This window comes from Protopterus annectens, chromosome 11.part0 (genome assembly GCF_019279795.1).
Source record: "Protopterus annectens isolate FY-2018-M chromosome 11.part0, PAN1.0, whole genome shotgun sequence".
NCBI lineage: Eukaryota > Metazoa > Chordata > Ceratodontiformes > Protopteridae > Protopterus > Protopterus annectens.
The window spans coordinates 672,137,720-672,281,898 of NC_056745.1; positions in this window are offsets into that span (position 1 = coordinate 672,137,720).

Consider the following 144,179-nt stretch of genomic DNA (forward strand, 5'->3'; position numbering starts at 1 on the left):
TACTTCTCCAAAGTACAGGCTAAAGCTAAAGAACTGTGCCTGACAAAGTTTGCTGATGTCAACATCCTCCAAGAAGGTCTTACACAGACTAATGACTGGTGCCAAAGTCATGTTCTTAAACGTAATACAAAAAAATGCATTATCATTCCCTTTAGCAAGGGTGATGTTTCTGCAAACTACCACATCAATAACAATACCCTAAGCATAGACCCCAGGAACTATATACTCATTAGCCTGACCAAACTTATCTGCAAGGCCATGGGATGAATCATCAAATGGGAGGGTGGCCTAATGGTTAAGGTGTTTTAACACAACAAAGACAAGTTTGAATCTCTGAATCTCAGAGGCTGGCTGCTATTAAAATGGTTTGCAGCAGTCAGCCTAGTACTAACCTATGAACCTATGGACCTTATTAACAAAAATATAGGAAATCTCCAAATGCTTGACCCCACTTAGTTTGGCTTTGTCAAGGGGAGATCATGCCTTTTAAACCTGGTGCACTTCTTCAAGACAGTCACCAAAGCCCTAGATGGGGGCAAATCTGTGCATGTGGCCTACCTAGACTTAGCCAAGGCCTTTGACACAACCCCCCACTCAGGCATCATTGATAAACTCATCCAGCTGGATAGCAACCCATGCCTCACTGATAGGACTCATACGGTCAAAATAGGAGGCTCCACTTCCTCCAGCAGACCCATAACCAGTAGTGATCCACAGGGATCAGTTCTGGGATCCTTGTTGGTTGGAATCTACTTCACAGAAGTACAGGCTAAAACTAAAGGACTGTGGCTGGCAAAGTTTGCTGATGACTGCAACTTGGGAGCAATCACTGAAACCCTAGAGATGTCAACATCTTGCAAGAAGGTTTTACACAGACTAATGATTGGTGCCAAGTCATGGTCTTAAACTTAATGCAAAAAAAAATGCATTATCATCCCCTTCAGCAAGGGTGATGTTCCTGCAAACTACCACATCAATAGCAATATACCCTAAGCACACAGTCAGTGGTGAGAAATCTGGGCCCATAGGTTGACAACAACCTTTACTTTGACTACCATGTCTCCACAGTGGTAAGAAGGGTACTTTATATTGCTCATCTCATAAGTAAGGGCATTGCCTCCAGAAAAAAGGAGGTTATAACCTCACTGTACTCTTCCCTCATCAGGCCAGTAATAGAGTACAATGCTCCCTTTGGTAAGTTCTATTCCAAACATCTGCAGCAATTGGAGAGACCACAAAGGTTCCTTATAAAGAAAATTCAGGGTCTTCAAGATCTGTCTTATGAGGACAGACTGAAATCATTGTCACTTTACTCTGTGTCACACAGACTGCTTAGAGGTGACCTGTGCCTTGCATATAGAGCAATCTCTGACCCAGCTTTAATGTTATTGTTACACATTCGCAAGTCAAATGGCATATGGGTCACTCGCTCAGAAAACCTTAACCTGGTATGTGACATCAACATAACTTGCTGGAGAGACAGATTTGTCTCACAGAGGTTGCCCCACCTTTGGAACAAGCTTTGCATTCATGTTAAACAAAGCCTGTCATTGTCCCTATTTAAGAGCAGTTTGGACAATTGGATGGGTAAACAGAAATTCACTCCAGAAGTTCCACCTGTGTCCCTCTTGGACAAGGGCAATTAGTTTCTGATTTTAGTGTCTGCTTGAACCAGACACCCTTGGGAACACTGGTTGAATTTGGCTAGGCTTGTAAGGGCCTAGGGCCATTAGCCTAGTAACCTCCTACGATCCTATGATCCTATAGGCAGTTACATGTTAAAGGTTAATCATCACTATGACTACCAAAGGTGGTGGACAACATGGTGAGAACTGTACTGCCAAATACTCAAATTCTGTCCAAAACTGCTTCTTCATAAAACAGTACCAAGTAATCCATTTCAGCTTTCAATAGGATTAGAGCAAGCCTTACAAATGGTTATTTTTTTTTAAATTATATTTTACATTTGTTGACCGGGATAGTCCGACTGGATACGTGTCCATTTTCAGTGGAGGCCCAGGGAGAAAAGCTCCAACATAGATACATTCAGAAAATATATTACATATAGTAATTATTTATGAGAAAAAATCTTTTTGCAGACTTGTTCAAGCAAGCCACTTTTTCAGATACAACAAATGCTAAATTAAATTCAGTTTATATGCATACCTCATGTTGAGGCTCCAGGATCCATACCTCAGATAAACATTTACAAATGGTATTCATCATAATAAAGGTATCTTTTGTAGACTGACTCAGTCAAACAAGTACAGAGTTAGATCATATCCAGAGTTGAGTAGGTTTACTTTCTCTGCTAGAGTGAGCAAGAGGATATTTAGTACACAATTTTAGAGGAAGGGGCTAATCAGGGCTAGAACATGGACATAGCCAGTGTGATTTGAAATGGAGTTTGAGACTCTTCTTGAATTGGGCTAAGGAGGTCACAAGAGTAAGGCTGGCAGGGAGGGAGTTCCATATTTTACCAAGAGCATTGGCAAATAGAGAATTACCTGCTGAATTACTGGATTTGATTGTTTGGACAAGCAGTCTATTAGACGAACATAGTGAGCCAAGATTGCTGTATGGGATGATTATATTTTCCAGTGCAGGGGTGTTGCCTAGTTGTTTGAGAATTGTATATGCTTCTATAAGCTGGTTAAGCTGGAGAAGGCTTGGCAGTTCTATCCAGCCAAGGTCTTTTAGATTAAGGCAGTGGTGTGTCCCATAGGGCGTGCCAGTTGCAAATCTGGCAATGTGATTATAGCAGCTGGAGAGTTTGCTAAGGTCAGATTTGCTAAGGTTAGTAAGCATAGGAGAAGCATAAAGAAGGGTAGAGAGAAGATGAGAGTGGGCAGTGGCTGCTCTAGCCACTGGAGTTATGAAGGATTTTATCCTGTATAGTGACCCAAGTTTCTTGTTTATGGATTTAATGGTTTGATTAACATACATGTCAAATCTAAGATTATCAACAATTACTCCTAGAAGTTTTGTATAGGGGTCTGAGGAGATGATGATGTCATTGTTAGATTTTATAGTAAAGGATACTGCTGAGGATTTACGAGTGGGTAAGAAAAGTAGTAATTTGGTTTTGTTTGGGTTTAAGATCAGGCGATGATCAGAGAGCCAGTTTTCAACTATGGTGAATGTATTCTGGGTTGTTGACAGCAGGTTTTTTGGAGAGGTGTCAGAACATACCAATGTACAGTCATCTGCGTATTCAATGCAGGTAGCATCTGGGTGGCACCATCTATGTTGGATGACATGGATGAAGTGCAGACAAAAAATCAAATTCAGTATCTAGGGCACAATGTTTAGATTAATGGTGTTATTCTAACATCAATCAGTTTGGATGGTACTTAATGAGATAGCTACTTCTGCATACTTCTCATTGAAAGTGACTTCACCACCTATGAAACAGATACTGCTATGTATTCCATATGTAGAATCATCTTCTCTCTAATTTAGTTGTATGCATGGCACACAAATTCCATGATCTCTGTAATAGTATTACCACTGTGAATCAATCTTGGTATGTATATCAAAACTTAAAAAAGAAATAACTTTAAATACCAGATGTTTTCCAATTTATACATGCCCGCAAGTAAAGTAGTACATCCAAAATGAAAAAAAGCTGAACGACAAATGTGATCATGAGCACTGAGAGTCACAATCAAAGAATTGTGCGAGTACGCATTCCCACACATGCACATCATAGTACTGCTTAGGTCACAAACCCTGCTGTGTACATTACAAACTGGTACCAGGAAATGTATCACATTACACATAACCCTTTGCCAAGACCTTACAAAACCTACATAACCTGTGGTCTGCTCACGCTCTGCATCAGACATTAGTACATAGTGGCACAAGTTATAAAATGTGTCAAGGAAACCAGCCGTCATCATCTGCACAGGTGACAGGGAACACAATACACAATGGCTCAGACACTGTTAAGAGGGCATAACTGATACACATGATTTTGAGCAAACAGTATGTTGCCTGTGGGATGGGACCATCCACTTGGTATTAGGTCTCTTGGTAAAAATGGTTTCTTACATATTGTGTAAAAGGTTGCTTTCCACGAGCTTTGTTCTAGTTTGTTAGATCTGCTCACTACTGTCTTCTGTTGTGACACATGCTAATGAACAGATACACACTATGTTTGTTGACACTCATTCATTTTGTTACTTGTGTCCATGTCATTGTGCACTTGTCATTGCCCTGCTGCAACTCCCGTACTGAATGTACTGAGTCTCAAGTGTTTGAAAGTTTACATTCTATGCAATTGCATATATGAAATTGTCTTTTACACATTAAAATGAATAACTCCAGTGGGCTTGAGCACCACTGTACCCATCCTATCGCTGGGTCTTCAACATCCATGCCAGTTTTGGTTACAAGATTGACTGTGTCATTAATTATATCATTGAATGTCTGGTATAAGATGGACTAATTCAGCTACAGCAATTGACCACTTATTACTGACTTCTGCCTCACAGTAATTACATTTTAAGACTTCTGCCTCACAGTAATTACATTTTAAGTATTACAATGAGTGCATGTACCCATCCTTGAGGTTCCCTCTATAACTACAGCAACCTACATAACTTCATACTGACACATCAACAGGGACTTCAAGTCACCACAGTGTGGCCCATACAATTGTTAGTGCTGCATACTACCAATACTACCATTAGAAAATGCACAACATACCTCAATATACCCAATCCATCTGTAGTAGTTCCTTTGCAAAGACCTCAGTCAAGAGCCACTGTTTTATCAGGTCTATGTTTAGCTACCGAATTTGAAAAACAGCAAACCATGAAACACTGAATGGAAAAGAGTGAATGGGATAATCAGCAAACAAAAGCAGCATTGAAAAAAACTACATTGAATGGCCATAGTTGGCCAACAATCAGTAAGGAACACGATACGTAAGGTAAGTGAAGGGAAACTTTTAAATTTTCCCTTATCCCCACTGTAGTGCAATCTCAGAGTTGGTATATATAGTTAGGGGGGTGGGATGCAGATCCCCCATATTGGGGGGGTGTAGGAGCACAGCCCCCCCCCCACCTTGGTTGGTTGTGTGTGTGATGTTGGCTAATTATGGCCATTCAATGTAATTTCTTTTGATGATTTTTTAGTTTGCTAATTGTCCTGTTTATTTACTTTTGGGTGTTTCACTGTTCACTTTTTTAAAAATTTGGTAGCTGAACATAGACTCGTTTTACCAAGCATATCTGGCATGTGTCACACTGTCAGTGTCCTACATCCTGGTTGCACCATGCTTCCACAAAGTGTCTGTTCAGCCACGTGCAGCACACTCACAACTTTCCTGCTGACATCAATGCATGAGTGGTATCAACACAAATTTTATTATCTGACCACTATAACCACTATATCCACATGCTTCTAATCTGGCACCCTAGGAAAAATGGCATTATTCTCAACCAAAGTACATAAAGGAAAAGTGTGTGATTAGAGCAGTACATTGAGGTAGTTCCTTTCAACAGACACCAAACTATGTCTATTGTGTCTTCTAAAAATCTAGCATGTGGTGTTCCTTTTGGTGCAAGGTCTATACTACTTGCACATATGAGCATAGACTACTCTTGCACACTTAATATTCTGTTATTGTTAACCTTGTAAATATTACATAGTCATGCATGCTTCTCTTGAAGGCCTACAACTTCTCTTCAGATGAGTGGTGTATACATGTAAACATCATATGAGATGCTGCACCTCTGTCATCATAACATAGCTACATGAAAAGCAACGCTGTCATGGAACCTCATAGTACTGTTCCCTATCCCACATCTACCATGCCTTCTCTAATTGCAGTACCATATCTGTTATCAGACTGGTCTGATAAAATATAATGTAGTCTTCCAGGGTCAGTACTGTATGCAGTCCAGACACATCTACTCAGTTCAGGGACGTGATAACAAGCATATATCATCCTTTCTTTATGGTCTCCAAGCGAGCCCAGCTAGTCTCCCAGTAAAATGAAAAACAGGTGTGTTATGGCATGCAGCAGGAATTCTCAGGGGAAAGATGCACATTTTTTTTTCTTGCAGCTGACAAATTCCAGTCTTCCTGTATCACATACATCACTCTACAACTTAAAATCCTGCACTCTGTATCATGCTACAAACTGATTCTCTTTTATTGCAATTATGACTTAAATCAGATCACATTTAACTAACCATAGGAAAAAAATCTGCAAAACGTGACTGTTTATACAGCACATCACATGTTTTGTTGTGCTTGCATAAGCCAATCCATTGTAGACACAATAATCTTATACATTACAGTTATGCAAGTGTCATCTACAGTAACTATTATATTCTCACACAATACAGGCTACATCTTTTTCCCATCAGTAGCTTTCTGTCTTGTCATTCACTTCATACTGCATGTGTGTTACTTGTTTATTTTATTTATTTACTTTATTTTACATTTGTTTACTGGGAAGGTCCAGCTGGGCTAGTGCCCATTTTCAGTGGAGGCCCTGGGAGAAAAGTTCCAAGTAAAACAATGATAATTACACAAATCAACAATTCAGACCAGTATTCTTTGGCATATACATTGACATACATAATATAGCAATTCAGACAAGTATTCAATGTGAATCGACAAGTCAATAAGCAATTGAATATGAGTTATAGCAACAGGAGTTTTCGTTGTGATTACAGTAGTAATGAAGCTCACAAGTAGCATTTACAATACATACGTACAGAGAAAGTGTATATTTTTTGCTATCGTGGAGGTACAATGTTAGATGTTACTTTAGAGAAAGGCCATATTAAGTTATACAAGGGTGTGGAAAGTGAGGTTCAAGTTTAGGTGAGGTTTATCCTGGGGGAATGCAGGGGCAGAGCCAGGATTTTGTTAGGTGAGTTTTCAGGAGTGATTTGAATTGTTTTAAGAAATTGAGGCAAGAGTAGTTGGTAGGGTGTTCCATAGTTTAGCAGTATAATTGGAGAAAAGGCCTTCTCCAGCTGAGTTCTTTGCTCTGGTAACTTGTAGTAAGTATTTATTATCAGTGCAGAGGGATCTAGGAGCAGAGTATGGCTGGATTAGATGACTGAGGGGTGGTGTAGAATTTGGTGGGCTAGGCTTAACTGGTTAAAATGTAGGAGATATGGGAGTTCAAGCCAACCGAGCTGTTTGAGGGATTGGCAGTGATGTGACCTGTATGGTGATTTTGTGGCAAATATGGATATTTTATTATATTATAGCAGGCTTCTAATTTGTTAAGGTCTGATTTACGTGGGTTGATAAGGATAGGGGATGCATACAGAAGTGTAGATAGCAGGTGGGTTCTTGCCATGGTGATTCTTGTAGAAGGTGTTAAAAAAATGGGCATTCCTGTACAGGAGGCCTAGTTTCTTGTGGACTTTTTTGATGGTTTGGTCTATATAGAGGACACATTTTAGATTGCTGTCAATTACTATCCCAAGTAGTTTGGTGTGGGTAGTTGGAGTAATAATGGTGTTATTTTTAGAGTAAATGTTGAAGGTTGGGGGGGGGGGTGCAGTCCTAGTAGGACAGAAGATTAGGAAGTTAGTTTGTTGGGATTAAGTATTAGGTGTGAGTTGGTTAGCCAGTTTTCCACTGACAGGAAGGTGTCTTGGATAAGGGTTTGGAGAGCTGTAAGGGATGGGGCTGCACAGATAGTACAGTTTTGTACCTACCATAAATGTAGATGTTCGAGTGTTCACCCTGCTGCAGTCATCACACTTGGGTTATCCTGTCATCAGGCGGTCCCACAGTCAGCCGGAATTCCAAAGTCTTGGTCCAGCGTCGGTTGCTGTCACCTCATCCCTGACATCAGTGCGTCAGGGGTATATATAATGCAACCGACGCCATTTTTTTCAGTTTTTCTTGCCCTAGATGTCAGGTGCCCCCAAAAAGGTGGTCAGAATTAGTACTGCACAAACACAAAATTCCTTCAGCTACAAGCAAATACATCAGTAAGGTATAGCAGAGATTTAGCCAGTAGATCAGAGGGGATGGAGGGAGGGTAACCTGGACTGCAGCAGGGTGAACACTCGAACATCTACATTTATGGTAGGTACAAAACTGTACTATATCGTGTTACCCTGCTGCAGTCATCACACTTGGGTTGAATCCCAAAGCTAAGGTAGGGGGGAGGTATCATAGAGGGTTAGTGGAGGCAATAAGGCCCTGCAGAACTGCAGTGGCGAAGCCCGCCCTGGACTTAGAGTAAAGAGGTAAGTGATAGTGTTTGGTAAAGGTGTGTACTGAACTCCAAGTTGCAGCTTCTAAAATTTCCTTGGTTGGAACCCCCCTGAGAAAGACGTAGAGGTAGCTGTTGCCCTGGTAGAGTGGGATCTAATGGTATCAGGAACTGGTTTCCCATGATGGGTATAGCAGAAACATATGAAGTGACCTATCCATTTAGAAATGGTTTGCTTAGATATAGCCTTCCCTTGAGAAGCTGTAGCATAGGATACAAAGAGCTGGTCAGTTTTTCTGAAAGCCTCAGTTTTGTCCAAGTAGTAACAAAGCTGCCTGTGAATGTCCAAGGAATGCAGGAGTCTCTCACCTTTGTTCTGTGGATTGGGGAAGAAGGTGGGTAAGTGGATGGTTTGATTTAAAGCTACACTGGAAACCACCTTAGGCATGAAGGAAGGATTAGTTCGTAGAGAAACTCTGTCTTGATGAAAAATGAGGAAAGGTTCCACTGCCATTAGTGCCTGTAGTTCTGAGACCCTCCTAGCTGAAGTTATTGCTAGGAGCAGGGCAGTCTTCCATGATAGGAACTGAAGATCTGCAGAGAAAGCTGGTTCAAAGGGAGGTAGCGTTAGTTTTTCCAGAACAAAGTTGAGGTGCCATGTTGGTGTAGGATCTCTCCTGGGTGGTCTAATGTTTTTTGCCCCTTTGAGGAACTGCCTTAGAAGAGGATGTGAAAATAAAGGTGGATCCATGTTGTAGTGAGCTGAAATAGCTGAAGCATGGATTTTAATTGAGGAAAAGGAAAGTCCTTTGTGCAACATCTCAGCTAAATACTGTAGAATGTGAGGCATGTGAGGCTGAATTGTGTCTTGGCCTTTAGCTTGGTTCCAGGCACAAAACCTTTTCCATTTGTCCAAATAAGCCTTCCTGGTGTTTGGCCTCCTGGCTTCCAGAATAACATCCAAAACTGCTTGTGAAAGAGGAGCTGGTTGGATGTTTAGTTGATTTGCCATGCAGCCAGATTTAAAGTTTTGAGCTGGCTGTGAAGAATCTGTTTGTTTCGTTGTGTGAGCAAATGGGGTATTTGAGGCAATATCCATGGTGGGCTGTGAGCCATATTTTTCAATAGCGGGTACCAGTGCTGGCGTGGCCAGTCTGGGGCTATGAGAATCAGTCGTGGTCGCTCCTTTTTGACCTTCAAAAGAACCTTTGTGAGGAGAGGTAATGGAGGGAAGGCATATGCTGTCAGGTTTTTCCAAGTGAAAGAGAGAGTGTCCACTTTCCAAGCTTGATGGTGAAATGTCCTTGTACAAAATTTTGTCAGTTGGTAGTTTTGAGGACTGGCAAACCGGTCTATGTTTGGAAGGCCCCATTTTTGAGTTATCATTGCAAATATTTGTGGATCTAGTTTCCACTCGTGGGGATCTTTGATGTTTCTGCTGAGGTCGTCTGCCAATGTGTTCTTCTGTCCTGGCAGGAATTGAGCTTGTAACTGGACTTGGTAGGCCAGAGCTGTGTTCCATAAGATCATTGTTTGCCTGCATAGAGGGTAGGAATGTGTACCCCCTTGTTTGTTTATGTACCACATTACTGTGGTGTTGTCCGTCTTTATTGCAAGTTGTCCTGGATGTAATAGATCCTTGAAGGCTGTCAGAGCTTTCTGTACAGCTAGCATCTCTTTTTGGTGTATGTGCAGTTTTCTTTGTTCTGCAGTCCATAGGCCTTGAATGCATTGTCCTGCCATGTGTGCCCCCCAGGCATAGTCTGAAGCATCTGTTGTGATAGTTTGCCTGGCTGGGGGCAAGGTGAAAGGCTGACCCTTGTTGAGGTGACATGCCTGTGACCACCATAGAAATTCCTGTTGTAGTCAGGGAATGAGAGATATCATTGTATCCAAGCTGTGGCTGTGTTGAGACCATAACCTTTTTAGGTACCACTGTAATTTCCTCATATGCAGCTTTGCAAATGGTATTATTAGTATGCAAGATGCCATGAAGCCCAAAGCCTGCAGAATTTTTCTTGCAGTTAATTGGGTCTTTGTTGCCATTGTCTTGAAATATTGAGTCAGTTGTTGTTGCTTGTCTGGCGTAAGATAAGCCTTTTGGGCCGTTGTATTCAAGCTGGCACCCAGGAATGTCATTTTTTGTGAGGGTACTAGTGTTGACTTCTTTTCATTTACTGTGTACCCCAGACAGTTTAGTAGATGCTTTACAAAGGCCAGATGATGTAAGAGAATGTCTTTGCTTTCTGCTTGGATGAGGCAGTCGTCCAGGTAAGGATATATTTGAATTCCTCTTTGTCTGCAGTATACAATTACTGGTGCCAGGCATTTTGTGAAAACTCTGGGCGCAGTAGATAAGCCAAAGGGCAGTGCAGAGAATTGGTAATGGGTTATTATCCATAGAAGCCTTAGCCCCCTTGGGACCCTGGGAGATAGTCTCTGGGTAAGCTACTGGACTTTTGTAAAGAAATTTGTGGGAATCAGGCACTCTGTAGTATCTGTCAGGCTTAGCTGGGTTGAAACTGAATTCTAAATAGACATCATCCACAATGTCCAAAACTGGTGGGATGGCAAGGGGTCTGTGTTGGGGGAGTAAAAGAAACTCTCTGAGCCTTTTCTTTGAATCAGAGTAGTCCCGACCTTCCCAGTGAAAATGTTCCCTCATAGTGTGTAAAGTTTCCCCAAAGGAGTAGTCTTCAGGAGGAGAAGCTGAGGGAATAGAGTCCTCAGCATCAGAATCTTCATAAGGAGAGAAGGAATAGTCTTGGTCCTCACAGGAGTCTGAAGAAATGGACATTTGCTCAGAGGAAGCAGAATCTTCCTCTTGTCTAGGCCTTTTGTCAGGAGGGGGCTGTAAACCCCTGATTAAAGAAATCAAATCTGCAGCCATTTTGAGCATCTGTTTCTTAGGCATAGGGCCTTGAACAGGAGACTGAAGTGCAGTCCTTTTAGATTTAGAAGGAGTCTTCGACTTAGAAAACGTTTTAATGGTGAGAGTCGTCGGTCTGAAAACGCCTTCAGAAACTGATGGCGTTTCTGTAGCACCAACGTCTTTAGAAGCAAAGTCGTCAGAAGGGCCTGAAGTAAAAGGCTGCGTCGGCCTGGTACATTCCGTCAAAATTTCCATAGCGGTCTTGGGTTCCAGATCTGCGGTAGTCAAGGGCTGCGTCGGAGCCTCACTGAGAACCGGAGACCAGATCAGCTGAGGCCTCGGAATCTGGCTTAGGCCTGGGCTGTCTGTCCTTATCCCTGCGTTTTTTGTGTATGCCGGTAGTCGGTTGCTCCGACAGCATGGTGTAGTTAAATTTTCTACCAAAATAGTGCCGTGCAAAATCAAATCATCTTTTAATAGTACGCTTATTAAACCTAGCACAAAACCGGCAAGAAGTGACGTCGTGGTCTGGGCCTAGGCAAGGTATGCAATAAGAATGAAAATCCTTATGAGGTATTTGCTTCCCACAAGAAATACAATTGTTAACTTTTTCTGACATCGGTCTGAGGCAAGAAAAGTTTCAACGGGTACTTAGCTTTATAGAAGACTTCGGTCTGAAATTCGAATTCGAAAATCTCAGGAGTCGGCCGACCGGCACTTGCGAACTGCTTCTGCTTCGGGCACTGAAGAAAATGGCGTTGGTTGCATTATATATACCCCTGGCGCACTGACGTCAGGGATGAGGCGACAGCAACCAACGTCGGGCCAAGACTTTGGAATTCCGGCCGACTGCAGGACCGCCTGATGACAAGATAACCCAAGTGTGATGACTGCAGCAGGGTAACACGATGAACATCAGGGTTGAGTCATCAGCATATTGAATTATGCTGGCCTTGGGTGTAGCAGTGTGTAGCTGGTTGGTAAAGAGTGAGAATAGGAGAGATCCAAGGATGGATCCTTGTGGGACCCCGATTTTGACTTGGAGGGTGTGAGAGAGGGTTTGTTGCCAATGAACGGCTTGTTGCCTATCTGCTAGTTAGCTTTAGAAGCAGTTAAGAGTGGTGATATTAATGTTTAGGGAGGAAAGGACATTAATGAGTTTGTGGTGGTTGACCATGTCAAAGGCTTTTGACAGGTCTAGGAATAAGGCTGATACAAATTGGGAGTTGGTCCTAAGTTGGTTAACTTTGTTGGTAAAGGTCAGTAGGGCAGTTGTGCTATGTGCAGGACAAAAGCTATGCTGCGTACTAGATAGTAGGTTTTGTGAGGTGAGGTATTTCATGAGCTGTGTGTGTACTATTCTTTCTAGCATCTTGGACAGGGGAGAAATAATGGCAATGGGGCGGTAGTTAGTAGGTAGGTAATTTTTTCATGGATGAACATGAATAACATCATGTGTACATCTCCTGCACACCAGATCTATATTACACTTGTAATTCTGTCCGTACTTGGTCCCTACTCCAGTAGTGTGACATCCCTCCCTTTATTAGTCTGTGTCTTATTGTCATTTACATTTGTTTCTATCTCCAGCTATCACACCTAGAATTATGCATTATTTACAGACACATCACATCACTCGAATCAGCATAACTTATGCATTTAAACATTCTACAAATGAAAAACAATTAGAATCTAAAGCAGAGGTGAACTTTGTGACCAGAACTCAAAATGTACATCACCCTTCTGTTTGCATTGTAGCTGTTAATTATTTTCCATTGAGTTACATTAACTTGTCATATGTTGTCCTTATCCAAGTTCACAAATTTATATCCTTGTCCTCTGCAATACTTACTATAAAACGTATGGTGTCATATAGCCAGGGCTTTCTTGGGCTGGTACATACTGGTATGGCATACCGGCAGCTCTGCTGCCCCGTTTCTTTAAAAAAAAAAACGTTCTTGGCATTCTTCTTTAACAACTCCTTTTGAGTCAGGTCACACAACATTCTGCGTCTGTACAATGTGTGACTGATTGGCTGGTTGGACCACGACTGGACAAGTCAGTGGTAGGTGTGCATGTGTGTTTAAGTTAATAAGAGGAGTGTGTGTGTGCGTCTGTGCGATGTGTGACCGATTGGCTGGTTGGACTGCGACTGGACAAGTCAGTGGTAGGTGTGCATGTGTGCTTAAGTTTATAACAGGTGTGTGTGTGTGTGTGTGTGTGTGTGTGTGTGTGTGTGTGTGTGTGTGTGTGTGTGTGTGTGTGTGTGTGTGTGTGTGTGTGTGTGTGTGTGTGTGTGTGTGTGTGTGTGTGTGTGTGTGTGTGAAATAGGTAGGCGGGTGTGTGTATGTATTTTTACTTGTTGTCCGTCAGTAAACCATTGAGTGACCCAGGCGGGGTTGTTCACCCTAACTTTCATACATTCTGCCCGCCATTATGTTTTGTACACTGATGCACAAGTTCGTAGCTTACTAAATATTTTATTATAGCACTTTTCCAACTTTCTGCAAAGATGTATGAAACGAGAAACCAAATGTTCTTTATATGTAGAGAAAAACGTGAACATGCTTACTTAATTTATCTTTTTCTTAGAAATTAACTTTTTGCAGAGAAACAGAAACTGGTATAGACTGCAAGTCACACAATTGCATGCATCATCCTCTTCAGATTCAGTCTTGAAGTCGTAATCCGTTTTTTCCCAAAATGCAGACATAACTGTTATTTCATTCTCTTTTGGTGTCCTCAATAAGAGAACACCACAGCGACATTCAGATATTACCTAGCATGTGCATGCTGTCAACAAGAGTACTAGAAAATGAAAGACAAATATACAGAACTAAAAGTTGTATGCAACACATAACTGTATGTCCTAATCGGAAAATCACATTGAAGAAAGTATCTAAATACTCCTCGAAAACAATATGCTTAACTCTGTTAATGATTTTTATTTATTTTCATTTATTTATTTATTTTCAACCCATCATGTAAACCTTCATGGCTTCACCCAACTAGTCCAGTCGCCAACCAGGATAAATAAAAACTCCAGCAAGCACACTACCCTGGATTGGATACTAGTCAGTAAGAGCCCCCAGTCATATATAACAGGCTGCTTATCAGATAGCCTCAGTGATCACTCCCCAACATTCCTACTCAAAAAATACCTATACCAAGCTAAACCTGTCATCTACCGTCAAATACATAAAAAACTAAACTTTAACCCAATCACATTCATCTCATCCCTGAAAGAATGTAACTGACATCCTCTAAAGTACCTCAGTCTTGATGACGCAGTTGAATTTTTTAATTCTACCTTCCTGAGCATCCTTAATTACCATGCCCCCATAAGACTTTCCAGAATCAAAACACAACCCTCCCCATGGCTACAGAAAACCACTAAGTCCGAAATGAAAAACAGGGATAAAGCCCGGGAGCACTGATGCAATACCAAAACCTCCTCAACTAGACAGAAATTCCTAGAACTACGCAATAGAGTCAAAAAGCTAATAAAACAGGACAAATTCCAATACTACCAGTCTTCCCTAGACTCCTCTCAACACAGCCCCAAACAATTCTGGTCCTCCTTAAACTCCATCCTCCACCCAGGTAAAGTCAGTACCCCTCCTCCTAACATCACTCACTCCTCAGAAAATATTGCTACCTCATTCAACACACACTTCACACAAACCATACTATCACTAGCTAAACAACACAACCCCCCTCCCCTCCAACACACACCTTCAACTAGTAATCTCCCCACTGCCTTCTCTTTTTCTCCTGTACCTACCTCCAACATAAAAAAACTCTTAACTAAACTTAAGCCCACCAAATTAGCAGCAGACAACCTCCCAAGTGAATACCTACAAATCGCAGCTAATGCTCTGGCCTACCCAGCATCCATCTTGATTAACCAATCTCTGTCAGAAAGTTACGTTCCCACACTGTGGAAAGTATCACATATAATTCCCCTCCACAAAGGTGGACCCTCCACAGAACTAACCAATTACCGTCCCATAGCTATTTTCTCTCCACTCTCCAAAATACTAGAGAGATGCATAAACTCTCAGGTCTCAGACTACCTCCTTACTAGCAACCTCCTTTCCAATACTCAGCTTGGTTTCTGACCAAACCATAGCACCACCACTGCCTTACTCTCCTTTACTAACACTATCCTTCAGCATAAAAAGAATGGCTATCTCTCCTCTGCTACTTTCCTAGACCTATCTAAAGCATTTGACATGGTCCCACACAAACAACTTATCTCTGTCCTCAATAACCTATCCTTCTCACAATCAGTCACCAACTGGTTTCAGAGTTACCTGTCTGACCGCCAACAATCTGTTGTATGTCAGAATGACATATCTCCCCAATTACCTGTCTCCATAGAAGTTCCCCAAGGATCCATCCTTGGCCCCTACTCTTCTCTGTTTTCACCAATAGTCTAGCCTAGCCTCTGCCACCAAATATGGCACACATACAATACGCAGATGACTCAACCATCATCTGCTCAGCCCAGTCCCTACCCAAACTGCAAAAAGTCACACAGGAAGCCTTTTCCTCTGTTGAAACTTGGTTATCCGATGCCCAATTAATATTCAACCTAAACAAAACTAAACTACTCATCTTCCAACCCACAAAACATACTCAAAACCACTCTCACTTTAACATTACAGCAAAAGACAACACCACTATGTACCCAACTGAACACACCAAATTGCTAGGAGTGGAAATAGACAATAAACTAAAATTTGACATTCACATATCCATGACCATAAGTCCACAAAAAACTAGGAGCGTTATACAGAAATAAGCAACTTCTCACCAAAGCAGCAAAGATTTCAATAGCAAATTCCCACCTTATCTCCACCCTACTTTATGCCTCTCCAATATATACCAACCTAAGGCAATGCGATCTAAACAAGCTAGAGACCTGCTACAACAAAATCGCCAAATTCGCAACAGGGGCATCCTACCATAGTCAACACTGTCTCTCGCTTGCTGAACTGGGCTGGCTTGAACTCCCTCACCTCCTTCAATGGTATCAACTCTCACTCGCCCACAAACTTGTAAACCATCCACTAAATGTCCCATCCCTCCAGAATCTACTCCAACCCTATCGCTCCACCAGGCCACTAAGATCCAGCAACAAAAATCACTTGCAGATCACTAAAGCCAATAACTCTGCTGGTGAAGCACTATTCTCTTGCGCCATAGCCAAATTATGGAACTCCCTCCCACCCACAATTATCTCCATACCATCATGCACCCACTTCAAAACTTTACTAAAAGCACACCTAAAAACATGCTGGCTATGCCCTTGCAACTCCCACTCTAATATCACCCACCCCATTCAACCACTACCTTTCTTTCCACTCCACTAACTACCTTGATTATAGCAAGCTCAGATGCTCATAAGCCTAGTACTTATTATACAGCAGGAACTTCTTATTGTAACATTTGTTAATGTGTGTTATGTACTTCACAAATAGATTCTAGTTGTCTACTGATGTACTATGTTCTTCATCTGTAAATATGTTGTACGTAATTGCTATGTAAATTGTTAATCGCCATGTAATCCAATGTAACTACTGTCTGTTTATTTTAACTGTGAAGCTTTTCTCCCCGGGCCTCCGCTGAAAATGGACCTAAGTCTAGTTAGACACTCCCGGTCAACAAATATAAATAAATAAATAAATCAAAATAAATAAGCACGGAGGCAAAGCTCACAAATGTTGCCTCATAACGGAGCACTACTACATCAAGAAATACAACCTAAAAACACTGTAAGCACTAATACATCAAGTTTTGTTTAGTTTCTTTTGGCTTTTCCCAGTTAGGGGTCGCCACAGTGGAACTCTGGTCCGCTAATGACTGGCTGTAGATTTTTGACGTGCTGGCTTTCCGGGCCTAACGCACAACCTTCAACAAAGGAACGCCCATTCACGCATGTCACCACACAGAAGATGCTCTGAGAATCGAACGGGCAACGTCTAACTGTGAGGCGACAACGCTACCGCAGCACCACCACCGCAGTATGTATACTACCTAAAAACACTGTAACAATGTATTGTCACCATGGAGGCAGATTAATACACACATAGTATATGTAAGTCTGTTTTTTTTTTGGCCATTCAGTCTCTGTGTTTTAGGAATTGCTTTAGTGGGCCCCAATATTTTAAATGGTTACCAAAACAACTCAGTGATTCCCCACTGCACTGCGACCACGTGTGGAACGCATATAGTGTTTAACTTACATGAAGAAATACAGATGGAGGAAGGCAGTCACTACTGATTACATGAAGGAAAAGGCAGATAAGATAGTCAGAACATTACAGGGTAAAATTAAAATGTTTCAGTGAAAAGAGATTTTTTTTTATAGATACATAAAAAAGGTAAAGAAAATTAAAAGGAAAAACAAAGTTTTAAAAAAAAGTATGTGCGTGGGGACAAAAGGATGATACAAGTAAATGTACACTTCTGTTTAACATTCAGAAAGGGAGGGAATACTTGCTCTATCCACTCAGGAGAAGCACCAAGATTTAGAGTCATTTGATGGGACACCACTGAATGTATCACAATTACACATGCATGCCTGCTTGATGTGACAGTAGCTCATTTTGTGTTTACTGTAACCCTTGGATTGAGCTTACAACCTCCCAGGGAAAGAGGAGGGCATGTTTTCAACACCTGTCACATATTACACTTGCCCCAAGGGGTAGCAACCTGCAGAGTGAGAATAATAAAGTGGGTATGGGAGCAATGGTACCTGCGGGAGGGGGGTGTGGCATAAAAATGGTTTCCAAATTTTTTTTTTAATGTGAGTCATTTCCTTCCAACCATGATACTTAAATACTTGGGCTTCAGCTGTTTGTGTACCCAAACTGACAGTCCCGAGGAATGTTTGCAGATTAATTGTAACAACTCCCCAACTTCAAGGAAAAAAGTGGATCTGAAACAAAAGGAATAAAGGTGTTTATCTCAGTCCTTCCACAGAAAAAAGACTGGCAAAAGAATGATAAAGATAAAAGAAGATCAGGATAAGAGGGTTGCTGACTGTCCATAGCATTTTCATAATATCATTTGGGAATCACTGGTACCACTAACCTTTTTAATGAATCATTGGAAGAGAGTAAGTTTCCTTTATAAAGATAAAGGGCAGGTGCCATCCCACTTAAGAAGCATGGGATCAGGATAAAGAAAAATCATCACTTTAGTGTTGAAAGCAAAAAAAATAGAAAATTTGGAAGCTACAGGGCATTAGACACTGGAACCAAGGCAGTGTGAGTTCATATCAGAAAAGTCATGCCAGAGATATAAATAACTGAGATCTTTTACTATGTAGTAATGGAAGTAGACAAGACAGGAGATGTAGATGGGGCCAGTTCAGACTTTACTAAGGCACTTCTAATGGTAGCACACAAAAAGATAGTGAACATTTTCTAGGTCTGCCTGGTCTAAACTGTGGTGCAGCTGTTAAACAATGGCTAGGCAGAAGGACAGAGAAGGAAGCAGAGCTCACTTAAGTAAAATACAGATATCAGCAGGGTACTTTAAGTGGCATTATTGTGGCCAGTATTCTTTTATGTCTGTATACCTGGCATTATGAATTGCTTGGATGTAAATATATGCCTTTCTTCTGATAACAGAATGAAGGCAGACCAATGCTATAATAGAAACATTTAGTTCATTAAGGGACTTCATGGGCTGACACCATGTCAGCCCCATACTTCAAAAATATAGATGTATAAGGTCAAGAAGATACTGTCGGAAGATAAATAGTGGACAGTTTAGAGAGAAACAGGGACTTTTTTTTGTGACAAAGAACAGTGGGAAATAATTGGATTACTTTTACTAGAAAGTGGTACCACTAAAAACTATGACAAAAGGTTAAAATGCAAAGGATTAACATAAGGCAGTTCTTGTTAATAAAGGGAGAAATCTTAGCTGTTGGTTAAGGTGGACTTCCACATTATTCAGTATGGGTCAGCAAACTAGGTTGTCCAAGCAACAATTATATGTAGTACAAATCAAAATGCATGCTTGTGTGTGCGTGTGTGTGTGTCTGCGTGTGTGTGTGTCTGCGTGTGTGTGTGTGTGTGTGTGTGTGTGTGTGTGTGTGTGTGTGTGTGTGTGTGCACTTTCCGCCCACTCACCTATCTCCCTCTATTGATTTCACACTTACATCTAACAATGGCACACTTATCGCTCCAGACCAAACGACTAAACTACTGGGTATTACTATTGACAACCAACTAAAATTTGACTTTCATATCAACTCCACTATAAAAACAACTAACAGGAAACTTGGTTCTCTCTATAGAATCAAATCTTTCTTAACACCTGAAGCTAGAACTATAATAGCTAGAACCCACTTAATCTCTACCCTATTATATGCTTCCTCTATATATACTAATCTTTCTAAGTACAACCTCAATAAACTAGCCATGTCATACAACATCACCAGATTTGCCACTGCCTCTCCATACAGAACTCACCATTGTTTGAATCTTACAAAACTAGGGTGGCTGGAACTACCCCACCTCATACAATACTATCAACTCACTATTGCCCATAAAGTCCTTTATCACGCTGAAAACACACCAATGCTCTCCACCCTCATAAAGCCCTATCACAATATGAGGAATCTTCGTTCCTTTAACAAAACACTGATAAAAACTTCTAGATCAAATAATGTAGCAGTTGACTCCATATTTTCCAACTCGATTGGCAAAATATGGAATCAACTCCCACCAGACCTCACATCACTGACTTCTATTCCACTATTTAAAACCAATCTAAAACTCTACCTAAACAACCACTGGCTATGCTCTTGCAATAACCCTGGGTAACCTTTCTCTCTCACTTTTTTTTCCCTCCTTTACTCTCACCTGACCTATCTTTCATCTTCGTCATTACTCTAGCTTACTTCACTTTCCCCTCTAAATAATGCTTATGTCTATCCCTCTTTATTTATTCATATTTCTAGATTTTGCTACTTATGTCTATGGTAAAAATATCTTAACCTAGTAAATCATCTAACCTAGATTCCTGCTAAGCCTCACATTGTACTCAAATACTTAGATAGCCTGAAAGAAGCCTAAGCTAATGTTTTTTTTATTGTATAACTTGGTATATTTTTAACTTGTTAAGTAGTAGTTAGTGGAGCTTTTCTCCTCGGGCCTCCACTGAAAATGGACATGTATCCAGTTGGACTAGCCCAGTTAACAAATGTAAAATAAAATAAAATAAAATAAATAAATTATATATTTCCAGGTGATGTTGGTCAAAGCTCCTGAGGGTTCTAGAGGGAGTATAAAGTGAGATAAGAGATATGCCTGGACAGGAGGTGGGCTTGTTGAGGATGGAATGAATGATTTTGAAAGAGTAGTATTTGGTGGGGGAATTCTATCCAGTTTAAATATTTGAGTGAGAGGCAGTGGATTGATTTTGAGGTCTGGTTAGCTGCAAACCTGGTTACTTTGTGGTATGTGGTTATGAGTTTAGATAGGAGAGTAGATTGTAGGTTAGTTAAGATTTGTGAGCTGTAGAAAAGACTGGGGAGAAGGTAGGCATAGGCAAGAAAGAATCTTGAATTTGTTGTAAGGGTTGTTTTATTTCTGTAAAGTAAACCTAGTTTTTGGTGTGTTTTCTTTTTACAGTGTTGGATGTGCAAGTCAAATTGTAATTGATCATAAATGATGGCTCCAAGAAGCTTGGAGTGAGTTTCTACATTGATGACAGTGTTACTGAGTGATGAGACAGAGAAGGTGTGCTTTAGATGTGTGAGAGATTTTGGTAGGAATATAAGAAGTTTTGTCTTTCTGGGATTAAGGATGAGTTGGTTATTAGACATCCAGTTTTCAATTGAGTTGAATGAGTTTGTGTAAGGGTTTGCAGGTCAGAGATGGTGTCAAAGGAGATGATTGTGGAGTTGTCGGCACATTGTGACAATTTACATATTATTTCCCAAGTGCAGTAACTGGGCTAGACAGTATATAAATTATATTTCACAGGAACATATGCATTTAATCCCAGAACAAACAGTAGAACAAACAGTAAGCGCTTTCGCAGCAGCGGCTGCTTCATCAGACAAACAAAGATGTTTTTTTATTGTCATTTGATTGACAGTAGTGCTGCATTTGAACATCCAGATATGCATAAAATGATGTTTTTCAGAGCCAGAGCTAACTGTAACACAGTGAATCTAGTTTATTTAGCCTACTGCATGGTTTGTTACTGTTTCTACATTGGGATGACAACACACAGGCTACGAGACAGGATGAGGGAGCATCAATATGATATCTCCAGGAGAGCTGAGACTAATGCTTTATCTAAGCACATCATGTTACTAGGTGCTCAGCACAATTTTAAGTTTATGGTTGTTGAAACAGTCAATGTGGGTATAAGGGGGGCCCACATAGAACTAAGGTTAAAAGCAAAGAATTGAACTGGATTATTAGAATGAAAGCTAATATGGGGAAAGGCCTCAATGATAAATTTTCTATTAAACCAGTTTTAATGAATAGGCCCTTAGCCAGATAGATATTAATTATGTTCAGTACTTTTATAATGTTTTACGAATGAAATATTCTAAATGCTTTTATGTATGAAATATTTTCATGTTTATATAACGAGTTCTGAGCTGTATTTTTTGGCTGTTGAATGAAATACTTTATATGTTTTTGTGAATGAAATGTTTTTATGTTTATACAATGAGCTTTGAGCTGCATTTTTTTGGTGTGGCTTTAAGGGCTCTTGTTAATTCTTAATTGTTTTTGCATGCTAATTGGCTGCTTTGCTGTTTAAAAGTACTACAGTTTGGATCTTTATTTGTCTTACGAAGCAGCTGCTGCTGCGAAAGTGCTTACTGTTTGTTCTACTGTTTGTTCTGGGATTAAATTCTTGAATTTTACTGCTGTGTTCCGCTGCCTCCTTTGACTGTGATATTGTATGATTTATTTTTTGGAGGACCGGTTTACCTACACCATAGTCTTTGTTCTTTGTTGCCTTAACATATGCATTTAATTGAATGCGTTGTCACATACCAAATAACTATTTCAGATCATGCACCAATAAAAACTAAGATTCCAAGCCCAACCACCTATAGGACAATAAGGAGTAACAAACATTTTAGCCCTAACATCTTCCAAAATGAACTTAAGGCATGTGATTGGTCAGCCCTGAAACACCTACCTCTAGAGGGAGCAGTAAAATACTTTAGTATTAAATTCTTAGCCATTTTAGACTACCATGTGCCAACACGTACAATTAGAACTAGGATCAAACCTGCCCCATGGTTCTCAAAAGCAACCAAACAAAAAATCCTCCTTAGAAATAAAGTCTGGGCCAAGTGGCATACTACTAAAAGCCCTGCAGATCAAATAAAATTTAAACAGCTAAGAAATTATACAAAAAAGCCATACTGTTGGATAAAAGAAACTTTTACTTTCAACTCCAACAAACCCATCAAAACAAACCACAAAAGTTCTGGGCAGGCATTAATAAACTCTTACACCCAAGTCATTCTGTCACACCCACCCCATTAGGCTCTGATCACGATAGTCCCAAGCAAATTGCCAATACCTTTAACACTTTCTTTACAGAGACCATTCAATCTCTTGCCAATCAACTATCTCCTGACAGCTCATCTTGACTACCTCTATATCTAGCTAACCCCTCATTTCACCTTCAACCTGTTTTTTTACATCCATTGTCTGTAGCCTTATTCAAAAACTTAAACCAACCACCTCCTCAGCTGATCTACTACCTGCAGAATACTTGCAAAAAGCTGCAAAAGCCATAGCCTATCCCATTTCCATCCTGATTAATAGAACTATTACTGAAGGAACTATCCCATCTATCTGGAAAATTTCACATATTATCCCCCTGCATAAAGGTGGTAACTCCAACGAATTAACAAACTATAGACCTATAGCTATATTATCTCCTCTGGCAAAAATCATGGAGAAATGCATTCATAAACAACTGTTAAACCACCTAATAGAAAACAACCTACTAGCTTACTGCCAACATGGTTTTAGGCCATTTCATAGCACCACCTCTGCCCTCTTATCCTTCTCTAACTGTATTAACAAAAATCGCAATAATAACACTCTATCCTCAGCCCTCTTCATTGATCTCTCTAAAGCCTTCTATATGGTTAACCATCAGTTATTCATAAACATACTAAAAAATCTGTCACTAGATGCACTGGCTATACAATGGTTTCAATCCTACTTAAACAATAGACAGCAGGCTGTACTATGGGAGAACAACTTATCTACCCACCTCCCCATTGCCGTTGGTGTCCCTCAAGGCTCCATATTAGGCCCTCTCCTGTTTTCTATTTTTATTAATGACCTACATTTTGTAATACCTCAAGCTACCTGTATTCAATACGCAGACGATTCCATGTTAATATGCTCAGCCACTTCTCCATCAGACCTACAAACCCTAACCCAAAATGTGTTTAATACAGTCGAGAAATGGCTTCTAAACCATTGCCTCATCTTGAACCCCCAAAAAATAAAACTCTTACTATTCACTCCCACCCATAGGGCCTCCCCACTTAACTTTACTGTTATATCAAACAATGGTACTATCATATCTCCTGACCCCACTACAAAACTTCTAGGGGTACTAATTGATAACAACCTTAAATTTGATTCTCATATTAACAGTACTATAAAAACAGTCAACAAAATACTAGGCTCCCTCTATAGGATCAAACCCTTTCTGACTCCATTAGCCAGGGGCTACTATTGCCCGTACCCACTTAATCTCTCATCTCCTCTATGCCTCCCCTATATATACCAATCTGTGTAAAAACAACCTGAACAAGCTGGCTATCTCCTACAATAATATTGCTAGATTTGCCACTGGCTCCACTTTCAGAACCCATCATTGTCATAATCTTGAACAACTAGGATGGCTAGAATTGCCAGATCTACTACTATTTAACCAATTAACAGTTGCCCACAAGATCCTGTATCAACCTACTAATATGCCAATACTTACCAACCTTGTCACCCCCCTACAATAACCTTAAGACCCTATGCTCATCAACTAAACTACTTGTACAAATAGGTAAAACTAACAATATGGCTGGTGACCCTTTGGTCTAATACCATGGGCAAAACCTGGAATTCCCTCCCCAGTGACCTGACCTCCCTTTCCTCAATAACACTTTAAAAACTGAAACTATACCTTAAATCACATTGGTTATGCCCTTGTGCTAACCCTGACTAACTACCTCACTTATCTCTGGTATTTATCACTATACCTGTATAAACTACTTGCATTTCTGTTAACCATAAAGATAGTGTGCTTTTATATATCAATCTAATGTCATTAGAAATATCTTCTTATAACTATCCATATATGATATGTATTATGATTCTGTAAGCAGAAATGTAAGGAAATGTAAAGAATTGCTAAGATCTGTAATGTACCTGCATCCGTAAAAACTGTCATATTATATAAATCATATTGTGTTTTGTGGAGCTTTTCTCCCCAGGCCTCTACTGAAAATGGACATATATCCAGTTGGACTAGCCTGGTCAAAAAATGTAAAATAAAATAATAATAAAATAAAAATGCAAGTAATGAAGTACAGATGACACACTGGCACTTTCCCACCTACCTGTTAAAAAGAGAGGAATTTAAAGAATGGGTAGTGTGAATTATTTGAGAGTTATTAGGAAAGACAGAAATTTATTCAGAAGGAATAGCTACTGAGTGGGATAAAATGAAAATGGAGTTTAAAAATAGGGTAGAAATAAAAGAGAAAGATGTGGTTAAGAAGTAATAATAATTATTTAGAGGGGCTGACAAAGGTTAAGGTATAGTAGAATAAGGGGGATCTCACAGTTCAAGAAGAGAAGCAAATGTAGAGTGCTAAAGAGAGCATAAGGGAATATATGAATAATTATGCATGAGTTTAGAAAGATTGCTTTTAAGCAACTATTTTTGATAAGAACTCCAGAGTACAGGAACTTGCAATACAATGACTCAGACAGCAGAGAGTAGAAAGGGTTGTCAACAAACTTAGGATGCCTATAACAAGAAAAATAGCCAGAGATCTTACAGAGTTTTTGGAGATATTTAGGAAATTTTATGAAACTCTCTATAAAGCAGAGTAATATTGAAACCAAGAAAGAGCACACATGGAAATGTTTATGGAAGACTTCATTTAATCTAGATTACAGAAGATGAGGCTTAACAACTAATAGTTAAGATAGGAGGAGATGAGCTTAAAATAATGATATATAATCAATCTTCATGGAAGTCTCTAGGGACAGATGACATTTCTGTGGAAGTTCGGAAGTTAAAAGGTAAGAAAGCGATAAAGATCTGGAATATTTTGTTTAATAGCATTTTAAAAGGAGGGGCAGCACCAGCATCTTGAAAGAAAGTTGCAGTGGCTGCAATACCCAAACAGAGTAAAGACCCCTCAAACCCAGCCTCACATAGACCCATTTCAGTTTTAAACCATGATCACAAAGTGTTTGTCTATACTATCTGAAAAAAATGGCAAAGGTTTTGCAAAAATTGATGTTGATCAATGTGGTTTTGTGGAAGGGAGGCAAACATTTGACAACATTAATAAAACAATGATGATCCAGAGGGAAGCATAAAGTAAGAAAATACCGCTGTTGCATTTGACAGAGTTAATTGGAATTTTATGAGTAGGGCAATGGAAGCATTTGCATTCCCCAATACAATAATAAGGTTAATTAGAAGGATATATAACAGATCAGAGGCAAGAATTAAAGTGGGGGTTCCTCTCCGATAAGTTGTGTTTGAACAAAGAAACCAGGCAGGAGTGCCTTCCTTCTCCTTTATTTGCTTTATATTAGAGCCATTGGCAAAGAAAATAAGGGACTCAGAAATTCACGGATATAATTGTTATGGTAATCAAGAAAAGTTGGCTTTATTTGCAGATGATATTATGCACTTAATATTATTATTATTATTATTATTATTATTATTATTATTATTATTATTATTATTATTATGCCCTTGATATATCCAGAAAAGGACATATCTTAATTGAGGAACAATTGAGACAGTTTCAAGTTTTTTCACAATATAAAATTAATGCAGATAAAACAAAGGTTATAGTCATAAATTATGTACCTACTCATGACTTGGTTCAGCAATAACCAAGCTGAATTATTTAGGAGTATGGATGAAAAAGGCTTCTGTTAATGGCAGCTAAAGATATGTAGGAAGAGACTAAACAAAAGATAATGCAAAAACTAAGAAACTGAAAGCTTTTGATTATGGATATGTATAGTAAGATACAAGCAGTGAAAATGTGGTTAGCCCCTTTGTTTTATAAATAGGTCAGGTATATTATTATCAACCAGAGGAACACCCGTTGACAGTAATTAATGAAGAGTTGAAGGACGTTATCTAAGAGGGAAAGAGGGCAAGAGTTAAGGGTGAATAAGTTGATCCTCCCAGTAGAGCAAAGTGGTTTAGGATTTCCTGATTTGAAGGGATGGGATAGTTTAGAGCTTCACAGTTAAGGCTCAAATGGGGGGGGTTCAAGAAATAAAAAGAAAGTTGGATTCTGGATGTAGATCCTTAAGAAAAATAATACCCACCATACAGAATGCTATATTCAGTTGCAAACAGCATTCTAAGAACAAAGTCAACACATGAATGGAGAAAGGAGATTTTGTCAATAGGGATGACTGCAAATAGGGATACAGAAAATAAGAAAGAGGGGGCTGGAATTTACTGGAGAAAATTATCAGTGAAAGCAAAGTTTGGGAACAAATAGCTATAGAGGGAGAGGTAACAGAGTAATATGAGGCCAAGAATAAGTCTGGACTGCCGGTTAGAGACTGCCTGCCCTATCAGGGATTAATATCAGAGTATAAGCAAAGAAAAAGCGATAAGGGAGTTCTAACTGAAAGACCTGCTCTGGTAGACTTTTTAGTCAAATCTAGAATAGAAGATGTTAAAAAGGAAATAATCAGTAGGCATATAATATATTGCATAACTATAAGAGTCAGTCAGAAGTGTTTTAAAAAGATTGGGAAGAGACTGGAAAAGCAATTTAAAGCAATTTACAAGGGAGCAATGGGAGTGCATATCTATGGCTCCCAGGTGTGCAACAAACTACAGAAGGATTAGGATTTTTCTTGAAAGTATTTGCATAATATTTTGAATACCCCAAGCTGACTTCCAATAATTTTTCCTCGGGTAGAAAGCAAATGTTGAAGGTAGCAAATGTTGAAGGTGGGATGGGAAAGAAAGAGGTAACTGGGAACGCGATTTTTGGGAGTTAATGAGTTTGCAGATTTAGAAAAAAGCCCCTACAGATTACTCTGTCAGAAATATTGGGGGAGCAAATGGCTGCAATGAAGGAAATGATTTTTTTGAGCTGGGATGTAAAATCTGAATTCTCTAGACACAGTAAAGCCTTAGCAAGTTTAATTCTGTTGGTTGCCAAAAAAGCAATGGCAACAAAATGGAAATCAAAAATCTAAACCAACTTTATTTGACGTATCGAACATTGTAAAATACATTAAAATATTGCAAGATGAATTTAGAAAAGGGAAGGCACAACTTACATAGAAATAAATGTAATTTGTGGCTGCAATACATGCAGAATTTATTTTTATTTGTTTACCAGGGTAGATCACTGATCTCAATGCATCATTTGCAGGCACAGCCCAGGTGAATAGCATCACATAAGAAGTGAACAAAACATATTTACAGATGCAAGGATATGCTAAAAATATATATGATTACAGATGCAAGAATATGCTGCAACATTTAGTTCAAGAAGCAGTTTACAAAGTCAAAATATGGATGGAAAAATGGAATTATGCTTATCAAGGCTTTTTGGATAAGATGCAGCCATAATGACCAAGATGTCTTATGCTACAGGGATAGTTGCATATCATTATAAAGAAAGGAATGAAGACATTAGAAGAGTCATGTGAGAATAGTTGTAGGAAAATGTATTGTGGGAAGAAGACAGAGAAATGGAGAGTGAGGCATCCAGAGGGAAGAGGTAGCAAAGATAGAAGCATGAGAGATACAAAAAGAAGGTAGGATGAATGAGAGGCAGTAAGTCAGGGGATGATAAGATAAGATAAGGAGTGATGAAACAGGGATGAAGGTGTGCGAAAGATCTGCAGGGCTCATGTAACATCAACTGTTTGAGTACAGCTGCACTTTGAAAAAGAGGTATTCCTTGAGCTATTGTCTGAAGTCCAAGTACTTCTGGACATCTCTGATTGAGAAATGATTGGTGTCCCATAGTTTAGGTGCTAGGATGGGAATGCATGGTCAGTTCAATGAAGTTGCAGTTAATAGGGTGGGTTAGGATTGACAGATACCACTAAGATTATATGGGGGGGTTGACGAAAGGTTTATGAGTGAGAAGAGAAGACGTGTTGGGAGAAAGAACTTTTTTAAACACCAAGAAATATAAATTAAACCATGATATTAAGGATTACAGCAGTGGTTCTGCCTTCTCCCGGTTAACCAATAAGAAGCAACATCAGAGAGGCATTCAGTTTGCTAATCAGGAAGAAGACCAGTGACATTATGGTGGTTCGAGTGTTGGCTCAGATGTCTCTACAGAGTGGGAGAGCAAATCCGGAGATTATCCTAGACTTCAGCAGCCCAGGATTCACGCTATCTACAACGGACTTTTCGTAAGAACAAAAGTTCCGAATATTCGGAGAGAGAAACAAACTGGGGGAGCAGAATGGCTCCAGAAATGAGAGAAAGAAGGACAGCCACCTGCACAGCAAAAGTACAAATGAGTTAAGTGGAACTGCAAACAGTATTTTTAGAGACTTTTGCTATCAATGACAGTTTGGTAAATAATTGTCATAAAGAAACATATGTTATTAATCTGTCAGGTTATATATTGAATGAGTCTGAATTTTCTGTTTTAAATCATGGCTTAAAATGTATTCCTACTGTCATGCCAAGGTTGCATATCATTAAAAGGACATGTATTGTTTAGTACGTAAATTGCATTTAGCATGTATTTTAAAGATAAACAAAAGTTTGCAAACAGTACAAATTGCAATTTGTCTTTTTCTAATGATTCTAAGGATAGCTTTTATTCATGTGTTTCAGATGGGGAAGATTTTGAATACGTCCAAAATTGTATTTAAAATTCAATTTATACCCCCGTTTTCACATGAAGGTATACAGAATTTTGCAGCTATGGTTGATTTTGCATTGGAATCTTTATATTCTGATTTTATAAACAACAAACAGCATGCTCAGTATAATCTAACTAAGCAAGAATGGAAGGCATTGCAACAACTTAGTAAAAATAAAGAATTGGTTATAAAACCAGCAGATAAGGGGAATAAAGTTGTAATAATGCATTTCTCACAATATGTTCAGATGTGTTTAGAACATTTAAATGATTTCACTACTTATAAAAAATGTACTGTTAAAGAATATGAAGAACTATTAAGAAATTCAATGGTTTATTACAAAAAGGACAACGGCTGGGATGTTTTACAACAGATGATGTAGATACAAAATTTAAAACTGATAACTGTGTGATAGCTAAATTTTACTGATTGCCCAAGGTACATAAGGATATCCAACATCCACCAGGCCGTCCTATTGTGTTCGCGTATAATTATTTTCTTAATAATATGGGCATATTTTTACACAGTTTTCTTTTACCATATGTTACCAAACAAAGTTCGCTTATTAAGGATAGCTCTGACTTTCTAGACAAGATAATTCCCCTACAATGGGCTAGGGATATGTACTGGTTGACAGCTGACGTCAAAAGTTTATATACAAGTATTATTCGTCAGCATGGTTTAGAAGCATTAAGGGTTACCTTGGGAGATAGCCCTCTTACATATTATATAATTGAATTAACAGAATTTTGTTTGAAAAATAACTATTTTGTATTTGATAGTCAATTATTCCACCAATTGAAAGGTACAGCCATGGGGGCAGCTTTTGCCCCCATGTATGCAAATATCACGATGGGATTTTTTTGAAAGAATTTCTTTATCAGACAGAATTTAAAAAAAAAAAAAAAAGTGGTGAAATACTATAGATATATTGACGATTTAATTTTAATTTGTAGGGGGGGCCAACAAGAAGTCAGAGGTTTTATGAATGGCCTCCAAGAGAATAGATTTTTATTGAAATTTGATGGTTTTCAATTGAGTAATAAAGTAAATTTTTTGGATATTTGTCTAGAAGGAAGTAGAAATGGTAAGATTATTACTAAGGTATATCGTAAATTTGAGGATGGTTTACATTTCTTGGATGCACATAGCTGCCAACCCCCAAATCTTTGCCTTCTGGTGAACTTGTTAGAGTAAAGAAGTTATGCAATAATACTAATGAATTATGTAATAAACTACAGAGAACATCACAATTACTTACTAAGAGAGGTTATGATGTTGATAAAATACTGCTTTCTCTAAACTTAGAAGGAACATTATTTGTGAGTCAAATAATGGGTATAACAGATGTCTGGGTAAATCTAGTAATAAATCAAATAGTTTAAGAAAACTTTATGTAGTTATGACTTATGAATTATTAACAGAAGAAGTTAAACAAATTATTCAGTTTTATTGGACTTCTTTATTTAAATATAGAGATCTTGTAGATATTTTTGACAAGAACTTGAATTTTTCATATAGAAGAGGTAAAAATATAAAGGACATGCTGGTTCATGCTAGAGTTTCTAGACCTAACATATGTTTAATTAATAATCCTAGCCTGGTGGGGACCCATCCCTGTGGTAGATGTATAACATGTCAATATGTTAGTAAAACATTTAGGTATATTAATGGATTATTTTTTCAACCTAATGCTATGTTTTCATGTAATACAGAAAGCATTGTGTTTGCACTTAAATGTCCATGTGGGATGTTTTATATAGCTGAAAGTAAGAGGGCCTTTAAGACCAGGATTCAGGAACATGTTAGGGATATTAAAAATGAAAAATTAGAGAGTCCACTTGCAATGCATTTTAAAAAAATATCATAGGAGTAATCCACAAGGATTGTTAGGTACAATTTTAGAACATATTCCTAGTAATAAATATGGTATTAATTCAAAGAAAAAACTTTTGTATAAGGAAACTTTTATATTAAAATATGGCACTTTAGCCCCTGGTGGCATTAATGCAGAATGCAACTGGAGAATTCTTATTTAAATTTATGATGTGTTTTAAATTGTTTAATTGATTAATTTTACTATATAAATGTGTGCTACAATTCTAGTTTGTATTCTCCTTGGAAGGCTATTGCTGAGGCACTAGTGGTTGGAATAAATTCTTAGTGGTAGATCCTGGTTTCTTTGGTTGTTTATATCTATACATTTCTTGTTACATTTGTTGTTTTGGTTATTCTTAAGATGTTGTCTGAAGTCCTAGTACTTCTGGACATATCTGATTGAGAGATGATTGGTGTCCCATAGTTTAGGTGCTAGGATGGGAATGTGTGGTCAGTTCAATAGGGTGGGTTAAGATTGACAGATACCACTAAGATTATATAGGGGGTGATTGATGAAAGGTTTAAGAGTGAGAGGAGAAGATGTGTTGGGAGAAAGGGCTTTGTGAATAAGTGATCCTAGTAGGAAGCTGGCTTTCAAATGTGCTGGGAGCCATTTAGCCTTGGCAAGAGCCATATAGTGGTGTTCATTTATGGAGGGAATTAGTAATGAGTCAACAAATTTTACTGAAAATTGTTTGCAGGGTGGTGACATTTTTCTTTGAGACTACAGCTATTGTGGGTGGTCCATATTTGAGTTGAGATAAGAGTATTCCTTTGTCGCATGTCTCATGTATCAAATGAGACACTGAGGCACTGTGATGGGTTCAAGTTGTTTATTGTGCATAAACACATCTGGAGCTGTAACTGCAACATACAATATGTTTAAGCTAACTGACTGACTCATTACTTCAAACACACTCGCATATGCATCTCCATTCATGCCTGCTTACACTCTGACTGACTATACAAAATGGCACTGATCTTGCACGTGCTTAGTAACTTATATGTATGTGTTATCTAGCTACCGTGGCTGACTAGGTGCAATATACACAATGATCTGCAGTTTTGACAGAAGAGGTGGTTGCTAGTTTGCCCAGAAGTAATGTGTTGATCTTTTTGTGTGTGTTTTGAATGTGCAGTTGAAAGTTATGACACTGGTCTAGCCAAATGCCAAGGTATTTGAAGGTTGTGGTAGTTCCCATGATGTCATTGTAGGGTGGTTCCAAATAGCATTGCTTTTGTATTTGAGGGACTGAGTATAATGTTGAGAAGGAGGTGTGTGGTTTAAGGGAAGGTAGGAACTGAGTGATTTATGTAATGTTGGATTGAATGACAGAAGTCCTAAAGAAAGAAAGAAAACACGTAATGTATAATGTGCATAAATGGAAAAAAAATGTTAATATGGTTTATTTTATTTTCTGTGAATGTATGTGTGCCTATGTATTAAGTGATATTTTAATAAAGGTCCTTAAAAATTGCTGGGAGAAATAATAACCTGAGATAAGCAGATTATACCAGTCTAATGGCAGAATGTGAGAAGGATTTGAAGAACCTGATAATGAGAATGAAAGTAGTAGAACGTATAAAAGCTGGCTTGTTGCTCAACATTAGAAAATAAAATGATGTGACTCACACCAGTCAAATCTTTGTAAATAGATGGGAAAGAAGTGCAATCAGTGACAGATTTTATTTTCCTGAACTCAAAGGAGTTTGCAGATGAAAAATGCAGCCATGAAATTTAAAGACACTCTCTTTTTGGAAGAAAAACCTTGACAAATCTGGATGAGATTTTAAAGAGTAAAGACATCACTTTATCAATAAAGGTGCATATAGCCAAAGCTATGGTTTTACTAATGGCAACATACAGCTATAAAATGTGAACTATTAGTAAGGCTACATGCCAGAAAATTGATGCGTTTGATGTCTGGTGTTTGAAAATAATTTTGAGAATTATATGGACTGCAAGAAAAATAATACTTAAGTAGATAGGTCCAGACTGTTCACTGGAAGGTCTAATAATAAAACTAGAACTCAAATACTTTCACTACATAATATGAATACAGGGTTCACTGCAGTGACTCATGCTGTGGTTGAACAAAGGCAAAAGAAGAAGGGGATGGCAGAGGTTTAGTTCTATGGAGGGCATTACTGAATTAATGTATATGAATATGCAAGACCTTAAAGAAGCAGATCTTGACAGATAGGCCTGCCATGCTAAAGTTCTTGAGGTTACAAACAGATGGATTTAATTAAATAATTAAACAACAAAAGCATCAACAGGTTTTACTTGTGTAACTCCTGTCATGTAATACTCCCTTCCCGTAATTATACATCAAAAGTGTCAACTTTAGTTTGTGTTATGAGATGTAGATTTTTCTGGTTTACTGAGGCATACTTGTATTCTTTCATTATATTTTCTTATTTGCACTGTAGTACTGCTCTTCTCATGATTTGTTACATTGCAGCATATTAACTCTTCGATAAAACCATAATTTTTGAACATAAGAAATGACTACTTATTTTTGCGCTCTGAATAAAAATGACGTTCTATACTCTGTACTTTTACACTGGCATCACTCTCCTGAATGCTATGACCATTATTGAATTGATGGCCTGCAACATCATGTACAGGGCCTACAAACTCAGCCACTGCTCAGCTACTGCTTCTGCATTAAGCTTGTTCTATTTCTTAGCAGCTCTTGTGGCAGTGGATTTCTCTTGAGTTGTTGCATCTTGACCAGATCCACTATATATGACAAGGAAATGCATAGATTTTCATCACAGTTTTACTTATTCTGGAATGATGGGCTTTTTTGGTAACCATTTGAAATATCGGGGGACCTGCTAGAGCAGGTGCTGATACACAGAGATCAAATGGCCGAAAAAATGAACTTATATACACCAAGTTCAAGATGGCCATTTCTCAGAATATTCCCTTTTCTGTAAAATATGGTGATTTCAGAGTTGGTATATATATATATATATATATATATATATATATATATATATATATATAGGTTTGGGTATGGAGGGGGCTTGACCCACATCAGGGTATGCAGGGTGGCTTGTTCCACCTGAAACAAATGAAGTTGAAAGGAAAAAAGTGATGTTTGAGATTCTGTTGTTTTGGGGGGTTTGGGGGGCTTGCCACTACTCAACATTTTGGGTGCAGGCATTTTAATAGGGAGGACTTTTTTAAGTCGCTACAGAGAAACTGTTTGGTGTAGTAACAATACAATGATATACCCCCAAGGTTCTTCTCTGCAAGGTCTTTCTGAATCTCATTCCACTCACTGGTCACTTTCACACAGCTGAATATTATGGGTTAGATTTACAGTCTCATACAATCATTCTCAGCTTCACTCTGCTGTTAATCTGCATATGTTTTTCTCCCTTCCATAGTTTCCAAATTTAGTATCTGTAAAGCAGTACTGCAATCATCTCATGTTAACTGATATGGAAACCTACTGGCAGCAATGCCATGTCACTATCGTGCCAAGTCTGCTATCACCTGCAATACTCTGTTATTCTAACCATGCAGAACTCCATAAATTTGTCCAGTAACCACAAACATTTTCAGATGTGACAAACTTAACATTCATTGCCAGTTTCTTTACCACAACCACCACCAACTGGCCAACACAATTTACAATCTAACATCTGCTACTTTGCACAATGGTGCTGACATGCAATAAGGAGCTCCGATGCTAGTGTTCAGTGATCCACATGAACACAGGCAGTACCAATAATACAAGCACAATAGAGCAGACACATTTAGCTGTGTGCATTAGCTGTTTCTAGAAAAGGGAAAAAGACACTTCAGAACAAGATGACCATGTGCTTTTCATCTAATTTCAGTATCTGTTGCTCAGGCTCACCTTGTATGGTAAGGTGATAATGCACATCATGAACATTGTATTACAAAACATTGTAACTTACTTTACAAAGCTGGGTTTCTCACTTTTCTTTCCAAAGTGTTCCATGGCAACTGTAATATCACCCGAACACCTGTTTTTCTTACAGATCAGCCCCATCTTGCCTTCTGTTTTCATTGTGTATCAGCTCTTCCCATGTATGTCATGTGGCAGTTCCTCACCTCATGTAACATTGATTACCATATATGTGATACATGCAGCATGGATACCACAGTGGAGACCCTTACATGTAATAATTTGTTTAATGAAGGCAGTGTAGTAGCTGGTTTCCTTGCCGCACTGTGTTAAGGTAAAAATAAATTTATGCAACACAGTCCAGCGTAGTGGAATAATCCCCTTTAGTGTAAAGAAAAACAAGTGAAAAAGATCACCAGTGGCTCTGGTAAAACCACCTCACATCCAGGAACCTTGTGTGTCATAAAAAGTGAGTCACAGGATGAACAAGTACAAAAACCACAACAGAGATACGAGGAGATAGCTGTCCCAAGTGTTAAGGCAGAGGACTTATTTCACTTCTTTGTTATTTGTGAAAAATGAAAAATGAAAAAACTAAAACATTACAATACTGAGCAACAGTAATACAAAGTCCAAAACTTCAGATGTTAATTCCTCTTTTACGAAGGTACTGAAGAAACAAGCCTTTAAGTGAAGTTAGTTTTGTGACACCTTGTTCCTGTCTGGAGAGACTAGGAGTTAATTGAAAGTTCTGCACTTCAATTTATTTATTTATTTATTTTAGTTAACATTTTGAGTACCGGGAGTGTCTAACTGGGCTAGAGGCCCATTTTCAGCAGAGGCCCAGGGAGAAAAGCTCCACATACAATATTTCAAGAAAAAACAAGAGAAATTACAAGACAATAAGCTCCCACATACAATATTTCAAGAAGAATAAAAAACAGAATTACAAACAGAATGCAATATTATACAATTGATTGTTGCAAGATAAGTCTTAAACAAATATGTAATAACAAGATACTAGATGTTACAAAATGCTATAATATATAAGAGGCAATGATGCAGTGATTGTCAGTTATTACAGGAAAATGCAGAGCTATTTGAACTTAATTTTATTAATACTCTGTTTCTCATTTTAGTATTATATAGTGTAATATTGTCAAGTTTAAGTGTTTTTATTTTTCATTTTTCACAAATAACAAGGGAGTAAAATCAATCCTCTTCCTTAACACTGGGGACACCTGTCTAATCGCATCTCTGTTGTGGTCTTAAAGACACACGTATATGGAAGACTAAGCAATCAAGGTCTTGTTCCATAAACACAAGAACCCTCATTTTTTATATTATAAATGCTTCTAAGCAGAATATTTAGCATCTATTAAACTACAGCCACTAACCAATTAAAACTAAATATCTTTACATTATTTTAATTACTAAGAATCTACAGGCCCCTTATCTGTGCCTTTCCTTTATTAGGCACAGCTTCCGTACCTCCACATTGGAGCTTTTCTGCATTGGCAATATTACCATTGGCAATTGGCAGTAATAGAAAACTAAAGACAGGCCCAGGTTGCCTGGATCCATCTTGAAACAAGATGAATTCCAAAAAGAGAAAATATGTATACAGTAAACATGCTTCCATCTTACACTTCTCCCTTCACACTCTCCCATTTGGTGCTGTGAATTATCCTTCAGGTCATATATTTTCTAATGACTGGACAATGGTAGCAAGTCTTCAAATGAGTGGACTGTTTTTCAGATGTGATCAGACATTCATCACATTCTGTTTCTTTCTGTACTTGACCTGCACAATGCTTACACAGATGTTAGCAAACATGGTTTTGTTAGCAACGAACCCATGTCTTTGCTTAGATGGAATGACAAGACAGTTTGAATATTTTCCAGTTTCAAATGCTGTCCCAAACAAATTATCATATATCTGTCCAAAATTTCTTAATACAGTTTCCACACTATCTTCTTCTTCATTATGGTTTTCTTCAATTGTGGTCAGTAGCAATGCTTGTACTCTATTTTTAATGTGCATGTTTTGTAATTTGATACTCTTTCTAGATTCAAGAAGATTTACACTTAACAATGCGCATGAATAAAATGATACCTAACAGAATAATTATTATTGCAGGCAACATAAAAATTTTGAAAATACTTCCTACCAACCCAGAAAACAAATTAGTTAACCATGCCCATTGAGAGCTGTCAGCCTGTTTTGCATGACACAGCTCCGCAACCTTTTGTATAATTCCTAGATGACTACAAATGGCATCTGCATCACCCGGAATAAATGAGAACTCCATATGTATGATTGCTTTACTTCTTATCCAGTTAGGTCTTGGAAGACTTACTGTAGAGATTATCAGTAAACTGTCTCGTGCTCTTAGGAATCCTTCATCTGTGTGTTTTAGAATATTATCTCCTATAGCTGATTTTTTCCTACATTTTTTAAAAATATCTGGAGAAGTAGAAGCTTTTAAAACTGCTCGCAAGTCTACAGTAATAGAGTTTTGCAACTGCATGTGTCCTTCTAGAATTTCAGCATATTTAGCTGAGTGTGCTCAGATGGGATTGAGAGAATCTACAATAATCTACTGATAATCTATTGCTGTCCACTGGTGTACTACTTTTATGGTAGGTATGACATTACTGTCCTGGGCTACTGCAGAATAAGGGTATCTCTCTAAGAGGATGAATCTGAGTATCAGATGATGTCAGTGGTTAGGGTGCCATCATCACAAGATGAATCCAAATTTGATAACCAAAATTATTTGAACTTGCCTATAGGTTTTGTCCCAGATTCATGCTTGTGTTTTGGATTTAACTGTCTACCCTTGTTTGCTATTCTCATTAACACTTGATCAAAATGGGAAACAACATGTTTCTGTTGCTGATGCCAGAATCAAGTGTTTGTAAACTGATCTTTTAGGATGGTTAGATTTACTGGAAGTAACTTGGGAAGTATCAGGAGAAATAGCAGAGGGGTTATCTCCAAATCATTCCTCTATTTGCTCACCCATACCGGATGGTCTGTCTGCTTTGTAGGAATAGGAATGGTCACAAGTGGGAGGGGGACCTGAAGAAATCAGAAGCCGATCACCATCAGAAGAATTACGTTGAGTTACTTTCAATTTTTTCTAGTTTTTTTTTTAAAGATAAAGACCCCAGGTGCCACAAAATGTATCTCCTGCACATTTCTGTAATGTTTTAACTGTTCTATTAGCTGCCTGTAACTGCGCTTTTAATCTAGCTGAATTTTATTTTAAACTTCTAACTACTGATTCCTTTTTCCTTATTTTAGATTCTTCTTGCCAGTCATTAAAATCTGACCAGCAATAGACAGGTGATTTGTTTCCTTTTTGTTTAAGCTTCTTTTTAAGATTTTCTAAAATAGCTTATCAAAAGTTCCGCCCTCAGGGAACTGCAGTGCATTATCATTTTTAGTGAGCTCATATCACTTTACCAAATAATTACAGCTGTCTCGCCCATATTTATTAAAAGTATGTCTCGCTAGATCCCCAAACTGTGGCTTTTTAATAGCCCCCACACACATTCACACTGTAATTTCAATGCTATGGTATTATTACCCACACACATTCATCAAAAGCCACTCAAATACCATATATAATAATATGCAACTATGACTAAAATCCACTCTCATTCATATATGTATGATTAGACCCACTCTCATACAGAAATATATATTTTCATGATTAAAACCCACTTTCATGTAAAATATATGTATTGTAACCTGGTGCCACACAATTTTAACCTGCTCTCATACAATTTAACCCACACTCATACAAAATCAATAATCTGTTGCAAAGATCCTGCAACAAAACCTTACCTCTGCTGAAGGTGGAAAAAGATAGGTGTGTGCTGGCACAACAGAAATGCAGAAGACAGAAAACCTCTCCGGAATGGGCCCAAAGGTGATCTCTGGTGCATCAACTCACAAACATCTGAAAAGAATCTGAGACTTCATGGCACCAAACTGTTAAGGTCAAAGATAACTTCATGCAATACAGCTCAGCAGAGTAGAATAATCTCCTTTAGTATAAAGAACACACATACGTGGGAGACTAAGCAATCAAGGTCCTGTCTCTTTGAACAAAGAAACTTCATTGTTTTATATTGTAAATGCTTCTAAGCAGAATATTTTGTATCTATTAAACTGCAGCCACTGACCAATTGAAACAGAACACCATTGTATTATTTCACTTACTAAGAATCTGCAGACCCCTTAACTGTTGTTGTTGTTGTTGTGTCTTTCGGCTTTTCCCGGTTTGGGGTCGCCACAGCAGATCTCTGGTCCGCTAATGATTGGCAGTTGATTATGTGCCGAGTTGCCAGCCGTGATGCACAACCTTCAACGAAGGTACGACCATTCATGCATGTCTCCACGCAGAAGACGCTCTAGCTGAGAATCGAACCGGACATAGTCTTACTGTGAGGTGACTCCTAATTAGGCACAAGTTACGATCTTCCACACTACTACTTTCTACACTGGCAATATTCACATTAGCAATATCCACAGTGGCAGTAAAAGAAAAGTTAAGACAGGTCCAGGCTGTCAGGATCCATCTTGAAATGAGATGAATTCCAAAAAGAGAAAATATTATGCATACACTAAACATTTTTCCATCTTACACCTCTCCGTTCAAAAATGTTTAACTGTATCTATTCATGGTAGACTATCCATACTCTGCCTCTCCTATACTTTTCTTTCAGTTAATGTACAAACTGCTGTCAGATTGTGCCACCTGATTTCTTCATCACAGTATGAATACTCCATATAACTAGTCATGACATCATTACCCCAAGAGATGCACACCAAGTATGCTTGTACGACACCAATAGCAGGTTTTCCATGTGAATCATGTTCAAATGACTCAAGTTACACTGCACCTACCTCACCTTTAAATGCACTGCATAATTCTTTCATACACTCACTGTGTGTTTGACCCAAATTATCTTGGAGCCTTTAAGAAGTATATATTACAGACAACATAAAAGTAATATGCATTTAAAAATGGCAAGCAATATGCTAAAGTTTCACAATGCAAAGAACTGACAAAGACAGTAAGGTCCAGATAAATGAACCCCATCTGTCGAAAAAATACTTGATAATACACAGGAATGAGTATAGTAAGTTAAAATGAACTAACATATTGTTTGCATAGCATTAGAATAAACTAACATATTGTTTGCATAGCATTAAAATAAACTAACATATTGTTTGCATAGCATTAGAATCTCACAACACTGAACAGGATACTGGGAACACTTTAGAATGGTTAAGGGGATGACAAGCATGGTGGGGAGAGAAAATATCACATCCACTTTCAGTTCCCAGTACAGGTTTAAAGTTTTGTTCTATTATCAGGCATCTCTTATGTTCCTTCATGTGTTACTTCAGCATGTTTGCCATTTTCAGTAACTTCAGCATCCGGTGAAAGGCACAGTTACTTCCATACATTCTTTATGTAACATCATCTGGTTATTTTCTGTCCACAGCACACTGATTCCATGCATGTTGCAATGGAGGCACAACCTTGAAACAACTGGGTTGAATATGTCAACATGGGAAAATGTCAATTTCCTACAAGTGCCACTTTTTAGAGTAAGCATGCCTGTAAGAAGACTGAGGAGGCTGTGACTGAGCAACCAGTCTCTTAAAAACAGCAGCAGTGCAACCCATGTCATGATGCTATTATAGCAATAGCTATTAACATCTTACTACTTCATTGGGAGTATTGTTTACCAAAATCACAACAGTCTCACCAGGACATACACATACTGCAACCAGCTGGAAACAGAATACTCAGATTCACACACCTGAGTCCAAATTGTGGAAACCATTGTCAAACCTTTACCAAATCGTAGTGGCTTATGGTTCCAGGGAGAGCTATCTTTCTATTCAATACTCAAATAAATATGTTTATCTGTGACCATTACTAACCCCCTCTGAGGCACCTACTACATTTTAGGAGCTCTTTCTATCAACTTAAGGTCCCAAAGACACTCTTCTAGTTAGAACCCCCTATTCACTCTGAATTACAGAGAATGCCTTTACCAAACCTGCTCCATAGGTTCATAGGTTGGTACTAGGCTATCAGCCCTAGGGCCTATACAAACCTAGCCATAACAATTCCCTGGCTATTTCTTCCCACACTATTTACGCCACTCAGCGTCCCAATGCCATGGAACTCAGTACCACAAGAAATTATATCCTGTTCTGACCTCAATACCTTGTATAATGCTCTGAAAAATCACATTATACAGTCTCAAGGATTGCTTTGCCAGTCATGGCTAGAAATACCCCCACACACACACACATATACACATTTGTAAAATACTCCAGAACGTCTGCTTCATGTTATGTTTGTGCAATAATGAACCCACCTTTCCTCTTCCAACCCATTTCCTTCCCTCTTTCCTTCTGGATCCCTTAAGGCCAGCCCCTGGGCCACTCAGCGTCCCACCACAACACAAGCTACAACTATCTTTTTGCCTTTTTTAAATACATCTCCACTTTAGTTAGCTGCACAGATCTTTCATTTACAGATACTGCTGTCACCCACAACACATTTCTAACATTTTTTTAATTATTCTATGTCCTATCTCTGGAGCAGTCATGCATAGTTTTCCTGCTACTTCTTACCTTTTTTCCTTCTCACCTCTTCTTTAGACTGTCTGTATGGCACTTCACTTGAATGCTACTAACGCTGTTTGGTTTAGTGTTTATTTCATATTTTATTACTATTGCTCATCTACAATGGCAATGATTTGTTTCCTTGTGTCTAATCCAAATGTGATTCTGCAACATCTGTAACATTTTTAATTTCTCCAAACCTTTTGGGTTTTTAATACAATGATGGCAATGGACCCCATTCCTAAGTCAAAGTATGATTAAAGTTCATAAAATTAGTATTGTTTCAATCTTTGATGACTGGGAACCCCGTCTGTCATGTTATCTATCTAGTTGTCTTACAGTCATCATACAATACACAAAGAATCCAGATAGCTGTAAACAGGAGTTTCAGATTTTCACTGCTAACTGACTCATGGGCCCATCAATGTAACCACCCAGGGATTAGACTGGCTCCCTGCCACTAACAGGGCTACTCTTCTTTTACGCTCACTGCTATTTAAAATTCTTAAGTTAATACACCTTCTCTTAATAGAAAACATTCAGTTAAAGAGCATGCTTATTCCTTTACATATGCCAGGTATATATTGTTTTCCAAACTTGAATTATCAAACAAGTACTATAATCCACATAAATTCATATATGCATTGTATTCATAAGTTACTATCCGATTCCATTTTGTGGCTGAAAAGAGTCAAAATACTAGCCTGCTCATCTGGTCAGAGAATAGTAAATAAGTGACCGCAATACATAAATAAATAAATGAATAATCTACAGCTAGACAGACACACATCACCATGTGGCAAGGTACTTGATCCACTCAAGGGACGTAATTAAGCCAGATTTATGTATTATAAGACTCCAGAGACTTAATTAAGCCAGATTTATGTATTATAAGACTCCAACAAGCAGGTGAAGGATACCATTTGCCATGGAAATCTCTTATGTCATATTACAACTAGCTCACAGATCAGAAAGTGTACTTCATACTGCTGATGCTCAAAGACGAGCTCTCAGTTTGACCAACAAGCTCATATTACATATATATACTATTAGAAAATGTTTTTTATATATAGTATTTGGTGGTCTTCTAAAAGTCTGCAACCTAATTTAAGCATGGCTTTATCATTATCTGCTGGCACTCAGGGCACTCATGAGACCTCACAACTTCCATCTTTATTCAAAGATATCACACTTTGCACTAATAAAAGCTACAACCTGTAAACCATAAGCATGTCATGATGCAAAAGCTATAGTCTCTATGCTTCTTACCATCTCAGAGTTTGGGCTGAAGAAGAATATTTCTTTACCTCTTCTAATTCCAGGTATTCACCAGCAAAGGAGGTGATTATCAGAGTTGTCTCTGTAGAGTATCCATAAACTGCATTCCTCATAGTTAGAGATAACTACTGCACTGATTACAAGTCAGACTGTGTACTAATCCAATTTAATATATGATGTCTGTACAAAAACACACAATGGTTCAGTATACACTGTCCCACATTGTTTCCACCTTAGTTGATAAGCTCAATGAAATTCATTAATGTGTCTATTAGTCGGGAGATGGTCATATCTTTGTAAACTACAGATTTCCATGGTATGTCAGTTTGTTGCAGAATAAACCAAACCTAATTGTTAAACAGACAATAACACACTAACTCACCATCTCAGACTGCCCACTGACCACCATTACTCTGATTCTGAAATTAAAAAAGCCCCCTTTAATAATGCTTACAGTCAGACATTCTAAATTCAGATGGAACCAAAATTCCAAACCAGACTTAAACAGCACCTGGAAAAAAAATCACATGTCAAAATCAAAAATCACAACACCAGGAAAAATTATATCCCTAAATGTGAACAAATAGCTGTTCATACCTTACTTCTCCTTACTCTCCATTCTTCACCCACTTCCTTACTTTGATCAGTTTCTCTCCCCTGGCTTTATCTCTAAATATACCATAAGCCTGCTTTTCTCTCACTTTATATTGCAATTCCTGTTTGCATTATACTAACTTACCTTTAATTTCTCTATAAATTGGCTAAAATTTCTCAAAATGTTAAATCATTGTCATGAGCTGCTGATTTGGGATAGTGGTATGTTGTTCTGAATGTAGTGCATAGAGGCCTGGGTTCAAAATTTTGGGGTTGGAGTTGAGCTTGGGGGTAGTTACTTTGCCTTACAAACCTGCAGGTGCAGGTTTGGAGGTCTCACAAAGGGGATAACTGGCTAAGCTTAAAATGGCTACTATAGACAGTGTTAATCTATGTAACTTGTATCTGTTCTTAACCAATGCTTTCATATTATGTCTAAACTGGTATAATTATATAAACTGTAGATTGTTTTATATTATTTTTTAAGATTATAAAATTACTGTTCCTTAAAATGTTTTGAAATCCTTTGGAGCTTTTCTCCCCAGGCCTCTACTGAATCCTATTCAGTTAGACTTTCCCGATAGTCAAATGTCAATAAACAAATTAATGTTTGCACCTATTTTACTGACAATGGATAAACCTGTCAGTCTCTGATTGCACAATACTAGTAGAATAATCCATTAATTTTGTAATCATGGCTTTACATCTGAGACAGTGAAAGAGAAGAAATTGGAGCTGTTACACATCAAAACAGAGCAGCTGAGCAAAACCAGGTTATCAGGTTTGGGAGATGTGGGTGGAAACGTTTATTTTCTTTATTGGTGGAGGGGGCTCCCCCAGCCAGGTCCAGGCCCTAGGTAGCTGTCTAGATCACCTTGTGCTGGATCTGGGCCATGTGTCCCCATATGGTCTTTGCCTACATCATCTAGCTTTTGCAGCATGACAAAAGTTTGAAAGCAAACTATTCAAATGTGACTTAGCCTGATGTTTGTTAGCACTCAATAGCTCTGCCTATCCATTTTAAGACTATCATGTGATTACTTAATTTTGTTTCTGTTAAATCTACTTCTTTATTCTTCAAGAAAAATGTTTGATTTAGAAGATTTTTGTTATCACTGTATCACAAAAGAAAATACTGAAAAACACTAAAAATCTGAGTATAAACTACCAAATTGTTAAGCTTAGTTAGACATTTATCACTCAACTAAAACCATAGGTGAGGATATGTTTTAGCCCACTGATGAAACATTGACTAAAAAAAAAGCACTAAGACAATGGAGTAAGACTGTGCAAGATCTCTTGCACGATCCTACTCCATGATGTCTCAGATACCCATCCCCTGTGGTAATGAGTCATACACTGTTCAAAAAAACTTACATAATGGATCTCATGCCATAAGCTACATGACTCCAACAGCATGCAATCAACTGCTGTTGTGGTGTATGATCAGCAGAAGAACACTGAGCAGCCTGCTAGTGTTGACACATCAGAAGAGCCCCTTTACACTTCCATTATACAGTAGGAAGAATCCTACCATGCAAGATAGCCCAGTACAGGGCAGGAAAACTCACTAACATACATTACCCTGATTGTGTTTTATTCATGAATTACAGTCATTCATTCCAGTGGCGTGAGAACTGTACTGTATAAAGCAGCTGAGTATTACACAGCATGCATTCACAGTTGGCTGCTATAGCTACTTGCTAAGGCAAACTATGAGACATGCAACTGCCTTTTACAGTAGCACTGTGAAGTGCTGGCAGACTCACAGAGCTACCTCTAGTCCAATCACAAGAGTCCCTGGTACACTATTTCAAAAAAATGGGACAGGGACTTTGTGCTCTTGAGAAGTACTGTGATCTTTTGTTTGGATCACGGTAGTCCACTGTGACATACTAAAGATTACTGTTGCTACATCAATATCATAGGACAAGGAACTGTCTGTAAAAGGAGCCGAGATTTTGGATGACCATATCAGTCTGGAGTGGGATGCTATGTATGCTGTAAGCTGCTCCTTAGACTTGTTTACCAAAGGTGACAATGCTACACTTCTTGGTACTATAAACCCATTTCTAATACACTATTGATGTGTATGGTTTACCCCTTACCCCTATTAACACAGTATCAGATACTAGGCAAATGACAGTTCCTAGCTGTAAGTCATGCAACTTTTGTTAGCTATATGTCTGTCTTAGTGGTTTGTAGAGCTGACAGGCAGATGCTAAACAGAGGGGACCCTGGTACTAAGACTTGAGAAATGCCACTAGTCAGCTTTTTGCTTTCCTGCTGCTACTATGTGGGTTCTGGTTTACCATCATTTTGTTGAATGACACTTACATGGATTTCAAAATCATGTAATCACATGAGTGACTGGTAAAAGCAGTGAATCACAACCTTCCGAATGCGTAAAAGCAAAAGCATGGTAGAGAGTGGTTCTTGCAAAATCACTGTTCACTTTAATTGTGATTTTAAAACAAAATTCAAACTAGTTTAAATGTTGAACATCGTTCCTACCATTTTTGACATATGTAAAACAGCATTCACATTTTCAGCCATATGACTTGATGAAACGACTCAAAATATTGTGTCTTTCAACAAAATCATAGTACACCATGGGTTCTATCTGTCAGCCAGTTTATTAAAATTGAAATTCCTTTTTCTGTAATTTTTCTCTGGAATGTTTCTCCCTGGGCCTCCACTGAAAATGGGCTCTCAACCAATATCCTGGTAAACAAAAGTAAAATAAAATAATTATAAACAGATAAATCTTAAAATATAAGACTCTGCATTTAGGCCTTTAAGGTTATTTACAATTCCAACATGAGGAATAGTGTCAAAGGCCTTGGCCAGAACCAAGTATGCTGTATGTATTGCATGGCTACTATCTACAGCTTCAGTGACTTTTTTTAAGAAAGTCTACTGACTTGAGTAGGCAAGGTTACCCGTCTGTCAAAACCATACTGGTATGCATCTAGAGCAGTAAGATTTTTTTATATTGGAGCTTGTAAAATTGGTAGTAACATGCTCCATGCCTTTGTTAATTTGGCTTGTTAAGCTGATAGACCTAGAGATCCTAGGGTATGAGGTGAAACCCCCGTTGTGGAGGTACATAATGATCGGTGCTTTCAGTTCCTTAGTAACATACCCTGTGGCTATACTCAAGATGTATAGAATTTTAGGAGGGGTTCAGAAAGGATGTGTTTGGTGCTGTTAATTAAACAATCTGGTATGATGTAAAGGCCAACAGAGGTATTATTTTCATCTTCAGAGTGTGCAGTCAGAATGTGTTCCACAATTATCTTAGGGGGAGGAAAGGATCTGGGAATTCGTAGAAGTTCTAAGACTGTTTGTGTTGTAAAGCTGGCTCTAACTTTATCTGCAAGTACAACAGCAATATGGTGAAGTGGGTAATAACAATTATGAATTATTTCAGAGAATTGCTGAGTATTATTTCTTAACTTTCTAATGCAGATAAAGAATGATTTATGATTATACTTAGCTTTGAATAGAAATTTTAATTTCTGTTCTATTTTGATCTTCATTATTTATTTATTTATTTCAGTTTGATAACCAGGGAAGCCCAACTGGGCCATGAGGAGCCCGTTTTCAGTGGAGGCCTGGGGAGAAAAGCTCCAGAAACAATCATAATATGAACAAAGATACAATGGTGTTACAGAGAAAAATTATAAAACGAACAATTGATTTTTCAGAGGAATACATCACACAATCATACAATATATTAAGATTCATAGAGTATGTAGTACAGTACATTCACAGGGAGATGGATCTTGCATATCTTATAAATAGTAAATGAAATATTGATAACATATGTTTTTTTTGTGGATGACTTTCAGTTTTTTGCTGGTCTTTTTGCTCACCTTTAATGAGGGCAGATTTTGATTTATTAGACATCTTAATTAGTTTGGATCTTGTTTATGCTGGCATTCCACAAGGAGGTTTCACATTCCTGAATATATTTATTTATAATTGGGGCATCTTGGTTTAAGCACTTGTTGCTAGATGGGAGTAAATTTAATTGGCAAATATGACAGTTGATGCTACTTGGGGGTTGGAAATCTTGCATTTGAATGTTGACAGCTCAAAACAGAGTTTTAATAGGCTTGCTTTCTTAAAGTCACTGAACTTAGATGTTTTCACTGTGATTGTTTTAATAAACTTGCCTTGTTAATGTCACTGAACTCAGAGGTTTTGATTGTGGTGTGTTTAGATGCTCTGAAGGAGGAGCTTAGTGATTTTGATTGCATTTGACCACAGGTGAGGATACTGAAGCAAGCAGGCGTGGATAACAGACTACAGACAAAGAGAAAGGGATAAGGGAGTGCTAAGTGAAATATCAGCTCTAATTGAGTTTTTAGCTGAGTCTAGAACAGAAGATGCAATTAAAAGTGGGATAATTAGTAGGGTATATAAAACATTGCATGATGACTGTAAGAACCAGAGAGAAGAGTTTTGAAAATATTGGGAAGAGAGACCGGAAAGACAATTTACAAAGGAAAAGTAGGAGGACATTTGCATGACTTCCAATTATGGAATGAAGTCCAGAAGCTGTACAATTTTTGGATGGGAGTGTTTGCAGAGGTATTTTTAAACACCAAGCAGACTTCAAAAATTGTTTCCTCGGGTAGTTTGCAATTGCTAGGGGTGAGCCGGGAAAGAGAGAGGTAGTTGAGAATGGTTTTTAGGAATGTGATGAGTTGGCAGATTTTTAAAAATTCCTTTTAGAGTACTTAGTCAGAAATGTTGGGGGAGCAAATGTTTTTAACTAAGGAAATATTACTTTTGAGCTGGGATATATTGGTTATTGTAAAGGAGATAAAATAATTGGATATGGGATCTTTAGAAAAGGTAAGGAGCAAACTAGAAAGAAACAAATGGAATTGTAGGAAGAATGCACAGAAAATAGTTTTCAGGATAAGGAGTAAAATTCAAGGGAAGGCACGATTTAAGCAATTTAAGTAGTGTTGGAGTGAATGCTAATTCTTAAAAAAGAAAACATGTATGTATACCTCATAAAGTTAATGGAAAATGTTTACAATGGTTTGTATGTGCATTCAAAGTCAAAGTAAACTTCATTGTCATTCAGAAATCACACAAGTGCAAAAACTGAACAAAATTCCTTGTCTCCGGAGTCAATGTGCAGGCAACATATAGACTGTTTTCAGAGATTTACATATATATAACACCTAGCTATTACATCACAAATTATTTTTCTAGTTACACACACATTCCATCACATAATTATTCATGTCATTGTTTAATATGCATAGTGAATAAAGGTGTTTACAAAAGATCTTGTGTTGGCAAGCATGGAATGCTGTGTGCTTTGCATCAGATTTTGCACAGGGTTTGACTGCTAAGATGCTACAGATTGCCCTACAGTTGTGGGAAGTCCCATTTCTCGGTTATATTTCATACATTCCACACATATTCCAAAGTTCATGCATTACGAGTACCCTCCCACATGCCATATCTCCTTTCTCCATGAGAGCCATATCAGTCAGATCCAAATTAAATTTGTGGCTACCCATCCAGTCAGCTAGGTTATGTTTAAAGGAAGATAATGAATTACACTGCTTAACATGTAGGGGAAGCTTATTCCAGATATTTTATTTGTTGGTGAAGATTTAGTTACCTGGTTCAAAACTGTTGGATATCCTGGACTTTCAGAGATATGGGAAGTCCAGGCCATCTTGGTTTCTATTGGTGTGGCAAGTGAGACAGAGATCTCCCCTTAAAATTTATAAGAAAGTGAATAAGGGGGAAAAATTACAACCTCTCTTGGTAGCTCATAGACTTTAGGCCAGTGATCCTTTTGTTTAGGAAACTTTAGGGACATTCTAAAAGTTTTTGACATGTTTAGTGAGGTACAGCACAAAGGGAGCATTGCACTTGATAATTGGTATGATCATTGCTGAGTATAAGGGAATGAGTACCTCTTTAAACACTGATATTACTTTGGCAAATAGCTGTACTAAATAAAAGGATTTCCTGGCAACCATAGTTATTTGTTGTTGAAACGAGAGGGAGTTATCAACCCAGTTCTTAAGTCCTTGACTACATTTTTATTTTGTAATACAATATGATGTAGGGAGGATTTATTTACCAAAAGTAAGGATACTCCACTTTTTAACATTTAAGTGCATTTTTAGTACACCATGAGTTTACTAGGAGGAGTTCATTCTGGAGGGTTTGGGTATCATAGGGTGATTTAACACCAATTCCCGACTTGACATCATCTGAAATCTTTGTAAGCCAAAGGTCTTGGCTCTCTGCTTGGAAATTTGAGCAGTAAATGCCACAAAGGAGAGTTCCCACCTCCAAGTCCTGATGGACACTGGTCACTTTCATCCTTTCTTATGAGGCACCTGTAACTTGCACTGTGTGTGTTCTTTCAGCCAGATGGCTACCCATCTTACCAGATATTGGTTGATATTTAAATAATTTAGCTTCCATATGATACCAGCATGGGGAATGGTGTTGAAGGCCCTGGCCAGTTCAAGTTACACCACGTATTTTGCATGGCAATTGCCTACAACCTCAAAAGATGCATTTCAACAACCTCTGCAACTCTTTTGAATAAGTTTTCCAGATTCAGTAGACAGAATCAGTCCTTCACAAAACCAAACTACTGGGGATCATTGGATCAAGTATTGTAAGGTTCTTAATATTGTAGTTTATAAGGTCAGTTATAATATGTAACATGACTTTGTAGATTAGGCTTGTGACAGGCTGATAGGTCTGTAATTTCCAGGGCCGGTTGTAAGGCTACTCTTGTGGATTAGCATTACCAATGCTGTGCAACATGTCAGGGAAAAACAACAGTTTGTAAATTTAGGTTAAACTATTTAAGGAGTATCTTTGCAAGGGTATTTTAACACTATTAATTAAATAACTAGGTACATTGTCAGGTTTCATGGAGGAAGAGCTTTTGGTCTTGGTTAGCATGCTTAGTAAATGATCTTTAGAAATAATTGGGAGTATAAGAAATTCAGAATTTTTTTTAAGATTTTGGAGAGAAATCGGGGAGGGGGGGTGAAATTGGCACTAAATATGGTTTCAAGGATATTGGCAATGTCTATTGGGTAAGAATAGGTGGTGTCATTATGAATACGTTCAGAGCAATGCATGGCATAGTTTGATAGTTTTCTAGCATAGCTAAAGAAGGATGTTTGCTTTCAGAGGCCAGCCTAAGTTCATAGGCTCCTTTAGAGAACCTGATAGTGTTCTTCATTTTTTTAACACTTTTGATAGTATCGCTGAGGAGAGGGGTATGGAGTATTGTTACTTAAAAAAAATTAATAAGAAACTAGCGGATTCTGGGCCAGCTCTAAAACTTTTGATGCTGCATGTTCAGCAGAAGCAGGCCTTAAACATCACCTCACAGTGGCAATTTCTCAAATGCAGACTTTACACTGTAGGATGGCTGATATGTAAGGCAGACCAGACTTCACACTGTGGGATAGCTGCTAAGGAAGGCAGAGCCCATTACAAGAATATTAAGCTGATTTGTATACCCAAGAAAACAGTAGCTGGGGATTATCTGAGCTTTAGAAGTTCCCCTGTTAAAACTGATGACTGGACTGCATGAAGAAAGCATCATGACACAGACAGTGCATCAGGCACACAGCTAGATGCCTTCCCCAGTTGCATCCTTCTCCACTCTCTTCTGCTGGATTCATATTCTTTGAGTGCTAATTCTTAGAAAAAAATGTTGCCAATATAATTTCAGCAAACCTCTGAGTAAGCCTTTTTTTGCAGGGGTGCTACCCTCACTCCACCCACCATGTAGAAGAACCCCCCATACCCCAGGTTACACAACAGTGGAGGAAAGTGAATACCCCACTATTGGTGATAGTTTTTTCAGCAAAATATCTTCAGAGAAATGGCAAACAACCTGCAATTGATTAAAGGGCATGTTCCCTACCTGGTGTGTTATGCCTCTTACCATAGCAACATTGAGATCTGTTGGGCATTGTGGAAGTCCTGTGAAAAGTTGCTTTGTCAACTGAAACACATCTCCTGTGACCAAGACTATATCCTGGAGACATAGAGTGTTAGTACTGTGTTTATTCCCCACCTTCCATATCTGCACATCCTTTGGATATAAATTAAAGCTGCTATATCTTGTACATTTTCAGTTGCTTCTAAATTATTTTCTAAGGTAGAGACTTTGGAATTTTTGTAAGAGTAATACAACCCTGAACAGACTAACCTGTGCTGAAAAACTTTTTTTCTGGATTATATGCATACTGTATTCTCTCTCTTCAACTATATTTCCATGGCTGTATTTGAATTAGGTCTACAATGGATCTGTCCACTACCCCAGCTAACAAATATAAATAAATAATAAAGAAACAGTGGCTCTGTCAGTAAAAACTGCACTCTGTGAGAATCTGGTGAAAAAAACTTAAAATATAAATACTTTTAGTGGGTTTGTGAACCATGGTCCCACAATCTGCCACTGAGTAGCACACTTAATGACAGTACCTATTAGACTATGTTCCTAATCTGGCTGAAATAAAGTGAAGCATTCTTACTGTAAAATTAAAGTTGCACTACACTATTCAGGTAGTCTGTACCTTTACTCAATGAAAAACACTGAGGCAGTTCTGCTGTTTACTCTGCATACGAAGTAGACATCTAGTTTAACAATGAAAGATTACACAAATAACAAAATTGTACTTCAGCTTAGAATAATCAGAGTCTCTCATACAAAAGAAAAAGTCCAAATCTTTATAGTGTCTTTTCTGCCTGCATGAGGAGTTTTGGAAATTTGCCAGACTAATATGTCTTTCCTCTCAAGCTGGTCTGCTGACAGTTTGTTTTCCATATCTTAAACATTCTGTCCCTGAAGAATAACTCCTTTCGTCCTTGGCCTATCTTGCGTATCATATTGACAAGACACAGTTGCATACAAGAGTTTGTCTTGTCCTGATTGTAGATAATAAATTTCATAAGCTGCACAGTTTATAAGAGATAAAAATAAGTTATGTACCTACCATAACATTCCATGTTAGTTGTCTTCATCTCACCTTCCTTCTTGCTGTTTGGGTTTGGAGCTGAGGCCACCTTCTGTTGCTCGAGAGCTGTTTACTGGCTCGAGGCTACCCCTTATTTCAGAATGTCCAGCGTCAGCTACCCAGATCTCGTTTGTGATAATGCACACTAGACATAATTAGAGTAACCATTTACCTAAAAACTGGTTGTCCAATACACCTAAACAATGAAAGAGTCATAAATTACCTGGCATGTGAAGTAATAAAAGATACTCAGCCAGTGAAAAACAAAAAAGGAACTCCTCTCAATCCTCTAGGAAGGGGGAAGGAGGGAGGGACGCAAGAAGGAAGGCGAGTTGAAGACAACTAACATGGAACGTTATTGTAGGTACATAACTTCTTTATAAGTTGTCCATCTCGCCTTCATTCTTGCTGTTTGGGACAGCATCCCTAGCACCTAAAATCCTGGGTGGCTCATTGGAACAGACTCTTCAGAACAGTAGAACCAAGGGAAGCTCTGCTCCAGGAGACCATATCCACCTTGTAATGAGAGATAAAAGTGTGAGGGTTTGCCCAAGTGGCACCTGCACAGACTGAGTCTATGGGCAACCTAGACTGAATGGCTACAGAGGTAGCTAATGCTGTAGTGGAATGACCTTTTGGTTTAGCTGGTAGCTCTTTATTTCGTAACTGATAAATAAAGGCAATAGTATTAGATAACCATCTGGATAAGGTCACCTTAGAAACTGGAAGGCCTTGTTTGTTGAAAGCATAAGAAAGAAATAACTGGTCTGACTTTCTTAGTTCCTTAGTTATATGGAGGTAAAAATGCAATTGTCTGTGCACATCCAATTGGTGGAGCGTGTATTCTGCCTTGTTGCTGTGATTAGGAAAGAAAACTGGGAGATCTATGGATTGATTTAAATTGTTCTCTGAGCAGACTTTAGGAATAAAGGATGGATTGGTCCTCAGAGAAACTCTGTCCTTGTGAAACACCAGGTAAGGAGGACAAACACATAGTGCTTGAAGTTCTGAGACACGTCTAGCTGAAGTGATAGCAAACAGAAAAAGTGTCTTCCAAGAAAGAAATTTTAAGGAACATGATGCTGCCGGTTCAAAGGGAGGCAAAATTAAGGAAGCTAAAACTAAATTGAGATCCCAAGGAGGAGGAGGATCTCTAACTGGGGAGTCTAAGAAGAGATGTTCCTCTCATAAAGGCCTTGCAGATCTTATGAGACATTATGCTAGAATTAAACATACCGATATGAAAATTAGAAATGGCAGCTAGTTGTACTCTAATGGTAGCGGACGCCGCACCAGACTGAAAGAGTTGCTCTAGAAATTCAAGAATTTCATGGACTGGGGCTGAGAAAGGATCCACATTTCTAGATTCTGCCCAGTAAAAAAAACGTTTCCATTTACTAGCATACGTTTTCCTCGTAGTAGACTTATGTGAGGAAACAATAATATCACGGACTGCTGGGGAGATATTGGAAAGCCTGGCTAAGGCTGGAAGTGGAGTAACCAAGCTGTGAGCTGGAGAGTTTGAAGGGATTGGTGCAACCCGCCTGATTGATGAATCAGAAGATCTGAAACCGGGTCCAGAATCCATGGTTGATCCAGAAGGTGGAGGTGCAGGAACGGGAACCATATCGGTCAAGGCCAATATGGGGCAATGAGGATCATTTTACAACCCAATGATTTTGCTTTCTGTATGAGTCTTGGTATTGGGGGAAAAGGGGGAAAAGCATAAAGGAGTCTCTGAAGCCAATCGTGGACTAGAGCATCTCTGGGTATATGACCTTGAAGAGGAAGTAGGAAGAAGTAGCTGCTGCATTTGTTGTTGAGAGGAGTGGCAAATAGGTTGCAGCAAGGCTGTCCCCATTTGCAGAAGATAAGATCCACAACTTCCTGATTCAGAGACCACTCGTGAGGCATGAGGATAGCCCTGCTGAGCCTGTCTGCTATGACGTTGGATTTCCCAGGGATATGCGTTGCTATCAGAAAACATTGGGAGGAAATCGCCCTTTGCCACAGTCTGAGTGCTTCTTGACACAAGGTGTAAGACCTGGTCCCACCCTGTTTGTTGATGTACCACACCACTGACATGTTGTCCGTTTGGATTGCTATGGTCCCAGAAGGAAGAAAGTCTTGAAGGGCTTGCAACGTTAGGAGCAGCGCTCTCATTTCTAGGACACTGATATGCAGATGGTACTCGTGAGGTTGCCAAGTGCCGTGGACTGTCCTGCCTAGATAATGCCCTACCACCCTATCAGGGAGGCGTCCGTGGTCTCTGTGGCTACCGGAGGGGGTTGTATGAAAGGTCTGCCCTGAATTACTAGTGGGGAGACCATCCACCAAGAAAGATGCCTTTTGCATGTTTCTGAGATCAGGATCATGTCAGACATGGGTAGTTCCTGGAAAGACCACTGCGTGAAAAGAAGCCACTGAAGGATTCTCATGTGGAAACGCGTTAATGGGACAAGAAGAATGGCAGCTGCCATGGAGCCTAGAGCTTGGAGGACATATCTGACTTGAATCCTTTTGCTCTGCATTAGAATTAACACTTGTTGACGAATAGTGGAAACTCTTTCCTGTGGTAATCTTGCAAATATTTCTTTTGTGTTTAATTTTGCTCCTATGTATGTGATAGACTGACAGGGGAACAAGGCAGATTTTTTGAAATTTACTGTAATGCCTAGTTGGGTGCATGATGTGATTGTATAATCCCGTGCCTCTAAGAGTTGATGCCTGGTGGTAGCAGCGAGGAGCCAGTCATCTAGATAGGGAAACACCTGGAATCCTTGATGCCTCAGGTGAGCCGTGACTACTGCCATACACTTGGTGAACACCCTGGGGGCTGAGGTGAGACCAAAGGGCAGAGATCTGAACTGGTAATGACTGGCCCCTACCCGGAAGCAAAGAAATCTCTTGGAGCGTCTGTCCATCTTGATATGGTAGTACGCGTCCTGAAGATCTATCGAGCACATCCAATTGTCCTGACCCAGAAAAGGGAAAATGAACTGCAGTGTCACCATCCAGAACTTTTCTTTTTGTACAGATTTGTTCAATCTGCTGAGATCCAGTATTGGTCTCCAGTCCCCTGTCTGTTTTGGTAGTAAAAAGAATCTTGAGTAAGTTCCAGATCCTAGTTGGTCTGCGGGGACTTGGCTGGCTCTTTTTTCTAGCAGTCTTGAAACTTCTGTGACTGCTTGATCCCTTAGATTGGGTGGGACATCTGGGATGGGCTTTTTTGATTCTATGGGGGATTGATGGAAGGGAATTTTGTAACCTCCGGATATAATGGATAGTACCCATCTGTCTCTTGTTATATTTTGCCAAGCTTTTGGGTACAGCGAAAGTCTTCCCCCGACTGCCTCCAGAGGTGAGCAGTCGGGCAACTCTTCAGGGATGCTGGAAGGGCTTGGCAGAGACGTTTTCTGTGTCACCCTGATTTTGCGGTCCCCCTCTGCCACAAGGGCAGCATCTGTTATTGTTATTTCCCCCTCTGCCCCTGGGGAAAAAAATCACCACGTGTGTCAGGCAAGGGTCCCTGGGATTTTCGGAACCACATCTTTCCACTCTTCTGACCCTTGGAATAAGGTCTGGAAGGGGTGGAAAAATGGACTCCCATGGCAGAGAGAGTCTTGCTTTCCTGCTCACTCCTGGTCAACGTGTCTTTCACCTGAGGCCCAGAGATAAAGTAACCATCATAGGGAGTATTGGTGAAGGACGCTCAAAAGGGTTCCGCAAAATGACACAGCCACATCCAGGCATGTCTCCTGAGAACCACACCTGTCCCTGCGGCTCTGCTCGCTCCATCGACTGCATAGGAAATCAGACTCATGGAAAAGTTGACTATGGAATTGAGTCACAAGCTGAGAAGCTACTTTGGCTGGTGCTCCCTCAGCTGTAGGATCTTGAAGGGTATCTCCAAGTTCTTTCAGGAGATCCCTTTGAAGATGTGTAAAATGGCATAGATAGTTCAGGGACCTCATTGAAAAGGTTGCTGAAGCAAACATTCGCTTTCCATATCTGTTCATCATCCGAGACTCTTTGTTTGGAGGATGAACAGATGAAGAGGTTTCTGCTATCTCTTTCTTGGTGGCTGCTGCTACCACCATGGCACACCTTTGGAGAAGAATTGTTTGTCCTGGGAAGCTGTAATAAATTTGTTTGGTCTCCTCCGAGTACGTTCCACAGAATCTGGACCTGATCAAGCCTTTCGAGCCACTACAGACATGAGTGGATTGAAAGGAGGAGATAACCAGGAGGTGGAAGGTCAGGAACCGAATGCGTCCAGGTATACAGACTCGTCCTCGGTATGGGGTGAGGGAAGTCCAGTCCCTCCTCTGTCTAAGCATTTCAAGGATGTCCGAAAAGGAAACATCTTCAGAGGGGGACCTTGGGGACCCTTCCGATTCATCCATGTCTGTATCTGAAGTGACAGACTCAGGGGAGTCTATATGCTTCGTCTTGCACTTCTTCTTCCGGGGAGGCTCTTCCGCGTGATCAGGGGAGGCTTCAGAAGAAGAGAGATCACCCAATGGGGTGTCCTGGGGCATAGGTTCCCTACGCTTGGGGTCTGGAGGAGGAGTAGAGGTTGGAACAGACACCATGGGGGGAGGAGCCAATGGAGCTGGCAGTAGAGCTGTTTTGGGGGACAGCACACTTCACATGACCTTGAAGGCAGAGAAAGCTCTGGCTCCGAAGAAACAGGAGTCCTTCTCCGAGTCAAGGGTGACAGTTCCGAGGCCAATGTTGGAGCCAAGCTCACCTGCGCCAAAGCTCCGAGGGGGAGAACGGGGTCGGTCAAGGGTCCGATGCCACTCCCCCCCTCAGAGCCAACGAGAGAGCCTCGGCACCCAGATCCCTCGATAGAAGGTACAATCGAGGTAATTGGAGCCGACGTCGGAACCGAAGGAGAGATAATGATCTGCACTGACAGTTCTACTACCTGCAGATCCATGGTCTCTGGCTCCGAGCTAAATGTAGTCGGAGGAGGAACAGAAACAGAGGCGGTTGGAGCTGATACCTGTTGTGGTGGGTTGGACAGAATGCTTGTCAGTACCTATGACTTAAGCAACCTACTTACTACTCTCTCCACATCATGATCTGATAATCTAGAGGACCGAGAGGAGTGGGAAGAATGATGGCTACGTTCACTCTGTAACAAGGATGACTGAGGTGCCGAGTGGATGGACTCCAAGGATGGAGACCTCAGTCTCTTATGGCTCCGAGATGGCTCCGAAATAGCAGATGGAGCCGACGAAGGAGTTGCCTTGTCGGTGCCAGCCAGCACCGACATACTTGGTTGGTCAAGTAAAGGAGTCGGCTCCAAAGGTGGAGCCGACGGCTTGACAGACTTAGGGAATTTCACTGGCTGAGTACTTTTAGCCGGAGAATCCTGAGGCTTCAGTAATCCCCGAAGGATTAATTTGTTTTTGCAGTCCTGCAGGACCCTTGGACTAAAAGCATGACATATAGAACAGGAGTCCTGCAGGTGAACAGTGCACAAACAATATACACAACTAGTGTGCCCATATGTCAGAGACATTTCTGACAGCATGAGTCACACTTTTTGAAGCCAGATACCTTGGTATCTTTAGACATTTTTACTAACAACAACCACAACAACAATAAGAAAAAGCTATACTACAAAACTAAGAAACAAATAATCTTTTTTTTTTTTTTACAGTTGAGGAACAGAAAGGAGAGCCTCTAATTTAAACGGCTGTCCTAAGGGGGGGGGACTCTCTAATTTAAACAAGTTCAGGGGAAACAGAAGGCCTGCGAGTTATGGAGCAATGGCCAACAAAGCTATAACACACAAGAAAGCGATAAGGGATAAAGTAATATATAGACAAAAAACTTGACATTTTTTTTAAGTATAAACAACAAATATAATAATAGAAAAAACTATACTAAGCCTGAGCCAGTAACGAAGCAACCTCGCAGCTGAAGCAGCAAACGAGATCTGCGTAGCTGACGCTGGGCATTCTGGGATAAGGGGTAGCCTCGAGCCAGTAAACAGCTCTCAAGCTAGAGAAGATGGCTGAGTCGGAGCCAAGGATTGAACCCAAACAGCAAGAACGAAGGCAAGATGGACAACTTAACATAACATTTTACTTCTGATTCTTATTAACAATGAATGTCAAGCTATATGTTTTTGCCAAGAGTTCAAACTAAGTGTACTCTACACACTGAAATGCAGAATATTTATTTTACATTTTCAGAAAAAAACCCACTGAAATCCATTTTTAACCTGTTTGTTACTCTCACAATTCCCTCTTTTCGATTAAAAAGTGGAAAATGACTGTCCATTTTCAACTTCAGTTGTACACCTTGAAACTTTTTTCAATTTATCTAGGTTAAACATCATGATTTGTTGGATTCTATAAGTGTTTTGGAAATGGTTACTTAGGTAGCAATTTTAGATAGTTAATATGACTATAGTGCCTTACACTAATACAGGATGTATCAAAAACATAACAGTTTTTTTCCTGATTTTGACCAACCAGTAAAGATATCCCACCAATTGTGAGCAGTGTCTTTTTTTGGTCTTTTCAGCCAAACTAAGTACTTTATTTTTTGCAATAATGCTTAATGCCTCATAATACAGAATACTTGTATTTCTTTTTTTCCAAATACTCTCTGAGAATCTTAATATTGTTCATTATGTTTTTTAAATTATCAACCTGTCGGTGTAGGTTGTACAACAGTGACTGCATCCCCATATCCTACCAACCAAAGGCAACATTACTCTGTGTGCATAACTCCATGTGTAATGGCTGAACTGTTTGCGATGTGCGGACACTACAATATTTTGCAGGGGTGGATGATTTCCCACAGAGTAGTATTGTGCCATCATTGCCAGTTAGTCTGTGTCAGTGGTTCAGTGTACAACTGACTGTGTCTTAGGCCATCCTGGATAACTGTTGATTCTATGTGGGAGTCTGTGACAGCTGCCAATATGCAATCACGTGCTAATGTACTCAGTCAGAGGTCACTGATACTGGCTGTGACTGCAGAGAGGGAATAGGTAGACTGGGTATGCCAGTAATGGAGGATGGTGAACCCCACTGGTGACTGGTGTCATTGCAGTGCAGGTCTCCCAGTGCTATCTTCCCAGAGTATGACTGTCAGACACTTGCCTATCCACTAGCTGACATAACACTCTGCACATGACGTACACAGTTTCCAGCAAGGTCTGCCAGCCTAATATTGTCATACACCTTGTCAGGCCATGGTTGGTGGAGTGAGACATATGTCCAACATCCATTGCATAGTGCAACAGTCAATGGGCTCCACCGGTTACAGTCGGTAGGCATGATCTGGGCTTGAGCAAAAGTAACAGTGTTTGGTCGAGTGTCACTAGGTGTACAACAGTGTCAGTGCTTGTATCCATACTAACTCCTATCACAGTATTCCAGGTGACATGACTCAGAGATCTGGGGACACTGCTTGGCACTACATGCTAGTTGTCCTCCATGCAAGTCAGTGTTGCAGTTACATCCAGCATATTGCAGGAATGGAGTCATGCAAGGTGTCTGTGCAGAGCACAGACAAACATGTTAGGGAAGTACAATATGTACACACTGTGTTGCTTAGTCATACTGCGGCTCACTTGTCCAAAGGATGGCACAGGTCCTTATTTGCAATGCCCTGCAGCAGTGCCATGCCTCACACAGGGAACAAACATATTGCATCATGTGTTTACCAATATGGTTGAGCAGTACAGCACCTCCAATGTGAGGTCCTCCTTGGTGGGATCTGGTCACAGATCAGTCACCTTAGAATTACCGGCACATACCCCTCCTTGCAGTCAATCAAGACATATATGTTGAGAAAGCCATTTATTACCTCCTGTGGGATGGCTGACATAGAGTGACCGCACCTCCCCCCTTCAAATGGGACCTATGCATTATGTCAGCAGTATTACAATAGCATGAACTCAGATGTACATGACAGGAGGGACACAGGCTCATCATGGCTCAGCAAACCTGACTGGTGGACAACTGCTATTGGCAGGCTGTACAATAACAGGTGGACAATGCTGTGTGTCATTTGGGATGAGGGTGCTCCCCCCAACATGGAGGCACTACCTCCTCAGCTAAAAGAGGTGGATAGTGTTGTTGTGATGCTGAGTTGACATGGTAAGTGACAAAAGTAGCCACCCATGCAAAGCAGAACCATAACACACAGTGTAGTTATATGTGTGACCTCAAAGGACAGGCCCAGATTGTCGGTGATCTCACACGTCATGATGCCACCTATGATGGGTATGGACTCATACCTAACCTGTACACCCACACTGTCTGCATCAACTACACTCCCTTATCCCCACCACTTGAGGCACATAACATTCTTAAAACCTGTCCCAAAACCTCCAGATTTGCAGAGCAGTTTGTAACTGGCCTCTCATCAGAAGATACACAGCATCTACTGCACATGTTAACAGTCCAGGCTTCATCACACATGTGATCTGACAGGGATTACTAACACCATTGGGACACTCTTGCAATTATATTGATAGTACTGGCTTTACACCAGCTGAGTGAACAATAGCAACTGTTATTCCCTTGCACAGAGGTGGTGCATCCAGTGACTGACATAACTATACACCTCTTTGTCTGAGTATCCATATCTGTATGCCCATAGGGATGGTCATCATGGAGCTGATCAGCACACATACATGTAATCTGCACACAGTTAAATGTAGACAGTTTGGATGTGTGACGGGGGAGCATGACTGTTACACATGGTGGACATTTCAGAGGCAATCACCATGGACCTGAATGAGGGTACATCAGGGCATACAACCCCCTAGACTCAGCCAATCCATCTAACTATAGCCCCACTCAGGCAACATTTACAAAGTACCCACTTAGGCAGCCACAATACTTTTGTTGTAGGGGTCACTAAGTGGCCCATTGCTGGCACACATATGCAACATAGGGACATCTGCCTCCAACAGCTGATCTGTCAGCAGCAGTGCTCAACAGCATGCAGTCCTGGATCCTCTACTTGCTTGGAATCCATTTAACCACAATACATGTGACTACTGACTGACTGTGGCTAACAATGTTGGCTGATGCCTGCAAATTCTGAGCACTCATAGTCACTGTGGTATGCCACTATCCTTCAAGGGGGTATTGCATACATATGGCTGTTGACATAGTAATGGCCATAAACTCCATGCAAACCTATATGTAGTATTAGTTCCATCAGTTAGAACAACATACCTGGTAAGTAGCACATCAGTTGCAACATGTGATGTACATACTCAGGGGTGAACGAACTGGCCACACAGGTTTACACCTAATGTGCCTCAGATCACCATGTCTCTACAGTGGTATGACAGGAATCATATGGCTATGCTGAGGCCACAGTCACCTGTAAGTGACATACTCATATCCTCCAAGTACTGTTCACACAGCATGCCAATATCTATGTGCAATGCCCATTTGGTGATGTTCCTTTCCAAGCAGTACTGGCAACTGCACACAACAGTATGGTCACTCACAAGGTCACTTCACGTCTTCAGTATGTGTTCAGTGGGGATAGTCTGCAATGGGTGTCATTGTCACCTGTGGCATACAGACTACTCAGAAGTGATGTATGTCTTGTATACAGGGCAAAGTGTGACTCTTCTTGATTACATATGCTGGCTATCTGTAGGAGGCATAGTAGATGGATAACTCACTGTAAGGACATTAACCTTGTATGTGACATTGGTACTACATGTTTGTGGGAGAGATCTGTCTAGGAGACGTAAACACACCCTTGAAAGAGCATCTCAGAACACCTCACCATGTGCCATCTGTATGATTTGCCGGATGACAATTATCTCAACACAGGGCATCACCTGTGTCCCTCTTGGACTGGGGCAATATGTGCTGATACTGTAACTATGTGTATAAAGATATCTATGATTGTGAGGGCTGTATGGCCATTATGCCAGTGAAGTTCAAATGTCCTATGGTTCCATAACATGATGTAAACTGCTCTAACAGGCTCACACACAACCATAGCTACAGTGAGCTAGCATCACTTCCAATCACTGTGTGCAAGATATGTCAAGGCACACATGTACAAGTTGGCTGTATGTAGATGGGAACACTAACCTATGTAATGGTGCACACTACTGATCACGGTATATGATGCATACAACACACCTCATGTCTGCTAGTACTATCAGTTTAGGACATATGCATGATGACATCTTCAAGTCTTGTTGTGTTCAGTGCTTTGGGTGACCACATCACACACTACAAATAAAATACTGCAAAACCCTACCTATTACTATGTTACCAACATGATCATATTTATGCCTTTGGGACACACACATGCACCAAGTAGCCTGGAGTGAGATTAGAACCTCTACTTATCTAGTATTACACACTAGATCACAGTATTGATCCCGAACACCACGGCTTAAGTCTTGATACTATACTGTCAGCTGGTAGTCTTAAGGTGGATGATATCATCAAGCCTTGTAGAAGAGGGCAGTGTGAAAGCCAGCAGCAAGTTACAGAGCCAAAAAGTACATAACCATTGCAGGTGGATAGCCAATGAGAGCATGGCAGTTTTGCAGGGGTATACATACACATATGCACATGCGCACCAAGTAGCCTGGAGTGAGATTATAACCCCTACCTACCTAGTGTTATTAACTATAGATCACAATACTTACTGCACGTCCCACAGATTGAGTCTGTTTTATATGTGATTGCAGGTACAGTACTTGGGCATTACACAAACTAGGCTTGTGTTGAACAGCATCTATGGTCTGCAGAGTGATATTGCTTCGTACTGCTATCTGCATCTAGTATCCCAGCTGTGGGATAACTGTTATTATCCTAGCTGTGTGTGTACATTTACCAGTATAGCCATATGTGGCTGCTTGCAGTTAGATGAGCAAACCTGTGGGCAAGAGCAATGTGCACTGTCCATGCATGTGTTGACAACATTATACATTACACCACCTGCTCACCTGTGTCTCTCTACGTGGTGACATCCAGCAGGCACAGGAGTCTGTAAGTAATTGGATTATGTACTGTTGCACCCTTAGTTTAGATCCTGTGAGCAACAGTACGGATGTGTGATAGTGCAGATTTACTCACCAACATTACAGACTTCCACACACACTTATGTAATTAACAGGGATGTATATATAAATGTAGCTGTGTGTGTGTGTGTGTGTGTGTGTTTGTGTGATATTTGTGTTATGTAGATATATGGGGAGAGTCTATGTATCAGTGTGATACACACAGCTATATATATATATATATATATATATATATATATATATATTGGTATATATCTATTTAACACTACATAGCGATAGATATACTATGTATGTGAGAGACAGATAGTGACAGATGGATATGTACAGGTATATGTCTGTATGTATAGACATATCTATACATAACAGATCAGTCTGTTGATGGGGCAACAGAACTGCACTCATTTTAACTGTGTTTGGGCATGCCATTGTGACAGTCAGTACTTATAAAGTGACTCCAGGTCACATGTACCTGTACGCCTGTCCAGGATTTAGTGTGTTACAGACTATACCTCTCAGCTGTCCAAAGTTTCGCAGCTTGTCCAGAGTTTTGGCTCACAGTTTTGGTCTGTTCCTCATAAAATTTGTGGTTTTCTGGCAAATCACTTGAATGAACTTAGGAATGAAGTCACTAAATAGTGACATACATTTGAGTGTCTGACTTCAAATCCTTCAGAAAATTGTCTGTTGAAACAAACTCTGTTATTTTAGTAACTGTTTAGGTTTATGAGAGCAGTATTTAACATATGCCCCTATTTTGGGGCTTTTGCCCCCCACCAATTTTGTCAGGCTTTAAACAGATTTCTTGCACTAAGAGGTTGAGAGGTACATTATAGATATTGGCATCTGTCTCTGTTTCTGCAGTACTGCACTTCACTCAATATGTCCATGGCATTCCCCAGCTGTCTGCTGTATTTAATATGTTATTGAGGTTCATAATGTTACACCACACACAGACTGACGGTCTGTGAAAACGCAAACATAATACCTCACATGCAAAAGATGTGCCTACTTCCAGATTAGAAGCATCTACACCATCAACTATGCTAACTTCCCTAGTCCACTGAGTCACATAGGTCGCAAGACAGTGGAGTCATTCATCACGCAACCAACAGTATAAATATGTATGTTGTTATTCCTGCGTTACGTCTGACAAACAATGTGTAATTGAGTCCTGTGTTACAGCCCTGAGATTGTCCCGTCTGCTGATACACCATTGCTGACTTACTGTTAAAGCAGTTATATGGGAACACTAATGTGTTGGGGGGTGGGGGAATAACAGCACATGATCTGCTGGGATAGGCAGTAGTCCAAATATCATGTGACCTCACTGTTTAAGATCTCCCTTGACTGATGTGCATATTCCAACCATGAGGCCTAGTGATTATTAGGGAACACATAGTATTGGACTGGGTACCTGTAGTCCCATGTGGATGTTACTTCAGTCCACAAAGTCCACTATATTTCCTTGAAAAATGCAGCAGATCCATACATATGATACCATATTACAGTAATCCTTACAAACAGTGTGTAGTTTAGAGATTTACCTTGTGAATGCAGCAGTTGACAGGACTGTAGTTTAGGGCTGACTCTGTGTGATGCAAGCAGTACACAGCCAATACATGGATAGGTAAAGGTTGTGTGGGTTGTCTGGCATAAATAATTTTATATATGTATGTGAGTAGGTGTAAGGTGTCAGTCCCTAGGGCCCTAGGCTGTCAGTGAATGTGCTATGCATTGTCTCTTAGCTTAAGCCAGGGCATACTGGGCACGCCTACGTCTTCCTACAGGAACATCATCAGGGTGTTCCTCCTCAGAGACCTCCTGTGTCTATGGCTGTGGTGACATACGCACTAGTGGGGGGCTGTGTATACCTTCCCTTTGCTGATCCAACTGCAGCTGTTTCCACAGGATCATATTGTGTAGCATGGCACATACAGTAAACATATTGGCACATGTGGCTGGAGAGTACTGCAGGGCTCCACCAGATATATTGAGGCACCAAAACCATGACATCAGAAGCCCAAACACATGCTCTATAATGTTCCTAGTTTGTGCATGTGCCTCATTATTGCATTCTTCCGTGGGTGTGTGTGTATTTCTGATGTGTGTCATCATCCATAGTTCCAGTGCGTAGCCAGCATCCCCCAGTAAATGGCCATGTGGAATGTCCCCCCAGCAAACAGCTGATGCAGCTGTGATGTGTGCCAGATATGGGAGTCATAATAACTGCCACGGCTGCCAGCACACACATTCATGATAATCCCCTGGGCATTGCACACAACCTGGCAGTTGATGGAGTGGTACCCCTTGTGGTTGACACAGATTCTACCCTCCTCACTGGGTGGTGACTTGATGTGTAGATGAGTGCAACCTACGGCACCCAGTACCTCAGGGTAATGTGCTACACAGTAGAAGTGTTGCATATTGCTGGCCCTTGCCTCAGGGGTGAGCTGAAAATAAATGTGTTCACTGGCATGTGGTAGCATGGCATCCAGGAACTGGTGGAGTACCCTGGAAGCAGATGCTTGTGAGACCTCCATCATGTCCCCAGTTGGTCATTGGAAAATACCTGTAGCTAGTATCCTAAAGGCTACACATACCTTTGTTTCCACTGGGATGGGTTCAGAGTGGCAGAGCTCAGTGAGTTCTTGTAGTTTGTCCCTGTCCACCCTGTAGCGCTCAACAATCTCCAGCTCATGTAGCTCCTGTAAGGCTACTCTGGGTTTGAACACTCTTCTCCTTGTCTGTCTAGGCCTATTGTCAGCAGCAGCAGTATTGACTTCAGCATCTAGCACATACTGATGTAGCAGACCTGTAGCAGCCCATAGCGTTCTCTCAGTTAAAATTCCCAAGTCTGTACTCCAATGGTGCAGCAGAGCAGGGGGAATCAGATTGTAGGCTGTATGCATACTTTATAGTGCTCTGCTGTAGGTGCTGACTGTGTGATGGGCTACCTATGATGCATGCCACCTGCCTAGTATATCATTAACATCATCTAATGGCCCTAGTTTAAGTTAAACAGAGATCAAAACTAATTAATATGTCACTGGGTTGTAGATACAGTCAGTACTGTGGCACACCATCCAAACACACGCCCCATAGGTAAAGAAAGCTTAGCAGTCAGTGTACACACTCCCACAGACTTCCACACTCAGCATGGTAGTGCGCTGTGCAAACACGCTGAAACTTGCTTCACTTAGCTAAACTAAGATTATAAGTGAGTGCACACACACCCCTGCACGGATATGCTCAGCACTGCGGGGCACCATGCAAGTAGGCTGAAATAAGCTTAGAAGTCATTGGACACACTCTCCCCTAATGTCAGCTACCTCCTCTGTAAACAACAACATGGTTCTCTGCCTACAAGAAGGGGATACGCGGACACGATTACTCTTTTGTGTTATTCAGTAACTCCACCTCATTTCACAGCCTGGAAACTACAAGCTTCAAAGCCCTACCACATTAGCAACAGCAACAATGCATCATTGTAGATACTCCACATAGGGTTCTGTAATACATTTATATCAAATAATATTAATTTTGTTTTTTCCAGTTTTTTTTTTTTTTTTTTAATAAAGCATGCTTGAACACTGCATGCTCTGATTATAAAAAAAATAAATTTAATATAACTTATTTCCTTTAATTTGTCAGACACACAGAGGATAGTTTTGCTCATACCTGTACATGGTATGCCATTTCTGTCCATCTAGCTACATTTTACAGCCCCTTTTGTCTGTCTATAGTCTTGTACATGGAATTTTTCAATATACACTATGGACACTGATACAGGGTCTCCCAAGCTGCCTATCTGCTTGCTGGATTGCTCTACCTACCTCATTTGCATGGGATTCACCTGCTTATGAGGTGATTTGCATGCCACGGAAGTTTCTGTGTTGGCGTGCTTGTGCGTGGCACTCAGCAGTGCTTACTGAATCTAAAAATGTTCACGGCCATGTTAGCAGCGCAGCGCGGTGCCTACATGGAAAAAAACATGCAGGTTTATTAAAGTCCCCCCACTGTCTTGTTCCATTTCCATCTATATATATATATATATATATATATATATATATATATATATATATATATATATATATATATATATATATACACATACATACATACATGCATACATATATATTTAACTGTCCTGAGTGTCCTTTATAGTTATTTAGCTTCACACATTCTCAAAATATATGACTCAAATCTCCCTTTAGATCCTGCTTATTGTATTTTATCTGGTGTAGAAAAATACTTATGTAGGCATTCCTGGGTGACAATTGTAATTTCCATTTGAAAAGTTTAATGACCTGCTTCAAGGCTCTACATATCTCAACCTACTTCTTGTATGTGATCTCTTCTTCAGATTTCCCCTGACAATTTTGGATATCCCTCCATTTCATGGTCCACCTATCTCCAATTAGTTTATATGCTTTACGTACTGCTGTGATTTTTTCCCAGTCTGGTTTCAATAAGTTGCCTAACAGTTCTGGATTCTCTGGATTGCTTCTAATCAACTCTGCTCCATGTTTCCCCATCATCTCATAGAGTCCTCCATAAGTCAGCATCTCTCTTCTTTTTATCTGGATCCTCACAACATTCCTCCCAGTATAAACTCCTATATCCTATATACATTTCCTCCCAATTGTACATTTTCCTATCTCATTCCACCCACTTTTCTGTCAGCCTGACATCTATTTCAAAGGGATGTTTGACCAATCCAATGGGTCAGACATCATCACCATATATGGTATTCTTTCGCCCTGCATATTTCCACTATTCTGTTCTATAATAACTTCATCTGTCTATCTTGTATCCTTTGAACCTAAACATTTAACTTTCTACTAGTATGTGTGTTAGAAACAACTTTTTCCATTTAGCTTTGTTCTGATGGCATAGCACACATCATATCAATGAGTTGTGCTGCATTGTAATATTTGTATAAATGGGGTCATAATAATTTTCCTTCCTTAAAATGGTTTTCTGCTATTGTACTCTTAGGCATTTACTGCAAATTTATCTCATCATGTCCATTCTACGTTGTTGCAAAATTTCCTCACTGGATCATATACGAATGCCTGTAAAGCATATAATACATTGTAACTTTCTGGACTGTCTGTTCAGTGTCATACACTATTGTTCTCAGTTTTTTAAACATACTCCTGGCCTTTTCCTTCACCTGCTTCCATATGTCCCTTGGTGTCTCCTCAGCTTTTTTGCTAACCAAACTCCCAAGCATTTTATTCTGAAATGCCCACAAAAATCAGAGACTTCATGTACCAGCTCAATCATTGGTGTATAATTAATACATATGGTTTTAGTTTTCTCTTCATTTACTTTATATCCTGATATCTTCCTTAACTCTTTTACTGTGTTTAATAGTTTCCTTATATATCTTTTAGGATTAGTGATATACAGTATGACATCATCTGTAATATGGCTAGTTTTCCTTCCCTTCCCCTGTCCATTTCCACCCCCTGATATGTGATTGCATGATTTTTTGTGCTGAAGGTTCTAGGTAAAGTGCAAACAGTAGCTGGGACAGAGGACAACCTTGTTTTATCCCCATTTTAGTCTCTACTTCCTGTGACAGCTTTTCATTTATCTTAATGGCAAACTTGTAATATTTATAAATTTTGTAGCAATCTCATAAATTTGATATCAAACCCCATTTTATAAATTATCCTCCACAATAAAGTACACTGTTGAAGGTTTTCTCTTCAAAGAGTCCCAGAGGTATCAACTCTTTATTCTCTCTTTCTGCCACTTCCTGGATCCTGTGCATTTTTGGCATTCACAAACCCACACTGGCTCCAGTCAGTCACTCAAGGGAATACTTTTGCTAGTTTCCTTGCCAAAATGGTCACAAATATTTTTATTATTATGACACAATATTGATAATATTTTATTTGAATCTGTCTACGATGATCCTTATCCTCTTTTAGAATCACTGCCACTACTGCTTTAGACCAGGATTTCGGGGACCTTCCTGCCTCACTTATTTTATTAAAACAGACCATGCCACTTACATACCGTTTTGTCCTGTTCACCTTGTGGACTTGCCTAATGCCTGCTTTTCTATTTGTTTTTCTATTTCTTATATCAAAAATAAGGGTCTATATTAGAATACCGAATGTTTAGGTGATCGAACACCTAAACATCAATCTTCTAATATTGAAAGCAAAAAAAGACGAACGTCCGATATAACGCAGGGAAAGATTTCCCTAGGCTGTTCACCAGAGTTTGTTATTTCCCTACTGTTGAGCGATCTTGGAGTTGGTGTATTTATTTAGGGGGATGTGGGGGGTACAGCCCCCGACTTAATTTAAATGTAAAGTAATATTTTTTGTGTTGTGGCTGAGGGATGTGTTTCCCTGGGACGTTTGACATTGTGCGGTTCAATATTAGAAGATTGATGTTTAGGTGTTCGATCACCTTAAATTTGGTCTTCTAATATTGACCCCAAAATAAATATAACAATTCCCTGTTTTCTTCATCCATGGGATATCTACTCCATCAAGAAAGTTGTTTAATTTTACTAGCCAATCATCTGATATTCTGTGCTATTTATATAAACTGGCATAAGAGTTTCTAACTATTCTAGCTCACTTGAATTGTTATTCTTCCTGTTTTGGCATACTTTATTTTATATACATTTCTCTTGACTTTTTGTTGTAGCTTCCATGTTAATACACTTTTTTTGTTTTTTTGTGGGGGGTTATCATTTTATAACACTCTGAGCACCACCTGCCTTCTGTCCAGTACTTCTAGTCTCTCCTGCCATTTCTTCTCTAATTCTGTCAACTTTATCCTTCCTGCTGCATCTAACCCACTCCCATTTTGCTGTAATGTCTGGTCAGTCTCTCACTTTCTTGTTCCTTCCATTCAGACTAATACACTTTTTCCTATCCCTTGAAGTCCCTCCTTAACTCATTCTTAAATGTTTCCCAAGTTTCTGTATAGGTTCATAGGTGTGTACTAGGCTAATGGCCCTGGGGCCTTTACAAGCCTAGCCCATAGGATTGCCCTGCCATAATGCTACCCAACCTTAGTTCCCAGTGCCTCTGTCGAATAGAGCCACTGGAGTTATCCCCGGGGTGAATTTTCTGTCTCCCATCCACTCATCAAGATTTCTCTTGAAGAGGGTCAGTGAGGTGCTCTGCTTGCCATGTATGGGAAGTCTATTCCAGAGCATGGGCAGTCTCTGGGTTATGAACCTGTCCCTCCAGCATGTTCTGTTAATTGTGGTAATGAGGTTGAGACCTCTGGAGCGTGTGGTGTGGAGGGATTGGGATTTCTTTAGATGTAGCATTTCTAACAGAGCTGGGTCAGACATGGCTTTGTAAGTCAAGCAGAGATCGCCTCTAAGTAGGCGATGTCAGATATAGAAAAGTTGGAGTTTTATGAGTCTGTCAATATAGGACAAGTGTTTAAGGCCTAGGATCCTCTTTGTGAGGTACTTTTGCGGTCTCTCCAGTTGTTGCAGGTGTCTAGTGAGGTACATGCCAAATAGGGCATTGTACTTGATGATTGGCCTAATGAGGGAAGAGTAGAGGGAGACAATAACCTCTTTCTTCCTACATGCAAAACCCTTAGTAATGAGAAGTCCCACATAGAAGGACTTTCTGACCACAGTGGCAATGTGGTGATCAAAAGAGAGGTTGCTGTCAACCTGTGTTCCCAGATCTCTTATAACGCCTTCTGTGTTCAGTGGACTACCATCAATGTGGTAATTCATGGGAACCGGGTTTTTCCCAAAGGGGATGACAACACATTTTTTGTCATTGAGCTTAAAGCCATGGTTCTGACACCAGTCGTTGGTCTCAGTGAGGCCATTCTGTAGGATGTCAACATTACTTGGGGAGTGAATAATAGCTCCCAACTTGCAATCATCTGCGAACCTTGTCAGACTCCCTTTGTGTTGGCCTGGACTTCACAGAAGTACACACCAAACAGGAGAGGACCCAGGACTGAACCCTGTGGGACTCCACTCTTGACTAGTCAGCAGTCTGACTTGAAGTCAGCTACTTTCACACTATGGGCTCTGTCTGTGAGCCAGTTTGCAACCCACCTAGTGATATAGGGGTTGATACCAAGCTTAGTGAGTTTTTCTATGATTCCTGAGTGGGGAATGGTATCAAAAGCCTTGGACAGATCAAGGTAGGCTGTATGAACCACCTTGCCTTCATCCACAGCTCTGGTGACTGACTCAAAGAAGTTGACCAAGTTGAGCAGGCATGATCTACCCTTCACAAAACCAAATTGTGTGGGATCCAGAGTTTGGAGATTCCCTATATCCTTGCTTATTAGGTCCATGATGATGCATTCCATAGCTTTGCATATCAGACTCATCAGGCTAATGGGGCGATAGTTCCCAGGGTCTGTAGTCGCTGCTCCTTTGTGGAGAGGGATGACTGTAGCAGTGCGCCATTCTGTAGGGACAAAGCCTGAGATGAGGCTGTGATTGAACAGGGCACACAGGTGAGGTGCCAGTTCACTCTGTAGTTCCATGTAGAACACAACCAGAGATATTGTCAGGTCCCACAGAAGTTGTATTCTTGGCCTTGGATAGTGCTGTTTTAACCTGTGCAGCAGTAATACTGGGTGCCTGGCAATCTACTGGTATTGTGATTAGTCCTTTGGGGGGGGGGTAAAGTTGGCACTACATCTGTCGGCCAGTATACTGGCAATATCTGTTGGCTCAGTATAGGAGGTACCATTGTGCAGTACCTCAGAGCAAATCTGGGTATTGCCATGGAGATTCTTTACATAGCTATAGAAGGCCTTGTGGTTGTTTTTACTATCTGCTGCAATTCTGTTTTTATAGCTAGCTTTAATGGATTTGATGAGGGATCTCAACTTTTTGTTGAGGCTGATAAGGGAGTTTTTCCAGTCTTGGGACTTCACCTTATTCCACATCAGTTTCCTCATTCTGTTGTAGAGTTTGTTTATGGCAAGGGACTACCAGATTGGCTTCCATTTTTTGGAGGAGAGTGCCTTGGTTTTATTGGGTATGGCGAGATCCATGCATTTGTGTACGTGTTCGTACAGTGCATTGGTGCATGATTCTGTGGTCATGCAACTATTCTCCATTTGCATGGGTGCCATGAAGTTAGCCAGCTCTGTTTTTAGGTGCCCAAAGTTAGCTTTGGAGAAGTTTTTCATGGTGGTTGCCTTTGCGGGGGGGGGGGGGCAGGGATGTGGATTTCTAAGGTGATTAGTTTGTGGTCGGATCTAACCAGGGAGGAGCTGACTACTGGTGTAGAGCAACAGTCGGCCATGTTATTAATGACCAGGTCAAGGATGCTGCTACCTCTAGTGGGGGTAAGAACAAGCAGGTCCAGGGCATTGGAATTAATGAACTTCAGGAAACATTGGAGAAGTGTATTGGTACATGAGTAGTTTACCCAGTTAATGGAGAGGTAGTTGATGTCACCTAGCAAGAGAGTGTTAGGTTGGACCCTAATATTCTCCAGGGTGCTTAGGAACATGGAGTGCAAGTCTTGGGACATGGTTGGGGACCTATAGCAGGCTACAACCTGAATCGCTGTCTTACTCAATGTTAACTGCACCTGAAGTATCTCTGATGCTTTATGCTGCACTACCAGTCTGGAGGTGTGTGCATCCTTTATGAATATGGAAAACCCACTGCCTTTGGAGCTTCGGTCCAAGTTCTGGGACCGAAAGGTGTGGAATGAGTTATAGCCTGGTAGTGCAGGGGTGCTTTCTGCTGTCTTGAACCAGGTCTCTGTTACAGCACAAATGTTGATGTTTTCAATTTTAAGGAGTGTTGAGATTTAAACTTCTAGCGTTGAGCAGCATGACCCTCAGACTGCATTTATTTATAGCAGTTACAGTGATAATTTGGTCTTTGGAACTCCACCTAAAAAAGGCACTATAAGGGTGGCAAGAGCTTTGGCCAGTATCTGGAAGCTGAGGGGTGACAGATGTGGGCCATCTCTGGCAAAGCATCGAGGTCTGTCAGTCATGTCATCCCAGGCAGACAGATACTGGATCCCCTTAGAGTGACACCAGAAACTTAGCCAATTGTTGAATTCAATCCTTTTCTGCTTGTACTGTAGTATCATTCTGGGTGATGGTAGGATGCTGCTCAGGGCTAGGGTCATACCCACCTGGGCTACATAATCCGAGAGCTCCTCCATGTCTCTTTTCATGTAGTCCAGGGAGGTGTGTCTCAGGTCATTCATACCAACATGTACAATGACAAGAGTCATATTTGTACATGTTGTTGAGGGACCCGAGTGCGTGCATTATGTGGTGGATCCTGACACCTGACGGGCAGCTGACTGTTACTTTCTCCTTATTCAACCTAGTGAGTGGGACATTAGCGTGCCTCACTATCGAGTCACCTATGACTAGTGTGTTGGGCATGCTGTTTTGCCTCAGGGGCTTTGGTTGAGTGGCACACTGTTTAGGACAGTTATGTGTCTCATGATTAGTGTTGTGTTGTGGTGGTCGAGTATGTTTCTGCCTTGGAGGTCTCTGCTGCTTGGGGTAAATTTTTATTGAGAGCCTCCGCAAAGGTGGGTGTGTGGTTTGTGTTTTTTATATGAAGTCAGTGCTGGTGTGTGTTCTGGAGGGCTATGTGTTCCATGTGGTGTGGTGCAAGTGTTGACCTTCTCCTCTTGACCAGCTATTCCGTTCTTGGCTGGAGAGTGCGTGGCTTCCAGTTTGGCTATATAAGTGCATCTCTCGCAAGTTTGAGTGTTGGAAGGTAAGAGGAGAGGGTTGTTGGTGTACATGAGGCAGTTGCTACATTGCCTCAGGATGCCCAAGTTCACCAGGTTAATAGGAGAAAGCACAGGGAACTGACCTTTAGACATGCCTGGAGGGGTGAGCATTGATAATAAGTACTGGATCTGTTTACTTGTAGAACGTTTAGTGCTGGTAGCACTTTTGTGTGCTACAATACTTGCTACAAGAAGTCTGGTAAAGTGCTAGACTAATAAGCTAGTATAAGTGCAGGTACAGGAGAAGAGAGAACTAGCAGATCTAAAGGAAAAATTGAAGAGCAGACTCTGGCACTACTCAGAAGCTTACAAACAGTCCTGGATACAGCAAGTCTGTATCTGGACTAAACTAGCTACAGGAAAGGTGGGAAACAAGTGCAAGTGCGGGCTTTTAAACTGGAAAGTTGAGAGAGATGGAAAAACTGTCCAAACGGCCAATAAACTACAATTTATGTACCAGGAACCACTCCTCTTGTGGTAGATAGGCTACCTAGTGCTTACCACTCCAACTGATAAGCTAGAAGGCTTCCCTCCAGCACAGAAAGGCCTGGGGGGCTCAGAAGCTTACAAACAGTCTTGGACACAGCAAAACTGTATCTGGACTAGACTAGTTACAGGAAAGGGAGAAAACAAGCACATATGCAGGCTTTTAAGCCAGAAAGTTGAAAGAGATGGAATAAACTGCCCAAAAGGCCAATAAACCACAACATCTGGGCCAAACACTACTCCTCTTGTGGTAGATAGGCTACTTAGTGCTTGCCACTCTCACTGATAAGCTAGAAGCCTTCCCTCCAACATGGAAAGGCTTGGGGGGTTCGGAAGCTTACAAACAGTCCTGGATACAGCAAATCTGTATCAGGACTAGACTAGTTACAGGAAGCAAGTGCAAATGCGGGCTTTTAAATCAGAAAGTTCAGAGAGATGGAAAAACTGCCCAAATGGCCAATAAATACAATTTCTGGGCCAGAAACCACTGTATCATCTGTTTGCCTACCTTGTATCCTTTCCTTTCCATATTCCTCCTCCACTTCCTGCATTTTACCCCCTCAGCTGTTGTTTTCTCTTTACCCCTGTACTGATTCTCCACTCACTACTGTTTCATACTGGGTCTCTTTAATTCCATTGCCATCAGGGCATAATCTGATATTAAAATGGGATAGGCACACGTACCTTGCACTAATGTCACATGCTCTCTGGTAATCTACCACCTGTCTATCTGTCTTGAGCACATCCTGTCTTGCTTTGATTTATATGTATGACTCTTATTCCCTTGCACATTATCATCTCCATCGGTCAGCCTAAAGATCTTCATTATATTCTGCAGCACCTTCCCCTCTATCATCAACCTGCTCTTCCTTGGGCCACCACTTGCTGCCCTTCTAGCTCTTGTATCCTTTGATGTCAGTGTGCTCCAGTCTCTAGCCAGCAATCCAATTCCCTGTGTAAATTCTACCATTTCTAACATTATTTTCTTTGCTTCCATACTTTACGCACTGACTGGTATGAAAGTTACCCAAAGTGAGACTTCTTCCCTCCAAGTTTCCTGCTTACCAGTCTCACCTTATCAGCAACTTTCCAGTCCTGCATTTGGAATGGAACACTTCTTTTATCAGTGTTATCACTCCTCTGTTCCTACCTTCTGTAGCATTCACAGAGTATACCTCCTTAAAATACCTTTCTCATAAACTCTTCATGCTTTTTTAGTGTCTCTTGTAATATAATTATCCCTATTTTACAATGCCTTAGACATTCCAGTACAATCTGGACCTTACTATTGTTTCCTAGATCATTAACATTCCAGATTGGCAGTTCTGAAATAATTCTGGCTGAAATTTAGGTTCTTCCTTTCCTTTCCTTTCCTTTCCTTTCTTCCTGTGTGTGCTTGTCTCCTGTTCATCTGGTATTTCAAGTTTGCTCTCTCATGCTCTTTCTTTTTTTGTGTGTGTGTGATTACATTATATTCAGGTTCCTCATTCTAGAAGACAACAAAAATTCATACTTTGACAATTAACTAAATATTAACTATATGCGGTAACTCCTTCCCTCCCATTGGTATGCTTTCCTTTCTTAACTTTGAGCCAATGATCTATTTTGATGCCTACTCCATCCATTTTATTTTCTCTAGCCTTCATTAACCCCTAGAGTCCCATTTAATCTCTCTCTCTCTCTCTTGCCTTTTTCATCTCTCTCACTCTTTCTCTCTGTTTTTTCATCATTAATCCGGCACTTACTTCCTGTTATATTATATCTAGAGCTCTTGTTTAGTACCTGCACCTTACCTTTGTCTTTTTTTCTGGTTGGCCTGTCTTACCTTTTCCTTAGGTTTCTATTTTTCATTCCCCATGTAGTGTTCTTATACTACATGCTCTTGTTTGAAGGTAATCATTTGCCTCTCTCCCACCTCATGGTGTTTTGTGTGTAATGTTGAATTACTCTAACTAGTTGTCTGGTGCTCATATGATTTTTCCCCTGCCACTACCATTACAAGCCTCCACTGTAGACACACTTCCTAGTGTATTCTGTACAATCATTCTACTTCTTAACTTTTATAGCCTCCTTCCTTGCCTGTGCCTCATATTGTTTTTCTTCCTGCCTGTAATAGGCTACACTTACACTGCTAAAATTGACACATTTGCCATTCTTACCTATTACAATCGAAGCTTGTAAAACATTAATCATTCAATGAACACAAAACAGATTTGTTATTCTCCTTTATAGTCTCTTGAGTTATTCATATTTGTAATCCTTTTTCTGCACAATAGAGTTGAGTTTGTTGACTATCCTTTTCTTTCCGGTCAAATGTCCCTCTTCTCAGTCTTTGTGTGTATTAATCAGCACAAAACATATTTATTCTTGTCTCTCGTAGTCTTTAAACTACTTGCTCATACTTCTAATCTTTTTCTTGCATAATCTTGTCAGTTTGCTGACTTTCATTTTATTTTTGACCAGATTCCTAGTTTCCCTCAGTCTTTTGGTTTGCTTTTTCCATCTCTTTCTTTCTCTCCTGCACTTTCCATCAATAAAATGGCAAGGGTTTAACAGGCCATCTCCCTCTGTCTTTCACATCATATCAAATCTCTCTGTTGACTCCACTCCTTCACTCCTATCTTCTATAATGCCATGCTGCATATACTGTCTGTATCTATTGAGCTTCTCAATGACTATCTTGGATTCCACAAAAATCTTTGGAACAGTCAGGAAAAGCATTCTAAACCTTGCCAGGTACATCAGATGAAATCTTAAGTTCAGCTATCTACATAACTAAAACACAGGCAGCAACTTATTTCTCTTTTGTCTTGTCTGCACTAAGTAATCTTGGTCTGCCTAAATCCTTCTTCCCCCCACTCACAAAATCTTTCCCTACTGCCATGGTACTGTTAAGATCTATTCCTTGAGATGGTACTTATTTATTTTGACTATTATGAGTCTCAAGTAATGAGTCAATAACCTTGCTGCCATGGAAACTATGTGCCCTGCATAGAAGTATTTTTCATGTGGCAGTCCAGTCCACTGACTCAAGTGCTAGATTATAAATTTCGTGGGATAATTCCCCTCTGCCTCTTCAGGGACACCTACAAAGCATAGGTTTTCTCTCTGTTCTCTGTCTTCCATCTCCATTAAATTTTCCTTCATCTCCTCATACAATATCTCCAGTCCTGCCAGCCTGGTTTCTTTAATACCACCATCTCATTAAAGTATGTCATGTGTAGATTTTCCACTTCCCCCAGTCTTTTATCTATTTTATTAATGTATTCATGTAGTAAGCTATGCATTTTCATGGCTTCCTGTCACGTAATCGAACTTCCAGAAGGTCGAACACCCGAAGTTCTAACTTGGAAGTTCAAAAGTTGAAAATGTCGAAGCCGTGGAAGTCCGAATTCTTTCCCAGGGAAAGAATTCGGTTGGATGTTTCTGCGGCTTTGACATTTTCTCCAATGTGGTGCAAAAGTTATGAAACGGGTTAAGGTAAGTGTGCGATTGTGACAGACGTTGGGGTTAGGGTGCGGGTAAGGTAAGTATGTGATAGTGACGGACTTTAGGGTTAGGGTGCGGGTAAGGTAAGTGTGCGATAGTGACGGACCTTAGGGTTAGGGTGCAGGTAAGGTAAGTGTGTGATAGTGATGGACCTTAAGGTTAGGGTTTGGGTTAAGGTTAGTGCATAGATAGTTGTGTATGTAAGGTTTAGTGTAGGTTTATAAGGTTTTTGGTGTGCTTGTGTTGTGTGTGTGTTTTTCGGAACAGCACATTTTTTCCCTGGGAAAAGATTTGCTGTTCTGATGTTTCAATGTTATTTCGATCTCCCAAGTTTGAACTTATGGTGTTCGAAATTTTGGAAGTTCGATTACGTGATATAGACCCCATTTTCATTACTTCTTTGTACAGTTTATATAGTTTTTCATGTATAACTGCTATCTCCACATTCCTTGGCATGGTTACTTCGTACATGCTTATGTTTCCTTCTCCATTTTGTCTTGTAGATTTGTTTTCTCTTCCCATTTGTCAAGTAAGCTTTTATGTTATCTTTTTAAGAGTTTTATATGTTATTTCTGTGACAACATACTACATTTAGCTTTAATTGTTTTCTTCTTCAAAGGGAGAGAGAGGGAAAATTCCTGCAAACATTTTTCTAGACACCATTCCCAAAGTCCCCAAATGTTATGATTTTTTTTTATTTTACAGAATTAGCCTGTTATATTCCATTAGACCTGATGTGGAACAGCAAGAAGATGCAGGATGGCTGTTAGTTACATCCCACTCAGACTGAACAATTTATGGAAATATAATCCTTGTTTGTTCAAAATAGTTGGAAAATTAGCCAATCATTGAATGTGAAGAGAAGAAATGATAACATTGCCTCTGTTTTCTACATATATGCTAGAGACCTCACAGGACAGCAAATGAAAGAAATAGTGCCCAAAAGTGCCCAACAGGGTGAACATTATCAGGGAAACAGCAGACTGCCCAGGATATTCTGAGGCCTGACATCACAGGAGGTGGATCTCACCACCCCTGGAAGGTCTGCTGTCATCTGATAACACCCACCCTGCAGGACATTGCTGTACTTAGATAATGGGTTGGTAAATGTTGTATTTGTTTATTAGTAAACACATTTTTTATATTTTTGGTGTGAATAGTTCCTCTGCCTAATATTTCAAAGTTGCTGTAACATATGTAATTAATAAAATTAAACAGGAAACCAAGAGGACTAATTAAATCCAACAAGGCCACCTATGAGGTCAAGATAGCTTCTAAGGCTACAGACAACCACAAGGCCTTTTACAGCTATGTCCGAAATCTCAAAGGTAACATGCAACAGTGTGCAGAACTGGTAGTAAATGGTGCCACCTTCACTAAGCAGACTGACATTGTGAATTTGCTGAATGACAAATTCAGCTCAAACTTTACCCCTCACTACCCCTGCCACCCTTGTGAAATCCCTATCAGCATACCCTCCCCCCAACTATCAATGGGAGGAAGATTCTCGTGGCGCTCACTAAAGCTAAAAACACAGCCTCAGTGGGACCCAACAATATCCAAGGTTGCCTCCTAAATAGCCTAAAATATGACCAATCAGGGCCACTTGAGTCACTCTTCAACTACAGCCTCAAAATAGGCTATGTACCAAGAAAATGCAAGACAGCAACACTTATTGCCCTTCTCAAGGGTGAACCATCAACCTATCCTGGAAACTACAGATCCATTAGTCTGACTAGTCTAATATGCAAAGGCATGGAATTAATTATTATGGAAATGATCAACAAAGACATTGGCAACCTACAGACATTGGACTAATCCCAGTTTGGCTTTGTCAAAGGATGGTCATGCCTACTTAACCTGGAAAACTTCTTTGAAAAAGTAACCAAGGCAATGAATGAAGGGGAAAATGGTGCATACCATCTACCTAGACCTGGTTAAGGGATTTGACATAATACCTCACTCAGGTATTGTGGACAAGCTCACTGGATTAGGCATAAATCCCAACACAAATCACTGGATTGCCAAATGGCTCACATAAAGCACCCAAGAATCAGGATTGGTGAGACCACTAACACCAAGAGGCAGGTCACAAGTAGAATACCACAGGGTTCCATGCTGGGCCTACTCCTGTTTGGCAGCTACTTCACGGATATCAAGGCTAATGCCAGGGGCCTCTGGCTCACCAAGTTCACAGACGACTGCAATTTGGAAGCTATCATAAATTCTCCCAATGACACTAGCTTCCTAGCAATGACACTAGCATATGTAGACAGTAATCTGGCGTTTGAGTAACCCATAGCCAAGGAAGTACGAAAAGTATTCTGTGTTGCCCAACTTGCAAGTGAGGGCATGGCATGGAGGTCCAAGGAAATTATAACACCACTCTGCTCACCCCTTATCAGACCCATCCTTAAGCACAGTGCTCCCTTTGGCATGTAATTGACTAGACATATGCAACAGCTGGAATGCCCACAGACATTCCTCACCAAGAGAATCTAGAGTATTAACACACTGTCCTATACAGATCACCTTAGAGCCCTGTCTGTATATTCAGTCTCTTACAAGTTGTTGACAGGTGATTTGTGCTTGACATGTAAAGCTTTTTTAGATCCAGCCCTGACAGAGCTTTTACACATCTGCAAAACAAGCAGTACCAGAAACACTAGATTCAGCGATCTGAACTTTGCTCATGACATAAATTGAACATGCTGGCAGAGTCTATACCTAACCCTATTCAGAAATGGCCTTGACCATTGGATGGTTGGATGAGAAATCATGAATTGATCCATGGGATGGACCCCATGTCTCTTATAGAGAGAAGCCAACTCTAAACATTTACTAACAAACATGCTCCACCACATAACTTTTTTTAATCTCCTAGCTAACATACCCCTCCTAACTAACATACCTCTCCTAGCAAATAACCACTTCCCCTAATTAAAATGCAGGTTACTAGGGGATGCAATTGAGTTGGGTGGTGGTTAGGCTTATAAAGGCCCTGGTGGTCATTAGTCTAGTGGATACCTATGAACCTATGATCCTATGAACAAGGAGAACCCATAAAAATAAGTTAACCCTATGCATAAAAATGCCATGCAAAAGCAAAAGAGAAATCACTTTTCATGTCACTTATCACAAAGAACTCATTTTTACCATAGAACAACCAACACTGTAAAGTCACATAAGAAACAGACATACACCATGAAATTAACATTAAAAACAATTTATAATCACTACATCATTACATAAAAATAATATAACTCTGCTCTCATTTTGTGTGTGTGTGTGTGTGTGTGTGTGTGTGTGTGTGTGTGTGTGTGTGTGTGTGTGTGTGTGTGTGTGGAGGGGGGGGGGGGTTGAGCACTTTGTTTACCACAGACAGTTTAAAAAAAATCTAAACATATATCAGTGAGAGTTTTCACACCTCAGAATGAGAGTGGGGGAAAAGAACTACAAAAGAATCTCTTTACAAAAGCCTGCTATTTACATATTTTCTTTTGCTGGGAGAAGCTAACAGCTATTTACAGCATAGAACAAGCTCTGACACACACAAGCATGAGGCTGAGTCAGGGGAAACACAGAAGTAGGCCTGTTACAAAAGGTGTGTTAGATGACAGTGCTTCACAGTCCTGTCATTCTATCTTAATGGCACACGAAAACACCACTTCCTTAATATAAAGAGGACTTAAAATGTATTCTTTAAAGAAGGAATGAAAGCAAGAAAACAAGAACACGCTACCAAGGCAGGCCCCATCATCTGCCATTTTGTGGGAAATACCTTAAAATAATTGCAAAGAAGCAATTTGAGTGATTCTAAGACATTAAAATAGCTCAGAAAATAAAGATGCAATGAAAAAAATGTTTTTTGAGTTCTAAGGTGGAGTTTTCCTTAAGGCAAGTCATGAAAGTTGGTCAAATAGAGTTGAATGATGGATTAAGTGTAGAGCCCAAGTAAGTATGAAAAGAAGGGTTTTGTCCAGACTTTATAAAATGTTGGCAGAAGAAAAGAAGGTTATAGAAAGAAGTACCATGATAGGCAAGGATTTGTTAGAGTGCTTGGAAATTTAGGATTTTTGCATAGAAATGATTGCATAAGTATTTTTACACTCCAGCTAGATTGCATAAAAAAACAGCAAAACCAGAGGAACTAACAGCCATTGATTTTATTTACTTCATTACAAATATGACATAGCTTGGTGGCAGTGCTAAATAAAACCAACTGCCATTAGTCCTGTTGTTTTTGGTGTTTTTTTACTAATATTTTACACTAGGTACTTTTTTATATATTTTATAAAAAGTTTCCAACAGGATAAAGGTTGTTGGAAGTGTGGGGCTTCTTTGAGTGAGAATTGGAATTACATTTTTCTGGGAATGTCCAAATTTGAGAGAATTCTCAGTAGAATTATGAAAAGATAATACATAATAAAATAGGTGGGGTAAGAAGGAAGGTGGAAAAGGAGGAGATTTGTTGAAGACTAGGGAGAAGATAACAGAACCTTGTTTGGGTAATACTGTTATTAGCTAAAAAAGGAGATTACTACAAAGTGGAAAATAAATGAGAGCTCAACTGACAAGCAGGTTATATCCCTGATAATGGGAAGAAAGGGTGAAGAAGTGTTATTTTGAGGAAAGAGACAGGAGTGGATGAAGAAATTGATCCTTTGGTTAACATATTTACAGAATTAAGGGGCTCACAAAAGTAGGGGGAAAGATGTCATAGGTGCTACATTCTTCAGTACTGAATTGCAGACAGTGTATGCAGTTAATGGTGTTGATATAAAATTGAACTACAAGTAAGAAGTGATGGAATACTGAAGATGCACATAATGTGGCTTAAATAAGGGGCCTTTGAACTATTATATAAGAACACAGATTATGGGAAAAAGAAACAATTATGATCAGTATTGGAGTGATTATAACCAGTTTCCCTATTATAATTTTTAATTTCTCAGAATAAATTTCAGAAGAACAGGTCACATTCTTTATAAGCCAACATAATAAGGTGGGTTTATGTTATATCAAGAGTTTAGGTAATCTTAGCTGGAGAGACTATTGTAATATTTTCATGGTGCTTTAACTAGTCAAAGTTGTGAAAATATGTCCCTATGTTCTTTAATAATGTCCATTGGTTTATTTAATACTATTAAGATTTTAGCTGTTAGACAATAGGGAGATTAATACAATATCTTATGACCACAGCTATTTCATGCTACCAACCCTAATGGTTTATAGCTGACACTTGATTTCTTTTATTTTTCACTGATGACTTCTATTGTATCATTTCATCACAGTTTCGCTGCGGTAGCGTTGTCGCCTCACAATAAGACGTCCTGTTCGATTCTCAGCTAAAGCGTCTTCTGTGTGGATGCATGCGTGAACGGGCGTACCTTCATTGAAGGTTGTACGTCAGGGCTGGCAACTCGGTATGTAAAAATCTACTGCCAATCATTAGCGGACCGGAGTTCCGCTGTGGCGACCCCTAACCGGGAAAAGCCGAAAGATACAACAACATTAACATCTTACACAGTCTTTCATTGTTTTTTTTTCCCTTTTTTATTTGTCTTTGTCGTGTATTTTCAAAGGATTCATAAAGTTTGTTTTCAGAAAAATAATCCAAACAGAATGAAGATTAAGAAAGCAACATGGTTCTCTGTAGATGCTTTAGAATTAGCCAAGAAAAGAAAGAAAAAGCAAACAGCAATGGAAATAGACAACAAATATATTAAATTGAACAGAGTTTCAGAGAACAGCAAGACTAGACAAGGATGCATATTTAAATACACAGCGGAAAGAACTGAAGAAAATAGTAAAATGGTAAAGACAAGAGAGAAAATTTCAAAATAACTGGGGATATCAAAGAGAAACTTCCCTGTAAAATGGGCATGATTAAAGAAAAATATGGGAGATACCTAATAGTAGAAAAAGAAGTTATGTATCTACCATAACGTTCCATGTTAGTTGTCTCATCTCGCCTTCCTTCTTGCTGGTTGGGATTGGAGCCGATCCTCGGCTCCAACTCGGCCATCTTCAATAGCTCAAAAGCTGTTTACTGGCTCAAGGCTACCCCTTATCCCATAATGCCTAGCGATAGCTACCCAGATCTCATTTGAAATAGCTAACCCCAGACATAACAACATAATAATTCAGTCAAGAACCAGTTGACTATACCTGCCATATTCTCTTAGGTCAAAAAGAGGACACAAGAGAACACACAGGCAATGAAACAGAACAAAAAAAAAAACTCCTCTCAGTCCCCTAGGACAGGGGGATGGAGGGTGAGATGCAAGAAGGAAGGCGAGATGAAGACAACTAACATGGAACGTTATGGTAGGTACATAACTTGTTTATGTTAAGTTGTCTATCTCGCCTTCATTCTTGCTGGTTGGGACAGCATCCCTAGCACCTAACATCCTGGGTGGCTCAGTGGAACAGACTCTTCAGAACAGTGGAACCAAAGTCAGCTCTGCTCCTGGAGACCATATCCAACTTGTAATGAGAAATAAAGGTATGAGGGTTTGCCCATGTGGCAGCTGCACAGATAGAATCCATGGGCAACCTAGACCGGAAGGCTGCAGAGGTGGCCAAGGCCCTAGTAGAATGACCTTTCATTTTGATAGGTAACTGTTTTTCCTTAACTGATAAATGAAAGTAATAGTGTGTGACAACCATCTGGACAAGGTTACCATGGAAACTGGGAGACCTTGTTTGCCCAAGGCATAAGAGAGGAATAGTTGGTCCGATTTCCTTACTTCTTTAGTTCTGTGCAGATAAAAGCGCAATTGCCTATGAACATCCAATTGGTGTAGTTTGTATTCTGCCTTGTTGGTATGATTAGGGAAAAACACAGGAAGATCTATAGATTGGTTTAAGTTACTTTCTGAGCAGACTTTAGGGAGAAATGAGGGATTAGTTCTCAGAGCAACCCTGTCCTTATGAAAAACCAAGTAAGGAGGACGAACACGTAGCGCCTGAAGTTCGGAGACACGTCTGGCTGAAGTAATAGCTACCAGAAAGAGTGTCTTCCAAGATAAGAACTTGATAGAGCAAGAAGCTGCTGGTTCAAAAGTGGGTAGAATTAAGGAGGTTAGGACTAAATTAAGGTCTCAAGGAGGAGGGGGGATCTCTCACTGGAGGCCTAAGAAGAGTTGCCCCTCTCAAAAAAAGCTTTACATTATGTGACATAATGTTAGAGTTCGAGAAACCAACATGAAAGTTAGAAATGGCCTCCATTTGTACCCTGATCGTAGAAGCAGCGGACCTGGAATGAAACAGCAGAGCTAGGAATTCCAAGATTTCGTGGACTGGGACTGAGAAGGGATCCACATTCCTAGTCTCTGCCCAAAAAGAAAAATGTTTCCATTTGCTAGCACAAGTTTTCCTCGTTGTAGATTTGTGAGAGGACATGATAATGTCACGGACTGCGGGGGAAATGCTGGGAAGCCTGGCTAAGGTTGGAAGTGGAGCAACCAAGCTGTGAGCTGGAGGGTTTTTAGGGATTGATGCAGCCCACCTGAATGATGAACCAGGAAGTCTGGAATTGGGTCCAGAGTCCAGGGTTGATCGAAAAGGTAACGGTGCAGGAACAGAAACCATATCTGTCAAGGCCAGTAGGGAGCAATGAGGATCATTTTACAACCCAATGATATTGCTTTCTGTATAAGTTTGGGTATCAGAAGGAATGGAGGAAAGGCATAAAGAAGTCCCTGGGGCCAATCGTGGACTAGAGTGTCTCTGGGTGTGTGACCCGGAAGCGGGAGAAGGGAGAAGTAGTTGCTGCATTTGCTGTTGAAGGGGGTGGCAAAGAGATCACAGCAAGGCTGTCCCCATATGCGAAAAACAAGATTCGCAATATCCTGATTCAGAGACCACACGTGAGGCATTAGAATAGCTCTGCTGAGCCTGTCTGCTATGATGTTGGATCTCCCAGGGATGTGCATCGCAATCAGAAAACATTGGGAGGAAATCGCCCACTGCCAAAGCCTGAGTGCTTCTCGACATAGGGGGTAGGACCTGGTTCCGCCCTGCTTGTTGATGTACCACACCACTGACATGTTGTCCGTTTGAATAGCAGTGGTCCCAGGAGGAAGAGAGCCTTGAAGGGCTTGCAAAGCCAGGAACACGGCTCTCATTTCCAGGACATTTATATGCAGATGGTACTCGTGAGGTTGCCACGTGCCTTGGACTGTCCTGCCCAGATAATGCCCCCCCCCCACCCTATCAGGGAGGCATCTGTCATCACTGTGGCTACCGAAGGGGGTTGTATAAAAGGTCTGTAACTAGTGGGGAGACCATCCATCAAGAAAGATGCCTTTTGCATGCATCCATGATCATGATCTCGTACGTCATGGGTAGTTCTTGGAAAGACCTCTGCGTGAACAGAAGCCACTGAAGAATCCTCATATGAAAGCGTGCCCGTGGGATTAGGAGAATGGCTGCTGCCATGAAGCCCAGAGTTTGAAGGACGTACCTGACTTGGATCCTTTTGCTCTGCATCAGAACTTGTACCTGCTGATGAATTGCGGACACCCTTTCTGGTGGTAGCCTTGCAAACATATCCCTTGTGTCTAAGTCTCCTCCTATATAAGTGATAGATTGACAGGGCAACAAGGCAGATTTTTCGAAATTTATTGTGATGTCGAGCTGTGAGCAGATTGAGACTGTGTAGTCCCGTGCTTGAATGAGTTGATGCCTGGTGGTAGCAGTAAGGAGCCAGTCATCTAGATACAGAAACACCTAGAATCCTTGAAGCCTCAAATGAGCCGTGACCACTGCCATACATTTGGTGAACACCCTGGGGGCTGTGATGAGACCAAAGGGCAGAGCTCTGAACTGATAATGACTGGCCCCCAGCCCGAAGCGAAGATATCTTCTGGAGCACCTGTCCATCTTTATATGGTAGTACGCGTCCTGAAGATCTATAGAGCACATCCAATTGTCCTGACCCAGAAAGGGTAAAATGGACTGTAGCGTGACCATCTGAAACTTCATTCTTTGTACAGACCTGTTTAGTCTGCTGAGATCCAGAATCGGTCTCCAGTCCCCTGTCTTTTTTGGTACTAAAAAGAACCTTGAGTAAGTTCCGGATCCATGCTGGTCTGCCGGGACTTCCTGGATGGCTCTTTTTTCTAGCAGTTTTGAAACTTCTATTACTGCTTGCTCCCTCAAATTGGGTGGAACATCTGGGAGGGTCTTCCTTGACTGCAAGGGGGGTTGAAGGAAGGGAATTTTGTAACCTCCGGATATAACGGACCATACCCATCTGTCTTGTGTCAAACTTCGCCAGGCTTTTGGGTACAACGAAAGTCTTCCCCCGACTGCCTCCAGAGATGAGCAGCCAGGCAACCCTTCAGGGATGCTGAAAGGGCTTATCAGAGAAGGATTCCCTGTTGCCCTGGTTCTGCGGACCCCCCTCTGCCACGAGGGTGGCATCTATTATTATTGTTTCCCCTCACCTGTGGTCCAAAAAGAAAGGAACCATCAAAGGGAGTGTTGGTGAAGGAAGCTCAAAAGGGTTCAGCAAAGTTACACAGCTGCATCCATGCATGCCACCTAACGGCCACCCCAGTACCTGCAGCTCTACTCGCCCCATCGGCTGCATAAGAAATGAGTCTCGTGGAGGAGTTAACAACAGAAATAAGTGTCGCTAGCTGGGAAGCTACCTTGGCTTGTGCTCCCTCAGCTGTTGGATCTTGGAGGGTATCTCCAAGCTCTTTAAAGAGATCCCTTTGAAGGCGAGTAAAATGACACAAGTAGTTCAGTGACCTCATAGAGAAGGTTGTTGAAGTGAACATTCACTTCCCATATCTGTCCATCGTCCTAGACTCCTTGTTAGGGGATGGACAGACGAAGAGGTGTCTGCTAACTCTTTTTTTGTGGCTGCTGCTACCACCATAGCATCAACAGGGACACCTTTCATAAGGAACTGCTATCCTGGGGTGCTGTAATAAATTTACCAGGTCTCCTCAGAGTTGGTTCAACTGTATCTGGAGCTGACCAAGCCTTTCAAGCCACCACTGGATTGAAAGGCGGAGACACCCAGGAGGTGGAAGGTTATTAACCGAAGGCATCCAGAAATACAGACTCATAAGGGGCTAGGGGATTCCAGTTTCCCCTCTACTTGAGCATCTCCAGGATGTCCAAAAAGGAAACATCCTTAGAGGGGGATCTCGGGGACCCTTCCGATTCATCTAAGTCTGTATCAGAAGTGACAAACTCAGGGGAGTCAAAGTGCTTCCTCTTGCACTTCTTCTTCCGAGGGGGCTCCTCTGAGAGATCAGGAGAGGCCTCGGAAGAAGAGGAAACACCCAATGGGGTGTCCTGGAGCATCGGTTCCCTACGCTTAGGGCCTGGAGGAGGAGCAGAGGTTGGCACAGGCACTACAGGGGATGGAGCTGGTGGGGCTGATAGTGGAGCTGACTCAGTAGCCAGTACACTCCGCATGACATCGAAGGTGTCCCTGCCATGATGCAGAGAAAGCTCCGGTTCCGAAGAAATAGGAATCTTTCTCCGCACCGAGGGAGATGGCTCCGAGGCCGATGTAGGAGCCGAGCTCACCTGCGCTGAAGCTCCGAGAGGGAGAACAGGGTCAGACAAGGGTCCGATGCCACTCGCCCCCTCGGAGCCAATGAGGGAGCCCCTGTGCTCAGATCTCTCGACGGATGGCACCACCGAGGGAATCGGAGTCAACGTCGGAACCAAAGGAGATAGTGTTATCAGAGCCGACGGTTCCACTACTTGAACCCCAATGAACTCCGGCTCTGAACTCATTGGAGTCAGAGGAAAAACATCAAGAGAAGTGGACTGAGCTGATACCTGTTGAGGAGGGCTGGACAACAACTTGGCTAGTGCCTGCGACTTCAGCAACCTACTGACCACTCTCTCCACATCGTGATCCAATAGCCTAGAGGAGCGAGAGGAGTGAGAGGATCGGTGACTGCGCTTGCTCTAAAGTAGAGGAGACCGAGGTGCTGAATGCACCGATTCAAGTTAGGGGGGGCCTTAGCCTCTTGTGGCTCTTCGTTGGCTCCGAAGCCTCTGATGGAGCCGACGGGGAGATTGTCTTGTGGGTGCCAGCTGGAACCGACGTGGAAGGTAAACCCTGAACCGAAGACTGCTTCGAACTAGGAGCCGACGGCTTAGTGGGTTTAGGGGATTTCACAGGCTGTGAGCTCTTGGCCGGTGAATCCCGGGGTTTTAAAAGACCCCTAAGGATAAGCTTATTCTTACGCTCCTGCAGGACTCTTGGACTAAAGGCATGGCAGATAGAACAAGAGTCCTGCAGGTGCACAGCGCCTAAACAATAGACGCAAGAAGTGTGCCCATCTGTCAGAGACATTTTTTGACAGCATGAGTCACACTTCTTGAACCCAGAAACCTTGGATTCCTTTGACATCCTTGAAAGTAAGGAAAAACAATTATCACAATAACAATAACAACCAGAAAACAAATACAGTCTACAAAAAACACACTACTATAAGGACTATAGCTAAAGGTTTTTTTTTTTTTTAAGAGAATAGGAAAACCTCTAACTTAAACGGCTAGCCTATAAGACAAAGGTAGAAGGAAAAGCCTCTAACTTAAATAGCTAACCTGACAAGAAGAGGTAAGGGTGGAGGGGTGGGGGAGAACTCTCTAAGTTAAACGAGTTCAACAAGAAAAAAAGTGGGATACTACAAGCTAACAAGCTAACTATCACAAAACAAGACTATCGTTAACAATAAAAAACTAGAAGGGTTGAAATCTAGTGAAGAAAGTTATACAAAAAACTTTATATGAGCCTGAGCCAGAAAAACGACACCTCGCAGCTGAAGCGGCAAACGAGATCTGGGTAGCTATTGCTAGGCATTATGGGATAAGGGGTAGCCTCGAGCCAGTAAACAGCTCTCGAGCTATTGAAGATGGCCGAGTCGGAGCTGAGGATTGGCTCCGATCCCAACTAGCAAGAATGAAGGCGAGATAGACAACTTAACATTAATGCTTTAAAAAGATGTGGCAAGAATATAGACAAGAACTATATCAAAAGCTCTAACATCACTGGTACATATGATGATATGTTCCCAAAGTTTTGAGCCAGACATCCTACAGTGTGAAGTTAAATGGGCCCCAGAAAGCCTTGTTTATAACAAAAGTGATGGATGATGCAGGAAGTGATGGAAATCCAGCTAATTGTGTAAAACTGAATTTCTCAGCAAAACTGGAAAACAAACTGTAACCAGTGAATTAGAAAAGGACAACTTATATTACAGTTCCAAGAAGTGACAATGCGAAGGAGTGTTCAAATTATCACACAAATGCATTTGTTTCGCATGATGGCAAGGTAATTCTCAAGATCCTTTAAGCCATTTTCCAGCAATGTATGGATCACGAGTTGCCAGATATACAAGCTGGTTTTAGAATAGAAAGAGACATCAGTAATCAAATCTGGGCTAAACCTGAAATTGGTCAGTGCACTACTCCAATACACAAACAAATAAATAAATAAATAAATAAACTGCCAATATCCAGAGGATAATGGAGAACTTAAGGGAGTTCCAAAAATATATTTACTTCTGCTTTATTTTCTTCCCAAAAGGCTTTGACTGTGTGAACCATAACAAACTGTGGCAAGTTCTTAGTGAAATGGTGATACTGGGTCACTTTATTTACCTATTGAATAAGAAACAGTGACAAATGAATATAGAATAACTGACTGGTTCAAGATTGGGAAAGAATGCAACAGGACTGTATTCTGTTACCCAACTTATTTAATTGATATGCTGAAAATATCATGCAAAGTGCTGGGTTAGATGAAGCAGATGCTGGAATTAAAGTTGCTGGGAGAAATGTTAACAATCTCAGATATGCAAATTATACCAGTTCGATGGCAGAAAGTGAGGGAGAGCTGAGGAACCTATTGATAAAAGTTAATGCAAAAAACAAAAAAATATGTTCCAATCAGCTATGATCCTTTCTGTGAAATAGTTCTGAATCTCTCATCTCGTATTATGAGGCTGTCTTCTTATGCATATGCAATGCAAACTCTAATTTCTGTGTCTGTTGTGTAAGCACCCAGTAGTATATTTTAATTCCATAAAACACATTTCCAAATAATTTCATTTCTCATACCAGTTGGAGACACAATATTGTCTTTTAACATATAACATATACCATGACTCCTTTTCCTGAAAAGAAAAACGTCTTGAAGGACAATGATACCTTACTTGACATATAATGAAAATCTCAGAGCTAAGAATCATACTGAAATATTTGAGCACTAGACTCCCTGATGAATTATTGCATATACTCCTGATACATTCCAAAATGTGTAGATGTACCCTAGGAGCAGTTTCTCCAACATAAAACTTAGGAGAGAAACAGAGACATACTAAATAATAAGGAACAGCTCACTCTTCTTACAATACACACTTGCAAGTAGGACCCCCACCACACAAAAATATGTTTCTCACAGATTCAGTCACCATTGCAGATACTAAGGTGTTTGAAACACTGTTATTATTACAGAAAGATATATTGAGATGCTCAGGCAACAAAAATGATAAATCCAAACCATATTTTAAATGGTACAGTACTTATGCAAGACATCGATTACTTGACTTGCATAAGGCACATAGTATGCGATAAAGTATCATTGCAGTCCTATATACTTATGATTGTTAATTTTATTTATTTAATATTTCTTTAGTGAGAAACTTGGCTGGTTCATAGCTCTTTTTTAAGCAAAACCTGGCTCGCCAAGCCAAGAATAAATACAATACATACATGTACAATTTAGTATAGTCAATCAATCAGGTGAGAGGAAACCTGGGTATCTGGGGAAAATCTATATAGATACAGTGAGGACATACAGATAATAAGTAAAAGTCAGGATCAAACCCTTGATGCTGGATCTGTGAAGCATAGAACTTACCACTGAGCTGTCTTGTCTTTTTCTACTTTATGATCACTTTCTGGCCTTTATCTTTTATAACAAATGTGCAAATGTTCCTTTCAAATATCTAATGGGTAGTTTGTAAAAAAAAAGGCCTTCATCATTATCAAGTCTATCAAGTCTATGTTTGTAGCTAAGTATAAAGTCTCTTATGTCTTAACGTGTCTCATATGCAAGTAGCAAACTACTTAATGAGACATTATTCGGATAAACAGACAATATAAACTTCGCCTTAAAGTTACTTGGCTGCTACTTATTTAAATTTTTCACATCTGTGATAAGAGATTTGCAATAAATAAGAAATGAATATTGTTGGTTGCTGCTTGGTGATGAAATAAAGAACATTTTTGTAGAATAGAGATGGTGTTGAAAAAATTATACAGTAGATATAAAAAGTGTACCCACCTCTGTTAAAATGCCATGTTTTTGTGATATAAAAAATGAGACCACAATAAATCATTTCAAAACTTTTCCCACCTTTAATGTGACCTATAACCTGTATAATTCAATTGAAAAACAAATCTGTTAGGGAAAAAATATAAAAAATAAAAAACATACGATAAGCTGGTTGCATAAGTGTGCACACCCTTAAACTAATACTTTGTTGAAGCACCTTTTGATTTAATTACAACATTTGGTCTTCTTGGGTACACACCTGCTATCAATTAAAGAGACTCTGATTAACCCCAAATAAAGTTCAGCTGTCCTAGTAGGATTTTCTTGACATTTACTGAGTTCCCTGATACAGCAAAAGACATGGTTCGCAGAGAGCTTACAAAGCATCAAAGGGATCTCATTGTTGAAAAGTATCAGTCAGGAGAATGGTACAAAAAATTTCCACAGCATTGGATATACCATGGAACACAGTGAAGACAGTCATCAAAAAGTGGAGAAAATATGGGACAACAGTGAAGTTGCAAAAAACTGGATGTCCCTCCAAAATGATGAAAAGACAAGTCGAAAACTGGTCAAAGAGGCTGCCAAGAGACCTACAGCAACACTGAACGAGCTGCAGGAATTTCTGGCAAGTACTGGTTGTGTACTACATGTGACAACAATCTCCCATATTCTCCATATGTCTGGACTATGGGGTAGGGTTGCAAGATGGAAGCCTTTTCTTACACAGAAAAACATCCAGGCCTGGCTAAAATTTGCAAAACAATGCATCAATTCTCCCAAAATCATATGGGAAAATGTGTTATGGTTTGATGAGACCAAGGTTAAACTTTTTGACCACAATTCTAAAAGGTACATTTGGTGCAAAAACAATGCTTTGCATCACAAAAACACTATCCCCATGGTGAAGTATGGTGGTGGCAGTATCATGCTTTGAGGTTGCTTTTCTTCACTTGGAACTGCGGCTTTAGTCAAGGTGGAGGGAATTATGAACAAAAATACCAGTCACTTTTGGCCCAAACCCTTCGGGCGTCTGCTAGAAAGCTGAAGATGAAGAGGAATTTCACCATTCATCATGACAATGACCCCAAGCGTACATCCAAATCAACAAAAAAAATGGCTTCGCCAGAAGAAAATTAAAGTTTTGGAATGGCCCAGCCAGAGGCCAGACCTAAATCCAACAGAAAATCTGTGGGGTGACCTGAAGAGGACTGTGCACAAGAGATGCCCTCGCAATCTGACAGATTTGGAGTGCTTTTGCAAGGAAGAGTGGGCAAATATTACCAAGTCAAGATGTGACATGCTGATAGACTCCTACCCAAGAAGACTGAATGCTATAATTAAATGCAAAGGTGCTTCAACAAAGTATTAGTTTAAGGGTGTGCACATTTATGATTTGTTTCTTTTTTAATCGAATTGTACAGGTTATAGATCACATTAAAGGTGGGAAAAGTTTTGAAATGATTTATTGTGGTCTCATTTTTTTTATATCACAACAACCTGGCATTTTAACAGGGGTGTGTACACTTTTTATATCCACTGTATGTTAGATTTGACTGGCTTCAAAAGCTGGTCATGAATCTATGCTGCCATTGGTCCCTTACACCAGAGGTGCCCAAACAGTCTAAAATGATTTCCTTCATTGTTGATTCTTTATATGGAAGAAAGAATAAGACTGCCCTGGACATGAGGAGAAAAGCATCAACATTGATTGGTTGAGGAAAATATGGCAGTGGACACTATCTAATGAAAGCAAGCAGCTTTTTAGGCACATTCTAATCTTAATAATGGAATGGGGTTACATCTACTTGTATGTGTTTAAACACTTTCTGTTGTTTGTAGAGACAGAAAAGGCAAGGTATTTGATTAACTTATAATCATGTGTCTAACATCTCTCAGCTTTGGATTTAGTAATAACAAGGGCTTATGTGAGTAACATTTGGTACAGACTGTCTCTGTCTCTAATATATTGCTATGTGCTGAAGATGCTTTAAAGATATTATTTGCATTGCATCTACTTTTCTAAATTCTGAAAGTACATATGCTCACACACACACACACACACACACACACATGCCTTGTTGCTGGTTGTGATGCACTAATGGCAGAGGGACTGTATACTGAAAGGCATAATAATGTGACGAGACTGTTACACTGGAGATTGTGCAAACATTATGGTATCAAAGTGGTTGAAAAACACTGGAAACATGAGCCACAAAGAATCATAGAAAATGATGATGTTTATATCACATGGGATAACCCAATACCAACAGTTCAAAAGATGTTTGTTTGTGTCTTTCGGCTTTTCCCGGTTAGGGGTCGACACAGCGGAACTCTGGTCCGCTAATGATTGGCAGTTGATTTTTACATACTGGCTTGCCAGGCCTGACGCACAACCTTCAACGAAGGTATGCCCATTCACGTATGTCTCCACGCAGAAGATGCTCTAGCTGAGAATCAAACCGGACAGCGTCTTACTGTGAGGCGACAACGCTACCACAGCACCACCACTGCGGGACCAACAGTTGAAAAGATAGATGCTAGAAAACCAGATATAGTGGTCCAAGAAAAGAAGACAAAAGTAGCATTAATCATTGAAATCTCCACACCTAGTGACTACAGTGTCTTGCGTAGAGAGAAACACAAAGTCATAAAATACCTTGATCTGCAGGCAGAAACGACAGCCATGTAGAAGAAAGATATCCAGACACTTCCAATAGTAGTAGGAGCAACTAGTCTTATAAAAAGAATTTACAATCGTATTTAGATATGTTACCAATTCATGTCACACTGTACAAATTGCAGAAGGAGTCATTACTGGGCACATTGTGGGTGCTGTGAAGAGAACTTTTGGCTGACATCAAAGAGTGAAACAATACTAATTTCATGAACTTTAATCATACTTTGACTAAGGAATGGGGTCCATTCTTGTCACAGTATTAGAAACCCAAAAGACTTGGATAAATTAAAAAAACAAAAAACACACACACACACATATGCGTGTATATATATATATATATATATATATATATATATATATATATATATATATATATATACATATATATATATATATATATATATATTTATACATACATATATATATATATATATATATATATATATATATATACATATATATATATATATATATATATATATGGTTCCCATTCAGAAGCCTGAAACATCATAAGCCTGAAAATCAAAATCCTGAAACCAAAAGCCTGAAAATTCAGAATCCTGAAAACTCAAAATCCTGAAAGCCCAAAATCCTGAAAGACCAAAATCCTGAAACTCAAAATCCTGAAAACATAAAATAGACATACTGATGTCATTGTGGCTTTGCTATTGTTAGCCCTGTGGTGTTAGGTCATGCGTTGGGGTCAGGTAAGTGTGCGGTTGGTTTTATTTTAGGGTTAGGGCGGTTTAAGTGAGTTAGGTTAGGCAGGTTAGGCATGTATGCAATAGTGACAAATATTGGGGTTAGGGCGGTTTAAGTGAGTTAGGGTTAGGCGCGGGTCAGGTGAGTGTGCGATAGTGACGGACCTTAGGGTTAGGGTTAGGGTCAGGGTCAGTTGGTAGATATTAGTGTCTTTATAGTGACATATTAGCATTATTTGTGTTTTCAGGATTTTGAGTTTCAGGATTTTGGGCTTTCAGGATTTTGAGTTTTCAGGATTCTGAATTTTCAGGCTTTTGGTTTCAGGATTTTGATTTTCAGGCTTATGATGTTTCAGGCTTCTGAATGGGAACCATATATATATATATATATAGTGATTTCTCAGATACAAAAGTAATAACGTAACTTATTTTTTTACTAAGCTTCTTCCAAGCTTTTTTTTTTTTCAGTTTTCACATTATTTTTATTGCCAGCTCAGCAAGTCTTTAGTGATTGCAAAGGAATGTTTTACAAAGCACAGCTGCACATTTCTTATATTCTTCTCTGTATAATTCTTTCAAGGTTACATGTACTTACAGACTGCAAAAATCATACCATAGATTTTTTTCCTCACAGATAAATTTTCTCAAAGCATATTGCAGCCTCTTTACTTATTTGCTTTAATAACTGAATGAGAGGACTTGTCCAAGAACCCTTTTCAGCCATAATGAAGGGTACCAGGTAAAACAACAGACAGTTGTGAGGCAACAGAAAATCTTCAGATGTTGTTTGCTATAAATTTAATGTATATTTACCATTAGAAATTGTTGAATATTTGTCATGTTAGGTAGCAGGATACATATTTATCATGTTACATAGCAGAATACATATTTATCATGCTAGGTAGCAGGATACATATTTAGCATGTTTGGTAGTGGGATACATGGTATTCATATACTTACAGTGTAAATATGTGCAGTGTTACTAACAGCATTAAACCCAAGATTAGAAACATTACTACACTGACTGTGTATCATCAGGCAATTATTACTGTTAGTAGACTTTCAGAGATTATCTGGTTAAAAGGATGCTGTTTTGATTTGGTTTTACCCTTAATCTCTGAAGCAGCAGCTAGAACCAAGGTTTACACTGCTGGTTGGCCAGCCCTGCCATGGTAGTTTTTCCATACCACACACATACCTATGGCCAAATTAGAGTGTTCCAGCCACCTACCGCATCTTTTTGGAATGTGGGAGGAAACCAGAGCACCTGCAGGAAACCTACATGAACACAGGGAGGACATGAAGACTCCACAAAGAAGGTACTTCAGCCAGGAACCAAACCAGAGAACTTCTTGCTGTGAGGCAACAATGAAGTTGATAGTTTTTAACCTCTTATCTTCATATCACTTTTGTGATTTAGAATCACATCCACCTTCTTTGACAGATATTCCACATTGAAAAATCTGGTGTATATACATTAAATCATTTGCTTTACGTCAATAACTATACATGTGGTATTTATTGATGCAAGGCTAAAACAAGAAAACTAATATGGCTTATCAACACAAATCTGAAATATGTACAGAGTAAAGCACCACATGAAATAATTTCAGTTTGCATTTTTTTCATCCATCAGAATAACTGCACACTGTGAGATAATGCAACCAGTCCACCCATAAAGTGATGTTATTGTCTGTTCAAAAATATTAGAGATACCGTCCCAAGAAGCCATGGATTGTTAATGAGGCCTTTTAGGTAGATCACTGTAAGGAGTGTGAAACAAAGCTAATGAGTATTAAGTATGGATCAAGGAAACAGCAACAAGGGTTGCCTTAGGCCATACCTTCTCTTAGTAGAAGGTTGTAGTACAGATTAGGTGTTCCTAAATGCACACCTTTTAAAGCAGTTCTACAGTTTGCTGCAGATGACTTCAAAATCTTAGCATCAACAAGTTATTACAATGGATGGTACAGGAATAAAACCTGCACAAACTGCTAGGGTTATGTGGCGTTCTCTCTGTATTTCCCAACATAAAGCCTCTACTCTTAGACTGCAAAGGAACTTCAGTCTTCAGTCCTCTGCTTGGTCTCCCATCTGCAGTATAAAAACATTATTCCTTCCTTCAGAACAAAACACTCAATGTAGCCTACTGCAGCATAAAGCTTCAGTTCCTGATCTGCTTTAACAACTTCATCTTTAATTTAACATAACGATTTCTTCAGACTCCTGAAATTGTGTGTTTGATTCCCTGCTCATATCCTACTTGGCTGTGGTATTCATGTAAATAAAACTAACTAAACAGCATATTCCCCATTGTCTGCATTGTACAAACTTTTTCTCATGTTTCTACTCTCCTATTCTGTTTTACTTATCTGCACCCTTTCTGTACTAAATCCTTTACTGAATTCTGATTTTTTAACCTTTAGCTTTCATTATTTTCTTTAATTAAAATAAAGTAGTTGTATTCTGCTTATTCCCCTGTCATGAAACCATCACTTTTTCCTGTCTAGGTTTTCTACCCTGCTATTGCTCCCTAGCATTCTAGCATCTTCATCTGTCTTCTTCTCTTTCTCTTAACTATGCTTCCCAAACTTTCTCTGACTGTCTACTTGACAGGCTAAGTTAGTTCACTCCACTTAATCTTGCTACACTTGTTTTCATTCCACTTCTCTACTCACATTGCCACCCACCCACCAAATAACCTCTTCACTCCACCTTTTACCTCTTCTGACCAATTATTCTGTAGCTTCTCCTACCTTTGCACAGTTTTACTAATACTTCACCTACCTTACACTTAGATTCCACAATTACCTTATTAATATTCACACTTTTACCTTTTTAATATGAATATATTTGCCCTCACTTTCACACTACTTATTTTTCACTGCCATTCCCTACCCACACTATAAATGATTCCTGATTATACAATTCTTCCTCTAAAACGTGCACGCTGATTGGCCAGCCCAACCAGCGTGCCGTTAAATCCTCAATATACTACGGAAAAGGTCCGCAGCCCGGACTTTTCCGTTAGTATAAATTGTTCGCTATGTTAAAAGAGTTTAACATAGCGACACAGGTTTAAAAAGCAACGCAGATCTCCGTTGCTTTTTTAAAGCTGTCTCGCTATGTTAAACTCCTTTAACATAGCGACACAGTGTATAAAAAGCAACAGAGATCTTTCAATCTCCATTGCTTTTTTTTTTTAAACCTGTCTCGCTATATTAAATGGGTTTAACATAGCGAGACAGCTTTAAAATAAGTAACGGAGATCTCCGTTGCTTATTTTAAAGCTGTCTCACTATGTTAAACCCATTTAACATAGCGAAACAGTAAAAAGCAACGGAGATCTTGCGTTCTCCGTTGCTTTTGCCCACAGCTCTGATGTACTGCGTAGGCATGCGCAGTACATCAGAACTGCCGCAGAATACCAGACAGCTGCGGAAGGGCAGCAAAGAGGCATTATACAATGCCATTATTTAAGAAAAGTAATTATTTCTTTTCTTAAATAATGTCATTGTATAATAGCAGTAACCCACTTCTGGGTGTGGGTAATGCGGGATTTAACCACGGTTGTCTTTGTTTGGTCCCTCGGGCTTCGCCCTCGGGACCAAACCACGTGGTTAAATCCCACATTACCCACACCCAGGCATGGGTTATTGCTATATTAATTCCTCTCTACACTTCCCTATAGCTGACATCAGTAAACACATCAGCATACACACAGTTATTTGGTGAACTGGGTGAACTTCTTATCTTCCTTCTGCACCTCCCATTACAATGAAATCATGAATTATTACTCTGCATTTGCTCCATAGCTGCAACATATCTGACTCAGTTAAGAATCACATAAACAATCACATACTCTATCCAGTCACATTGCATCCCTAAAAGAACATCTATTTAACCCTTAAAAATCCTTCATTTGCAACAGCAGCTAATTTATAGTATTATAGTACTATGTTTACTAAGTGCTATTTTGAAAGGTGCTAACATTAAAATTATGTTGATTTATTTTACTTATTTTATTTTTTTCAGTATGTTTTTACCTCTGTTAACTTTTTCATTATTGTGTGTTTTTCCTTTTTACTAAGGTTGGTTGCAAATGAAGCATTTTTAAGGGTTAAACAGATGTTCTTTTAGGAATGCAATGTGAATGGAAGGATTATGTTTTTCAGCAGTATATAAATTGTGTGATTTTAGTATGTATTTAGTTCTGATGAAGTCCTTGAGGGGACAAAATCACTCAATTTCCATATTTTATGAATAAACTGATGGACTAAACTCTTGACCTGGACAGTGTGGAGTTTACTTTTTGGTTATTGGTATTTTACTTCATGATCTACAAACAACTGTGGTTATTCAGTTAAGAATCAGACATCAGTTTCATTATTCTCATTGCACATAAATTGCATTGTGAAGCTAGACCTTCTGCTTTATTAACTTTCTCAGTGAATCCATATAATAGTTTAAAAATGTTCCCTGGTGTCATCTAGAGTACCTCCTGGCTTTGTCCTGAAGTCTCCCCCCCATGCAGACGTACTGTCGTTTCTCTCAAATATTCCTGATTTTACAGGACACTCAGATGTTGTTTCTGTTGTTATATCAGACTTACACCTCACAGTAACCATTCCAAGCAGTCTATGATAGAGTGGTGAGGGTACAGAGTATGAATCTTTTTAACTACCTTTAAAGCACAATATAAAACTGTGTTATTATTTTTTAACTGCTTTTAAGACATGATAATAAAGAGTTATCCCGGCCTGGAGTCTACCCCAGTATTGCAGGATTTGCTTATTAATCTAGTGTAGTATGCAAATGTGACACCCCCTACACACACACACACACACACACACACACATTTATATATATATATATATATATATATATATATAGATAGATATATAAAACTTCTAAAACCATATATGAAGGAAAAGAATAAAAACAGAGCCAGTGTTGAGTGCTTTCATTCTTTAATCACAAGAACTTCTTCAAATGAGTATGCAACTGGTAAGCAGTACATTAAATATCCTTGTTGGTGCAAAGTAAGCAGCCAATAAATGAAAAGGCTTTAAATTAGCTGTAAATGATAAATATAACCTTTGAGGTAAGGCAAGTCAAAAGGTAATAAAATGTTACAATCAGCTGATTGATTTAGTGAACCTGTAAAGTCTTTGAAAAAATAGGTAGTGGTGAGGGGGTTACTTCAACCACAGCAAAGCACACAATATTCAGATCCTCTGTTATTTTCCTTCTTACATAGTTTTAGAAGTTTTTTCTATATTTAAGTTTTTCCTCTTTTAAACTGGGCCAGTTCTTTTGCTTTGTTTAGTTTAGTATATTTTGTGTGTCCACATTCATACATTCATGCACACACACATATTCCCCCTCACCCAATAAACCCATGAGCACACTAAGGTAGGCACACACACACACACACACACACACACACACATGCCACACAAACAAGCACACCCCTTTCTAATTATCCCCTAATTTACCCCCCAACTGCCACCACCCAAGTAGACACATGCATACATACAACACACACACACACACACACACACACACACACACACACACCTGAGTTCACTTATCCTGCTACATACACTCACATGTGCAGTTATGGGTCTCCTACACATGATCGAAATTTCATAAAACTGATTCCCATATGGCCGAGACCATATGATCGACTTTTGAAATTTCAATCATGCAGAACGGGCATCTCTGTATAGTGCAGAATGGGAATATTCCCATCTTCTGCACTGTAGTGTGATCTCGGAGTTGCTATATTTAAATTTCAGGGGGTGTGGGGAGCACAGGGGGGCAACGTGTATGTAAGTTTTTTTTTTTTTTTGTTTACATGTTCGAAATTTCAAAAGTCGAACATATGGTCTCGGCCATATTGGTTTCGTCTTTATGAAATTTTGATCATGTATAGTAGACCGCAGCTACATACATACATATAAACAGGGGAACACACACTCCACCATTATCTGTCTACTAAACTACCTAGCACTTACTTCTAACACAGTAAACATGAGCTTTTGGTAAGGAAGAACTCCTATCCCCGACACAACATGGCTTCTGTCCTTCCCAGAGTAACAATACTGCATTTTTAGCCTATACAGACCCTGTCAATAAAGCTAAAGAAAACAGCAAACTACTTTCCTCTATATATATAGACTTGTCCAAAGCCTTTGACACAGTTTGTCACAGCAAATTTCTACTTCAAATGTCCTAATTAGGTGTCTCTCAGGACAAGGGTAAGGTGGTCCACACAGCCTTTCTAGACCTTGCCAAGGCCTTTGACACCATCCCCCATTCTAGAATCCCAGATAAACTTACTAAGCTGGGCATTAATCCCTATGTCACCCAATGGGTTGCTAGCTGGCTTACTGATAGAACCCACACTGTAAAACTAGCCGACTCCAAATCCAGCTCCAGACAAGTGACAAGTGGAGTACCTCAGGGTTCAGTCCTGGGACCACTCTTGTTTGGCATCTACTTATCTGAAGTACAGGCCAACAATAAGGGACTCTGACTAACAAAGTTCGCAGATGACTACAAACTGGGAGCCATTATTGAATCCTCAAATGACGTGGATATTCTACAAAAGGGCCTTACAGAAACAGATGTTTGGTGCCAGAGCCATGGGCTCAAGCTCAATGCCAAGAAATGTATAGTTATCCCCTTTGGGAAAAAACATGTACCCGTGAATTACGATATAGGTGGCAGTACACTAAACACCGAAAGTGTGATAAGAGACTTAGGGACACAGGTGGACAGTGGTCTCACCTTCGATAACCACATCGCCACAACAGTCAGGAAATCCTATGTGGCACACCTCATCACTAAGGGCTTTTCATCCAGAAAAAAGGAGGTCATTGTCCCACTGTACTCATCCCTCATTAGACCCATTATAGAATACAACGCCCCGTTTGGTATGTACCTCTCAAGACATCTGCAACAACTGGAAAGGCTGCAGAAATACCTCACTAAAAGAATCACAGGCCTAAAGCAGATGCCCTACGCTGACCACCTTAAAAAACTCCAGCTATATTCTGTTGCATATCGTCTACTCAGAGGCGCTCTCTGCTTAACATACAAGGCCATGTCAAACCCAAAGCTGTTGGACATGCTACACTTAAAGAAATCCCAATCCCTCAGAGCCACACACTCCAGGGATCTAAACCTTGTCATCACAATAAACAAAACATGCTGGAGGGATAGGTTCCTGACCCAGAGACTCCCCAGACTCTGGAATAGATTGCCCATACATGTCAAGCAGAGTGCCTCTTTGGCCCTCTTCAAAAGGAATCTTGACAATTGGATGGGAGAAAGGAAATTCACATCAGTCGCCCTGCTAGACAGGGGTCCAGGGAAGTAAATAGTGTAGGAAGAAACAGCCAGGGAATTGTTATGGCTAGGCTTGTATAGGCCCTAGGGCTGATAGCCTAGTACCAACCTATGAACCTATGAACCCTTCTATGGTTCAGAAGCTACCTATCCAATAGGTATCAATCAGTAAAATGGCATTCCACCCTCTCTCCATACCTCCCTGCCTCCAATGGTGTACCACAAGGCACTATCCTTGGTCCCCTCTTCTTTAACATTCTCACCAACACCCTCCATACATTCACAGAACAGGCCTCCCTAATGCAATACGCAGATGACTCAACATTCATTTACACATCTGACAACATGGCACACTTCCAAAAGATTATTCAGGAAGTTTTAACAGCCACTGAGCATGACTTTGTCCCACACAACTCATACTCAGCCATAAAAAAAAACAAACTTACTTTTTTTCTCCAAATCCCTCTCTCGTGACAACCAAAATTTAAAGTCCTCTCTCTTGATAATACAACCACTGAAGTAATTTCTCATAGCAAATTATTAGGGATGATAATTTTTAAATTCAACGTTAAACTCATCAGAAACTAGGTATGCTTTACAGAGACAAAAAGGTTTTCAACAATGCAACTAAGACTACACTTGCCATTACTTATCTCCTTCCCAAACTTTTTATGGTGCTCCCATCCTTACTAAGCACCAGACTTCACAAAAATCAAAACTTGAACAATGATATAACAAAGTTGCTAAATTTGTAGCAAATATTTTTGCAGACCCCACCACCGTATAGCACTAAAAAGCCCAAACTGGTTAGAACTACCCCCACCTACCAACTAACAAATGCACAGCTTCTTACCATCTGTAAAATTATCCAGCATCCATCCACTTTTCCAACACTAAATAACATTCTACACAACTATGTTCCCAGTCATTTATTATGACCCAATGACCAGAAACTCCTGTCTGTTCACTAATCTAACAAATCTGCTGGGCATTCTCTATACTCATACCGTGCTGCTAAGGCATGGAACAACCTGTGTCTGTCAGGTCAGTACCATCCCTCCCATCCTTCAAAGTCATTGTAAAAGACTTCCTACCCAAAAGCTGTCTCTGTTCTTGCTCAAAACCAGGATAAACTATACCTCTAAATGTAGACAAATACCTATTCATACCTTACTTCTCCTTACTCTCCCTTCTTCACTCACTTTCTTACTTCTATCAATTTCTCCACCTGGCTTTCTCTCTAAATATACCATAAGCCTGCTTTTCTTTCACTTTGTATTGCAATTCCTGTTTGTATTATGCTAACTTATCTTTATTTTCTCAATAAATTGGCTAAAAAGTATTAAATCATTGTTATATAACTTGTTTCTACCAATGTTTTCATATTATGTCTAATTTGATATAATTATTTAAACTGTAGATTTGTTTTGTATTAGTTTTGAAGACTGTAAAATTGTTGTCCTTAAAATGTTTTCTAATACTTTGGTGCTTTTCTTCCTGGGCTTCCTCTGAAAAATGAGCTCCTACCCAGTCAGACTTTCTCAGTAATCAAATGTCAATAAATAAATGTTGATTAACCCAGAGACCAAGGTGACTTATGCAGCCAAGTGATTCTCTGCTGCATAAATTTCTTTCTGCAGGTATTTCCAAAATGAGATCACATGGTTAATTATCAAAATGCACTCCCTCAGAATGCCTCATTAGCATTTGTTGTAGGCTACAGAGACTGCCCACTTTGTGATACAGTACCATGGTGGGGCTGTATCTGAATCAGAAATGGTAACTATGAAGAGTACAACAGACTTACACATCACAGAAGGAATTCTGAATCTAGCCTATCGTCCATATTACCATACCTGAAAAAATGACTTGCTCTTCAAGTACTCCCTAAATCCCTTAGGGGCTATTCCTCATCTTTAAGTCTTGGTCCCTCAAAAGTAAAAATACCCCTTTTTAAATTATCTGGACCAAAACAATCTCAGAAATCTCTGCAGAAAACCTCAGCCTTGCAAACACCGAGTCCCTGTCTTTTCTTACACTGATTCTTGTCTCTGCTCTCTCTACATTCTATAACCTTCTTTATCCCACACAAGACCAATGCTTTCCCATCCAAAAATAAGAAACAAAATCAAGAAAAAGCAGTAACCTAACCTCTGGATTACTGTCATCATTAGACAACTTATTAAGTTTACAGCCAAATCCTGGTCTGACTGGAAATCCAACGCCTCCAATCTAGACAAACATAATATATATATATCTTAGACTCAGGAAAAAGAGGCCAGATTAGCAACAAATGAGACTAAGGACAAGTATTGGATAAAACCTCGAAGGACAATACTAGGTCTTTCAAAGAACCTCTGTAGTGGTCTAAAAAACTAGCTACTTCATCTTTTTCCCCAAGACCATTTTAATCCTAAACTTCCCACACTCATTCTCATAGAAATAAAAGGTATTGCCTATCTACCTTTAGGTATCACCTTATATTTATCACCCCACATCCGTCCTCCCTCCTGCCTTCTGCACAAGTTCTTACAGTACCCCCTTTTTCACTTTAAGATCATTATTAAAACAGAGGAAGAAAAAAATCTGGAGAAAATTGACTGCTTCTGTTTAAAACTGCCTTACCAACTATTCATTCAGGTATGTTTACACTTCATTGCAATTTATGCAGCAAGCCCCTTAATTTCATCTTTAACTTAATCCTCATAACCAGCATTTACCTTACAGCTTTAAGCATGCTTTTGTCATACTTTTACCAAAAGTCTCTTCACTAGCCATTGACTTTCATCTTATCTGTAATATTCTTATTCCTCACTAATTTTCTAGAAAGAATAATTTACAATAAATTTCTGGATTATATCGCCAAGTACAATATTCTTAGTCTGGGGCAAGATGGTTTCCAGCCCAACTGCAGTACTACTACAGTCATTTTCTCTTTTGGATATTTATGACAATATGGGACAAGGCAAAATTACTGAAACAGTCTTCCTCGAACTATAGTCTTTAGTATGACTGATCATTCCCTCCTGCTTCATAAACTAAGTGAGACAAATTTCTTTAATGACATCCTGATATGAATCAAAAATTCTCTCTCGAGTTACACCTTCTTACTCTTTGGACTTAACAATACCGTTACATCAGGTTCTTTTCACAGAGGTGTCCCCAAAGGCTCTGTTGTTGGTCCACTTCCATTTTCCCTCTTCTTAAATGATCTTTCTATTCCCTGCCTGCAGAACAAATTTCAGACTGACAATATATCTATCTGAAACTTGCTTCACAAAAATAATCTGATAGTCAATACTTATACAAGTTTGTTAATGTTATTTGGTACATTAAAAGCTAAAGCATGTTTAGACTCTCACCACTGTAGATCCAGGTAGATTCCTTCTCCTTTCTATCACTGAACAAACATATCTAGGTCTCCCACTTGACCGGCAACTCTCCTTCCATAAACATGTTAAAACCCAAATTCACAAAGTGTCAGCTCAACTCATACTTTCTTACAAGATTTCTCATCTTCTTATTGTGGAAGCCTGAAGAGCCATTATCTATTAATGTACTAATGTCCAGGTTTGAATATCAGTTAACCATCATAGTCCAGGGCCCATCACACAATACCTACTCCTCTCCAATATGCTGAAAATCAAATGCACAGATTCAGTGACCTGTTCAGGAAATTTAAACACAACTGCCCTACTCTTAGTGAAGGAAAATGGCTACCACTCAGTGACGAGACTATACTCCTCTTCCTCCTTAATGCACTCACCTTTAAACTTCTTAACCAAAGATACCCTCCACTGCTCAACAAATTATGCGTCAAAATCTCCACCTACTCCATTAATAATCTGAACTCTCTGCTGCTATCTAGACTTCCCTTTACTTTTACTACCTGTGGAAAATCCATCTACAAATTAGCTCCTGACTGTTGGAACCCTCTATTTGAAGACATTACACCAACAGGCAAACATTTCTTCCAAGAAGTTTTTCCATACTGACTTACTTGATGAAAACATAAGTAATTTATTCAGAGATACTGGTTAACAAAATGCCATTGCCTAAATATCATCATTATCCAGATGGATAGTTTCCTTCTTTATCTTGTAACTTGAGAATTGGGGAAGAGCAAAAGGAGAAAGAACTCCCTTCTTTTTTCTTCCAACTTGATATTTGGGCTGTGCTATTTTGTACTGTCATTTATAAAGGCTGTTCTACCCGTCTATTTCCATGCCTATATTAACTATACACTGTATTCCACATAATGATGGAGCATCTTATACACATTTGTACTACTTGTTATATCTTTTGAACTACTTGTTATATTCTACCCCATCTGTACTTTCAAAGTATTTGATTTCAAATGTAATGTGTTTTTGTCATTTGTACTTTATTTTTGCCTAACCTCCATAGGATGTGGCGGAAAATTATCCTGGGACCAGCCCATATGCCTAGTTAACAAACATTTATTTATTTATTGATTGATTGATTGATTGATTGCTATTTGATAACCAAGTAAGTTAGCTGGTCATCTGACGCTTTTCATCCATAACCCGGGCTCATAGAACAGAGAAACAGTTATTTGCTCACAAGTGCATATTTGTGTGTGTGTGTGTGTGTGTGTGTGTGTGTGTGTGTGTGTGTGTGTGTGTGTGTGAACTGTCTTTTTACAGCAAAACACTGACAGTCATTTGTCAAAACAACACAGTCTCTTACTGAAAACAAACCTGTTGCATGAGCAACTGTACACATCTCTTCCCATGAAACTCATATTTATTGAAAATGCATCTGACGACCATTAAACTACAAGGCATGTGCTATGGGTCTTAGTCAAACAGCGTATGATGAGGCATTGATTAGCATACAAGTGTAGGTGCAGGAATTCAAAAGACAAATGAGCAATACATTTTCTAGGAGCTTAGACAAGTCCACTGGATGCAAGTGTCCTTTTTCAGGGGCAAACTAGGACCACTGTGGTGAAGTGACTTGGTCAAAGTCACACAGTAGACCAATGAAGGTTGAGATAATCAAACCCTGCACTACAAGAGAAGCTCATTGCCTTACATGTCTGCACTAAGTATTTCAGACAGACAGTTGTAGCCCAACAGGGTGCATTTCAGACCCATGTGCCTGCACAAAAACAAGGTTAATTAAAATGAATTCACAGCTAAAATATTAACGTTAAACATGTAGACTTCATGCTGTTCATTTTTTCATAGCCAAATAAATATACTGTCATCAAACTAATAAAACAAGTACATCAAGGATCATACCAAAAGAACATGGGTCATATGATGATGTTCCTGTTAACTACAATCAAGTCATTCTTTTCTACCATATCTATTGTGAGCTGCATGAGTTAAGTTTTTACCCAGCACCACTACCACCATCAATTACATTTATTCGTATGACTGTGCACCTAAGATACCTGCCTGAGAACAAGTGAATAGATACTTTCATAATTAACAGGCTAAGAATGTATCTCACCTCACTGCTGTGAAAACCCTAAAGTGGAACCTACTGCAACCCCCTCCCGCCCTCCCACCTTTTAGCTCATATTAGATGCAAAGATCCGAATACCAAACAAAGATTTTAAATGTTTCTCTGATATACTTAGAACATTTCTAGAATAACAAGATTTGCATTAACAAGCATTTTATGCTGGATACAAAATCTGAAACTCATGCCAGTCAGTATTTAATGACTGTAATCTACAATTTTCCAGAAAACCACACATTTTACGAAGAATGGACACAAATACCTCTCATCTTCTATGTACAAGAGTTCTGGACAAAGTAAAAAATAATGAGATGACAAAAGCCCAAATTTTAAATACAATTTTTTTATCTAATTGCTAATCAGGTAAACACTGCAAAGATTATTGCTTTTCAAGGATGACCCAGAAGAACTGTATAAGTAACATGCTCAAAGGCAAACAGTGGGTGAAAATATTCGAACCCTGAACTCTTGACTACCAGAAGCAGTTTTTTTAATAGCTCCAAGCCTTAAATGCCAAACAACTCTAATTAACTTGAAATACATTTCCTGAACAACTATGAAACTCTGACTAGCATTACTGACTGACTATTGTCCTCAGTGATTTGTCAGAAAATGAAGAAGTTAAGAAAGATATGGCAGTTAGTACAGTAGATTAAGACTACAGTCTCTTAATGAGCTGTTCCCTGTAGTCAACGGTGAAGGTTTTGACTTGAAGGGTAGCTCATTTACCTACTGTGTGGCTTTGAGCGAGGCATTTAACCAGAACATAGAATACAGAATGATTCCTGGATGGGGGAAACACACAAACACACACACACACACACACACACACACACACACACACACACACACACAAACTCACACATACATACACATCTACCTCCCTCTCATGTTCTGCAAAATCTCCCTTGCAAACAATTCACAATTTTCCTTGCAGCAGCACCTCCTGCTCGTTAGTGAAACCATGCTTCCAAAATTAGAGAAACAAAATTCTGCCTGTCCATGACAATGAAAATGAGTGCATGTGCTCTGCTCTGTAAAAAATCAGATTTCTCATTCAAGCTGGAACAAATCTCTCCTGTGCCTGCAACACTGGAGGAACAAATTAAATTATCTATACCTTCAATGAACAAATCTTATCTTCTGTGCTTGACTGATGGTGAAAATTAACACTTCCAGGAGTGCAGAAGAAATCTCCTGTGCTTCCAGGTGATAGACAATAGTGGACTGTTTTTTTTAAGTACCAGGCCCTAGTCAGCTGCCTATGTTGTCTTGTGCTGGATCAGGACCTGAGTATGAAAGAATGTATGAATGTGAAAGGTACAATGGCAAAAGCAAGATAAAGATTAAAGATGTGTGTAACAGATTTTGCAATGTTTTTCAGCAGGTGCTAATTAAATCTTCTATGGTATCTAATTGGTTGCACTGACTATTTACTTTGTTTTAACATGTTTTTATGGTCTGAAGAAGCAGTCTTGTTCCGAAAGTGCTTATCTTGTTTTTTTAAATGGTGTTTTCATTAAACTGTTGGATCCTCAGCTGTGGTTGTTTGGAGTCATCCTTTGTTTCTCTACAAGTTTGGTTTGTGTGGCCCCAACTTTTGCTTGTGTGCGGTGCTTTGTGCTGCATTACTTCCTTTGTGTTTTGGCCTACAAGACATGGCTAAGGGGTTGAGCACTGAAATGGACTATATTCCTGCAAGCAACACTGACAGGCTGCATATGCTTTGATTTTTGGATTCCAATCCAAAATGCCGACTTTTGGAAATACACATTCTGAGCTGCTTAAACAGTGGCAAGCTTTGAATTTGGAGCTTCGTCTGAATTATTTGAAACCAATGAATGATTATTTTCTTCCACTTGAAAAACAGCTAGCTGCAGAAATTGATAGTGCACTGAAAGACTTGTTTGTTAAACACACTTCTGATACCTGCAGGGTGAAAGTGGATGAAATGTATGATACTACTGTTGAATATGATAGACACTTACGTGCTACTAAAATTAAGAAACTGCAGTGGGAACTTAATGACTTTGCCAAGGGCTAAGTATTTTCGTGGCCACATGACAATAAGGCGTTGGTGCCTATCAGTAATAGTTCTGCTGATGTTACAACTATTTCAGTGACTGAAAGATCTGTGGTATCTGCTCCTCTTACTATTCATACCTGCAGTATCAAGAGTACTACAGGTTGTTCTAATGAACCCGTGACTAGAGTGAAAGAACCAAGAAAACAGACTGCAGCCTCTATCATTGATACAGCAATCATTGATGCTCTTTCTACAGATTTTACCCTGCAAGCCCCTTTACTGATAGACAACAAAGGAAGGGCAGGTTAAGGAGCATAGCCCCAGGGGGTGTATGCATTATCAGAGCACCAGTAATTTGATACAGACAAAGAGCCAGAAATAGACAGTTTGGCTTTTAACATTTCTTCTTTTATTTTAACAAATCAGCAGTTAGCATTACTTAACAAAGGCCTTTCTTTCATACCTTCTCAAAAATCCACCTTGACTGATGTATTGGTTGATCTTAGACTAGCTGTACGAAATTCGTCATTATCACTTTTTTATTCAGAACAAACTTAAAAAGCCTAGTGCTTTTGTCGCTCCGACCATGAACTCAAGTATAGAGTCCTTTGTCTCTTTATGTGATGGTGAGATTCACAAGAGTTTAAATTGTGGGCATAAACCTCCTTTTTGTAATTTGTCAGTTGAAGATGCCCTAGCCCTTAAAGAGCTACATGAGGTCTCACATTTGGAAATTTGACCAGCTGACAAAGGAGGTGAATTGTGGTCATGGATTTCTATATTGAACAGATGCTTAGCATGCTTTCTGATGATTTAACTTCTGTGAATGTAATGCTATTCAAGATACAAGTGCTTTTTGATAGAGTAGATTTTTTTTTGTATGACCTTTTAATGACTGGTCTCATACACCCAAGGTTATATGATTATCTAGAGGTAGAACATCCTGTTATACCTGTTTTATATGGACTACCTAAGGTCCATAAAGATCATGTGAGACTGCCGATGAGATCTATCCTCCCTAGCAAAGGCTGGGTTACTGAACCTTTATCAATTTATATTGAAAAGAACCTAGGGCCACTTTTGGATACTATACCTACATTTTGAGAGATACTAAGTCCTTTTTGCAGCACTTAACTTGGTTTTTAAACAGTGTTTTCATTAAACTGTTGGATCCTCAGTTGTGGCTATTTGGAGTCATCCTTTGTTTCTCTAGAAGTCTGGTTTGTGTGGCTCCAACTTTTGCTTGTGTGCCTTTTCTTTGTACTGTGTTTTTCAGCAGATAGTTTAAAGAAAATGGATGTAGCTTAGACAATCTGGAACCAGAACTGTTGAGTTTTAGTACCAGTGATTTAGTCTGCTTATTTGTTATTTGGGCAAAGTGAAAGGTGGCTGCATAGGAGGCTATGAGTATAAAGAGTTAGTGGTAGGAGCATTGTGTGCACATTAAGTTAGTCAAATCAATCACTCAAATTAAATAAATAAATAGGGGTCTTGAGCTGATGAGCAAAGCCATTCAGTGTCACAAAACAAGAATTCAAAATATTATAAACATGTACTTTTATGTTGTAATTTAGTATTTTGGGATTGTAAATGGAAAAGAGAAAATATTATATTAAATGTGGGTTCTTTTATATTCTGTAGTTGTGAGTGCTTAGAGATGTATTTTAGACCGAGATGAAATGTTATATTTCTTTTCTTCTTGCTGAAACAGACATCAAGACAGCTTGCATATTCCTCCTTTCTCACTCTGTCTAAGGCAAATTCCACAGCTGTGTTACTAAATCAAAATAAGGAAGGAAAAACTTTTTACTACTGAACACAGCACAAGAACACCCAGAAGAACAATATGAACAGGTCAGAGGAGCCTATGGCATAATTTAGCCTGATAAATCTTCCTTAAGTACAGAAGTTCATCAATTAGCTCATTCTTCTTAATACAGAGAGAACATTTGATAAGGCCTTCTGTTCCTTCTTTTTCCCTTTTCAAAAAGTAAAACAAAACTTTTTTTTTCTTTTTCGCCTGAACCTTCTTGTGTTCTGACTGTCCTTCTCAAACATATTGGAAATATACAGTATATTTCAGAGCATTTGTTATAACTGTATTTGCTATAACTGATTTAAGTATTTTTTTCTGGCTTTTTGAATATTTACTGCTTAGCGACTACATCTTAGCCTGTTTATACAGCTCTGCATTCTATTTAAACTGTTTTTGTGTTGATTAACTGTTTTGCACTCTTAAAAAGTTATTTGTTGCTTAATTTTACCTGTAGGCTTACACACTCAAGTGTGCTAGCCGCTTAAATCCACTTATAGCATTTACTGCTTCTTTTTTTTCCTTGTTTCTGTAATAAAAAAAAAAAAAATCTCTTGTTTTCCCACCTTACTGAACTAGAGTAGTCCAGTTTCAGAGTTGCTGATCCCTGGGCTTTGTTTTTAGTTCCTGTTACTGATCCATTGCCTTATTAGGAAGGAGGGAAGTTTCTTTGCTTACCAGTGGGAGTGGAAAGCACTGAGCAGCCTTTTGTCCGATTTGGTGAAGTTTCAGCCAGAAACTAGTAGTCCATTGGTCGTTTTGGGCCAATTCCTAGCTCCTTTCAGCCCCCTGCTATAAAATACGCTAAACACGCCTTTTCCAGCTTGTACCAACTCAGCACAGATCCTCGTGGTGGCCTGCAGAGTGATCCAAGCAGCAGAGAGCTAAAAGAGTGACTTTCTACCAGATATAAGTATTTTTGTGGCTTTCCCACTGTTATTAAGCTAGCGACTGCATTTCGCCTGTTTTACTGCTACTTTAAGTGATTTCTGCATTTTACACTGTTTATTGCACTTTAAGTTACTAATTGTTGCAAATTGTTTCTGTAGGCTACACACTAAAGTGCTAGCCGATTTACAGCATTTATAGCATTTACTGTCTGTTTTTTTCCTTATCTCTATAATTAAACAAAAAAAATCTCATGTTTTCTCGCTTTACTGAACTAGAGTAGTCCAGTTTCAGAGTTGCTGATCCCTGGGCTTTGTTTTTAGTTCCTGTTACTGATCCATTGACTTATTAGGAAGGAGGGAAGTTTCTTTGCTTACCAGTGGGAGTGGGAAGCACTGAGCTGCCTTTTGTCCGATTTGGTGAAGTTTCAGCCAGAAACTAGTAGTCCATTGGTCGCTTTGGGCCAATTCCTAGCTCCCTTCAGCCCCTGCTATAAAACACGCTAAACGCCGCTAGTAGCACGATTTAACGCTGGAGTTGCCACTGTTGCACACAAGAGCAGCGGTTAAACAAGGTTAAACTATTCGGCCATCTAAATTCCACTCTTCAAATTTTCCCTTAGAACTACCTTCCTCGAGCTGTACTGCTGATCTAACCAGCATATCCTATAACTGAAAAGTTCATCTCTACTTGATTCCCAAGTAGACTATTCTCTATCTGTAAAGCCTAGCACTTACTCCTACAGTACTTGCACCTTGATAAAGCACTCTTATTATAGATAGTACCCCACCAGCCTAAAACCCACTTCCCCCGGAGTCCTTTGAAAGTCTCTTTATCTACTACTTCAAGAATGTCGAGGGATCAGTTGCTAGTGTCCTCTCCAGCTCAACTGGTGAACCTGGGAATATTATGGCAATGTTTCAATTGCCTCATGTACACAGACAATCCTCTCCTTCTCCCACAAAACACAAATACATGCGAGAGATGCAACTATACGGCCAAACTGGAGGCTGAGCTCTCTCAACATAGGACTGGCAAGACCAGACAGGAGGAGAAGGTAACCACACACAATACATACCCAGTCACACATGGTACCATCACAACTTCAAATCATACACATACTCACACAAAGACATACTCGGAGGCTCTGATCAAAAATTTACCAAAACAGCAGAGGCCACCAAAGCAGACACCCAAACAACTACCACCTCACGACCCAACACATGCAACACATAGACCACACAGTCAGAGTGTCAAACAGTCACAGCCCTTAAGGCCAAACAAAATGCCAGACACACTTGTCATTGGTGATTCCATAGTCAGACACACTGACGTCCCGCTCACCAGACTGAGTAAGGAGAAGGTCACAGTAAGCTGCCTGTCGGGCTAGAATCCGCCACATAACGCAAGCACTCAGGTCTCTCAACAGCAGGTACAAGTACGACTCAGTCATTGTCCACACTGGTGTCAACGACCTGAGATGTACCTCCTTAGACTACATGAAAAGGGACATCGAGGAGCTCTCTGATTATGTAGCCCAGGCAGGTATGACCCTGACCTTGAGCAGTATCCTACCTTCACCTAGAATGATGCCACAATACAGTGATAAGATGATCAGCTTTAATAATTGGCTTAAATTCTGGTGTCATTCAAAGGATCCAATGTCTGTCTGCCTGGGATGACATGCTGGACAAGCCACGCTGCTTCTCAAGGGACGGCTTGCACCTGTCACCCCTGGGCTTCCGGATATTGGCAAAGGCTCTTGCCACCCCCATAGTGCCTTTTTTAGGCAAGGCTCAAATTCTAAACCTACCACCCTAGAACACCAAAAAGGGAAAAACTAAGGGTAATGCTGCTCAATGCCAGAAGTCTCAATCTCAAGATGCACTTTTCGAGGCCCTTCTCAATATGGAGAACATCGATGTCTGTGCTGTGACAGAAACCTGGTTCAAGGCTCCTGAGAGCACCCCAGCACTAACAGGTTTCACCTTATATCATGCTCCGCCCCAAAATCCGGACAACACCAAGAAAGGAGAAGGGGTGTCCATATTCATAAAGGACACCCACACCTCAAGGTTGGTGGCAACGCACGATGCATTGGAGACCATCCAGGTGCAATTAACCATAGGCAAGACTGCTCTGCAATTTGTAGCATGTTACAGGCCACCCTCTCAAACTCAGGAACCTCACATGGCCTTCCTGAAAACATTGAGGGGATAAATGTATCTCCAAACACCATCATACTAGGTGACTTCAACTACCCTAATATAGACTGGGAACACTACTCAAGCCCGAACACTCTAACCCAAAGATTCCTGGAGTTCATAAACTCAAATGCCATGGAACAACTAGTCACCATCCCCACAAGAGGAGAAAACATACTTGATCTCATCATCACGAACATGGGATCAAAATGTTCAACACCGAAGTATACCCCTCACTGGTGAGATCAGATCATAAACTAATCTCGCTGGAGGTCCTCATCCCGCCCCACCTGAAACAAAAAGACCACAGTGAAAAACTTCTCAAAAGCCGATTTCACACTTCTAAAAACTAGTGTGGTCTCCTTTAAGGCCCCTGAGCCAGTGGTAAACATTACTCAAACCGCTGAATCACTTACAAATGCCTTCTACCAGCACCTACAGGACTGCATGGATCAGGCAATCCCAAACAAAACTAAGACTCTCTGTACCAAAGGCAAGCGTCCAGTCTGGTGGACCCCAGCCATAAACAAGCTCTACAACAAAAGGAGGAAGCTACTACAAGATAGAGCAAAATCCTTGAAAGGTAAGACACCTTTGATCATTATAAGTAAAAAACTAAGCGCTCTCATAAAATCATCCAAGGCAAATTTTGAGAGAAAAATCGCCAAGGACTCTAAAGACAATCATAAGGCCTTCTTTAGCTATGTTAGAAACCTAGGAGGAAACTCCCAGATATGCTCAGAATTAGTTCAAAATGATGTGAAAATTACTGAACCTACAGACATTGCTAACATACTGGCTGACAGGTTCAGTGCAAACTTCCCCAAAAGGAGAGATATCTATTCCAGAGGATTGTAGCCCCAAACATCTCCAACGCCCAGGTGAGAACTGCCCACATTAAGGCAACAGAAACGGCATCCATGGGACCGGATGGTGTCCCCGGCTGTGTGCTTCATGAACTCAACGAGGAATTAAACCCACAGTTAGGACAGCTGTTTAGTCTTAGCCTCACCTCAGGATACATCCAAGGAGTGGCGACGGCGACTGTGGTCCCACTTCATAAGGGCGGTGCCTCCACAGACCCTGGAAATTACCGCCCCATTAGCTTGACAAGCCTTATCTGCAAAGCCATGGAGAGGATCATAATGGAACTCATAAATAAAGACATAGGGAACTTGCAGACTTTGGATCCAACCCAGTTTAGCTTTGTCAAAGGCAGATCCTGCCTCTTAAACTTGGTTGACTTTTCGAGACAGTCACCAAGGCCATTGATGAGGAAAGGCCTTGTGTGCGGTGCTTTGTGCTGCATTACTTCCTTTGTGTTTTGGCCTACAAGACATGGCTGAGGGGTTGAGCACTGAAATGGACTATATTCCTGCAAGCAACACTGACAGGCTGCATATGCTTTGATTTTTGGATTCCAATCCAAAATGCCGACTTTTGGAAATACACATTCTGAGCTGCTTAAACAGTGGCAAGCTTTGAATTTGGAGCTTCGTCTGAATTATTTGAAACCAATGAATGATTATTTTCTTCCACTTGAAAAACAGCTAGCTGCAGAAATTGATAGTGCACTGAAAGACTTGTTTGTTAAACACACTTCTGATACCTGCAGGGTGAAAGTGGATGAAATGTATGATACTACTGTTGAATATGATAGACGCTTACGTGCTACTAAAATTAAGAAACTGCAGTGGGAACTTAATGACTTTGCCAAGGGCTAAGTATTTTCGTGGCCACATGACAATAAGGCGTTGGTGCCTATCAGTAATAGTTCTGCTGATGTTACAACTATTTCAGTGACTGAAAGATCTGTGGTATCTGCTCCTCTTACTATTCATACCTGCAGTATCAAGAGTACTACAGGTTGTTCTAATGAACCCGTGACTAGAGTGAAAGAACCAAGAAAAGAGACTGCAGCCTCTATCATTGATACAGCAATCATTGATGCTCTTTCTACAGATTTTACCCTGCAAGCCCCTTTACTGATAGACAACAAAGGAAGGGCAGGTTAAGGAGCATAGCCCCAGGGGGTGTATGCATTATCAGAGCACCAGTAATTTGATACAGACAAGGAGCCAGAAATAGACAGTTTGGCTTTTAACATTTCTTCTTTTATTTTAACAGATCAGCAGTTAGCATTACTTAACAAAGGCCTTTCTTTCATACCTTCTCAAAAATCCACCTTGACTGATGTATTGGTTGATCTTAGACTAGCTGTACGAAATTCGTCATTACCACTTTTTTATTCAGAACAAACTTAAAAAGCCTAGTGCTTTTGTCGCTCCGTCCATGAACTCAAGTATAGAGTCCTTTGTCTCTTTATGTGATGGTGAGATTCACAAGAGTTTAAATTGTGGGCATAAACCTCCTTTTTGTAATTTGTCAGTTGAAGATGCCCTAGCCCTTAAAGAGCTACATGAGGTCTCACATTTGGAAATTTGACCAGCTGACAAAGGAGGTGAATTGTGGTCATGGATTTCTATATTGAACAGATGCTTAGCATGCTTTCTGATGATTTAACTTATGTGAATGTAATGCTATTCAAGATACAAGTGCTTATTGATAGAGTAGATTTTTTTTGTATGACCTTTTAATGACTGGTCTCATACACCCAAGGTTATATGATTATCTAGAGGTAGAACATCCTGTTATACCTGTTTTATATGGACTACCTAAGGTCCATAAAGATCATGTGAGACTGCCGATGAGATCCATCCTCCCTAGCAAAGGCTGGGTTACTGAACCTTTATCAATTTATATTGAAAAGAACCTAGGGCCACTTTTGGATACTATACCTACATTTTGAGAGATACTAAGTCCTTGTTGCAGCACTTAACTTGGTTTTTAAACAGTGTTTTCATTAAACTGTTGGATCCTCAGTTGTGGCTATTTGGAGTCATCCTTTGTTTCTCTAGAAGTCTGGTTTGTGTGGCTCCAACTTTTGCTTGTGTGCCTTTTCTTTGTACTGTGTTTTTCAGCAGATAGTTTAAAGAAAATGGATGTAGCTTAGACAATCTGGAACCAGAACTGTTGAGTTTTAGTACCAGTGATTTAGTCTGCTTATTTGTTATTTGGGCAAAGTGAAAAGTGGCTGCATAGGAGGCTATGAGTATAAAGAGTTAGTGGTAGGAGTATTGTGTGCACATTAAGTTAGTCAAATCAATCACTCAAATTAAATAAATAAATAGGGGTCTTGAGCTGATGAGCAAAGCCATTCAGTGTCACAAAACAAGAAGTCAAAATATTATAAACATGAACTTTTATGCTGTAATTTAGTATTTTGGGATTGTAAATGGAAAAGAGAAAACATTATAGTAAATGTGGGTTCTTTTATATTCTGTAGTTGTGAGTGCTTAGAGATGTATTTTAGACCAAAATGAAATGTTATATTTCTTTTCTTCTTGCTGAAACAGACATCAAGACAGCTTGCATATTCCTCCTTTCTCACACTGTCTAAGGCAAATTCCACAGCTGTGTTACTAAATCAAAATAAGGAAGGAAAAACTTTTTACTACTGAAGACAGCACAAGAACACCCAGAAGAACAATATGAACAGGTCAGAGGAGCCTATGGCATAATTTAGCCCGATGAATCTACCTTAAGTACAGAAGTTCATCAAATATGACTGCAAGATAGCAAACAGAGTTCAAGACGTGATCCGATTCAGCTTTCCATATTTAGTAAAAGAACAATGATATGCATACAGGCATATATGAATGGTATAGCTGTAAGATTCTGATATATTTTTTTAATTTTATCATACCATCCATTCCACATACCCAATGTACCTAAAGGTATTAAAAAGGGTTGTTTGCCAAAATTTTGGGGATTGTGTTAAAAAACTGTTGGTCCTTCCCATGAGCTATAATTTGAAATAAAAATTATATTTATGTAGCCAGAAATCTTGCCTGTTTGTCTTTTTTATTATTTCATACCTTAACAGGTTGCATGAGTCAGATCTGTACACTGGCAAGCACTGGCCAGAACCACCATCAGTTTTGGCTAAGTCTTCACATATAGGAAAAGAAGCATCCCAAGTTGTCTAGTACAGCAGGGGTAATATACACAAAAAATGAAAGTATTTATTCTAGCAAAGTGTCTGATTTCATTTTCCCATGTAATTAATTGATTTGGTGGCTGCTGATTTTAAATTTGAATGTTTTGGCTAGACTGCTTTCCACCCAGCACTCTAATGGCTTGAGATCCTCCTCAGAAGCACTGTGAACTGGGTGTTTGTATTTCAGATCTTTGCTATACTATCTATATGCACTTCCCTATTAATGTTCATAGACAAATGCTTATAGGTCCCTTAAGGTGTGAGGGATGAGAATGAGGCAGCCATAATACTAGACTACTGATCTGTAGCCCTGACAAATGAAAAAATTGTTTTGAATATGTTTTAAGTGCATTTTATTTTACTTAAAGTAGCCGAGTTTTCCATTATCAGCACTCAGAACTCCACATACGTGGATATTTGCACAGAATTCCAATTTTTGTATTTTAGAAAATGTCCTATTCAGCTCAGCTGATTTCTAAACAGCCAAGATTTTTCACATACTCTATGATAGAGCAAAAGGCTTTTATGCCTTATTATGATTTTATTTATCTATTTATTTATTTGCAGTTTGTTAACCGGGATAGTCCATTGGGCCAAGATGAGCCTTTTTCAATTGAGGCCCGGGGAGAAAAGCTCCATGTACATACATTTACAACAAACAACAACTTGAATTAATACAGAAATAATATAAAAAAATATGTAAAATTGGGATCTTCAGAACTTAGTATCAAGATTACACCACTCTAGTAATAAGAACAAAAGTCAAATTGATAAAGTGATAGTTAAAGGATCTTATAGTACACAAAGTAATAGGTTTAGAACAACCAGAGATGATGGAGTATTCTGTTATGGGTGGAATGCTAATGTGTACAATCTGCAAGGCATAACAGGGAGTAATTAATGGTGAGAAAGAAGTGAGGAGGAAAAGGAACATAGACAGAGTTAGTAGAGTTATGGGGTTAAGAGGTTGGGGGAAGAGGGTTGTTAGGAGGAGTCTTCCTGCAATTTCTGGGGTTAGGAATAGGATTTAAGTGGCTAGCCGGGCTTCTAAATGAGACAATGAGCAGCTGAAAAATAAAAATACAGAACAATGCAAGCAACAATATTTTTTCTTTCAACAAGTATTCTCAGGTCTTCTTTTAGAATAAACAAATATCTTATTTTCCAGCATGAGGATTTAGACAGCAGAATATAGGTTCATAGGTGTGTACTAGGCTAATGGCCCTGGGGCCTTTACAAACTTAGCCATAGGATTACCCTGGCATTGTGCCACCTGACCTTAGTTCCCAGTGCCTCTGTCGAGAAGAGCCATTGGAGTTATCCCCGGAGTGAATTTTCTATTTCCCATCCACTCATCAAGATTTTTCTTGAAGAGGGTCAGCGAGGTGCTCTGCTTGACATGTATGAGAAGTCTATTCCATAGCATATGCAGTCTCTGGGTTATGAAACTGTCCCTCCAGTATGTTCTGTTGATTGTGGTAATGAGGTTGAGGTCTCTGGAGCGTATGATGTGAAGGGATTGGTATTTCTTTAGATGTAGCATTTCTAACAGAGCTGGGTCAGACATTGCTCTGTAAGTCAAGCAGAGATCGCCTCTAAGAAGGCGATATAAGACAGAGAATAGTTGGAGTTTTTTCAGTCTGTCCATATAGGACAAGTGTTTAAGGCCTAGGATTCTCTTTGTGAGGTACTTTTGCGACCTGTCCAGTTGATGCAGGTGTCTAGTGAGGTACATGCCAAATGGGGCATTGTACTCAATGATTGGCCAAATTAGGGAAAAGTAGAGGGAGACAATGACCTCTATCTTCCTTGATGCAAAACCCTTAGTAATGAGATGTTGCCACATAGATGGACTTTCTGACCACAGTGGCGATGTGGTGATCAAAAGAGAGGGTGCTGTCAACCTGTGTTCCCAGATCTCTTGTATCATTTAGGAGTAGGTAGTTTGCCTTAAATAAATCTTAATGGTACCTTGGGTGGAAGGGATCTCTAGCTGTAATTTTATTTCGAAGGAGACTACTTTATGGTCAGACCTAACAAGTGATGAAGATATGCAAGGAATGGTGCAATATGCAACCATATTATTAAGGACAAGATTCAAGATGTTATGCCTCTTAATGAATACTCTTGACTAATTGTTCCAAGGTATTTGTATTGACAAACTCCAGGAATCTCTGCGCTTGTGCACTAGTGGTGGTGTAGGCTTCCCAGACTATAGTTAGATAGTTTAGATCACCCAGACAAATGGTATTGAGTTTAATATTGAGTGAGTCTAGAACCTGTAGAGAGGCATTGTGGCTTTCTTTTGTCATAGAGGGAGTTCTATAGCTAGCTAACATATGGTACGGGACTTTTCTGATGGCTATTTGGACATGAAGAAGCTCTAGTGCATCATGCTGCTTTATCAGCCTTGATGTGAGTCTCTTCTGGATATAGATTGAGACACCTCCACCTTTTTTCCCCTCCTGCACAGTAGCTGGTCTAACGTATGGAAGCTGTTATAGTTTTGCACTGCTATTTTTACACCTTGTCTCAGTCACTACACAGATGTCAATGTCTTCCAGGGTGAGAAGGACTTGTAGGGGGTGGAGTCTCTTGTTCAGGCTCCTAACATTGATCAGTAACACCTTCATATTTTCCTTTGCTTGTTTTGTTATGTTACAAAGGTTTACCAGATGGGTAGTGCCTAAAAAAAGTCACTATGAGAAAAAAAATGTCTATACCAATAATCAAAACCCTAGAGGGGACAGATACAGGCCATCCCTGACAAAAAAGCATGGTCTGTCAATCATATCCTCCCACTGACAAATATTGGACCTCCTTTGAATGACACCAAGAATTATTGAAATCAATTATTTTTTGCTCATATCATGGCATCATTTTCTGACAAGGTAGAATGCTACTGAATGTTAGGCTCATATGTGCCTTGAACACATAATCTGATTCATCTGTCAAGTCTCTCTTCATATAATCCAGGGAGGTACACCTCAAGTCATTGACACTGGCATAGTCATACTGGTACTTGTTTTTCAAGGACTTAAGTGCATGTGTGATTTGACAGATCCTGGCATCAAACAACAATCCAAGACACTTGCGGAAAAAGGTAAGTCCACTCCAAGTACTGTAGTTCCTTTTCTTTAATATAGCACAAGCAAAAATAATAAAAAATACAGAGTATACATTGAAGCAGATGATAAAACAACTGTGAATACAAAGTGGTTTTCTTCCCACATGGTGGTGAGACTTCTTCAGGTAAAGGCATTCACTAAAACTAGTGCATTTAAATACAGTCCAAGGTGCAAGCATATTGTTAGTCAGCCAATGGGTGAGGGCTATTCCCAACACACTGATGTTGCTATGAGGGTCCACTCAATAAGTAATTGCTTCCATTAAGAGTTTCTTTCAAAACACCTTCTGGACCTATTAAAAGGCAAGTAAGTATGCACACTCTCTTGTCCAGTATTGTGACACAGTAATGTAAACATACAGTTATTAAAAATATTTAAATATTCGAGAACCTTTTAAAAATGTTGTTGTTAAAATGTTTGAAAATATTTAAAAATATAAATGCATATAACAGAATGGTGAAGTATAAAGAAGTAATAAAATGTACTAATGAATAAAAATATTCAGAACACTTTTCTGTCTTATGCAGCATGGCATGGCATCCTACAGTTACACATAAGAATAAAACATATATATAGATCTTGGGGTAACAATTATATATGGAAGTACAAACAACATTCCTGTCTATACATCATGGCATGGCACCCACTATTTGAATTATGCGTTACTAAATTGACTGCTGTTAAGAGTTCGTACGTATTACCTTGTACTGAAACAACTGTTATATATCTGACATAGCTAATTTGCCCTACAATTCATGTTAGTCATCTCTGGAGGTTTCTTAGCTTTAAAATACAAGAAAACAGAGTAAACCTCGTTTAACCCAGGGTAAGCACAAGCCATAGTCCTGAGTTGCCACAATAACTCTAACCTTTCTAAATGTAAAGGTTCTGGGCTCCTCCTTCCATCAGACTTCACACTGTCTATTGCCTTAAATTTAAATGTGTGGTCAGTGTATTCCTGCTTGTGTCTACTTAGGGCATTCTCTTGACTCCCTTTCTTTATATGGTACAGGTGTTCACACACTCTTTCCCTGAACTTCCTGTCCATCTTTCCTATGTAGAATGCTGGACATTGTTGGCATAGAGCTACATAGATCACAGCTTTAGTCTGACAGTTAAATTTGTGTTTTATTTGATACTCTTTATCTCTAATAGTAAAGGTTGACCCTGTAGACATGTGTGGGCAATAATGGCACGTTACATCTGGACATACCATACCTAACTGCATACTGGTACGTACAATGGTTAGCTTCCATGATTTTTTTAGGTCGGGGCCCCGTTTGAAAACTAATCTTGGTTAACCCTCTATTCTTGACCTGGTAGTTGGGTCATTACGTAAAATGTCCCAGTTCTTAGTGATGATCCTCATGATCTCATATGCATCTGAGCTAAAGGGTGTAATCAAACTACCCTGTCCAAAATAGTTAGTGCCTGTTTTTGTGTGCAAATCTAATGTTAAGTTTTTTGAAATGGTTTTCCTATCCAATACTGGTTTATAAACACCTCTTGATTTTTTTGACTACACTTCTGCCATTATTTGATTCAGTAAGTGGTTGGGGTAACCCCTTCGAGAAAACATACCCTGTAGTTTACTACATTCAATGGAAAAGTCTTCATCTTTTGTGACCATCCTTGCTGCCCTCACTAGTTGCCCCTTCACCACAGATCTTTTTTGGTGCAGGGGTGGCAGCTACTGTAGTGTAAAAAGGTGTTAGAGTACATTTCTTTCCTGTATATAGTTGCTGAATAGCAACTATTAGTGTAGTCTTTGCGAAGGTTAACATCTAGATATGTGATGTTATCTTTCCCAAAAGTAAATGTGAAAGATAAAAAGTGTGTGGCACTGCTGAAGTATGAAACCGGTTCTTCTGCTTGACTATGGTCTCCCTCTATTAACATAAAAATGTCATCCAAATAATGGGTGATATAGTGGATCTGATGTGGAGTCCGCCCTGATTTCTTCACATACTCCTCCTCCCAGTAGGCCATCACTAGATTTGCTACACTGGCCCCACAAGGTGAGCCCATTGCTACCCCTATTTTCTGGAGGCAGCACTTGTTACTGAACATGATGAAATTGTATGATAGAATAATGTTTAAGATGACTTCAACAAGTGTGATTTCCCCTGCTGGTGCCCCTCCCTTGCATAACATGTAACTGACCCATTCTGTACCCTTTTGGTGGGGGATTGATGAATAAAAGTCCTTCATATCGACTGTCAGGAAGTTCAAGTCTTTGTTGAATTCCAGTTTATTGATTTTAGATAAAAAACTCCATTAATCTTTACATATTTGCCCCTCTTTCTTAACATATTTCTTAAGTATGTAGTCTACAGATTTAGCACAGGAGCATGTAGTACTATTCCTGGCATCTACTTGGGGTCTCGGGTGGGTCAATGATACTTTAGTGTATTTTCGGAATCCCAAAAAATACAGGGATTCCAGGTGTTGGCATGTTCAGGTAGTTGAATTGGTCCATGTCTATTTTCCCTTCAATAAACAAATCATTTAAAATTGTTCGAATCATCCTATATGCTGCCTTCAATTCATTTCTGGAAACTTCAACATAGACAGCACTTTGTAAAAACCTGGACATTCTACCTTCATACTCTTCATAGTTCATTATTACTAACCCACCCCCTTTGTCAGGTTGCATAATCCTGACAGGGGCTTGTAATCCTTCTTTTCCTTTTCTAGTGATGTTGCTGAATCCAGCATTCACTGCTTTACCATTGTTTAGACAGTTTGTTATGTCTAATTCACAAATCTGTTCGTACAAAGCCAGTGTGGTGTGTAGTGGGACATTTTACGGAATGACCCAACTATCAAGTCAAGAATAGAGGGTCCATCTGGATTAGTTTTCAAATGGGGCCCCAACCTAAACTATATCTTGGAAGCTAACCATGGTACGTACCAGTATGCAGTTAGGTATGGTATATCCAGATGTAACATGTGCCATTAATGCCCACACATGTCTTCAGGGTCAACCTTTACTATTAGACATAAAGAGTATCAAATAAAAAAAGAAGTTATGTACTTACCATAACGTTCCATGTGAGTTGTTCATCTCGCCTTCATTCTTACAGATGGGTTCAGAGCCAATCCTCGGCTCCGTGATGGCCTACTACAAAGCTTGAGGTCTTCAGACAGCTCGAGGCCAAGTCCCTATTCCATGATGCACCTAGAGTTACCTCAGATCTTGTTTCTGAGTATAATAATACCATATGTCATTCTATCACTCTATAAGAGAAAGCCATAGAAGAGTTGAGCAACCAGGAAGAATGTAGCATCTCGGTCTTCGAAAAACCCTGGAAGGGGTAGGAGGGTAGGAAGTAAGAGTGAAGGTGAGATGAACAACTCACATGGAACGTTATGGTAAGTATATAACTTCTTTATGTGAAGTTGTTCTATCTTGCCATTCATTCTTACAGATGGGTAGCGTCCCAAGTACCATCTTTCTTGGGTGGCTCACAGGAGTATGTTTTTCAGGTCAGTAGACCCAAAGGAGGCCCTGTCCCTGGAGGCCTTGTCAACTTTGTAATGAGTGATAAAGGTATGAGGTTTTGACCAAGTGGCTGCTGCACAAATGTTGTCTATAGGAAACCTAGCAGAAAAGGCAGAAGATGTGGACACTGCTGTGGTAGAATGAGCCTTAATTTTGTGTTGTAAAGGCATATTAGCAGCTGAATAAACAAATGTGATACAATCAGATAACCATTTAGACAGTGTTGTTTTTGCCACTGGCATACCTTTTCTGGAATCTGAGAAGGAAATGAAAAGCTGTTCTGCTTTTCTGAACTCTTTTGTTCTATCGAGGTAAAATCTAAGCTGTCTATGAACATCAAGCTTGCTGCACTCTTAAGTTGTTGGTGTGTTTGGGAAAGAACCCTGGCAAATCTATGATCTGGTTAAGGTTAGTTTCAGTACAAACGTTGGGTAAAAATGAAGGATTTGTTCGCAGGGACACTATCGGCATGCAAAATCAAATAAGGAGGCTTTATCGACAAAGCCTGAAGCTCTGACACTCTACGGGCAGAAGTGATGGCTACTAAAAAGATAGTCTTCCATGACAAATATTTCAAATCGCATGAGGAAGCTGGTTCAAAAGGTGGGAGAATAATGCGTGAAAGCATAAAATTTAGATTCCATGGAGTATAAGGGGATTTCACAGGTGGTCTGAGATGAAAGGTCCCTTTGAGAAAGGCTTTGGATAGTTTGTGTGACATTATGTTTAATCCTTCAAAGCCAAGGTGAAAATTAGAGATAGCAGCAAGTTGAACCCAAACTGTTGCTGTTACAGCTCCTTTAAATGAAAAGCATAGTCAAGAACTCTAATATGTAGGCAATAGGGGCTTTGTAGGGATCAATGTTATTTTAAGAAGCCCATATAGAAAATCTCCATTTGCTAAAATATAGCTTCCTAGTAGAGGACTTATGAGAAGATATCAATATATGCTGCATTTCATTTGAGAGGTTATGGAACCTGGCTACGTTGGGAACTGGAGCAGCCAAGCTGTCAATTTCAGGGACTGAAGAGAGGGATGAAGAGCCCCCGACAAATGTGTCCAAAGATCTGGAACTGGGTCCAGAATCCAAGGCTATTCCAACTGATGAAGTCGAAGGAAGGGGAACCAAATCTGACGAGGCCAATGAGGGGCTATTAGAATGATGGTCCTTCCCAGGGCTTTTGCCTTCTGCAATACTTTGGGTAGCAAGGTAATTGGTGGGAATGCATAGAGGAGACCCAGAGGCCAATAGTATACGAGTGCATCCCTTGGGGCTTCTCCTGCAAGGGGAATCAGGGCAAAGTAGCTTTTGCACTTTGTGTTCATGTGGTTGTCAAAAAGGTCGCAGCAAGGCTGGCCCCACCTGTGGAAAATTTTCTCCGCTATCTCTTTCTTGAGGGACCACTCATGAGGCAACAAAATTGCCCTGCTTAGTTTGTCTGCTATCATGTTGGATTTCCCCGTTGCTAACAGAAAGCGCTGGGTGGATGTAGCCCACTGCCATACTCTTAGGGCCTTGCGACAAAGGGGATAGAACCTGGTTCATCCTTGTTTGTTCAAGTACCAGACCACCGACATGTTGTCTGTCTGAATCGGAATTGTTCCCAGAGGAAGAGAGTCCTGGAAGTACTGCAACGCTAAAGGTAACGCTCTCATCTCCAGGACATTGATATGCAGATGTGTCTCCTGCTTGGTCCATGTGCCTTGGGCTGTTCTTCCCTGAAAATGCCTCCCCAACCTATCAGGGAAGCGTCTGTGGTCACTGTGGCCGCTGGTGGGGGTAGGACAAAAGGATGACCTATCGTTACATGAAGAGAGGTCAACCACCACTGAAGATCCTTTTTGCATGTGTTTGTGATCATTATGAGATGAGACATTGGGAGCTCTTGCTATAACCATTGAGTGGATAACAGACATTGCAGAATCCGCATGTGCATGCGACCCAATGGTATCGCTAATGTTGCTGCTGCCATCATGCTTAACAATTTTAGCACTTCTGATGCTGGAGCCTTGTCTTTGGATATGATATTGTGGATCTGCTGATGAAGTAGTAAAACTCTTTCTGCTGGAAGTCTCAAAGTGGTGGTGGTGTCCAATTCTGCTCCGATAAAGACGATATGTTGTGATGGCAACAAGGCAGATTTTTCTGAATTTACTATAATGCCCAGATGACTGCAGAGAGAAAGAATGGTGTCCCTGGCTTTTATTAGCTGATGCCTGGTGGTGGTGGTGGTGAGGAGCCAATCGTCTAAGTATGGAAACACCTGGAATCTTAAACGCCTCAGGTGAGCCGTGACCACTGCCATACATTTGGTGAACACTCTGGGGGCTGTAGTGAGACCAAAGGGCAGGGCTCTAAACTAGTAATGATTGGCTTCCAGCCGGAAGCTCAGATGATCCCTGGATGGTCTGGCCATTTTTTATGGTAGTACGCATCCTGTAGATCTATTGAGCACATCCAATTGTCTTTCCCTAAAAAGGGAAGTATCAACTGAAGCGTGACCATTCAGAGCTTCTCTTTCTTGACAGATCTGTTTAGTCTGCTGAGGTCCAAAATAGGTCTCCAGTCCCATCTTTTTTGGAACTAAAAAGAATCTTGAGTAAGTTCCAGATCCTGTCTGGTCTGCTGGGACTGGTTGGATGACTCTTTTTCTTAGCAATATTTGGACCTCTACTGTTGCTTGTTCCCTGTAACTGGGTGGAATGCCCGGGATTTTTGTTGTCAATGTAGAGGGAGTGGCGAAGGAATGAAGTATCCTCTGGAAACTATACTTTGTACCCACTAGTCGTTTGTTATTTTGAGCCAGACGTCTGGCTATGCGACCCCCAACTGAATGCAGAGCAGGACAGTCAGGCCTCCTTTCAGGATTGCAGGTACGGCTTCCCAAAGAGCTGGTCTCTGTCACCCTGATTTTGTGGACCCCCTCTGCCCCGAGGGTGGCGTCTTTCAGTATTGCCCCCTCTTCTGCCTGTGGATGGGGTTTCACCACGTGTGTCCAGAAAGGCTCTTTGGGCTTTTAAGAACCACACTTTTCCTCCCTTTTGACCCTTGGGGTAGGGTCTAGTAGGGGTGGAAAAATGTACTCTGATGGCAGACAAAGTCTTTCCTTATTGCTCACACCTGGTCAAAGTTTCCTTAACTTTGAGCCTGAAAAGAGAAGAGCCATCAGAAGGGGTGTTGACAAAGGATGCCTTAAAGGGCTCCGTGAAGGAGCACAAGCGCATCCAGGAATGACTCCTGAGAGCAATTCCTGTACCCACTGCCCCACTCGCTCCATCAGCTGCATACGAAGTGAGATGCATGGACGAGTTCACTATGGAATTGAGGGTAGCTAGCTGGGAGGCGACTTTGTCCTAAGCTCCTGCAGCTACCATACCCTGAAGAGTATCTCTGAACTCTTTAAGGAGGTCTCTTTGAAGTCTCGTAAAATGAGTGAGTTAGTTCAGTGAACGCATGGCAAAAGTAGCTGAAATGTATGTGCGCTCGCCATATCTATCCATGATCCTCAAGTCTCTGTTAGGATGGATAGATGAAGAAGTTTCTGACATCTCTTTTTTCGTGGCTGCCGGCACCAGCATGGCATCAACTGGCACTCCCTTGGTGAGGAAAGACTTTTCCTGGGTGGCAGAAATAAATTTATTGGGCCTCCTAGGGACAGGCTCCATGGTTTCGGGAGACTCCCACGCCCTTCTTGAGACCAGCTCCATGAGCTCATCGAAGGGAGGAGACACCCAAGAGGTGGAGAGTTGAGACCCAAAAGCCTTCAGGAGAATCGACTTATCTTCAGTAGGGTTGGTGGACTTCCAGCCACCCCTCTGCCTAAGGATTTCTAATATCTCAGTAAATGAGATATCTTCAGAGGGGGACCGTGGGGACCCTTCTGATTCATCTAAGTTGGTGTCTGACGTGAGAGACTCCTGTGGGGAGTCTAGATACTTCCTCTTACAAATTCTCTTCCTGGGAATCTCATCAGTGGGAACTTCTGGTGAGGTCTCAGAAGAGCAGGGGTCACCCAGTGAGGCTTCCTGAGGCTCAGGGTCTCTACGCTTTGACAGAATCTGTGAGGCAGAAGTGGACACAGGTGCTTTTGCGGAGGAGGTAGTTGGACCTGAAGTTGTAGATGTTTTGGGAGACATCACTCTCCTCATGGCCTCAAAGGCACCTCTGCTCCGATGAGAAGGGACCGCTGGATCCAAGGAAACCATTGATCCCCTTGGCACCGGGACAGTGGGCTCCAAATCAGAGTTAGGAGCTGAGCTCATCCGAGCCAAAGCCCCGAGAGGCAAAGTCGGAACCGACAAGTCAGTCCAACTATCCTCCCCGGACCCGACTGGAGAGTGTCGGCTCCTAGACTCCTCGATCTGCGCCGAGGATGTCTGAGTAAACGGAACCGATGGCACTGGAACAGGCATTGGGTCTAAAGGCCCAACAATCATCAGGTCTGACTCCTCTGGCTCCAAAGGACCGGTATGGCTAGGAGGAGGAAATTAAGTTGATGGCAATACAGTCTTCGGTTCTGAAACCGCTTGGGTCGGAGCCGATAAAAATTTCACAAACGCTGGTGCCTGTAGCAACTTCTGCACCACATGATCCACATCCAAATTAGAAAGGCTGATCGAGGACCGAGATAAATGGATGGATGGATGGAGGCAATGATTGAAGAATTGGAGATTTTAGTACCTCGGATAATGGTTGCAGGACTGGAGACTGGCTCCGAAAAGACAAGACGCTTGGCTCCGAGGGCTGTGGAGCCGACGTCGATGTTTTTTTGGATTTTTTTACTTCCGAAGAATTAGAAGCTTTAGAAGACTTTGAAGATTTACTAGACCTGTACTGGTCACTCAAAGCTTCCTGAAAGGACGGTTTAAGAAGTCCTCTACGTATGAGCTTTCTCTTTCTCTCCTGAAGAACTCTGGAAGAAAAAGAATGACAAATGGAGCAGGTTTCCTGTAGGTGCAAGGCTCCCAGACAATACACAGAATTGACATGGCTATCTGTAACAGACATTTTCTGTCCACATTTTGGACACGTTTTAAAGCCTGACTTAGGATGCTTATCTCTATCCTGGTTAGCCATAATGAACTATACAGTATCTAGAAAAAAAACTACTGTAGTATAACAAAGACTAGACACACCCAACACTAGTTAAATAAGCCCTAAACAACTATGGGCTAAATATGCTGTGACTAAACTGTCACTATTAAAACACACACACACACACACACACACACACACACACACACACACACACACACACACACACACACACACACACACCCACACACACACAAACTATTTATTTAAACCACTCTAAATAAGATATATATATATATATATATATATATATATATACAAATCAAAATACTGTGACTAAACTGTCACTGTTCAAAAGCTCACAAACTACTTATTTAAACATGTCTATATCAGCATTTCGAAAACTGAATAGTTCGAATCACTAAATGTCGAACTGACATGATGGGACTATCCAATTTTCAAATGCCGATAAAAAAAAAGTCATCTTCTTCTTTTGGCTTTTCCCGGTTAGGAGTCGCCACAGCAGATCACCTGTCTGCTCATGATTGGCAGTGGAGTTTTACGGTGTCGAGTTGCCAGCCCAGCGCCCAACCTTCCACAGAAGGCACACACACGTACACACTCACACCTAGGGCCAATTTAGAGTGTCCAATCCACCTACAGCATGTATTTCGGATGTGGGAGGAAACCGGAGTACCCGGAGGAAACCCACACGACGGACATACAGACTCTGCACAGAAGGCACCCCAGCGAAGGACTGAACCGGAGAACCTCTTGCTGTGAGGCAGCAACGCTAACCACTGCACCACCACGACCGACCACTGAGAAAAAAAAAATAAACAACAAAAAAAAAACCTAAAGGGTATAGGCAGGGGGGCAAGCCCCCCTGCACCCCCCACATTCCCCGCTACTTAAATATACCAACTCCGAGACCGCACTACATTGAGGTAAACAGAAATCTCCCCTTATGGAGATTTCCGTTTACCCGTTCGACATTCTGCCCTTTCAGCATTCTCGATGCCACAATATCAAATTCGATATTGTCAGTGTTCGAGATGCTGATAGGGACCCATTTAAACTACTCTAAATATAACAGGCCTATAGAAAAATGAAGACCAAAAGAGAGCTATATATAATGATGAAAAAGCACACCAAAGGGAGAGGGAATATCACTATAAAGCTACAAAAGCTAAAGGTATTAAAGACTAACTTTAAAAGTAGAGAAATAACAATATTAGCTAGATAATTTTTAGAAAAGAAAATTGTACTGGTCCGAGCTATGCGAGGAACCTCCGGTCTATTGGAGTGGCAAACTAGATCTGAGGTAACTCTAGGTGCATCATGGGATGGGGACTTGGCCTTGAGCTGTCTGAAAACCTCGAGCTTTGTAGTAGGCCAACTCGGAGCAGAGGATCGGCTCCGAACCCCACCTGTAAGAATAAATGGCGAGATAGAACAACTTCACATACCTGCGTTCTCCCACTGAATACAGTGGCGGTCTAGCACTAGTCTAAGAAAAAGTAACCTACACAGGAAGAATCAGTAACTGAGTTATCCTTTCAGTCTGAATCAGAAATCAGGAGACAAAATCCTGAATCCATCCCTGCATCTTTCAGTTTAGATTCAGAATCTTGAATCTCTTCAGGAAAAGAGGCATCCCTCTTTCTTTTACCAGAAACTACTTTACAAGAATGATCAATAACCTGAATTAAACCCTGAGCCAGTCCAGGTAAACTACTCCTAGCCAAAGAAATTTGAGAAGTAGATAAATGTCTGGTTTTCTGTTTCTTTTTGACAAGAAAAATGGGGCCAACCATGTTACTAATTGCAGCCACTGCTTCCCCAGGGATAGGCACAGCATTCTGACACAACAGGGAAACCTTCCCTGTTCCCTGTCTCAGGACTAACAAGAGTGGCTCTTCCTTAACCACTGAGGGGACTCTATCAGCCACAGAGGATATGGCTAACCCCGAGTCCATAGTAGCTGTGGGTGCTACACTAGAGGGATCCAGGGTAAAAGATGATTGGTCTGAAGTACAACAGATGGCCACAGCAGAGTCACCTACCTACACCTGATGCAAACTGCTACCCTGCTGTGGCAGCAAAGGCTGTTTGCTTATCTTTTTCTTTTTGTGGTTGGAAGAGGGATGACCATGGGACCGACAATCTGTTCCATGATCAAGTCGAACATGGTGCCACTTTCCTGGGGAAGACAAGCAACAAATGCCAGTAAAACTACCAGACCACAAAAGTTACTTTTTTGACAGGAAAAAAAAAAGCAGTAAAAAGCACTTTTAAACACTATGGCAGTCCCACAGCAGGAAAATAAACACAATTTTTCCACAGAAAATATGTTATCAGTTAGTTTACACTACTTTTAAACTGACAGAAAAAGCAAGTACTCACTTTAACAAAGTATGTTACAGTCTTGAGACAATCAACACTTGTAGCTTCAAATAACTTTCCTGAAGAGGAAAGTAATATAACATCAGTAAATATAAGACAATGGAAGGTTCCCCCCCAAAAGGGAACTTATCTGCCAGCAAAGGAAAGCACAAGCTGACCGTTGATCCTCGAAAGCCTCAGAGCAGCATACTCTTTGGAGGGAGGAAAACTGAAGGTCTTCAGGCCCATGTGTGTCTTTTAGTCAGCTCAGCTCAAGCTCCTTGACAGTTTGGGCATTTGGAAGGTGCCGTGAAGCTTTGGAAGCTGGCTGGCTGTTATATGCTTGGCAAGCTATAACCCATATGACTAAGGCTACTGCAGCAGTGAACAATATAAAGAACATCACTTATCTCTCTTTCTCTAATAGAACTACTGCAATGCGACAGTAATTAAAAAAAAATGACAGCAAACAACAGCCTTAGAATTCTCAGATCTGTAGCTCTAAGCTTACTAGCCAGGAGCTGATCCAGTGCAGAAAAGTCTTGAACTAGCCTGACATACACTCAGTACACAAGAATGAAACCAGGGCTTAGTAACAGCAGTTAGATCACTTAAGCAGTAAATATGGCATGCAACTATGTACTGGAATCAGTAATTTACCTCTCCCCCACACAAAGGACAAATCACAATACCGGAGGAATGCCAGGCACCCAGCATTACTGCAGCACAGGTTAAAGCTGCATTGTCCAAGGCCAAGAATGCAGCTTCCATGGGACCCGACAATATCCCTGGATGTGTTCTACATGAACTAAAAAATGAACTGGCACCACATCTGTGTGCCCTGTTCAATCACAGCCTCACCTCAGGCTTTGTCCCTACCGAATGGCACACTGCTACAGTCATCCCTCTCCATAAAGGGGGAGCAACTTCAGACCCTGGGAATTATCGCCCATTAGCCTGACGAGTCTGATATGTAAGGCTATGGAGCACATCATCATGGACCTAATTAACAAGGATATAGGAAATCTCCAAACTCTAGATCCTACGCAATTTGGATTTGTGAAAGGTAGATCATGCCTGTTCAACCTGGTTGACTTCTTTGAGTCAGTCAGCAGAGCTGTGGATGAGGGCAAGGCAGTTCATACAGCCTACCTCGATCTGGCCAAGGCCTTTGATACCATTCCCCACACAGGAATTATTGATAAACTCACCAAACTAGGCAACAACCCCTATATCTACTAATGTTCAATCTCAGCCTTACTACAGGATATGTACCCAAAGAGTGGCGTACAGCAACAGTGGTCCCTCTCCACAAAGGTGGTGCCTCAACGGATCCTGGAAACTATCACCCCATAAGCCTGACTAGCTTAGTCTGCAAAGCTATGGAAAGGATCATCATGGACCTCATAAATAAAGATATTGGGGACCTACAGACACTGGATCCTACCCAGTTCGGCTTTGTTAAGGGCAGATCCTGCCTCTTAAACATGGTTGATTTCTTTGAAACAGTCACCAAGGCCATTGACGAGGGGAAGGTGGTCCACACAGCCTACCTGGACCTCACAAAAGCCTTCGATACAATACCCCACTGGCATTATAGATAAGCTCACCAGCTTAAATATAAACCCCTATGTCACTAGATGGGTTGCAAACTGGCTCAAGGACAGAACCCACATGGTTAGAATTGCTGGAGCCATGTCAGACTCCAAACCAGTTACAAGTGGCATCCCACAAGGCTCAGTCCTGGGATCTCTCTTGTTCGGTATATATTTCGGAGGTACAGGCCAACATGGAAGGACTGTGGCTGACCAAGTTCGCAGATGACTGCAAACTGGGCCATAATTGACTCTCCAGCCGACACAAGCATCCTCCAAAAGGGCCTCATAGAAACAGACAACTGGTGCCAGAGCCATGGCCTCAAGCTAAACGCCAAAAAGTGTATAGCCATCCCCTTTGGCAAAACAAAGTGCTCACAAATTACCACATAGGTGGTAATCCATTAAGTACAGAAGAAGTAATTAGGGACCTGGGGACCCAAGTTGATAGCAATCTCTCATTTGACAACCACGTGGCCAAAGTGGTTAGAAACACATTTTATATAGCCCACCTAATCATGAAGGGATTCACATCTAGATCAGGGGAGGTCATCATGCCTCTTTACTCATCCCTCATCAGGCCCATAATTGAGTACAATGCCCCTTTTGGGATGTACCTTACCAGACACCTGCAGCAACTGGAAAGACCCCAAAAGTACCTCACCAAGAGGATCAAAGGGCTCAAACAGATGCCATATGCTGCCCGGTTAAAGAAACTCCAGCTCTACTCAGTGGCATACCGCCTGCTCAGAGATCTGTGGCTGACGTATAAAACCATGTCCAACCCGGAATTAATGGACATGCTGCACCTCAGAAAATCCAAATCCCATCGAGCTACACGAGAGACTTGAACCTCAGCACTGAAATAAATAGGACATGCTGGAGGGACAGATTCATAACCCAGACGCTCCCTTCACTCTGGAATAAAATCCCAGTCCAGGTTAGGCAGAGTCCCTCATGGACTCTCAAGAGGAATCTTGATGAGTGGATGGGAGATCGTAGATTTACCCCGGGTATCACTTCTGTGTCACTGTTAGACAGAGGCACAGTATACTAACCTCGAAAAAGGGCATAGCAAAATTAATTTAAAATGGGTGGCGAAAGCCAAACGCACTCTGGCTAGGCTTATAAATGCCCTAGGGCAGATAGCCTAGTATGAACCTATGAACCTATATCACTAGGTGGTTGCAAATTGGCTCAAATATAAAACTCACAGTGTGAAAGTAGCAGAAAGTCAGACTGCCGACCAGTTACAAGTGGAGTCCCACAGGGATAGTCCTGGGTACTCTCCTGTTTGGCATTTACTTCTCAGAAGTCCAGGCCAACATAGAGGGACTCTGGCTGACTAAGTTCGCAGATGACTGCAAGCTGGGATCCATTATTAACTCCCCAAGTGATGTAGACATCCTACAGAAAGGCCTCACTGAGACCAATGACTGGTGTCGAAACCATGGCCTTAAGCTTAATGCCAAAAAAAAATGCGTCCTCATCCCCTTTGGGAAAAACTCAGTTCCCACTAATTACCACATTGATGGGAGCTCACTGAACACTGAAGCTGTTATAAGACATCTGGAGACACAGGTTGACATCAACCTCCTTCGACCGCCACATTGCCACTGTGGTCAGAAAGTCCTTCTATGTGGCACATCTCATTACCAAGGGTTTTGCATCCAAGAAGAAAGAGGTCATCGTCTCTCTCTACTCTTCCCTCATTAGGCCAGTCATCGAGTATAATGCCCCATTTGGCATATACCACACTAGACACATGCAACAGCTGAAAAGACCACAAAAGTACCTCACAAAGAGGATCCTAGGCCTTAAATACACGTCGTACATGGACAGACTCAAAAAACTCCAGCTATTCTCTGTCTCATATCGTCTACTAAGAGGCAATCTCTGCTTGACATAAAAAGCCATGTCTGACCCAGCTCTGTTAGAAATACTACATCTAAAGAAATCTCAATCTCTCTGCACCACACACTCCAGAGACCTCAGTCTCATTACTACAATCAACAGGACATGCTGGAGAGACAGGTTCATAACCCAGAGACTGCCCATGCTCTGGAATAGACTTTCCATACATGTCAAGCAGAGCACCTCACTGTCCCTCTTCAACAGAAATCTTGATAAGAGGATGGGAAATAGAAAGTTCACCCTGGGGATCACTCCAGTGGCTCTACTTGATAGAGGCACTAGGAACTAACGTCGGGCAGCACGATGACAGGGCACTTCTATGGGCTAGGCTTGTAAAGGCTCCAGGCCATTAGCCTAGTACACACCTATGAACCTGTAATATAGGTTTAAAGATCTTAGCTAAAGCAGATAGAGACTGTTAAAAGAAATTTAAAATCAGATCAAGAAAATGAAACCATTTATGTGTCTTTTCTCCGTCTAACAGAACTACTATACTACAACAGTAATTTAAAAAATGACAGCAAACAGCAACTTTGGGATTCTCAGACCCTTAGCTCTGAGCTGACTGGCCAGAACTGCCCCAGTACAAACCAGTCCTGAACTAGCCTGACATACACTCAGTACACAAGAATGAAACCAGAGCCTAATAACAGCAGTACACCACTTAAACAGCAAAAATGTGACCAAATATGTACTGGAATGGCTTTCAAGGCTGTAAAACAAATGGAATTACTATACGCTCCTCTCTCTCTCTCTCTCAATCCCTCCATCTCTGTCTCTATCTGTGTAAGTTGTATGGTGGAGTTAAAACATTTCACGTATTAGAGGAATTAAGATCAGGACTTTCTGCTTATAATCATCTATGCTGAGCCACTTGTTTTAGTATTCTAAAGGCAGAGGTCTCTGAAAGTTCTTTTTATCTAGGATACAAATCTCTGTACATACCTCGGTCCCCATAAGAAGAGAAAGGCCATGCATTCTTGTAGATTACATATGTGGGTGATACGTATCAACTGAAGTCTGTACAATGTCTCAGTCTATGAAGGATTAATCCATAATCCCTCGGTCAGTAAAATTATGAAATGTTACCTGCTGCCAGTAATATTTTCATTGCTGCCAGTTGCCTCGTTGGACATATTGGTGGGAAGTGACAGCCTACTTGAATCTAGATGCTGCTCCTTGAATGCTATGATCCTAACCATTTTTGTTATCTGCAAGTCACATTTTTGGTATGTTTTTTCCTTTTACACTCATTCATGCACAATTTCCCCCACGTACAGCTATGAATCATGACTATTTTCGTCTTGTATAAATGTGAATATCCCTTTGAGCATGTTTCACTGCCACTTTCATTTACATGTCATTATGCAGTCCTTCACATATATTTTCTGAGTGCACTTCTGCTTAGAGCACAGCAATGCAGCACAGTGCTATGAATTTCTACTAACCTTTTGCATGGCCATTTCCCACACAACTGTGTTCAGTGTAGTGTGCAACTTGTGTATGAAACCCAGCCCTCACGATGGGATATCCACAATAATCAGCACAGAAATTGGAATGTCAGGCAAAGAGAGAGGGGCGTTTCATCTGCATGACACCTAAATATGCAATCCTGAAAAAAAATAACATAAGAAATGGAGCATGAAGGGGAGAAAGATCCAGTTTTACAAAGTAAAACAGTTTTGTGTTGTGTGGTGAACAACTGTAAAAAAACATTCAAATGACCAAGATTTGAAAATCAAGAAATGCGTTAACTTTAAAGACACCATCAGATAATCTGAAGGGCACTAGACTGATCATTGTAGAACATTAAAAATACGGCCAAATGAGAATGTTTTAAGCAGAGTTGGGAACAGTGAAAGACAAAACATCAGTGAGAGAAAAAATATGGTTCCCAAGGAAGAACTATAAGGGAAAAAACATGTCAAGTGATTACATACTGCGTTGTTAAATACTGTCAATAGTGTGAACATCCTAGTTACGACGTCAGACTTGGAATGTCAACATGGCCAGACATCACCAGGAATGTATATGGTGCAGATAATGGTACAGAATATTTGCAGCCCTGACTATTCAAGGTTTCCGCTGGTAGAACATGTAAGCTCGTACGTGTCTCAGTAGCTGAAAAGTTGTTCTCAGCTTTTGGGATACCAAAAACTATTAAATCAAAAAGAATAGTCCACAATTTCATAATTTTCAGTTTGAACATTTCTTATAAGCCTCTTTATTTAATCAAAACTAAAACAGTGACACAGGTACATGTGCTTTAATAGAGAAGAAAATAAACCATTATAACATTGTTTTTGTGTTCATGTACTATACGCACTGGGCAGGATTCACGAAGGCTTGCACGGAGTGTAAGAGACGTGCAACACTCCATGCAAGCCTCGCGATCCAGGAACAGCCCTAAACTCCGTGTAAGAGACCAGCTAAAACGTCTCTTACACGGACTGGGCGTGGACATGCTAAATACCTCACTTGCAGCTGAAAGGTATGCAAATGAGGTATATTAGCGATCCACGAAGCAGAAACCAGTCCATGTAAGAGACGTTTTAGCTGCAGAAATGTACTCAGTTGACAACTTAGTACGTTTCTGCAAATTCCACAACGGAGCAATGTCAGCTCCAAAAAAAGGGTGCATATGACTCAGGCAGCATACCAATGGCCAAATATGTGGCCATTGGCAAGATAACCCGATGCAAAAATATTAAAAATATAATTTTTAGCGCAGCCCCGCGCAAATGGGCTGCACTGTATAAAACCATAAAAAAGAAGGTTATAAACCCACAAATGTGGGTTTCATGCAATACATGGAATGACAATGCAGGGACCAGCAGACCAAAAACAACATGGCCACCATGTAGTGGTTGCTAAGGGGGGAAGCTGAGTCTAAGACATGTAATTAAGCATTAGTAGGCAATCTCATGTAAATGAGGGTTAGGATACTGAATCTCACAGTCACATAGCAAATGAGCACAGTCTGAGTAGTGTAAGAGATACATAAGGGGGAGGAATAGAGTAGGAGATAGGTGACATCACAGGGGGGAATGGTAGAAAGAAATGCAGTTCATTGGAGGTCAGTGTAACATGACAGATGACAGACACAGATCATGGAAAGTGGTGTGCCACTAGATAAGTCAGGGAAAGTCAAGAAATGGAAGGTGTACACTGTTACTTACACCAAAGTTTCTTGCTGGTGCATAAAGACGCATGTGCACGCCATGAAGCGCGAGTAGGGCAGTGTGCACACGTGTAAGGCAGACTGAGCGTGTGGGAGCGTGTTGGGAGATGTTTAACACTGTTTGCGCTGGTGTGCGCATGTGTAGGGCAGGCTGAGTATGTTGGAGGCTGTTGGCAGACGTGTAACAGTGCTTGCGCGGGTGTACGCGTGTTTTAACCCGAATAAGTAGATTCTGAACCATGTAAGCATGTGTGCGCGCGTGTAAGCCACTGTGAGCATGTTTCTGATGGTATGCACGTTGCTCCCCCCTGAGGAAACAGAAAGGAAAAAGGAAGCAACAGAATTAATAGGAAGCTAGCAGGATAACTGCTGAAGCTAGCAGGTGAAAACAATTAGAAGCAGGCAATTACACAGGCAGAATAGTAGCCCAGCCCAGCACTTAAAACTCTGCAAACAGTAGTGCAGGATGTTTCTTCTAAGAGACACTGCAAGACAGGAGTAAGCTAATAGAAGTGAAAACTGAAAAGCTTCACTCAGAGCAGAAATGTTAGGGGCTGCCATAGCTGTCATAATGAGACATAGGCGACTTGCTGAGGGTGGTGACAATGCAGATGGTGCCAGACAACCCACAGTGAGGAGATGGAGAAGAGTGTACAGGCCCAGGGTCACCTACCACGGGTTACATGAGCTGGAGATAGTAGAGCGCTATAGAGTGGACAGAGAGCTCCTGCAGCAAATTGTTGAGCTGTGCAGGCCACGCCACACACAGAACCAACAGAGGGAACCCATCCCAGTGGAAACCAAGGTATGTGTTGGCCTAAGAATACTAGCAACAGGTACCTTCCAGAGACCAACTGGCGATATGATGGGGATATCACAAGCATCAGCCTCCAGGGTACTGCACCAGTTCCTGGATGCCATGTCAGCACATGTCGGTGATTATGTATATTTCCCCAAAGCCCGTGAGGTATTGGCCAGTAATATGCATCTCTTCCAGCAAATAGCGGAATACCCTGAGGTAGTGGGTGCAATAGACTGCACGCACATACGTATCAAAGCACCAGCCGGTGAGCGGGGTAGGGCCTACATTAACCGCAAGGGCTTCCCCTCCATCAACTGCCAGGTCGTGTGTGATGCCCAGGGCATAATAATGAATATGTGTGCTGGCTGCCCAGGGAGTTAGCATGATTCTCACATCTGGCATTTGACGCAGCTGTACCAGACATTTGCCAATGGGGACATCCCACACGGACACTTAGTGGGGGATGCAGGTTATGCACTGGAGCCGTGGCTGATGACACCCATCAGAAACGCACACACACCTGAACAGGAACGTCATAATGAGGCACACACACAAACACATAATGTAACAGAGCGTGTGTTTGGGCTGCTCAAGTCACGGTTCTGGTGTCTGGACACATCTGGTGGAGCCTTGCAGTACACACCAACTACATGTACCCAAATTGTCATGGTATGTGCTATGCTACATAATATGATCTTGCGAAAACAGCTGCAGCAGGACCAGCATAGGGCTGGGCCAAACAGCCCCCCACCATTGCCAAGGCCATCACAGGCAGAGCGTGACTCGGAGGAGGAACAACCTGAGCCTGCCCCAGTAGGCAGAAGGAGGTGTGCCCAGTATGCCCTGGCCTTGGCAAAGAGGCAACGCATAGCACATACACTGGCTCAGTAGGAACCCTGGGAATGATATACCTCTGACTCACTCAAATAATAACATGGATGCCTAAAATGACATGACCTGCTCACAAACATGTACAGGGAAGTGTAATATGCGCATCCGACAGAGGCAGCCCTGCAGCACCACCTGAGGCATGAATGCCATGTGTTAAGTAATGTAAAACCATGTACTATATGCACACCTGAGCACCCTGACTAACATCCACCCTCACCAAGCATGAAGCCACAAAATGACGATGGGATGATCAAGTGCAATAACTGGCTGAAGTAATGCAGTTAGTCAAAGGGGAGCCAATGTGTTTCAGGCTGGGAAGACATGCGGAGCTAGGGGTGGTGTACACCTATCATGCTATGCCCCATGGATACTGGCAAAGGCTGTCAGTACCCACAGCATGCCCTGAATAGGTAAGTCTCAAAACACAAACCCACCTTCATAGGTTCCACAAGGGATAGGAACCTAGATGTAATGCTACCCAATGCCAGAAGTCTAAACAGCAAGATGTGTGCAGTGTAAACGCACACAGTATGGAGAATGTAGATACCAGTCCTGTAATAGAGAACTGGGTCAAGGCTCACATCAGCACCCTAACACTACCAGGTCACACCTCATACTGTGCTGTACAGCCGCAAAACATGGAACAAGCTACAAAAGGAGGGTGACTAGCAATAAATGTCAAGGATAACCACACCCCCATGTTGGTACCACAACAGGAAGCAGCATGGATTAGCCATGGTCAAATACCAATGGCTAAAATCGCCTCCCAGTACATAGCCTGCTGCAGACTACTGTCCTAATACCAGGAACTGCACCTGGCCTATGTTGGAATACATGAATATATCAAGCCCCCCAAACCACATTATATTGCTTGACTGAAAATACCCAGACATACACCAGAAGCATTATGCTAGCACCAACACAGTAGGAGAAAAGTTCCTAGAATCCATAAACCAAAATGCCCAGGAACAATGTACCACTCCCACAAGAGGGGTAAATATACTGGATGTGATAATCAGCAACATGTGTACTGGATGGCAAGATGAGAAGTGTACCCCTCACCGGTAAGACCAGACCATAGAGTAATCACACTGGATATACACATCCTGACCCCAGTCCCTGGCGAGAATACCACAGTGAAAAACATGTGTAGAGCATAGGTTGCAGCCCTCCAAACTGATGTTGAATCCATGAAAGGCCCTGTGCAAGTGCAGAATATGGGACACACCACAGAACATGTTATACAGGCATTCCATGAACACAGCCAGGAATGCTTGGAGTATGCAATCACAAATAACAACAACACACAATGCCATACACGCAGGCATCTGGCATGCTGGACTCCAGCCATTACCAAACCATGCAAGAGAATGAGGAAGCTACCACATGATAGAGCAAACATAAAAAGGGAAGTAATCACTGACCAGTAGTATGGCAATAACATATGTCCACACATACACTCCACTAAGTCCAGCCACAACAAGTAGAATCTGTGAATCCAGAGGCAATGTGACACCAGTCCCAAGTACACAGACAACCACAACACCCCCCAATAAATACAAATATATGTGATAGATGCAACCATGTATCCAAACCAGAGGTTGAGCTCCACCAACTCAGTACTGTCAAAACTAGTCAGGAGGAGAAGGTAACCACATACATCACAAACCCAGTCTCACATAGACCTACCACAACTGTAAACCAAACACATAAACACAGACAAATATACCCGGAGGCCTTAATTACAAACACACCACACCAACAGAAGCCTCCAAAGCAGATCACAAGCAACCACAACCTTCAAACATAGCACATGCAACGAATAGTACACAAAGCTGGTGTGCCAAACAGTCACAGGCCAGAAGGAG